The following is a 141,729-nucleotide window of genomic DNA, read 5'->3' on the forward strand; positions in this document are numbered from 1 at the left end:
GAAAGGTACAAGGCGAGACTAGTAGCCAAAGGTTACACACAGACCTATGGAGTTGACTATGCAGAGACCTTCTCACCTGTTGCCAAGATGAGTACTATTCGAGTGTTACTCTCGATAGCTGCGACCAGGGAGTGGCCGCTCCATCAGTTCGACGTGACTAATGCTTTCTTACATGGGGAACTTAAGAAACCAATCTATATGGAAGCACCTCCTGGATTTGCGGGGGAATTCAAAAGAGGGAAGATTTGCAAGCTGAAACGAACACTGTATGGGCTGAAACAGTCGCCTAGAGCTTGGTTTGGAAGATTTACAGAGGTGATGAAGAAGTACGGGTACAAACCAAGCAATTCTGATCACACACTGTTTCTAAAGAAGAGGGAAGGAAAGATCACATGCCTAATCATTTATGTAGACGATATGATCCTCACTGGTGATGACGAAGAGGAGATGGATCAGCTGAAGAAGAATTTATTTACAGAATTTGAAATGAAGGACTTGGGATTGCTGAAGTATTTTTTGGGTATAGAAGTGCTGAGATCGAAAAAAGGGATCTTCATCAGTCAGAGGAAGTATGTTCTTGAATTACTTACAGAAATAGGACTATTGGACTGCAAGCCAGCCGACACTCCTATGGTTCAGAATCACGGTCTGCAAATAGTAGAAGGAGCTGAAGCTACCCACCGCACTCGATATCAACGTTTGGTTGGGAAATTGATATACCTATCCCACACAAGACCCGACATAGCTTATGCAGTTGGAGTAGTCAGTCAGTTCATGCATGCACCTCAAGTAGCTCATTGGAAAGCAGCACTGAGGATTGTTCGATATCTAAAGGGGACAGCAGGCCATGGAATTCTGTTTGAGAATCATGGACATTTGGAGATTCATGGGTTTACAGATGCTGATTGGGCGGGAAATCCAAATGACAGAAAATCGACTGCAGGATATTTCACCTTTGTAGGGGGAAATCTTGTCACATGGCGAAGCAAGAAGCAAAGGGTGGTAGCACTGTCGAGCGCTGAAGCAGAATTCCGAGGAATCAAGAGTGGATTGACAGAAATTCTATGGTTGAAGAAGTTGATGACTGAGCTGGAGTTGAACTCACAGAAATCATGTAGACTGTTCTGTGATAACAAGGCGGCGATCAGCATATCTGAGAATCCAGTCCAGCATGATCGTACTAAACACGTTGAGGTGGATCGACATTTTATCAAGGACAACATAGAATCCAAGATAGTAGAACTTCCTTTGTTAGATCTGAAGATCAGTTGGCAGATATTCTCACAAAGGTTGTTGATGCTAGAAGCTTTCATAAGGCATTGGGCAAGTTAAGAATGGGTAATCTCATTACTTAACTTGAGGGGGAGTGTTGGAAAGAATCAATTAAAAGGAAAAGAAGATTGGTGGAGATCACGGATGATTGATTGAGATCACGAAATTAAGGGAATTGATATATTTTCCTTTTAGTATCTAGGGCAAATCTTGCCAAGTATATACCATTTTCTAGCCTATAAAATGGCAGTGTATATTATAATGAAAGACAGACAAGTTGAATGAATAAACACAGATCTTTCAACATGAAGCGCAAGTTGAACTGATGCGGACATACCATCAGCCACCCATTCTCCAAGCCCAAGTACAGCAACAGGGACCCATCACAGATGCCCGCCCACCTCAGCCTCGACAAGCCCGTCCATGCCCGTCCACTATCTGCAACTACAAACCAACCTATTTTTAATTATGTCTATCCTAAATATTTCTATCTGATTATATTTTTCCAAATTCCTTATTCTTCCAATTCATTTTTCTCAAACATAATTATATTAAATTTTTTAAAAAAAACTTCAGAATTATACAGTATTTGATGTAATTCTAAAATCATAAAACAATTATACTATATATTAACCACAAATGAAAACAGAAGATCTTTTAAATATTTTGCATAAAATAATTAATATACACGGTTTTTTTTAATAAATACATAAAAATAAATTCCCACCTAGTTTCATCTAGATTTATTAAATATCGAGCCTAGCCCAGCCCAACCAGCTTCAATCATGATCCTAAGTCAACTCTGGCCTCAAGTTGACCGGGACTAACTGGGCTTGGGCCGGGTTGTGATAAAGACAATCTCACCCATTTGACAACTCTAGTTCCCGGAAACAGAAATTTATGTCCGGCATTCCTCAATCTGCGATAAAGTTGGCGGATAATGTTGGCAACGAGCAAAACTGTCATCAGACTTGTTAGTGAAGTTGTGGAAAATGAACATGCAGCTGAATGCATAAAGAACAATGAAGTGAAGCATTGTGGATCCTTAACTGAATGTGCTGAGTCATCAAGTGAGGATCAAGCTGGTGCACCTAAGACCAAAAGCAGAGGATCCATGTCTGAGTCTACACTGATGAATGAGGCTCCAGCTGTGATGAAGGACCACTCCTTGAGTTGGAGAGACGTGGCAGCTAAAGCTGGAAAGATGCCAAATTGAACTTGGATAGAGTTTTGTTACCAGCTGCTTTTAGGGTTATGAATGGTTGCTTTCTAGAACCTTCACTTGATGTTATATATATTGTGATACAATGTATTCTCGTTGGTTTTGATATATGAAGAAAGCTTACTACTTTGAGCAAATGTGCTTTGTTATCTTTATTTCTCTAGCTATGCATTTGGGTCTTTTTCATTAAGACCGACCCAGGCAGCGATCGCAAGCTGGATTCTGAGGGATTCCTTCTGGGCATGAGGAGCTGCTACCATGATTGAAATTCCATAGGTGACTCCGACGGTGGTGACGGAGACCCACATGAAGAATTTGTACTTGAAGGGTAAGCCAATGATGAGCAGCAGTATGACGCTGAGTGACGTCACAAATGCCACCGTGTTGGAGCGTATGAAGTTGCGGTAACTGCGAGGGTCTTTGTAGGCCATCACGGCCTCCCCGGCCCTGTGGGCAGGAGTGTCCTCCTGCCACACTTTGCCGGGGCTGACAACGGCCTGGAACGCCATGGTGGCGCACAGGATCGCCACCACCATGATGGAGTCGCGCTTCTTCGTCAGCCACTCGAACCGTGGGGTTTGAGAGGAGTGGCCGGATCCACTCCGGAGCAACTGTTTGATTTCGTCCGTTTCGTGGTCGGATCCGGAATAGGAGATGCGTTGCTTCAGGATTTTTATTGGAGTTTCCCATTTCGAATTCTTTGATTTCTTGTCGATCTTGGTGTCTTTAGCCAAGTATCGAATAATCTGCCAACAAATAACCAAAATTGGTGTTGAACATTAATCAAAGACACATTTTGTACATAGGGATATTTGATAATAAAAATACTGAAATTTTGATGATAATAGGACATACTAGGATTTGCTCAAACATCATAATTAAATGACATAATGAAATTTGTTTGAACTTTATGGTTTAAATATTCCAATTCTAGTAATAGATATATAAATCATACCATCATAATGTTGAAGAATTATGAAGTTTGAACATTTTACTATGGTCCAATGGGAAGATGATCAAAACAAGTATGTATCTAAATCAAGAAATGCAACCTAAATTTTGGCCCTAGGATTTGATAATCTAATGATCAATAATTAACCAAATTAAAATACGGAAGGTCATGATTAAGCAGTTTTAGGTCATGTTATAATATTTGAGTTTCATATTAAGATCATTTTGGACCATCCTTTGTTAGAATGACCTACAAATAAACTAACAATGACCTACGAATGTCCTATGCATGATATTGAAGAGTGTTTCTGTATTTAAATTTAGTTTTGCATTGATTAAAACCCTTGTTCAACATAATTATCTTTAATTGATTAAAGACACTCTTTTAGATGATTTTCATTATGTTATACGTGGAATTATAGTGATACTAATAAAGTTTGATAGTCATTCTCTAAATACATTTGATAAAATCTCATTCCTATCAATGGTTTACACGACTAGATACAAAGATTATCTAAAGTGTTGATACATGAAAGACGATCTTTTCACTTCAATTGATGACATAATATTAGTACACTTCCGATTTATCAATCGTATATGAATTTATGTGAGTAATTTATGTGAATCATATATTTGAGTACAACAATGAATATTCAACGCATAATATGAGAAGCTAAAATTTATAATCACCAACTTGTGGAGATATTAAAAGGCTATCATACAATAAGCGAACGAAAATTTGTTAATAACTAAGAAAAAGGATTTGATGCTAAAAATTGCAAATATTGAAACAAATTAAAAAAACTAAAAATTATAACAAAGAATAGGAAAAAAGGTGTGACCTCAAAGCTGTTTGTATCTAACAGCCAAATGCAAAACAGTCTCTCCAGCATCATCCTCTGCACACACAAACTCACCTAGCTTACTCACCAAAACCCTGTTGGAATCTATGTCAGTCAATAGATTTTGACCAATTATAATTTCAACGAGACATTTAATTTTGTGAAATTAAATGATATAGCGTCGATCTACGTTCGGAGTAGATGACCATGGTATATTCACTTTCTCAAATCCGATTCCCGGTGAGTGAGAAATAATGGATTAAAGTTGTGCAAGATTGCAAACTTAAATGAGCTATGAGAGAAGCTTAGGGAATAATTAAGAGAGTTAATTATCCCACATTGGAAGTTACAACCTTATTAAACTAGTATTCAATAAGAAGGATTATTACATGTAATAATTATGGTGGACTAAGATGGGCTATAAGAGCACACACGCGCGCCGCCCGCCTCGCCTCGTGCCCTTGTCCTTTGGGCTGTTCTTTGGGCCTGGTCGTGGGCTTGGTGCTTGGGCTCGACCCAAGGCTAGTGGGTCTAATTCTTTTTAAACCACCACCGTTTCCACGTCAGCGAGTCAAGCGGGATGGCACCTCGTCAGTATGACGCGGGAAGCCAACGTGGCTGACACGTAATAGTCCACGTCATGATCGAATCTAGAAGCATCTAGATTCAACCTCTCTAGCTCTGAGCTTGTAACGCCCGACCGTTACAGCTCGTAACCGACGACCGTTATGGTCTAGCATGGATGACAGCCATCAAGCCAACGAAGAAGCACATGCAATGGAAATCGAAGACGACAAGTACATCCAGGAAAGAAAGAGAAAGGGGAAGGCCCCTGCCAAGAAGAAGCAAGCCGTAAAGAAACAGCGCACTGCCAATGCCAGCATAGTGATCAGAGAGCCGAAAGAAAGAAGGAGGTTAAGTGACAGCGACTACACTTCCAGCGAAGAGTTTGACTCCAAAAGTGATATCTCTCTAGAGGGGGAAGAGTACCATGAGCAGCAGCTCCCCGACAACCACCAAGAACTAGTCCACCCTCCGGTAGAGAGGATAGTGTACCGACGGTGGAGGGTAGAGCTCACCGATGAGCTAGCAGAGGAAAATAGACAATCACGGGCAGAGATGGCAAAGCTGACAACCCTGATGGAGAGCATACTAAAGGAATTAGCGAGAGGAAAGAAAAGCACTGGAGCTAGAACAAGTGGACATGGAGGGCAGAACGATGAACCAACCAAACCTGAGGTAGAAGAAGGTGATGAAGAAGAGGAGGCAGATGACAACTAACCGGAATCTACTGAAGAGGAACCAAAGGAACCACCTGCACAGACCCCTACACCAAGGAGGAGCAGGAGGAACGTCTGATCGACCCTCCCCCCAAACTGACCAGTTAGTTTCTTTTTAATTTTTAGTTTTCTTTTATTTCCGTTTTCTTACTTTTGTTAAATAGGTAGAATTATTTGTATTTAAGGTGAGCAAACCCCATTCATATCACTTAGCCTATCTAATAGTCTAAGTGTGAGAAGTAAAGGGTTTGCTACTTCGATGAATGTGTCTTGTTTATGTTTTTTGTGTTTTGTCATAACCATACTAACTCACACTTAGCCTACTGTGTAGTCTAAGTGTGAGAAGTTTTTAGATATAATACGTATTGTTATAAATGTGTGTCTGTCATACTAGTCATTCTCATTTTTCACTACACAACCCGTATCTGGGGCAGACACTTGTGTAGGGAGAGGGGAGAGCAAATGGTCAGTATGACATGTGTAAATGTGTTATGTGAGTCAGTGCATGTTAGTGTTTTTAGGGTTTTTTTAGGTTTAGGAATTATGTGTTATGTGTTTTTTTTATGAATGGGCTTAAAACTCAACTGCCTCGAACTGACGGTGAGGGGAATTGAGGGAGATAAGGCATGCCGAAAACAGAAACCACCCCCTCCAGTAACCCCTAGTCAGTATAGATGATGCAAGTATGAAGGAAAAACCCATCCCTTAGGTCAGACACGAAAGCCCTCTTAAAAGATGAGTTAGAAGCCCAAAGTGGAACTGTTTTCCACTAAACGCTGAAAAAAGAAGAGTGGCCACCACATGATGTCTAGGGCGAGGTGACCGCGTGTAGCAAACCCTGAAGGCAGTAGGAAACCCCCCCAAAAAAAAAAAAAAAAAAAAAAAAAACTATCCTTAGAACCCCATTTTCTAACCTGATCTATACCCCGAAATAACCCATCAGCCACTGGAACTGTGTGTGTGCAAGGCATAAGGCAAGGAGGCAACTGCCCAGGAGAAAATACAAAATGGACCAGCTGAAGAAAGAAAAGAAAAGAAAGAAGGAGAAAATCGATCTGGAAAAAAAAAATTCCAGATCCAAAAATAGAATAAGGTATAAGGGTGGCAAAGCCACAGGAAAAAGAAAACCGAAGAAAATGGTCGCAGATACTTGACCACAAAAAGAGAAAGGAGGAAGAAGGAATAAGGGTGGCGAAGCCACAAGGAAGCTACTGACCAGTTGGAAGCCAATGTCAGAAATTGTCCAGCCGAAGAAGAAGCCCTAACCAGAAGCTCGAATACACACAGTTCTCCCTCATCAAATAAGTAGTTAGTTTTTGAACCTTAGAGCCTTAGGAACAACCACCCCAAACATTACAAACCAATAGCCCCGTTACAAGCCTTAAAGACCTTCAGGAGCTGCACGTGGGATCTGAGTCCGAAACATCTGTGGTTTAGCATTGAGAGAAAACAGTCCTAACATCCCTGTGAGGAATGAGTGACTGAGTGAACCCAGTGTTTGGCCTAGGACTGGGTGGTCCTGACAAGCGGATATACTGACTGTGGAGAAAAGGGGGGCGGCGGAAGTTCAAGGCTGCCTAAAGCCGGATTGCACCTGATCTCGAGGGGAGGGGTGGTTGAAAATATAGCCCGTTCTATGTGTTTAAGTTAATTATATATATTACGTGTTTGTGTCGTTGTTTGTTTTTTCTTTTTCCTTTGCGTCAGAGTCTTGAGTCTAGTTAGGTAGAGTCGGTCAGGGGGAGTAACCAGGCTCGAATGCGACTTATTTCTTTTTGTTTGTCTTTATGCTTGAGGACAAGCATGTGGTAAGTGTGAGCAGTTTGATAAGTCGTATTCTAAGCCTTGGTTACTGGTCAGTATGTCGTGAAATGCATGTATTATCTGCAAAACAGTTGCTTAAGTGTGCAGGATTGATGGATCCAAGTCAGTAGGAGACAATTCGGGTGACACAAGTGAAAAGAGTGCTAGGAAGGGTGCAATATTGGCCAGGATGCATGCCAGAAAAAAAAGAGGCCCGAGATGAAGAAGAAGGATAGTTGGGATGATCATTAACAAGGGCAGAAAGGTCAAATTCGTGAAGGAAGTCTACCCTAAAAGCAAGGGCAAGCCTCCTTATAAAAGAAGCCACTTGGAGAGAGGTTAAGAGTTCGCAAGTTCGGTTCTCATACACACTTAGTAGAATTCTCTCTAGAAGATCAGTCCTTCAGCATTATCCAATCTCTCGTTCCTCGCCACAGCTATGGTCACTTGACGTCCAAGAGTCTGCCGGAGAAATCATCGCTCCACCGTTCCAGCCAGTTTGTCGGAGTAGTATAGCAGTATCACCGCCCGGAGTGGCAAAACAATCGTTATTTGCCGTTTAGTTTAATCTTTTCCTGCTTTCTTCGTTGGATTTGTTGCAAACATTTATCTTGGTTGCCTTTTGAAGTACTTAGTGAAGATCCAACGTTTAAGCTATGAAATTTCTATTCCGAATGTCTCTTTGGTTTGAGTTTGCTTCATTCTGCCTAGGAAAGTTAGATTTAGTTATCGCTTTTAACTTTTAAGTGCGTGCATGTATTTTCTTTCGAGTAAGCTAGATCTGTGGTTGTTGATCAAATTTTATAGTTATGTTTCAGTCTGAGTTTTCGTGCATGAGTCTTTCGATCCGCACTGTAATCACCACCTTGCATGTCAGTCAGTAGAGATAAAACTGCAGTCCACCGTCCATCTTAAGTTTGAGTATTTTTTAAATCAATAGATCTTGAGTTTGAAGTCATGAATCTGAGTTTAGTTATGGCGTTTGTGTTCATATGATTTCTGTTAATGCTTGGTGAAGAAGAAAACGTCAAAATCAACTTTAGTTTGGACCACTTTACTTTTAAGTTACTTTTGCTTTTGTTTCCTACTTTTCAGTTGTACCTTCCAGACCTGTCAGAGAGCCAACCAGCCACCAGATATACCTTGTTGTCTAAATTTCCTCTTTTAGTAACTGTCTACTTTTCATATACCTCTGAGACACCTTGTCCCCTATTTTCACGAACACAACCACATGCCTGTTATTTTCACGCCTATTAGTCAGTAGAGTACCACCTTTATTTCATGCCTAGGTAAAATCTCAACCCAAGCGTGGTAGCTAACCAAAAACACCTAGAAATGTTACCGCAGTATCCGAACGTGTCCATCCTTGTGGGATTCGACCCTTACCTCCATTATACTAATCAGTAGAAGTGGGTTGAGGAATATTTGTTTGATACCAGGTTCCGGTTATCGTGCCAACGACTCAGCTAGGTCGGGAATCTCATCCTGATCAGTTGGATACACTTTCAAAATATACGTTGACCGAGAGAAAACCTGCACTTTCACATATCTCGTCTTGCGGAAAGAGGCCTCCTCGACTCGGCTAAATTCCTTTTACGGTTCTACTGTTTCGATTTTTCCATTGTAATTTCGTTTCAGTTTGTTCTTTTGTATTTGATGAGTCTCGTTCTACGCCTTGGTTACTGGTCGGTATAACGTGCTTTATTGGATAATATCTGCAAAATAGTTGCTAAAGTGTGCAGGTTGAGGTACTAAATCAGGAGGAAAGGATCAGAAGGAATTGGCGTGAAAAAACAGTAAAAAAGTGTGCAACTGGCCAGTATGGGCAGAAAAAGTGCAAAATGGCCAGGATGGATGACACGGAACTGGACACGAGAAGGAAGGACTTGCTTCGAACAATCACCTACTAAAGAGGGGCAAAGTTGTCGTTTCGCATGAAGAGGCAACCCTAGAAATTAGGGCAAGCCACCCTATAAATAGGAGTTGAACATAAAGAGACTTTGGACTTATCACTTTTATCATCACTTTGAGAACACTTTGTGGGAGAATAGCTCCATTAGCTCTAAGTTCCACTCTATAAATGCAGCAGCCTGCCATGAAGATTCCGGCCACCAGCCGGCGGGGAGTCATCATGCCTGAATCATTCCAGCCGCCGTAGTCCAGTTCCAGTTTCAGAAGAAGCCATCAGCCATTTACATGCTTTCTTTTAATGCTTTCTTAGTTTAAGAACTTTTTTTACTTGCATTTGTCTCGGATTTTAGTAGTTAATCTGTTTGAAGCATCTTTTGGTTTGAATGTTTGAATGAAGTTAAGTTTTTATGGTTTTATTTGAGTTTCAGCTTTGTTATTGCTTTAAATCTCTCTAGTTAGTTAGATCTGGTAAACATGGTAGTTTTATGTTGATTTCTGTTGCTTAAGTGCTTGAATCTACCTAGCTTAGTTAGATCTAATCTTTCCTTAAGTGTTTACAAGTTTTAATCGATTTAAATCTCTCAAAGATGCATGGAATTCGTTTCTACTTGTTTCTGTCACCTTGTCCTGTTGACCAGTATGCGTAAATTTCAGTTTTTCTTGCTTTCGTTCTCAATTTCAAGTTAAATATTGCATTTACGAATTTTTGAACTTGAGCATTCATCAATGGAGTTTGTTAGATCTGGTTAGTTTAGCTTGGTGAAGAAGAAAATGTCACAATCAAAGATATGTTGCTTTTGTTACTTTTTGCTTTTGTACTTGCACTTTTTTCAGCTTTTCTGCAAACCCAACAGCCAGTCTGCCAGCATGTCCTTTGATTCCCTTTACCTTTTGTCTAGCCATTTTTAGTAAGTTTCGTCTAGTAGCTTCTCATATGCATAACTAGGTGTCCAACTTTCACATTCACGTACACATCCAATAGTATTAAGCATTTAGTTACCTACTGGTCAGTATAGGTAGAGTCTCATTTTAATTTTACGCCTAGGTAGAACTCAACCCCAAAAGCGTGGTAGCTAACCAACCCTTCCAAAATGTCTTTGCAATTGCACTTCACCTACATCCATCTCTGTGGGATCGACCCTTACTCCACTATACTAGCCAGTAGAAATGGGTTGAGGTATTTTTGTTGACAAGAGGTTTTAGGCACAGACCCAACGACATAGCTAGGTCTAGGCACCCTCTTGGCCAGTTGACACGCACAAACAAGAGTCGCCGCCAATAAAAACCTCGTCTTGTCAAATGGCGCCGTTGCCGGGGATGGATGGCGTATCATGTGCTTTTGTTAAGAATTTTGGTGTAAATATTGTAATTAAACTTTTTTTTATTTTTTGTGTTCCGCAGTTTAAAGACACCGAGTCCAACTGGCTAAGGAGAGAAGGGGTAGATCCAGTCACCACTCATTCAGGATTAACCACTGCCTTGCCTGTTGACTTTGGATGCGAACATTGAGGAAGATTGCTGCACAACCATCAAGAGTGAATCAGAATCAAAATCCGCAGCTGAAGAGGAGAATGCTGTCGAGATGGCTGAGGGTCTGGACCTCGCATCTGAGGCAGTAGGAATTTGTTATGCGTATGCATCATTCGTAATAGTTTTTTACCTTACCAGATTGCAGTATTACTCTATGAATATTGCAGTATTATCAAGTAGTATTTGCAGTTTACATATTACCCAATCCGTTTCTAATATAATTTTTTGGGATTGACAAAATACACACGACTGCAATATCCAACACATAAGACTGCAATCCGAACTCTATTTGATCAATTCAATCCTAGGCGTCCATCTTATAGATCTAAGGGCTAGGATTAGTGGTATGTTGTCACTCTAAACATGGTGACACCCTAATGCTCCTCTATATATATAACCATGATTGATGAATGGAGTACTAATAATTTGTTATTGATCATTGCAGTGAAGATAAAGATGTGATTGGGTTCCCGCTAAATGCTCGTGACATATCCAAGAAGTTGATCACACCTTTCGTGAAGCGGGTAGGCCAGCCACTGCCATATGATTCTGGAAATTACAAGAACTTGATCGACTGGTTTAGTACCAAGGTAGATCTAAAAGATAATTCAACATCGGATATGCCGCAAGCCACTTCATTTTTATTCGATCACCACAAGCACCATTTGAGGCTGGTTCCAGAGTCGTCCAATAAAGATGATCACAACAAAATGATGGATGAGGAAGATGATGAGTTGGAGATATGCGATGTGTGTGTAACACCCATATCTTCTCCTCCATATTATGAGTGTGACGAAGCTTGCAAATGCTTCGTCCACTCCATTTGCTACTTTTTACCCGAAACTTTCTCACCATCTTCTTCGACATCGCCCTTATATGGTGAATGCATAAATTCTTCAAAAAGTCATACATTCAAACTCTATACCACCTCAAAATTAGATATGGATACGAGTCTACGTATATGTAGGATTTGTGGTTTGATCACAAATGGAATGGTGTATGAGTGTGAAGAGTGCAAAATGATAATAGATGTGAAATGTGCACCGCTACCATCAGCTATAAGGCATGCATCTCACCCGCATCACACATGTGTATTAGCACACGCATCTAGCAAGTGCCATTGCTGTGGATTTCACTTGTTGAAGAAACTTGCATATTGCTGCAGTGAAGGTTGCGGATTTGCATTGCACTTTGATTGTGCTATGTGACAAACACGGATTTTGCATGTTTTTAAGGGCTAGATTTGACCCGTTTTAAATGTCAATCATGCAAAATTATGTTCTTAAATTGCATATGTTATACATTTGGTATTTTTAATGTTGGTATTTTTAATGTGTTTGTTGATAAATGATAGAAAAAGATAGAAAAAGGTGCAAAAAGGCCAAGGTGCAGCAGCCTCTGTTCGAGCTTATTCTGCCAGCGATTTTGAAGTCTTATCAGTGCTTAATTCATACCATTCTCTTCGTCTTCGAAAGATATTCGCGTGGATATCTCGCACGTCTCAATCGGAGTTCCGTGGAGAAAGTTATGGCTATTCTACGAACATTGCGCAGTGCAGTCAAAGCTGGCGAGAATTTAGGCGGAAATTCACGGAAGAAAAGAAATTATTATATTGTGAAGCCCAATCTCTCCTATTTCTTGAAGGCCACGAAATTATCAAAAAATAAACCTTTTTCCAGCCTATAAATACCTCTAACCTAATTCATAATCTCTATCTCAGAGCCTCTAATCCTTCTCCGTCTCTACACCTTCATCCATCCCACAATCCACACATATAATCATCGTTCACGACGTGGGTTATGTTGGCATTGCCCAGAGAAGTGGGTGATGGGCCACGTCTGCAAAGTAAAGTTACTATGTTACATCGATGACGAGTTAGAAGTGCCGCAGGACGAGGCGTTACATGATCGGGAACCAGAAGGGGAGCTGATCACGGCTTACCTCTCCCACTTGCACGCGTTGGAGGGCGGAGGCAGCTCGAAGCCATTTATTGTGGGAGGCACAATTGAAGGCGAGGCAGTGCGTGTGCTGATCGACACAGGCACCATGTTGGATTTCTTACATCCGTGAATAGCAGAATCTCTGCGGTTGGTACTTTCGCCTATTCGACCGTTTCGGGTCTTGGTGGGAAATGGAGCCTCTTTATCGTGCACCCACATCGCCCGTCAGGCGAAGCTGACCATGCAAGGTACGTTATTTTTAGTAGATTTACATATTCTTGCACACCACGGTCCGGATGTGATCTTGGGAATGAAGTGGCTAGAATCATTGGGCAAGATTTCGGCTGATTTTGTAGAGAAGACTTTGGATTTCAACCGAGATGGTAATTCGGTTTTCTTGAAGGGGGTTCCACCATCTCCGAGACAGATTTCTCTTCAATCGCTGTCAATGTTGACGGCGCACGCTGCAGACAATGAGTTTTATGAGATTTTACCTATTAATGAGGAATTGCAGATCGCGTCAGGAGATTCAGGGGAGAAGTTCCCGGCTGATCTTCCGGAAGTCATTATTAGTGTCTTGGAACAGTACAGGTCGGTTTTCAGTCAGCCCCGGGGCATGCCACCACAGCGCCTTTTCGATCATCGGATACACCTTTTGCCTGGTACACAACCGATTAATGTGCGCCCGTATCGCTACCCATATTTTCAGAAGGCCGAGATCGAGAAACAGGTGAGAGACATGTTGGAGCAGGGGATTATACAGCGTAGTCAGAGTCCTTTTTCCTCTCCCGTGTTGCTCATTCGTAAGAAGGACGGTACGTTCAGGTTTTGTATTGATTATCGGGCTCTTAATGCGGCAACAGTCCCAGATCACTTTCCCATTCCCACAGCCGATGAATTATTTGATGAGTTGGGCAGTGCAAAATTCTTCACTAAGTTGGATCTTCGGTCGGGGTATCACTAGTTACGGATGCATGAAGATGATATATTTAAAACGGCTTTCAGGACGCATGACGGGCACTTTGAATTCCTGTTAATGCCGTTTGGGCTTACGAATGCACCGTCCACTTTTCAGGCCACTATGAATGCTATTTTTCAGCCATTACTGCGGAAGTGTGTGATTGTGTTCTTCGACGACATACTCGTGTACAGCCCAACCTTGGAGACCCACTCGGAGCACTTGACGGCTGTCCTCACTATCCTCACAGCAAATCAATTTTTCGTGAAGCTCTCTAAATGCTCTTTTTGTAGTTCAACGGTGGAGTATTTGGGTCACCTTATCTCGGATGGCCTACTGAAGGCGGACCCGTCGAAAGTCGATGCCATGACAGCCTGGCCCGTTCCCAAGACGGTGAAACAGCTGCGCGGTTTTTTGGGGCTCACAGGTTACTATCGCAGGTTTGTTGAACATTATGCCATGATCGCCGCGCCCTTGACTGATCTTTTGAAGAAGGAGGCCTTTGTATGGAATTCGGAGGCAGGGGCAACTTTTGAGGCATTGAAGATGGCAATGACATTGGCTCCGGTGTTACGTCTGCCCAATTTTACGCTTAAATTTTGTGTGGAAACAGACGCATCTGACATGGGGATTGGCGCTGTGCTCTTACAGGATAATCACCCCATTGCATTTTTCAGCAAGAAGCTTGGGCCTCGTCGGCGAGTGGCCTCGACCTATCATAAGGAGTTATATGCAATAGTAGAGGCAGTTCAAAAGTGGAGACAGTATTTATTGGGCAGGGAATTCATTATTCGTAGTGATCAGAAAAATTTGAAGGAACTCCTGCAGCAAGTTGTGCAGACACCGGACCAACAGCTTTACGTCAGAAAGCTGATGGGGTACAAGTTTAAAATTGAGTATAAGCGAGGCATTACAAATAAAGCGGCGGACGCTTTATCCCGGAGAGAGGAGCCTGATGATGTACCGCCGTTCCCCGGGGCAGCGGTTGTACCGGCGCCGGCTGACACGCCTAGCGAGCTCGACAGCGTGGACGCCCAAGCTTTTATCGTCATGGCACGCCCAATGCCGCTGATACTGCAGTTGTCACGTGACGAGGTAACTACCCTCCCAGACCTGATCGAGCTTGCGGCAAAAATTGCAGCTGGGGAGGCGCTGCAACATCTGACAGTGGTGGATGGTCTCATATACTATAATCGGCGAGTTCTAGTTAGCCCACAGTCAGCGGCTAGACGCCAGCTCTTGGAGGAACACCATTGCTCTCCTTTGGCGGGTCACCCAGGTCATGAACGGACGTTTCGTCTCTTGGCAGCGGGTTTCTTTTGGCCGAAGATGCGAAAGGATATTAAGCGATTTGTTGATGAGTGCATTGTGTGTCAATCCACTACGTATTCGACCCAAAAACCTGCGGGTCTTTTGCAGCCATTACCAGTTCCGTCGCAGGTATGGGAGGATGTTTCGATGGATTTCATCACTGGACTGCCCCAATCTCGCGGGTACACTACTATTATGGTGGTGGTGGATCGGTTATCCAAGTATGCACATTTTGCCCCACTACCGCCTCGCTTCGATGCCATGCGCGTGGCTCAGTTATTTGTGAATGTGGTAGTTCGTCATCATGGATTTCCTAAAACGTTGGTTTCAGACAGAGACTCGGTCTTCTTGAATGCAGTTTGGGAGGATATTATGTGGTTGAGTGGCACTAAACTTCATTTCACGACCGCCTATCATCCCTAATCCGATGGTCAGACGGAGGTACGGAATAGGGGCCTTGAACAATATTTGCGAGCCTTCACTGCGGATAAACCGTCAAAATGGTCAAATTTTCTTCCGTGGGCGGAGTTGGCCCTTAATTGTTTTCATCATTCAGGTTTGGGAATGTCGCCGTACAAGGCGCTTTATGGGAGAGAACCCCCACCATTGGTGGCAGCCCCGCCATCGGCGAAGACTCCTCCTCTTGTCGCTGATCTTATTCGCTAATGGAGTGAGTTACTGGTGGTGCTCCGGAGAAATCTAGAACGTGCACAACAGCGGATGACCGCGGTGGCTAACAGACACCGCCGCCATGTCGAATTTGAGGTTGGCGATGTGGTTTGGTTAAAGCTTCAGCCCTATCGTCAGCATTAGCATTCTGTAGCGAGACCCCAATCTGCCAAGTTAGCAAAGCGTTATTACGGGCCCTTTGAAATCACGCAGAGAGTAGGTCCAGTGGCGTATCGCCTGCGCCTGCCGGAGGGGAGCCGCATCCACAATGTTTTTCATGTCAGTCTTCTTAGGGAGTTCGTCGTGGGTGAAGGTGATGTGGATGGCGTGAAGTTACCAGATGAGTTTATGGGAGACCGTCCAATTATGAAACCAGAAGCTGTTATTGATTCTAAGATCATTTGGCGCAACGGCAAGCCGGAGAAACAGGTGCTGATCCGCTGGTCGGACGGAGACACACCTTCGTGGGAGCCGTGGGACTCCATTTCTGTTCGATACCCAGATGTGCACCTTGAGGACAAGGTGGTGCTTAACGGGGGGGGGGGGAGTTGATATGAGCTCTACTGTTGTCTCAACCAATAGCAACAAGGAGGATGAGAAGGGGAATGACAGCAGCTCGGAGGAGATACCTGATACAAGCGAGGCAGCGGATGAACCCAACGTAAGCAACGCCACTGCCACGCGATCATTAAGACCGAGAGAAGGTTTGAAGCCACCAGACCGGTACAAGAATTGAGGAAGCGTTAGTTTCCTTAGTTAGTTGTTGCCTTTTATTTTTGATTATTTAGAATATTATATTTTGAGACGTTATTTTAATTCTGTTGTGTCAGGCCAAAACTATAAGCCCCGTTCGGGTTTTCTTTGTGGTTCTTTCCCGAACGTCTAGGTTAAGTCGAACCGCCCTAGGGTCCTTAGTCTATAAATAGGGTATTTTATTGGCCATATTTTTTAATGAAATATTTCCCCTAAACCTAACTTGTGCAACAAGAACATATTTTCGTTTTCTCTCTCGCTGTCTCACGGAGAACGTCTGTGAACAGCAAGATCGTGATCTTTTCTTCGAGCAACGCCGGAGGATTGATTGCAAAACCTCACGAGAAGTTAGTTAATCAGACACGTTGCGGAGAACGTCTGTAACAGCCTGCGTTGTGGTGGGAAAGAGTTGGCTAACAAGACTGGTTTGATTGAGTAGAAAGAGAGTTCATATATGGTTTGTATTCTTTTGTTCCAAACATGTAGTATTATGTAATTTGCTTTTATATTACTATATTGTATGTTTCCTTTTACGTTTGAGCGCATTTCTTTTGTAAAGACATAATGTTGTTTTTCTACTTTGGGATTATAACGGCAACTATTTTTACTTAAAAGTAGGTTTGTGGTATTAGACATGAACTTCACACATATCACAAAACATCTAGTCTTGAATAGGATACCATCAGAGAAGGTGGCAACACACAAAGAAAATTGCATAATGAATTAAGGTTGTCTACTTCTCTGTCATGAGATTGTGTTTGAGTACTTTGGGTTTGAATGTGGATCATGGTATTTTGCTCTGTGCCTAAGTGGATCACTAATGGTTGATTCATTGAGTAGAATTAGAGTCCGTGGTTAGCCTGGGTCCTCATTGGGCCGTCTTCTTTTAGCTCTTATCTTATGGGTCCTTATTGGGCCAAGATATCGAAGAGCTTAACGTGTAAGAAATATGAAAATAACTATACGCGGCTAGAATTTCTCTTCTTATCATCTTTGAATCATCTAACGAATTAAAGCCATAGAAATCTCCTACACTTCTGCTTCACAAAATTTAAAAAAAAAAAAAAAAAAAAGTGAGAAATGGCTGCTTATGGAGCTCTAGTTTCTGTTATGCTTTTCATAGATGAAATTCAAACTCATCCGAATCCTCCGATTTCCATCGACCACCAACAAGTTGAATCTCTCACTCAACTAATTACTTCCTTGCAAGAATTTCTCCAAGGCTATTCTCCCCACAGTGGCTACACGAAAGAAGAAGATGCGTGGGAGAATCGAATTGCAGAAGCGGCTCACGCTGCTGAAGATGTGATCGAGATGTATGCCGGCGACCAAATTCTTGCTCGTTTAAGAAATGATGCACAAAAGATCACATCCATTCAATTCTATCAAGGTCTTAGATTAACAAAATTGTTGAAGCCTCAACTTGTATAGATAAATTTGTAATTTGATAGTTTGTTTTTAACAGGTTTGCAGAAGGCGATAGAAAACATGAATTTGATCAACGTTGAGATTAAAGAGAAGATGGTACTCCAAAATCAACTACGCATCAAAGAGTTTGTGACTCCTTCTGCTGCTAGAGACTTATCTAGATCTACATCGACGGCTAAAAACGTTACTATGATTGGTTTTGATGATGTCTTATTGCAAATGCTGGACAAGATCACTATAGGAGGACCCGATCTCCAAATTCTCCCAATCGTTGGAATGGGTGGGATAGGCAAGACCACTCTTGCTCGGAATATCTTTGTAAGTCCACTTGTCCAACAACATTTTGATGTTTGTGCGTGGTCAACAATTTCTCGAGGGTATAATGCACGAGAAATTCTTGGACAAATTCTTGATCAAGTAAACAAGAAGGAGAACCGCATGAGAGATTTGAGTGAAGATGAATTGGGATTAGATTTGTACCAATATTTGATAAGAAGGAGGTATTTTATTGTGATAGATGATATGTGGAATATTGAGGCATGGGATCAAGTTAGGAGATTCTTCCCGCATAATAGAAATGGAAGTAGAATGGAAGTGACGACAAGACTATCAAACTTGGCATCTCATTTTAACTACTCCAACGGTCTTGATATGAAATTTTTGGATGAGTATGCTAGTTGGGACCTATTTTCCAAATCTGTGTTTGGGAAAGAAAGTTGTCCTCTTGAGTTGGAGGATATTGGAAAGAGGATTGTGGAAAGTTGTCAAGGACTTCCGTTGTTTGTGGCTGTGATAGGGAGACTCTTATCAAAATCTGAACGAACAAGAGAAAATTGGGTGATCGTAGAAAAAAAATTAAGTTCAATTGTTAGTTTGGATGATAAGGAGAGTTGCCTCGAAGTATTATACATGAGCTATAATCATTTACCAGTTCATTTAAAGCCATGTTTTCTCTTTTTGGGAATATATAATGCTTATAAGATTCCAATTTTTAGCAGCCAATTTTTGGTTGCTAGGGGACTTATAAAACCAATTAATGGGAAAAGTTTGGAAGAGGCAACAGAAGAGTATTTAGATGAACTTGTTGATAGAAATCTTATGCTAGTTAAAAAAGGCAATCGTTCATTCAAAATGCATGACCTTTTAGCGGACCTATGTTTAAGAGAAGCTCGAAAATTGAACCTTTTTTCTGTGTCGGATGAGCGGATCATTCCAAAGCCTCTACGCAGGGACGGAACTAGACTTTCAAATAAGCCGGTGCTGAAATCCTTAAAAATAATAATAACAATAATAATATAATAATAATAACAATAATACCAAAAATTTCAATTCAAATATAACGTCTTTACAATTTTTACGAGCTTCATCCAACCGTCTCCCGAAAGTCTTGCAAAGTCCTTTTAGTTGTATAAATCAAAGATATAGCTTGAACTATATTTTGATCCCGAAGTTGCAAAACTTTTGACAAATCATTTGTTGACCCAAGCAACTCAATCATCAAGTGTAAAATAAAAACAAAGTCATAGCTTCCAAGCCTCATACTCAATGTTTTTGATATACCTTTATTATCTGGATTAGTACCATCTTCATACACATTTTCAAGTACTTCAATTACCGATGACCACATACCTTTTAGACGAAGCAAAGTAGTGAAGTGTGATCCCCATCGAGTGTCACCCGGCCGCCTTAAACTCATCTCTTGATTTAAACCTCTTCCACTTTTAATCTCTTCCCTTTCTAGAGATTTGACAATTTTCTCATGCTCAGCTTGTCGTAGTTTGTCTCTCCTTTTACAAGATGTTCCACATGTATTTACAATCATAGTGACAATGGTGAAAAAGTCACTTATAGCACCATGTTGTTTTGTAACATTTACCACGACTAGTTGGAGCTGATGAGCAAAACAATGGATGTACTTCGCAGATCTATTTTCATTCAGTATAAGGGTTTTTTTTGCGGCTGCTGTAATTTGCGTGCGCCTCCGATATGATTTTAATTGGAGAAGAAGAAACGTTACTTGTAGTATAAATTTGGGCTTCTATATTCAATAAAGGCTATTTTAGTTTATCTATTATTATTATTATTATTATTATCATTATATATTAAAGGCCCAAGTCTAATACTCCAATCCAATATAATTAATGACCCAATTTAGAAGCCCAATTTCACCATGTGTCGTCTTCTTCAAATTGGGGGTCTCTCAACCTCTTCGCCTCTTCCAGAAACTCACAGACGCAGTATACATAAAAATTCAGGCTATCCGAAGCCGGGGCGGAAATCCGGCGGGGCGCGGCTGCATAGGGGGGGGTAGGGGTCCGGTTCCGGCCAAGCCCCCGCTGGAGCGGTGGCTTGGCCGCCGGTATCTCCGTCCCTGCCTCTACGCCGTTGTGCAAGCACCTTATCGGAATATCCTGTTGAGTTTATTAAACTCAATTGCTTCAAGATTAAGAAAAATGATGAAGTAGGTGCATCACCACCTCATCTTAGTTGATGAAATCTTGTGAAGTTTTCATGGCTAAAAGGAAGCCACAATTGCCTTTGCATTACGTGTAAGGCGGTGGAGTATGTGGTCATTATATGATATCTTCCTAATTAAACTAATTAGGACACGTAGCATGCATGTGTTAGCTATATATCAACTTTAGTTACTTATAAATAGTAGTACTTGCTTCATTGTATTATAAGAGAAAAAGAAATGTAGTGAATGAGATTTAGAGAGAATGAGCCGAAGCTCATAGTAGAGAGAAAGGAAGAGTGAGTGTTTGTAAGAGCCGAAGCTCTTAGATACTCTTAGATAGAAAGAAAGAAAAGGAATTGTGTGAAGCTCTTAGATAGAAAGAAAGAAAAGGAATTGTGTGAGTTGGAGTGGAAAAGAGCCGTAGCTCTAAGTTGGGAAAAGAGAGAGAGTTTTGTAGTGCCGAAGCACTTTTGTTTGATTGTATTTTGTAATCCTTTTGTGAGAAACCTATATATACTTATCCTTCATATTTCATCTTTGTTGAGTGTTCCTATACTTTGTGAATCAAATAATCCAACATATCCAACTTCTCGCCTTCAATCATTGGAATTTGAATCGCTTAACAATTTTATTTTTGGGGAATTTCCAAAGAGTTTATCATATAGTTTTATGTAAGACGGTTCTTTTAGCGGAATTCTCAGAGGAAGAAGATAGTCCTGATTATTATGAGAAGATTCTTCGTGAGCTAGTTAACATGCGTATTCATTTTATAAATTTGAATGAGCAACCATTACCTTCTTTGGTCTATTCTCTCTGGAATTTACAGTCACTATTTTTATTTAGTGACAAAGTTAAGGATTATGTTTGTGAGATCTGGAAGATGCCTCAACTCAGGCTTGTCATCATCTATGGAGGGACACTTGATGGTGCATATTGTCTCCCCGATCCTCTCAGTGACGAAGAGGACATGGTGGTGTTGGAAAATCTACACACACTCATTGAGGTGAAGAATCTCAAGTTTGGAGATGGGGTGCTTAAAAGAATTCCTAATATCAAAACACTGAAGATACGCTATGATAGAAAAGTAGATACCTCGGGAAAAGACTCCTCGGAAGAAGAAGAGGAAGACTCCTTTGAAGAAGAAGATGTCTCAAGAGAGGAAGACGCCTCAGGAGAAGAAGATGATTACCGTCTCAACAATATCTGTTGCCTCCAAAAACTCGAAACTCTTCGGTTTCGTGGTTCTTCACAACTCGCCCATATAATGCAACAACTAAGCTTCCCGCATTCCCTCAAGACGTTGTCATTAAAAAATACCTATCTTCCTTGGGAAGACGTGAAGACAAAAATCGGTTCATTGCCCCTTCTTCAAGTTCTCAAGCTGAAAAACCATTCCTTCTGTGGGTCTGAGTGGGAAACATGCGAAGACCAATTCTTGAATCTCAAGTTCTTAGCAATTGAAGAGTGTGATCCAGAGATCTGGATCACGGACAATGCCCACTTTCCACGCCTTCAGCACCTTCATCTTTGCCTTGTATACAAGTTGAAGGAGATTCCTTTGAGCATCGGAGATATACCAACACTCCAGTCAATCACTATGGAGTATTGCAGTAAATCTTTGGTGGAATCAGCTGAAAGAATAAAGGAGGAGCAAGAGGAACTTGGCAATGAAAACCTTCTAATTCATGAGATCAGTCTGAAGAAGAAAACCTGAGGTAAAAGCTCAATCTTCTTTTCCTTAATGATCTATGAGTGCTTTTTACTTCAATGATAGTCCTCACTTCAAATCATTCTAACAAAATTGTAAGCAGTGTCTTCAAAAATTGATACCACTCATTAACTACCTCAATCTTCAAAACCATCACTCAATTTCATCAACTTAGTTTGATACCACTTATTTACTACCCCTGAAATTTATGTCTAATACTTTTTCTGTATTATTTTTATCATGTTGTGATCAAATTTTCTTAATTTTTCACATAGAAGCATGTTATTGGTTGCTCTTTTTTTCTTTTATTTTCGTGTGACGAAATGCCTGATAAAATTATTTGACTTAAGAAAATGAGACCACAAACCTCAGCTTCTTATGCATTTTGTAAATGGGTATATTTTACTCCCTTCGTCCCATTAAATATGTAACATCTAGTTTCGGCACGAGATTTTATGTAGTGTTGTTTTGTGAGTTAATGAAAAGAGAGTAAATTCAGAGAGGAAAAAGTAGAGATGGTGTTTTTTTTATTTTTAGAAATGTTCCATTTTTAATGGGATAATAAAAAAAAACATTTAATTTCTAATGGGACGGATGAGAAGTACTTTTTAAATTTTCAGAAGGACATATATCAATTTGGTCGGTATTTATTTTATTTTTCTGGATTTTTCTGTTATTGGGCCCAATAATGTACTTATCTTTTAACCCTTATTGGGCCGTCTTTCTTTTAGCCCATCAGCATGTGTGTTGTATCATATCTTTTGGGCCCTTATGGAGCCCAGCAATTTGAAATTATTGGGCTTAACCTATAAACTTGTGCATTTTTTCTCAATATGGTCTCAATTGTTAATTTGTTTGTGTCCCTACCATACACTTTCGAGGCTTCTATTTTCCTGATAGATTTGTTAATAAATCAGAATCTTATATTATAATTGGTTTTATTTTACGCTGATGAACGCATTGATGGAAATGCTTGCAGAAATTATATGATTCGAAAAATGCATTTTGTAAGTGGATATTATTTTTTTCCAAAAGGGCATATATTTGTTTTATTTTGTGGAGTGTTATTTTACTCATTGGGTCGTATTGTTTAGGCCCATTAGCATGTATGTTTTGGGTCCTTATTGGGCCAAAAGATTGTAGAAGATGGTACTGTAAAATGAGCTGCACGTAAGAGAGTCCGTGAGCAAGAGGAAGTTTGCAATGAAGACCTTCAAATTCATTTTTAGCCGCGGTCACAAGATTGAAAGTATAGAATATGCAACTTGTCAATTAACTATTGATAATTTGATAATATTGTTTTGCCAATGTAAATATTAGTCAACTTTCTGCTTGATTTCAAAAGTTAACAAGCCATTCTTATCATAAAACTAATGGGAATCTTCGTGGTTTATTTTTATTTTACCGTCGTGGATGTTCTAACAATCACAATTTAAAATTTTCAGTAACTATATAGTAATTTGCTCATTTTGGATTTAGACAATTAGTGATGATATCCGTCAAGTTGATGATATAAAATTGATAAAGAAACTAAAATGAAGCAAAACACAAGTAATCATGATTTTTTTTAATCAATTTTGCTTTAATATAATATTTAAAAAAGAAAAAACTTCATTGTAGTATTGACTAGGAAATCCGAACTCCTAAATCTATTGCTAACTCCAGCTGAGTATCTGAATCTCTACCTCTTCACAGATGACCCTCCATCTTCTAACTCAAACATTTCATCAAACACCAGCCGCGCAACCCCCATCTCCGACATCATGGACATCACGCCGATTCTCTCCAACAGAATGCAGAAAATCTGGAACGCGGTGGAGCTCCGCCTCCTGGTCCTCCTCAGCCTCTTCTTCCAATTCGTCCTCATCTTCACCGGAAACAGACGAAAATACACCCGAAACAAATTGGTTTCCCCAACCCTCTGGTTCTGCTACCTCGCCGCCGACTCCGTCGCCACCCTCGCCCTCGGCGTCCTCTCCCAAGCCGAGGGCGATTCGGAGAAGAACTCCGTCGACGCAAAGCACACAATCACCGTGTTCTGGGCGCCTTTCCTCCTGATGCACCTCGGCGGGCCCGACACCATCACCGCCTACGCCCTGGCCGACAACGAGCTCTGGTCTCGCCACCTTCTCAGCCTCGTCAGCCAAGTCGGCGTCTCCGTCTACGTCTACGTCCGCTCTTTCACGCGCGTGTCGTTGAATTTCCTCTGGCTCGTCATCTTCTTCGCCGGAGTTGTCAAGTACGGCGAAAGGAGTCTGGTTCTCTACAACGCCAGTAAAAACCGGTAATCACATCTCCTCTAAATTTCTCCATTTTAATCGTATTTTTAAAGAGATTTCGTAATTAAATTCGAATATGAGATCTAGCATACCAGAATTTGGGATTTTGCTTTTTTTTTTTTTTTTTCCTACTATTTCCCTCTCAATATTTATGAATTGACTAAATATTTTTCTTATTATTCTAAAAATCAATCCCGGAGTTATATTTATTTGAATGTCACAAATTATTGAAAGGTTAGCGAATTGAGACTAATATGATCAAATGTACCAGGTACCGTGACTCGCTGATTTCTCGGCCGGATCCGGGGCCCAACTACGCGAAATTTGTGGACGAGGCGACTTCTAGAGAGGAAGAGGGATACAGAGTCGAACTTGGGAATTTAGTCCCCGGCGTCCCGTCATCCACTCATGAGGCTCATGAAGACGTCGATTGCGACGTCTTGGCGAAGGCCAATGAATTTTTCGGAACATTCAAGAAGCTCTTCGCGGACTTGATTCTGAGCTTCCAAGACCGCGAAGAGAGCGTTTCTTACTTCACGAATTTGAGTAGTAAACAAGCCTTCGACATAGTTGAGATTGAGCTTGGGTTGGTGTACGACTTGTTCTATACTAAGTCGCCTCTGGTCTTCTCGAAGAGAGGCTGCTTTCTCCGCGTATTCAGCTGCTCGTCCACCATTGCTACATTCGTCATCTTCCTCTTCCTCAAAAACAGTTACCCAAAAACAGAGGTGATCATCACTTTTGTCTTGCTGGTGGGTGCTATTTTTCTGGAGATGTATGCCATTCTGGTGCTTTTTTGTTTCGGACAAAATGATGATTTTGTCGGGATCAGACCTGACAACAAGGCCGGAAGGGAAACTACCCGGATTCATATCACTGCTCTACCGCTTTCGTTTGGTTCCGGCAAGAGAGAGATGGTCGAATTTGGTGGGACAATACAACATTATTAGCCATTGCATCAAATATACGCCAAAGCGCGCTACTAAACTCCACTGGTATCCTGAGAAGATCGACCGTTGTATTGCTTACATCAAGTACCAGATTTTGAACATCCGTCAATTTCTCGATGTGATCTTTCGTTTTAAGAGCATGTCCGTTGAACCCGACTTAAAAGAACAGATCTTTAAAATGATCAAAGAAAGAGCTACGAGAGATGGACGCATAAAGGTGGACAGTTATTGGTCCAACGATACTTTGAAAGCTGCGAAATGTTTCGACAAGGACGATGAGATAGAGTTCGATCAACGTATTCTCATATGGCACATAGCTACAGATATATGTAGTCAAACCGCAGAAAGAGTCAGTAAAGACTGCATCTTGTTATCTAATTACATGCTGCATTTGCTGATCGCGTCCCCATTCATGCTCCCCAGTGGGATAGGACAGATCCGTTTCCAAGACACGTGTGCTGAAACCATTGAATTCTTCGATAATCAGAGGGGATTAAGTGTGGCTGATGCTTGTAAGATGTTATCTGCAAAGAAGGTTAAGTTCAGACCGTCTGACGTGAAAGGAGACAGAAGCAAATCACTCCTTTTCGATGCTTGTCGACTTGCTGGCTATCTGAAGAGGGGGGACAACACATGGGAAATAGTAACTCAAGCTTGGATTGATATGTTACTGTTTGCAGCGGCGCAATGTAGTTGGAGTGATCATGCTGATAGGCTGAGCCAAGGAGGTGAGCTCCTCACTCATGTATGGCTTTTGATGGCACATTTTGGAATGACAGATCAATTCCAGATTTCAAAGGGCTACATCAGAGCCAAACTAGAGTTGAAGTAGATGGATCAACATGATGTCTTGATTGCAAATAAATGGTGTTGTTGTATCTTCAAACCATAGGGTTTTATTGTACTTGCTAGACGAGGTAGGTGACAATTTTGAATTTTCTATATTGTTTATGATGCATTTGATGTGAATGAAAAAAATTTATGTTTGAAGCAACTTGTATTTCAATTTCATTTTCTTGTGAAGCAGAGTATTAGTCCTTCCAAAACCAGAGGAGTTTCATGACCCCTCTTCTTTTACAAGAAAACTTGGAGAAAAAGATTTAGCAAAGCATTAATGTGCTGACAATTCGATCACACTACAAAATTGGAAGTACATGCAGTAACTTAATATTCAGCACTATGCTAAATTTGATAAATAAAGACTATTTGTATTAATTCATAGGCTGGTTCGAACCTCTTAAGTTGACTCGGGAAAGAACCAACAAAGAAAACCCAAGAGAGAACTTATAAACTTCACTCGATAGTCGATACATTACTTAATAAAAAAAGACTCGATAAAAGATGCGTAAATAAATCATATCATGAAGATAAACATGATCATGACCTTGTCATAATAATCGTGGAACTTGGCTGGCCGAGCTCCAATATGTCTCGGCCTTGAGGTCACTATGGGTTCATGTCGTGGCTTGGGTCACGCTGGATTTGACTTGGTGGCCTTGTTGCTGTTGTTGGGCTTAGGGCCACACTAGGTATGTTCCCTACATCAGATATGTCAAGGCATTTCTCTAGAGATGATGGAACTTTCTGGAGGTTCACACAGTTTTTAAGCACAAGATGCTTAAGACTAGGAAGACAATCAGGTGAGGCTTCCCAGGAGACTAAATCCGTGGTGTCGATCAGCAAGAAGCTTAGACGACCAAAACCATCAGCACGTGTACTAGTCAAGGACTCTCCAGTGAATGCATTGTTTATCAACTTAAGGGTCTTGAGGCAATAAATCATTCCCAATTTAGACATGCACTCCCATTTCAAGTGTGTACCTGAAAGTGTGAGACTCCCGAGAGTTCGTGGGATGCAGTTAAGATTCAACTGACAATCAACTGCGGATTCATTTATCAGCTTCAAGTTTTCAAGATGGTTCAGTTTTATCATGGATCTGGGTTCTGCAAGAGTGGCTAAGTGCCCTCGAATCCCCAATGTCTTTAGGTTAGGGGCCACTCGGAACACTTCCTTGTTGCAACATGAAGGTGCCAATCTAGTCAGTGTCCGAAGATATTTAGACACTTCACCTTCCCTTGGTACGGCTAAAACAATGGCTGCTTTTGTCACCAAATGCTGAAGCTTAAACATCCTCCATTTATTAGCTTTGAATAGAAGAGAAGACGCCCGAGTGTCCACCACCAAAGTTTCTAGGTAGCATAGCGTAGCTATGTTTTCGGGTATTTCGGAAATCTCATCACAAGATAGTGAGATGTACCTCAAATGGATAAGCTTGTTCAACTTTTTGGGAAATCTGGTGAAATTGACGTTGCTGCACTCCATAACCCTGAGCAACTTGAACCGTTTATGGATTCTTGAACTTTCAACTTTCTCTTCCTCGTTGAAACATAGAATAGAACGTACACTTGGTTCCATTGGTTTACGAGAAAGGAATTTGGAGATATCAGAGTCAATACAGAGACGACTATTTGGTGTGAGGGAAATTGGACGATCTTCTGTTATTTTGATGTGTTGGTAGAGATCTTTCTCATGAGCTCTATATTTGCAGAATGCGTGCATAAGCTTATGTAGACGGCATGTCTTAATCTGGCCGTCATGGTATCTTTTAACAACCATGACTAAGTTTATGTCTGCAAGGTACCGCAAACATCTATCTGCGGTTTCGCGCATATTCAAGATGAGTTCCTGGTCAGGCAGAAGTCCTTCTGCCATCCACAAACGAACCAATGTCTGAACACGGATCTCACGACCTTCGGGAAACACTCCCAAATAAAGGAAGCATTCTCGCAAAAAATGAGACAATCTATAGTAACTCAACTCTACGCGTTTAAGAACGCGTTGCTGAGCACCGTAGTCTGCAACATACATCGAGACATTCTCAGACACGGCCTCCCACCACTTCTCCGTGAGATTCTTGGCTGCTTCTGGAGAGGACGAGACCACTAGACTATTTCCAGCTGCTTCTACTGCAAGAGGCGATCCATCACACTCTCGAGCTATACGCTCCCCAGCAGACTTGAGCGTATCCGGGCACTTGCCAAGCTCACCAAAAACCTCCAACTGGAGTAGTTCCCAACTCTCCTCCTGGGTCAGGAAACGCAGCACGTGAGGCTTTGTGGAGACATAATTGTAGCAACTGGTTATCAAGACTTTGCCAGTTGCCGGAAACATGTGCATGACTCTCTCCCACCTTTCAGTATCCCATAAACCATCCAGAATTAGCAAATATTTGCTCTTCATGAGAGAGTCTTTAACTGTGGCCATCAACATCAACATATCGTCGGGTAGATAAGAGAGATCATTGGGAATCCCAATTGAGGAATCCATGCAGTTGCTGCAGGACGCTTGATCAGAAGTATCAGCTTTCCAGGAACCACTATTCTTGCATTGATTTAGAATGTCGAGAAACAGATCCTTATTCGGGCGGGAGGGAACAGCTCCGTCATCAACCCAAAGGAGGGTGGGGAACTCCTCACGGATTCTGTTGTCGTGGTAAATCTTGGAGGCCAGCGTTGTCTTGCCTATGCCATGCATGCCTGTGATAGCGATAACATCGAGTGTCTCCGATTCTTTCATAAGACAGCTGATTAAGGTGTCTGCCTCATCTTTGAAACCAACAAACTTCTTTGGTGGCGGCGGCGGCGGCGGCTCAACCTTTTTTTAACAATAAAAATGAGTAGTATATATCATTAATCATATCTTAAACACTAGTATTTATATTTTATCCTTATACACCCTCCCTTCCTCCAAATGGCGCATACTCGACTCAATTTCTCTACAATATTCACAAAAAAATGGCCATAATTTTATAAAAAAATTATAAATTGAATTATTAGTGAAATGTGAGTCTCACTTTTATATTCTATTTTATAATAAAATATGAGTGACATGAGTCAGTGGAATATGAACCCCCCTAATCAAATAGGAGTATAGTAAAAGTGCAATGAAATATTTATTGGCGGACTGATCAAATAGAAAAAATGAGACTTTAATGATGAACGGAGGTAGTACAATAAAGTGAATTCGTCTACAATTCACAAAATACAACACCTAATTTTTATTAAAATTGTTGCCACACTTAGGTGACACTATTTAAAAGTATGGTGGAGTGGTGTCTAAAATTAGGCCATTCGTTTTTCTTAACCAGCAGAGCAAACCACTGAACTACTAAAAGAATTAGAGATGGGTTTCTTGAAACAAATTTAAGTATGCATACTGTAGTAATATTATTGATAGTATTAGTACGTAGTAGTAACATTTTTATAGGGTAGTAAGCGGATAATTTGGGCTGTCTTTGGGTTAAAATGGATTGTCTTCACTTGGGCTTCCATAATTAAATGGGTTGGACTTCCATAAAAGTTATACTTATTTTGTTGACTTATTAGGCTAATTAGCTTAAATTAGGCTTGGTCACCAAATCAATTTTCACGTTTGTGTCATTTCTTTTAACTAAGCATTATACTCCACTACTTAATACGGAGTATGTAAAAAAATAATAAATTATTGCGGGATTAATGTGTAGTTTAGATGAAAAAAATAGATAAGAATGAAAATGTATAAAAAGTAACGAGTGAATTGCAAATTTAATACATGTATAATGTATAGATACGGTACTTCATGAAAATAGAATGCACCAAAATCTCCCTGAACTAATGTTTTAGTTGAGTTAGGATACTTTTTCACTTTTTGAGACTATTTATTTCCTGTTTTGCCTATATTACCCTCAAGAATAAGCGAGAAAAATAAGAAAAGAAAGAAACGAAAATAAATAGAAATGACCAAATTTGTATTTGAGGCTCAAAAGAGGGGAGGAAAAAAAAAAAGGAAATAAATATCTCTCAAAATTGAAAAGGTATGAATTAAAATATTTGTCAAGAGATCTCTGAAGCAATATATTTTTATGAATTATCGCAAATATGCTTTCTAAATTCATCACAAATCAATTTTGCAGTTCACTCAAAAGTAAATGAAAATGGAAGTAGTAGTAATATGTAATCACTCTTATTGGCAAAGATGTAACCGTTACGCATAGAGTTGTTATTGTCAAAAAAACAATGACAAAATAATTACAATCAGATACGAAAGGAAATAAAGAAATTAAGCAAAGTGAAATTAAATTTGATCTTACCTTAGTCGTTTCCTTAGATTTTGTTTGTTGGGTTCCCAGATCTTTGTATGCTTCGATCCTGTTAGTGATGGGATCTAACTTTCGAGTTTTAATGGAGTGGAGCGACCACTCTAGTGCCTCATCAAGCTGATTAATCAGTAGTAGCCGGAAGCATATATTCTTGGCCAGGGCGGCCACTCTTAGAGACAATGAAGATTCAATGGCGTCTGAAACGTCATAATCCACCTCTTTCAGCTGCCTCTCCAAATCCATTTCTCTCAACTGCTCCACCTGCCCGGAGACGTCGGCAAGATATGCCTTTACTTTTTTGATTTCATCTATCAGCTTCTCGAGCTTGTTTGACACCCCAGTCCCATATCTCATGTATACACCAAATAGGTTTGGTGTCATCCATTCTACCAAATTACTAATTACGGCGTCTTTCATGTTGGATTAGATTAGATTAGATGAGAGAGGTGAGAAGATGGATGTATATCTAACTATATGCGCTGAGTATTGAGATTTGAGAGAAGAGGAAGAACATGCATAGTGGTCTAAACTTTTTTGGCACTACTTTTTCTTTTGGAAGTCGTACTCTCTGTTTTAAATTCTTTCTCAACGTCCATTTATTTTAATTTTTTTTTGTTCATTTTATAAAATTAGTTTAATTTTTCACTAACTATTGTACTACAAATGTGATTCCTACTGTCCATTGACACCAGTGTTTTAAAAATCGGTTTGGACCAGCCGATCGGACCGGTTCGGCCACGAACCGGTGATCTCTCCGGTCCGATTCACCATATAAAACCAGTGGAGTATTGAACTGTTTTGGACCGGGTGAACCGGCCGGTTGGACCAGAAACCGGGAACCGGTCGAACCGGTTACCAAATTTTTTTATTTTTAAAAATCAATTAAAAATCAATTTAAAAAAGTTTTACATTATACTTTCATTTCATATTAACCCATACTTGTATTGGGCCTATGAATTTATAAAAATTAGCTTAAAAAATCATTTGTGTCTTTCTTTATAGAAGTATTCCACAAGATTGTTCTTTCATTTTTCAATGTGGGATGAAAAACTTGTTTTTATAGTCATCTTTTACAATCTTTTGTCTTTACTTTTTTAATGTGGGATGTAGTTTGTTTTGTTGATATGTACTTCATATTATATCAACTATCAACTATATACTAATTGTATATATATAACTAAAAGCTATATACATATTTTATATCATAACGTGAAAATTAATACATAGTATAATAAACATATGAATATGTATTTTTACATTACTAGTATTACTCGTTAAGAATTGGTATATATATGCTTTATCTATACTTATATATCTATATATTATTTGAAATTAAATTATATATTACATTCATGCTTGTTTATTTACATGTTTTGACACCAAGTGTTTTATAATAAATATGTATTTAATTATATACTCATATATATATAAATGCTACAGTAAAACGGTTCGATCGGTTGGACCAGTTGAACCGTGAACCAGTAGCCTCGCTGGTTCACTCGCCGGTCCGGTTTTTAAAACATTGATTGACACTATGTTATTTATTTTCTCTTTTTTTTTCTTTCATTTCATCGACTTCGCATTAAAGTTAGTGCCTTCTCTAATTTTTATTTTCTAGGGACAAGAAAGTATAATTTTTATTTGCTGGAAAGGAGACTCGATTGCTCTCATAAAATAAAATAAATCCCAAAAAAAGGAAACAAATAAAACAAGGAAATAAATACTAATTGTCTCAATAGGGAGAAAGCGAATTAACGAGACACGAAGTCTCAAAGCGGACCAGTGGCTGCGTACGCCAATAGTAAATGGAGTTAAGAAAAAGGGGGTACATTTTGCTATTTAGTCAAGTGGGATCACCTAAATGATAATGCTAAGGACCAAATTGATAAAACTGTCATTTGTTAGGGACCACATTTGGCCTTTACTCTTGCATAAAAGAAGAAAATGCAAAGGATAGAAAAAATGATCATTTACACATTCAGAAGTGTAAATAGAACATTTGCAGTTTGCTATTATGACACGGGCATGTTGCAATTCTAACTGCAAAGCATAAAACAAAGAACGAAGCAAATCAAGAATCCGAACTAACTTACATCTCCCATGTAAACAATAAACATCTCCTTTCTCTAAAACAAAACTTTTCTAAACATTTAAATACAAAGTTAACTTATCTGAGAAATTTCTACACTTTTCAACGCAAAGTTAACTTAATCTGAGAAATGCTGTTCTTGTCTTTTTCCTCAAATAAAATTTCTTAATCTTCCTTCCAGAGTCTTCCTTTAATTCTCGCTCATTCAAACCAGGTTAGCTACAATTCAGTCACGTAATGGATACATACCTTACAAAATCGCAAGAAAAAAAAAAACGAACGATAAGTTTGCAGCACCAATAGAGCTATTTTTAACATAAAAAATGAGATCCTCAGTTCATTTGCACTCGTGACCGAAGGAAGTTTCTTAAATTCCATAAAATACTCACCAATTCCGATACAAAACTTGGTGATGATCATGTTTGTTTGGTGGATTTATTTTATTATTGGTATTTATAGAGATTATAGCTATGGATTTAAATTGGATATATAAATTTTCTATTAGTAACGGTGCTAAAGGTTTCAAATTAAACGCTAATTGGCTATTGAATATCCAAAATTGAATCGATGACCAATTAGTAATAAAATGGCTGCCTAAATTACCGCTCAATTAACACACATTTAATTAGTGGAATAAAATGGCTGTCTAAATTAACACTCATTTAATTAGTGAAAAACTGTTTTAAATTTAACGCTAATTATATTGGACATGGAGTCTTCTAAAAATGGAGCTACACAATCTTAGAAGCAACTAATGGCAAGAGATCAACATCTAAAAGTTTGCAAGAATAAACGGCTCAAATAAAGTTTACCTAAATGGTCAACAAATTTAATGTCCACAAAATATTGCATTTACATCCAATATTCCCTAAAACTCGTCTTTAGTATATTGATTTGCATGTAATAGCCGTTCAAAAGTAATTAGTTTATTCAATAAATATTCAAATTGAATTTTCAACTTATAAATATTTGAGAACAAAACTTATAAATATTTTAGATATAGATTTTATAGTGTAAGACCCAGGTTCGAATCTCCTAGGTGTACATTTTGCTATTTAGTCTTTTATTTCTGCTTTCATTGGTTAACTGTTTTGTTTTTATTACTATTATTAGTCTGAATTTTTGTTTGCATATATTAACTGTTTAACTTCTATTACGGATTATTGAATTTAAGCATTTACTATTATTAATAATATCTATCTAATGTACAATTAAACATAGAGTATAATTTATTAGTTGATTTTTTCATTTGTTTTTTACACTATAAAAGCATGTATAGTTGAATATAATCTTTATTATTTATAGTTTTCAATTATGTCCATATTTGAAATTATATAAATTATATGATGCATTTTCTTCTATTTTAAACATTAAAAACTATTTTAAACATAGATCCATATTATTAAAATACTGAGTCGTTCATCGCACGGGTGTAGTACTAGTGTAATAGAAAGTGGGTTGAAAAAGTTAGTGGCTTATGGATCCTACTTTTATATATTAGTTTTATAATAAAATGTGAGTGAGAATGAATTAGTGGAATATGGGGTCCACTACCAAAAATGGTAAAAGTAAAAGGTGACAAATTTTTAGGGACGGACGGAAATGGAAATAAGTGACAAATTTTAAGGGCCGGAGGGAGTAAATTGTTTTTTTTTAATGCAAGGAACAAAGACTCAAGACACGGTTATTTACATAATACTTTCAAAATTTTTTATTTGAAATATGTATCATTTGCTAGGTTATAATTTATTTCTTATTGTCTTGTCCCATTGCATTACGAATTCTCTGCAAACGAAGAATTTTTCTCGGTATGGTTATTATTCTTTACCTATAGTAGTATATTTATATAATATTATTTTGTTTCGGTAATGTTAGTTCATATTTAAGTTTTTCGTAGTGTTCGATTGTTTTATTTTTTGTTAGTTTCTTTTAATTTTTCCGTCCATGCTATAATAGTTCTTTTTTTACAAATATAGAAATTGCACAAACTTCTGACTATCTATATTATTTTGAAGCTACAACTTTACACATTTGTCGCCAACTTCGTCATTCCATAGTTTTCATGCAAAGGAAACACCTAAACCAACGAAATGATGAAAGGAAGCAAAGAGGACGAAGATCATAAACTATCACATTTGTTTTCGCGCACGCATAAATCATTAGTTTGGAGATTATGGAGGAAAATAAGGTTGGGTAAGAGTCAGCGGGATATTGGAATTTGTGTTTTATTTTATTTTATTTTTTATTTTGCTATTCTTATTATTGTACAATTAAGGTTGTTCACATATAAGCTTTTTCATTCTTACGAACTATTGTTTTATTTTCTAATGTTTATATGTGTGTGTTTTTAAAATTTGTACGTCATTTTATCTTTTTATGATGATATCATTGTCCTCATTATACTTTTTAGTTGTGTATTAAATATTTTATACCAATTTAATATTGATATTACTCCCTCCGTCCACGATTAAAAGTTCCATTTCTAAATGACACGGGTTTTAAGAAATGTTAAAAAAAGTGGGTGGAAGAAAGTTAGTGGAATAGGGGTCCCACTTGTATATATTAATTTTAAATGATATGTGAGTGGAATGAGTTAGTGGAATGTGGGGTCTCTTTACCATTTATGGTAATTATGAACCGGGACTCTTATTCGTGGACGGACAAAAATGGAAAAACGGGACTCTTATTCGTGGACGGAGGGAGTATTTTAGTATTGAAGTGTGTATGTTGTAACGATGATATTTTTCTTCGCTGTAGAGACCTATAAGAACTTACCTAATGGAAAATGCCAAAATAGGCGTCCTAATGGAAAATGGAGAGTGACTTAGTCACTCTCCATTTTCCATTAGGACGCCTATTTTGGCATTTTCATGTTACCATAAATAATTAGTAGGTTTCACATTCCACTAAGTTATTTTACTCATATTCTATTATAAAATTAATATATATAGATGTGACCATTTTTCGCTAACTTATTTAACCTATTTCTCTTAAATTTCATAAAACATAGTAGTAAAATCAAATCAAATAAGACTCTTATTAGGGAGTACATTACATACCTCTAAAAGCAAAATATCCTTTGAATTTTACCAAATAAAACTCTTATTACTAGGGAGTACATTACATGCCTCTGGAAGCAAAATATCGTTTGAATCTTTTTCTTCCTTTTTTACCCTCTTCCTTGACAGGGCTTAAACGTTGTCTTTCATGTAGTCAAGCCTATAGTCTATAACATAAAAAAAAATATTATTAATATTATTGTATGAAAGAGTTCAAATTACTCATTAATGAATATGGTTCAATTTGTAATACTACATGCACGAAATCAATTCATAGTAGTTCCTTTTTAAAACTACTACATAATACTACTCCATAAGCTAGGTGGCTTTGGATATATGAACGAGCACATGACTGAAGATATAGAACATGTAACGTGTCAGTTAAATATTAACATATGAACATTTATTATGTGCCAAAATAATAATTAGTCAACTTTCTTGTGTTATGTTTAAACTTAACAACCTTTATTAATTCGAGTTTAGGCAATAAATAAAGTGATGTGGATCTTCGTGGGTTGTTTCTTTTCACATTGGCCATGCCCCTAAACAAAAAAGTCAAAAACAATGCTACAATTTTCATTAAGTTTATTTTATGTAAACCTTCAAGTTTTTGCATAATTTCTGAGCTTTTAAGAAACTGGCATTTCAGGTAACATTTATGGCACGAGAAAAAAGTTTTTTGATGGGATATAAGAGTTGAAAGACATGTATTATTAATATTTTAAAAATCAACATTTTTTATGAACTTGGCCCAACACTAGTGCAGGCTGGCTTTTGAATATTCGAAAGCTATGACATGAACGAAAATTTAGGTATGCAACTTGTCAATTAATTAATACTCCCTCCACACGAATAGGAGTCTCATTTCTATTTGACACCGATTTTAAGAAATGTTAACAAAAATGGGTGGAAGAAAGTTAGTGGAATAGAGGTCTCCCCTTGTATATATTAGTTTAAAATGATATGTGAGTGGAATGAGTTAGTGGAATGTGAGGTCTCTTTACCATTTATGGTCATTATAAAACGGGACTCATGTTCGTAGACGGACCAAAATAGAAAAACGGGACTCCTATTCGTGGACGGATGGAGTACTAATAACAAACGAACCTTTCTTCTAACCATATACTCCACTTTATTGAGTGATATTTTACTGTAACAACATAACTACGATTATTTTAATACAATAATACGGGAGTTGTTTTCCTTTCGCATCGTTCTAAACAACCACACTACAAAATTTTGGGATAAATACAAAATGTTTCACCAATGTTTCAAATTAGTACAAAAAGTTTCAAATTAGTACAAAAAGTTTTAAGGTAGTATATACTTCCCCCGTTCCATAGTAATAGAGTAATTTTGCTACTTTGGTATGTTCCACATTAATAGGGTCATTTCTTTTTTTAGTAAAAGTCAACACATTTTTCCTTATAAACTTTACTCGCTCTTACTTTATTCTCTCTTCATCTCTCTACCTTTTTTATTTTCCACTTTATTCTCATTTAACTTAACTCACCTAACACAATTTTTCTTAATCTCTGTGCCAAAATAAACGCCTCCATTACTATGGAACGGAGGGAGTATCATACAAAAAGTTTGATTAGTGTTTCAAATTAGTACATTCGGTCAAATAACACTGACACTGTTAACTTTTTCTTATTTTTCATCATTATTTTGTATGCATTGTGTAATTACCCCTAAAATTTTCAGTAAAACATGCATTTTTACGACATTTGTATTGCATATTTTATACTCCCTCCGTTCCATAGTAATAGAGTCATTTTGTCATTTTGGTACATTCCATAGTAATAGAGTCATTTCCCTTTTTAGTAAAAGTCAACACATTTTTCCACACCTACTTTACTCTCTCTTACTTTTTTTCTCTTTTCATCTCTCTATCTTTTTCATTTTCCACTTTATTCTCTTTTTACTTAACTCACCTAATACAATTTTTCTTAATCTTCGTGCCGAAAAGAAACGCCTCCATTACTATTGGACGGTGGGAGTACCATTTTGAGTATCTTTGTCTGTGTCTAATTGCATAATTTCTCTCAAAGCCGACGCTAGTACATGAATAAATAAAAGAATTAATGTAAAAGTTCCGATTTTGAGAAACTCAATTTTTATATGAGTAGTGATTTAGAGACATAATGTCTCTAAGCCATAATACCCTTATGTCACTTTTCCATAATCTTATTTAAATATATACTAATATACCCTTATTTTAGATAAAAGGAAAATAACTACTATTTATTAATAAAGGAAAGCTAATCAAATTAACTATCTATAACTAATTATATGGTAAGTACTATTAATTAAGATTCACATTTTTTAGTCAAAATTTTAACCAATTCTCAACTATTTTCGCTACTTGATGAGTATTTATATATAATTATTTTATTATTAAATAATTCTTAAAATTCTAAACAACTAAATTTAATTTATAAAAATAGAAAGTAAATTATAATTATAATAGTCATTGTCATCTAATTATATTATTATCAAATAACTATAAAATTTGTAAGTTATAAAAAATACTTGATGTCTAATATTAAATAAATTAAAATGATATTAAATAGTAATATTTAAATTTTATGTTATATAAATGATTATATATATTTAGTGTTATCATTCAACAAAAAATAGTCATTCAAATCAAATTATTTTATTAGTCGTAAATAATCATTTAAACCATAAGTTATGGAAATAACTACATGTATTTGCACTCAATTTCCTTGTATTATCATTCAACGAAATAATAAATTTGCATTCAAATTTCTTAGTGTTATCATTTAAAAGCTAGTATTAAATTTTTAAGTTGTATAAATAGCTAATGTATATATCAAGATATATGTTACTACTGTTTTCCAAAATAAAGAAGAAGATTAGATTCCATAATTTTAGGAATTGTTTAAAATAAAAATAATTGATGAGACTTCTATTCAAGTTTTAATTCCTTTTAGTGTATCAACTACTAATTGATGTTAAAATTTAAGAATATAAACAATCACACGTTTTAAAAAATTTAAAAATAAGTGATTGATTGATTTAGTTGTGGAATTTAGGTAAAAAATTAATAATTTAAAGTAATTAAAAGTTTGGAATGCACAAGAATTAAAATTAAAATTATGAAAATTTTTAAATCAAAACCGTTAACTCAACTAATATTAGTACTATCATATATATCAAAATTTAGTTGTTTGCATGATATAGTGAACCGAGCGAAGATTTATAATATTTTATACTAGAAAAAAGAGAATATAACTCAAATAGTAAATATATGAGTTAAGAACATGTGATTATTTTCTTATAGATGTTCGATTATAGCATTCTAAATATTAAGAATCAAATAAATTAAATTTTGAACGTAAAGAATTAAAATCATATCCAAAAACTCAATTAGTATGATTATTATATACTATGTATCAAATTTTAATTTATTGCATAATATAGTAAATGATCTTATAACTCTAATAATTTATAAAGAAAAAGAGAAAACATTAACTCTATATTTTTAGAATATTAAATAGATGAATTAAGAATATGTGATTTTTTTTATTAAGTATGTGTTATTTTTATTGAAACGGTACAATTCAAAATAGTATACCCAAGTAGTATTAACATATGTAGTAGTGAATTGATTTAAGAACTCTAATGTTTTATTAAGAAAAACAGAAAATATAATTCACATGTCTTTAACATATTAAAGAGATGAGTTCAGAACGTGTAAACATTTTTTGATTAAGACTCGAATTTAATGTTCCAAATTTTAAGAATATAAAGAAAATAAAAAATTAATATTAATATTACTAATTTTTTTAAAAATCAAAATATTAAACTCAATTAGTATTAATACATTATATATCAAATTTTAATGCATGCCATGTTACCGTGAATTGAGCTAAAAGCTTTAATACTCCTTATAAAGAATCTTCTAAATAAAAAGGTTATAAAATTAAAATTTTCAATATTAAAAATTACAGTTTAATTATAAAATAATTATTTTTGGCCATAGTAAATCTAATTCTTTACTATTTATAAAATAAGATAACAAATTTTAATACTTTGTAGAGCTAATTATTTTATTAAATTATTTAAATTAAAATTTGTAAAAATTTATTTGATAAGAAATCTGTTATATGGTTCATTTTCTAATAAAATATAGTATTATTATTTCATAGGTAAATAAATCTACACTAAATATATAGATTCAATGAAATATAATATTTTATTATTTTAAATATGTGTCCTTAAATAAATGCAATAAGATATAAAAAAACTGCCATCATAAATATGAGGATTGCATGCTAATAAAATTGAAATCGCATAATTAGTGTCAATGTCCTTAAATAAGTATATTTAGTTAATACTTTAATATAAAGGGTAGAAAAGTAAATAAATATAACATGAATTTAAATAAAAATCTAAAATAATCTAAAATGATTATTTTAGCCTCAATATTGCATTATGGCTTGGAGACATTATGTTTCTAAAACATTTTCCTTTTTATATATACCTTAGTATTACTACAAGAAGCCCAACAGCCCAGGTTTATATGATGAGTATTAATTGTCATTAAATTATGAAGTCTCAGTCAATTCTAGTCTTCTCACCGCCTTTCAAATTTAAATGATCATTCTGATTAGTCTAGTTTTTCCCTAGCCAATTGAAGCTGAGCTCGAAGCTTGAAATGTTATCATGGACAAAATATCCGGTGATCAACGAATGCGTTCGAAGTCAAGAAAATAATAAATTTGGTAAAACCCCTCTTCACTATGCATTCTTTTAGAACCTCCGCAGTGTGGCCGTCCGCACCAGAGATTCCCTCCTAAAGAGCATCTTCAGTAGCAATAGGTCAGCCATAGGCTAGCCAGTACTCTCTCTCCCTGTCACATCATCAGCACTAAAATTCCACCTGCTACATCAACAGACCAGCCACAGGCTACCCACAATAAAAATAATTCAAAAACAACTACATTTACGGAATTAAATTTACGATAAATTACGCAATTAAATTTACGAGACATATACGGAAAAATTCATTCATTTCATTTTTAAAAAAGTACATTCATTTAAAAAAAAATCATAATAAAGAAAAAAACTATCGTCGTGCTGCCCGTGCATCGGCATCAGATCCTGACAATCTTGGGGGTAGGGCTTCGAAGGTACTGATCACGGAATATGTCAATCACGCCCTGACAGAAATACATCAGACATTCCAGGGCTGTCGACTCACCGATGTGGAGGTACTCATCCCACATGTCTGCCGCGCCTCCGTAGGCCAACTGCCTGATTGCCGCCGTGCACTTTTGAATAGGGGTGTGGCCGGGTCTGCCAGCCGCATGGTGCCTGAAGCGGGAATAAAGATATCGACGCTTCAAAGCGTCAACGATACGCATAAACAACTCCCTGTGCATTCTAAAACGCCGCCTGAACATGTTTGCGGGAAACCGCGGGTCCGGAGCGAAGTAGTTGTCATATAGCGGCTGATGTGCAGCTACGTGATCCCGATCAATCACTGCTCGTCGGTGGACAACGGGTGGAGGGAGAGGTACCGCCTGCTGTTCGACCCTTCGCATGTACCGCTCTATCTCGCGGTTCATGTAGACCTTCATAGCCTCGTTCATCCGCCGTTCGTACTCCTCGGCATCCCCACCACTACCACCACTGCTACCACCTGCGTTACTCATCGCTCGATATTGCTCTTGTACAGAAATTTAGAGAGAGAGAAAACTCGTTAAAACAAGTGGTGTAAATGAAAATGAAACTAAAATCGCGTATATATAGTTTTTCAAAAAAAATCAAAAAAAAAATGAAAAATGGGCGCTGGCCAATCAGCACGCCACAATGGCGGCCAGCGCATCGGCGTGCGCTCGCCGGTTTCTTCGCCGAAATGCGGCTGGCCGTTTCCAATAATTTGGCTAGCGACGCGAATCGGCTAGCCGGTGGCCTAGCCGCTATTGGAGATGCTCTACTATATTGATAAAATCTAGACCTAATTAAACTCAAAATAAGTAGTATATCCGTTGTCAGATTGTTGAATATTCTGCACATGGCAAAGTCAGTGGGTTAGGTAATAGACATAGTAGTAGTAATACCTAACACAAATATGGAAATCATTATTTTTTGCAAAATAAACAACTTTTCTGCTTTGTCTGAAGCTAACAACCATGACTCCATGATTGATACTTCCTTCGTCCCAGAAAGATTGTCTCATTTTTCTATTTTCGTCCGTCCCACAAAGTTTGTCTCATTTCACTTTTACCATTTTTGGTAGTGGACCTCATATTCCACCAACTCATTCCTACTCACATTTTATTATAAAACTAATACTCCATCTGTACCATTAGAAATGAAACGTTTTCCCTTTTAGTTTGTCCCATTAAAAATGAAACGTTTCTAAAAATGAAAACAATACTCTCTCTACTTTTTCTTCTCTCTTACTTTACTCTCTCTTCATTAACACACAAAACAATACTACCTAAAATCCTGTGCCGAAAAGCAAATGTTGCATATTTAATGGGACGGAGGGAGTACTTTAAAAGTAGGACTCACATCCCACCAACTTTTTCAACTCACTTTTCATTACATTTCTTAAAATCCGTGCCGGATCAAAATGAGACTATCTTAATGGGACGGAGGGAGTACTGCATAACAAACACAATTTAAAATTTTCAGTAACTATAATCTGCACAATTTTAATTTAATGATGATTAATTTCAATGAGTTAGCCGTGAAGTTGATGATATATACAGTTCGTTTAGAATTGAAATAAAAACAATTAAAAAAATGTAGACAAAACAATTAAACGTCAAAGTCAAAATTCGGCAAATTTTTTAACTTACAATAATTTCAAATTTAATTCCATAAAATTGCACTTACAATTCAATTCCGATTCCTTAATGGCAAGCATACCCCAACAATATTTTTCCATATAGTAGCACATTAAAAATATTTAGCCTAGTTTGATGGGTTATATTGGCAAAACTAGCACCAGTGAAAGTTATAAGTGAAGCAACACCCTCTTCCCGTGTCATGTTAATAGAGTTTGTATTCCCATTTAAAGTCATTGGATTCTTCTTTCAGTTGGCCCAACATCGCTAAGGGGAATGGGACATTTGCAATGCGTCCCCCCCATTACATGGCTATACATATGTGTTGTGGTGGCTGATGCAAATAAACAGAAAAACGTATGAAAATGACTAAACTGGTAATAAATAATTCAAACTTATTGAGAGAACTTCGGAGTATAAAAACTCAATATCAAATTATTATTCAAAGTCTATCTTTTAAGATCAACAATGAAACTTTTATATAGGCAAAGAGAAATCTTAAACTTATAGAAAGAAAATAACTAAAAAGATAATAAGCAAAAATAGCTATAGGGAAAATAAGCAAAAAGAAAAACTTAATTTGTAGAAAGAAAAACAATTAATATTTTTCCATCTACTAATTTTACTAACCGAGAAATAAATAAAACTCAAAATATATTTTTCTTAGCCTCCAAGTCTTGTCTTCTACTGCATAAGGTGCCCTTAGCTTGATAATTATTTGTTCACCTTGATATTATACTCTTGTTCCTCAATTCCTTTTAGATTATCCCATTAAAAATTAAATGTTTATTAAAATGAAAACAATATCATCTCTACTTTTACCTCTCTTCGTTAACTAGGAAAACAATAAACAAATATTTCTTATTTATTGGTATTCTTCAAAAAAAAAAATGTCACTCAATATTACAAATGTGAAACAAACTCCCCTCACATTGCAGGTCAAGATTGAGAGAAAACCGACCGAAAAAGGTAACTACTCAGCAATGGCGGAAGCAGCGGTGAGTTTCTTAATTGAAAATTTGAAGTATGTTATTGTAAGCTATGCAGAGAAGCTGACCAAAGGAGATGAAGTAGTGAGGTGGATTGAGTACGAATTTGAGACGCTTATACCTCATTTGGAAAGGTTTGAAGCTATAGCCATAAGCGATGAGTTGCCTGGAAAAATTAGAGATATAATCCGCAGAGCGGAAGACCTGGCTGGGACACACACAAAATTGAAGATACGGATGGGTGCCGCCACCTTCAACAAGGCAATCTATCAGGTCAACCTCTTCACAACCTCCATCAAGCTGCATGGCGTCAAAGAAGAGATCTCCGATTGCAGAAGAAAGTTGTTAGACAAGTTTGAAAAGTTGCGTGATGACGAAGAAAACTCCGATTGCAGAAGTGAGTTGTTAGAAAAGTCTGAAAAATTACAATTGCGTGATCCTCCACCTCCAGTGGAAACGCAAACCGTCCCTTCTTACTTGAGGCGTCATGCATTCTATCTTCTTCTATTTCCTCCAAACCAACAAGTTCCTGCTAGGAGATTGATTGTCTTGTGGGTTGCTGAAGGCCTTGTTCATCCCAACAAACACGATGACAAATCCGCTGAGCAAATCGCCCGAGGTTATCTCAACGAGCTAATGAATGTAGGCCTGGTCGAAGAAAAGCGCAGGGGAAAATTGACGTGCTCAATCGATCCCAAGAGAAGGGATAAGCTAATGGAGGAAGCTCATAAAGACGGGTTTCTCGAGGCCAAGGAGGGTGACGACGTACATCGCCTGGTAGATCATAATGGCGCCTCCGATGGCCGTAAAGCCTTTGTTAAAATACAACGGAAATCCACTTCTTCTATGTCAATAAAGAATTACCGGTATGCCATCTCCTTCTTGTCATTCAATACTCAAGAAGGGAGCAAACCGGGAGAGGACATAGGCGATTTCCTCCAGAAATGCATCTCCGCTGGCTGCTTTCTCTCGCTGCGCGTGCTCGATCTCGAGTGCGTATTCCGGCCAAAGCTTCCGGAAACTCTTGGCAGACTCATAGCCATGAAGTATCTTGGGCTGAGGTGGACTTACCTCGAACAACTCCCAAATTCCGTTGAAAAATTGTTCAACCTCCAAGTGCTGGATGTCAAGCACACCTACATAAGTGTTCTACCAAGATCCATATGGCGTATGCAGTTTCTGACGCATTTGTATCTCAGCGAGGCTTACCGCACCAGGTTCCCTCACCCGCCCTCAAAGGTCACTCTCACCGCCCTTGAGACGCTTTGGGGCGCCTTCGTAGACGAGGAAACCCCTATCCAAGGAGCGTTAGATACTCTATTCAACATCCGCAAACTGGGACTGTCTTGCAGGTCTACAACATCCAAACAATCAGAAGCTGGCGTGAAGATGTTAGAACAATTGAAGGCTATCAACAAATGGATCTCGAACCTCGAGTTTCTTGAGTCTCTAAGGCTCAAATCACGGGATGAGGATAACATAGCTGTGGATCTGCATTTAACTTCCTTGAAGGAGAATCGCAGACTTTCCATGGTTTATCTGCTAGGGAAATTGGAAAGCATCCTCCTCTGCAGACTCCCTGCTAGTCTCACAAATGTCACGTTGTCGGGATCCGACCTACAATTGGACCCGCTGGAGTTTCTGGGGAGGCTTCCAAATCTCACAATTCTTCGTCTCTTAGGTCATTCCGTGCAGTCGAGTCAGATGTATTGCTCCAAGAGATCTTTCCCTCGGCTTAAACTTCTTTGGATTTGGAAGCTGGAGAAGCTCAAGGATTTCCATGTAGAGGAAGGATCACTGCCCTGTTTGGAAGAACTGGAGATCAGAGAGTGTCAAAACTTGGAAGCTCTTCCTAGTCAACTGGGGTCAAGTCAGATGTATTGCTCCAACAGAGCTTTCCCTCAGCTTAAAATTCTTCGGATTTCGAAGCTGCAGAAACTCAAAAATTTCGGATTACTGCCCTGGTTAGAAGAACTGGAGATCAGAGAGTGCCAAAACTTGGAAGCTCTTCCTAGTCCAAAGAGGTCGAGTCAGATGTATTGCTCCGAGAGACCTTTCCCTTACCTCAAAGTTCTTCGGATTATGAAGCTGGAGAAACTCAAGGATCTCCATGTAGAGGATGGATCACTGCCCTGTTTGGAAGAACTGGAGATCAGAGACTGTCCAAACATCGAAGCTCTTCCTGGTCCACAGAGGTCGAGTCAGATGTATTGCTCCGAGAGTGCTTTCTCTCACCTCAAAGTTCTTCGGATTATGGAGCTGGAGAAACTCAGGGATTTACATGTAGATGATGGATCACTGCCCTGTTTGGAAGAACTGGAGATCAGAGACTGTCCAAACATCGAAGCTCTTTCTGGTCCACTGGGGTCGAGTCAGATGTACTTTTCCAAGAGAGCTTTGCGTTACCTTAAAGCTCTTCGGATTTCGAAGCTGGAGAAACTCAAGGATTTCCATGTAGAGAATGGATCACTGCCCTGTTTGGAAGAACTGGAGATCAGAGACTGTCCAAACTTGGAAGCTCTTCTCGGTCCACTTGGGTCGAGTCAGATGTATTGCTCCGAGGGAGCTTTGCGTTACCTTAAAGTTCTTCGGATTTCAAAGCTAGAGAAACTAAAGAATTTCCTAGTAGAGGAAGGAGCACTGCCTTATTTGAAAGAACTAGAGATCAGAGACTGTCAAAACATGGAAGCTCTTCCTCGTCCACTGCTACATATCCGGAAACTCAAGATCAAACTTACGAATATGCCACAGAAGATCGGGAAGGAAGCAAGGAGCCTAAATCCGAATGTTAATATAATCGAGCAGAAACTCGCACTTGAATAAGATTATTTTCTCAGGTATGCACCAATTTGCATCTTTACGATTACGCTGCATCCTTCATTAATTTCAATTTTGACATTTTTAGATGATCTAATCGTTCAATACTCAATCTTATTTTCTGTGTTTATGTGATTATTTCATATTGAAGTTATTAGCCCGTCATGCAGGATTCATGGGAAGGAGACGATTGTGGATTCAAATACGATAAAAGGCTACGATTCTTCATTGTGGCATTCAATCAAACATGTTCGAATGATTTCGCTTGTTTTTTTCTTCTTCCCTTTTTTTCTCTTGTTTAATTTGTTTGCTAGTTGTGAACTACTATTGAATAATCATGCTGACACGACCTCAACACAAAGATGAGGAAGAACCATGTACGACGTCTGAACAGCCGAGCTCGAGCTCAAGCCCGGTGACCAAGCCCAGGCGGTCGCCGCCTCTTCGCGCCCCAAACAGAAGATGTCTTGATACAAAGATTATAGGAGTAGTTCCAAGTAATAAGTATTTCTGTATTTAATCTTTTATTTTGTATCTTTTTGAACAAAGTATGTTAGATTGAAATTTATTTAAACCTTCTCGGATTTTCTTTCTTGATTCTTTCCCGGATCGTATCAAGAGAGTCGAATCAAGCATGGTCCGGGGTCTATAAATAATAGAACCCCTTAGAGGTCGATTATTGACAAATAAATAATTTTATTATCTCATTCATATAGCTCTGAACCATATCACCTCAACTAGAGCAACTTTGTCATCATACTAGTTTCAATTTCAATCATTGTGGAACAACTGAAAAAAATTACTAAAAGTTATATGATTTTATATCTCGGTTTCAAAATTTATTGGATTGCCCATAAATCAATAAAAGGTTAGTATGATATAAATGGCAATTATCCCTAAAACTAATGCCCTTTCGTCCCACTTAAAGCGGAACTTTTTCTTTTTGGCATTAGCTTTTATGTTTTATAGTTTATAAGTGAAGAAAAATCATACTAATAAATTAGAAGAAAGTTGTGTTTTCATTTTAATAAGAAACATGTAAATTTAAATTATATGTCTGGAAAAGAAAAATAAACGAGTTACTTGAAATGAGAAAGAAGAAATAATCTATAAAAGTGGAACACACACTTCAGTTACATTTTTTATCCAATATACTTCATATGTAAAACCCGCGTTTAAGTAAAATGAGACTTTATTAGACCATGGACGCAGGAATTATAATCGAACTATTTTGGAGATGATAATTAAATATGCTAAATATATGCATATGTTTAGTTCAACAATACAGGCTGGCATTGGATCCAACAAGGTTCAACAATAAAATTTGAACCAACCAATAATTGAACTTTCTCACATAATACAAAACAATCCGTAAGCAATTATTGGTTTGGTTCAAATTTCATTGTCAAACGCTCGAAGTCAAATTAAAGTAGTTATTTTAAATATAAAATATGTAATGCGTCAGTTAATTAATAATAATGAACATTTGCATTATTTTAAACTTAACAACCTAGAGTCCTTACTGTTTGCAGTTTTATGCGATAAATAAACTCAAAAGGATCTACACATTATTTTCCTTTCACATGGTTCCTAACAAACACAATACATCAATTTTCAGTAAGTTTATTTTATGTTAACATTTTAACGAAATTAGTTTTTGCATAATTTTTTATTTTTCAAGAAACTGCCCTTTCGGAATACAATTTAATTTATTCGAACACTAAAATCTGTTATAAAGTAAGTTGAGTGATAACTTCATATGTGATCAAAGTTAATTAAGTTTAATTAGCGTACGTGTAATAAATCTTCAATTAATTAAGATTCACTAATCGAACAATATGAAATTTGATTATAATTTATTATCTGGTTTAGATTGTGGCCGTCTGCACCAAAGATTCCCTCTTAAATCGGACTTCCACTTGGGTCTACTCTGATACCTTATAGAAATGGATGACTCGTCATCTTAAAAGACCACTCAATACGCCCTAAGTCGAAATGAACATCAAACTTCAGCATGTGCAACAAAGACATGGACAAATAAATCCATACTACGTCAAGTTATCAAGAGTTACAATTGATCTTGTTTAATATTCAGAACATGTTTGCATTATACGTACATGACAAAGTCAGCGGCTTAGGTACATTAATATAATATGAACTAACGTGAATATATTAATCATTTTGCAATTATAGATTCTGCAACTTGTGAATCCAGAAATGGTCTTTTGTTCTGTTTATGTCAAAATTTAACAACCATGATTAGTTTTATGCATTTCTTATTATACAACACTCTTTCATTTTTTATCCGTCCCACAAGAATATGCACATTTTAATTTTGAAAACTATTATATCTAATAAAGTGAATTTCATTCTCCACTATAACAATTAATATTTTAATTACTTTTTCTCTCTATCTCTTTCTTACTTTACTTATTTTATTTCAAAATTTGTATCGAAACCAAAATGCATATTCTTATGGAACGATGGAAGTATACGGTAAATGGCTGGGATCTAGTGGGTCGTTTTCTGTTCACATCAATCGTGACAAAAAAAACTATTTTAAAATTTTCTGTAAACTATAATTTGCACAATTTGGATTTAGCGGTGATTAATGTCAATGAGTTAGCTGTCATGTTTAGAGTCGGTTGTTTTCTATTTACATCGATAATAACAAAAAACAATTTAAAATTTTCTGTAAATTAAACTATACTTTGCTAAATTTGGATTTATCGATGATTAATATCAATGAATTAGCTGTTGTCATGTTGATGATAGAGAGCGTTTAGATTGGATGAGAATATAATATTCGTATGCGGTGACAGACAAATAAAAGGAGTTAATTTATATACTTGGTTAAATTTTACTGAATCTTGTTACAATTACGAGGCAAATTATGTATAATCAATTGAAATTTTATCTGAAAATAGTTAAGGCACACAACAATTCCATTTTTTCAATTTTCCATCCAAGCTCCATTTCTTGTTAGTAACATGGGCCTATATTTTCAATATATCTTTTGGGCCCTTATTGGGCCAAAAGATTAAAAAACAATAGGCTAGTAACATTCAATAAAATTACAAATACATTGCTGATTTCATGAAAATTTTGACTATATTAATTTAATTAGTTTAGTTAAGCAGTTGTTATCACTAGTGATTTATTTAAGTATTTTAAATTGTATAGTGTTTGAGGCCTGCTTAACCGGTTCTCTGGTTCTCGGGTACCCGGTACCGGAATCGGAACCGGCCGGGTAATTGAGGAACCGGGAACCGGAAAAACCGGTTCCGGTTCCGGTTCCGGTTCTTATGCTTTCGAAAATTCCGATTCCGGTTCTACCCGGAACCGACCGGTTCTTACCCGGAACCGAATAAATATATATCAATTTTAGAGATTATAAAATTTAAATATAAATTAAAATATTAAACTAAGGATATTTCATTTGTTTTATTATTCTTAAAATATTTTTGATTATCCTATTAGCAAAAGTGATTACTGCCTTTGCAAAACGAAAGTACTATTACTTTTTGTGATCAATCTTCAATCTTTCGCACCATTTGTTGATTCGCTCCTATTATGATAACTCAAAAATAATTGATTTTTTTAAAAAATAACTCATAATTAATTAAGATTTTTTTATTAAAATAATCAAGTTTAAAGTGAATGATTAAATGTATTAATATATCGATTTTTTTCTAAAATCAAAATAGAGTAATTAAGATTTTGGTCTTTTGAATATTATTGCCTTATTAGAATATTGGTTGTATACTCGTATTTTGTTGTGCATAGATTTTAATTTTTAGTGTTAGATTTTTTAGTAATTTATGATTAAATTATTGTTTTAGGTATTTAAATATTGGTTGATGCATATTGTTATCTTGTTGATTTGCAATTTTTTATGTTTATTTGAACTTTTAGGTATTAACTATTTTAGGTATTTATTGAATTATAGTTTTTAGGTATTGGAATATTGGATGATGAATATTGTTATTTTATTGATTTGTATTTATTTGAATTTTTCGGTATTAATTGTTATATTTCTATATGTTGAATTATTTTAAAAAAATTAAAATTGAAACTACAAATCGGTTCCGGTTCGGAACCGGAACCGACCGGTTCTTACCCGACCGGTTCGGAACCGGAACCGGCCGGATTCGATTCCGATTCCGGTTCCCAAATTTATGAAAATTTGTAACCGGGTACCCGGTCAACCGGACCGGGTAGAACCGGAACCGGCCGAATAAGCAGGCCTAGTTGCAAATATGCCAAAGATTGCGACAAATTAATCTTTTCCTATCAAAGTTGAACACTAGTAAGACAATAGGCTAGTAACTTTCAATAATATTACAAATACCATACTGATTTCATGAAAATTTTAACTATATTAATATAATTAGTTTAGTTAAGCAGTGGTTATCACTAGTGATTTATTTTTAAGTATTTCAAATTGTATAGTAGTAGTTGCAAATATGTCAGAGATTGCGACAAATTAATCTTTTCCTATCAAAGTAGAACACTAGTAAGACGTTTTATATATAATCGCGGTATGTTGAGAATATATATGTATATAAATTCAAATTAAATAACTGATACATCAAACTTCAATTATCCTACAAGGTAACATTATCACTAAAATTTGGATACCAACAGTTCTCAACTTGATGAAATAGTTTGACTCGAGAAAACGATATTAGAAACCTAAGGTTATTATGCATGTTGTAAGTGGGTATATTTTATTTCTTTTAATTTATAGTATCAATTTGGTCAGTATCTATTTCATTTCGTGGATTTTATGTTACACTCTCTTGTCCCATTGACTTACATGTCTTTTGGGCCCTTATTGGGCCGTGTTTCTTTTAGAGTTCACTCTTTAGCCCATTAGCATGTGTTTCGTAACATATATATTGGGCCCTTAATTACTAAATAAATGACGATGTTTAGTTAAATTTTGGTTTATGTGAGATTTTTAAAAAATAAAACTACAACTTATCAAGTTTGAAAACTATAATTGTTCCATCTTTCATTATTAATTAGTAATTTTCACGTCCCATTGTTGTTGAGTTAATTTATTAGTACAACATAATTTAATTAATTGAATATAAAACTATAAATGCATCTAAGTTAGATAATTTGTTACAATGTACTTTAGTATAAAACTATAAATGACTGTTGAATGAGAACAAAATTTATTGCCAAATGAAAAATATCTTAAAAGTACAGCAAGAATTTAATTTGACCAAAAATTGAACTTGAGTTCTTGGAAATATATGTTCATTGCCCAATCTATGATTATAATACAATTAAATCTTCTAACCAGGCGAGAACAACATATATAAACTTGATAGATAACATATTTTGTAACTTCACAATTGAAAATCAAATATACATTCAATAAATAAATGTAGATAAAATTAATGGATTTGAACTTGATAGTTCATTATTGGTTTAATCTATTGTTCTGTCACAATTAATAGGACATGAATGTTGAGTGTCTATGATTTGAACGTTGCTTTTATCGAAATACCAGTCACCTATGGCTTGTTGAATTGTCTGTAAATCCAAAACAAAAACAAAAATATCATAAAAAAATGAATAATCTAATTCAAGATCTAAATCAAAAAGCAAGTTCGCAAACAAAAATGCAAATATGATTATTAAACAAACTTGCCTTATTTTGTAAAATGGGTATTCCTTGCCAATTGTGTAGATTAGTACTAATATCGTGGATATAACATGAAATGATAAATAATCCTCTTGATGGATTATCAACTAATCCCTCCAATGTCTTCAGTAATAATCTATGAATATCTGAAATTTAATTCAGATAATTATGCAGGATAATATTAATCAAAAAAATTATATTTTAGAAACTATAGTTATAATAGAAAATCGAAACACTATGAAGAATTTAAATTACCCATTATGACATGTAGTTGGTTGGATGTGCAACTCTGAAGGCTGCTAAAATTTTTCGTGCAATTTTCCCAGCCTTCGTTATTTGGATGATTTGGTATTGCAAGTTTAGATATCTGGAAAATTACACAAACAAATCATAATTCTTAGCTGCTGATAATAAATAACTTGTTACTTATGCTATATTGTTCGTTAAGTTTGAAAAAGACTGAACACACATTTATCTTTAATCTTTATTAAATATCTACCTACTCGATCGAAAACAATTACTCCAATTTTTTGTATTGAAAACGGAGTATTACATAATTAAGATTAAAATTTTAAAATAAACATAATCAAACTAATTAAATTTTATAAACATTGATATAATTTATGTACATTTATCTTATTTTTTTTCTTTATATTTTCTTTTTGTATCTTTGCAAATGAAATAACTTACTTGGTATAAGTCGAAATTCGAATGTAACAAAAACAACGGTGTCTGGATATCTTCGACGACATTTCCCGGGATAAAGCACTGAGAATTTTTATGAAAGCCTATTTAGTTAGCGATGTTTCAAATATAATAATGAGAGAGAGAAAAAAAAACTTAATATGGAGTATATATAAATAACCAATTCTGGATCCAATCTCCGTGTGCATGACTGGGGCAAATATTTGTCTAATTCCTGAAAAAAACAAAGATGGTGATTTTATCATGTATTAAATGAGATAAAACTCTATAATGAAGAATGTTCCATGTATAATATATATACATAATATAAATAGCTATTATTTGTACTATTGTCGCATAAACAAAAATCCTTACATGAAATTTAACTACACTGGCAAAATACTTTTTGGCAATGTCTTGGGCACCATGGAGATCATTCCTATACGTTCCAACACAACAAATTAAAGAGATAGTAACACTTAAAAGTGTTCATCACCAAAATTTAATTCAAGTTTATATAAATTCTTCGTTCGAATCTTACCCTTGTATGAAAACGCCAGAATCTGAAATGCATTTTACTCGACACGCACCAGGGAGAAAAGAATGGAAACGGTCACAGTTTAAGATCGCGGCCAACCCACCGGCAGAGTTTCCTACAAGTAAAGCCTGTCTCCAACACGCTTCGTTAGGGGCGGACGTTGAAATTTATTTAGGTAGGGGATGTATATCAAAAGTTTGAGTTTGCAAAATAATTCACACAATAGAACGAAATTTAATAATGTTATATAAATAAAATTACAATAATATTAGAAATGGGTCACTCACCCCTTAAAATGCCTCATAAGGGGGAGGGTTATCCACACTATATAGATTAGATTGGATCATCACCAAGTCGATGTGGGACAGAATTTAGAGAGTTTTAACACGCCCCCTCACGTGTGGGCCGGAAAGGACATCGGTCTTCCACTCGTGAGGTAGATAAGAGATAAAGAGAAAACCATCATCAACTTGGGCCCTCTCTGATACCATATTAGAAATGGGTCACTCACCCCTTAAAAGGCCTCATAAGGGAGGGGGTTATCCACACTTATATAGATTAGATTGGATCATCACCAAGTCGATGTGGGACAGAATTTAGAGAATTTAACAAATAACACGTACATTTTCCGCATTACTCATCCCTTTAGTAGTAATGAGCTCTTCCAATACAGAGGCGAAGATTCTCCTTCCTCTCAGATGTAGTTTTGTTTCCTTGACATAAATAAGATGTAATTATAGCTAATTTATCTAATCAAGTTTTTAACTATTTTATATAATGCAAAAAAAAATTTAAAATAAATTGCCATAGACATACCGGATTGACGGTTTCGACATCTGCCATGAATGATGCACCGTCACAGTACCGGATATACACCTTGTTCCAATTATAAAAATCTGAATAAAAAATTAACCAATTATTTATGCATATATCTTTTCATATTAATTTGTTTAGTTTGTATAATGATTCTTTTAATGTAATTCTTGATTGAGGCAAATATTGAACATATACTAGTAGTATAATTTTTTAAGTAATGATTATTGAACCTCCTAAATGCATAGCATTAAGAGATATAAACTCAATTACTTATATAATTTTTATGAGTGTAAATAATTAATACCTGGATTTAAACTTTTGTTTTGACTCTGGATAGTACCCAAAGCCATAGGTGCAACATTTTTGTTGGATCCTACGTAATCGTTCTTGCTTCTGCGGAGGCACTCATCCGTTGAATTACACCATGCTCCACCCTAATATGAAAATCACAAACTCTAACTATTTAAATTAATCAAACAACACTACTAAAATATCACAAAGAATTAAGGCATAAACATATACATAGGAAACATTCTATGATTTTCTTCTTGTGACTAAATAAACATAACAAAAAAAAAGGACTAAGTTGAATTATCTAGGCAATATATATACAGTGGCGGAACCAGAATTTTAACGTTTTCAATGTTAACAGTTAGTTTTCATTGTCGGCATCAAAGAAAGCAGCTACAACATGAGAGGTTTGGGTAGCAAGAGAGAAATAATTAGAAGATGAATTATGAAAACTTTGAAGATACATGTGTTAGTTGTCGTTAATATATAATGAATATGAATATATAATAATAGTAGTACATATTTGAATGTGAGTACTTACTGGTAGATAAATCATCCAATTGTGAACTCCATCTCCGAATCCCTTAGCAAAATAGTAGGCCCCAGGGCTTCCATCCAAGCAAACTATGTACATCAATTGTTTATCAGACAATATAAGTATAAAACATTGGTAATAAAATTGTTGGAAATCACAAATATTACCTGCGCCTTTTTTTACCGCATTTGTGATGAATGTAACATTGAGTTCTTGGTCAATGTTTTGACTATTGACTTGAGGTTCGATGAAGACGAGCAAATAAATGATTATTTTTAACCATATGGCATTTGTGCCCTGAATGTGGCTTCCCATCCTTCATGACCAAAAAACCAAAAACAAAAGTACAAATCCATCCTCAATAATTTTAATGCAGAGGGTTCAATTGTCCATTAAAAATTAAAAAAATTTAATCTAAGAGAATTATGTGATATTCAAAGTGATTACCTAACTACAACCTATATTTTCAATCATACCCTCAAACTGAAATACTTGTAACTAAGACTGACATGACGGAATTGATCTAGATCATCTGAGATTTCTAATCCAATGATCTAAATTGGTTATACGATCTTACTTTAAGAAGAATTCTTAAGGGATCATGACCATATATGTATAAAAGGAGTAAAAAGTTTTATGGAGACTACACATGCAAATACTAGTTATCAATAACTCATACAATTGAAACTTCACGAGACCACAAGCAATAATCCACTTACAAATTACTACAACGTAATTAATTGACAAGTTTCAACATTTTTGTAATAACAATATAACTTCAATACTTTCTTCTATGCTCATAAACAAAACATCCACATTTTGCATAAACATAAACATTACCTACCTGTGATGACTCTTTTGTGCAGAAAAAAGCGAGTAAACAAAGCACAATGCAGAGATGAGAGAGAGGTTTGAAATATTTTGAGATTGAGATTTTGTTTTGGTGGTGTTTTGAAGCATATAGGTTAATTATATATATATTGAATAATTTAGATTATAAAAAACCGTGCTAAAATTATGGTGCTTAACTAAATCATTTTAATATAATACAAATAGAAAATTCAAGATGGGCCATTATAATGTTATTAATTAGATCAGCCCGAGTACTCTTTGTTTTGTCTGGAAAGAGTTTGCAGATTCAAAAGTGGAAGGTTTGAAATATTAAATTTGTGTTATACATACTAATAAGTTTTATAATATTAACTAATCTCCATCTATTAGCTAATTTTATTAATTAGATCAGCCCGAGTACTCTTTGTTTTGTCTGGAAAGAGTTTGCAGATTCAAAAGTGGAAGGTTTAAAATATTAAATTTGTGTTATACTATCTTATACTAATAAGTTTTATAATATTAACTAATCTCCATCTATTAGCTAATTTTAAGCAAGGCAATGATATATTTTGACAATGAACATGCCTCGAGGAAAATCCCATAAGCACATTCTTGAGTCCATACACCTTTTTCTTCTTACCAAGTATAATTAATTAATTTCCATGCATATTGTGTGTAGCATTTTAATCTCATCATCTTTATAAAGTGTATCCTTACTACTGTATAAAATGCTCAATTAAATAAAATTATTATCGAAAAACAGACGACAGACAATAGGACATTATCCGATTATCATTACCGACACTATAACATGACATTATCCATGAATCACCATCATCAATGAGCATTGATTTTATTACAGCTTAACATAAAAATAAATGTATTTGATTCTTTTGTCTTAAGTTGGTTTAATGTCGCGTCAATATATAAATATATTTTCTTTTTAACTCATTCTCCACACGCTAGTGTGTATAACATCTTTCAACACATGCCTTGTTCATATTAATGATAGACATAACAATTAAGTCACGGGCTCATGGCAATTAACACATAAATAAACCTTAAATTGTTGTCTTTTTAGAATTATCAACTACCTAAGAGTTGATAAAAAAAATGAAATATATGGCATTCCAATTATGCAGATTCCTTTTGTGGATTTATTAGCAATGCCATGAACTAATAGCATGGTAAGACATCTATTTTTGTAGATTTCACAGTATTAATTTCATAAAAAACAAATCTAGTAGTATTAAAAAATTCAAGCTTTTTTATCGTATTATATAGGACTAACTAATTTTTATTTCATTTTTTAATTAATTTGTAGTGAGCCCATCACTAGCCCACCATAGAAGAATAAGTTCGTCGATTTTGACCTTTACCAAAATAGACTATAACACATGTTTGCTATGAAATGGCATACTAACATCATATAAATAATTTCAATATAAAATAGTAAAGAGAAATGACATATTTGAAAATTTAGAATGAATTAGGAAAAATGGATCTATATTGTTGGAGAAATAAATGACTATTTTTGGGCTAGTTAGCCCATATATAAACAATGGGGCTTTCATGGTTCAATTTTAATCCACAGGCCCAATTTCATGATACCAGACACAATATTTTGTTACAATGAAGTTTGCTATTTGCATTTTGTTCAATGGTTTTGTTGAGACATGTAATCCCAATTTTTGCATTTGCATTATCATCTTTCATACAAGAAAGGTCATTATAGTCTGATAGCTAATAAACTCTAATTGATTAAAAAAAAAATTGTGGTTTCAAAATTTCCAAATTTCACTGGCCAAAATAAAAAGGGCGAATTTATTATTTATTTTATATCATGTCATTTCATACATTTATTTATCCCACTTTATAAATTACTCCATATTTATATTAACTAGTATTTCATAAAAATTGTAATGATATTACTTATTATATGTTATAAGTATAATTTAATAAATATTATTATTGCTAGATTTGAGAATCTTGATCACCTTTGCTATAATATTAATAATAATAAATTGTAATAAAAATAACTTTTTGAGGCATGTATTGATTTGATTTTGAGGAAAACCTTATGAAGGGAATTGTGAAATGTCTTTTTAGTTCTATGAAATAAAATTTCTACCTCCTCCATTGTCCTAAACGACTAAATCAACTTATAATTAATACTACTAGAGTTCTATATGATTTTGAGTGTGGGTTTTAGACTGGTCGTGTAATAAAAATCAAAGTCGAGTCTTATGTTAATTTAATACTCCAATTTAAGTCTTCATTTCATTTATTTATGGTTCTTAATAATAAATGACACTTAAGAGTCAGCACCAAACTAACATCAACCAACTCACTCAACCACTACTTAGCCAAACACTAATTACTTGGTGAGTCACATCTCCCTCTCTCATCAATTATTATTATGTGTTGGCATAGATCTTATATAATCACTGTTGAAGGCTCTAATTAGACATAATTAGTGATTAGCCCTCTAAGAAGCCAAAGGCTAAGAAATGTTTTTAATATGTTTTGGTTGACTACTTAGTGTCCAAAATACATTGTATGAAAATTATGGGATGATGTTTGAACATGGCAACTACTTGTAAGTTAGTAACTTCTAACCGATTTATGAAAATTATAATAATTTTTCAAGTGAAAATAACCGCTAAAACCACCAACTTAGTTATACCTCTCTTCAATTTTTCTAGTATGCTTAAAACATAATTGTTATAACTTATAATCATAAATGATTATAAATTCTGTCAATATACCATGCACACCCGTTGATTCAGAGCGACGATGTATGTACTTAAATGTATGTTAGTGATATTTGCGAACACTGACACGCATAACCATGATGAGAGGCTTAAATCTCAACCAAGTTAAGAGTCCTTTTTTTATATATATATTTGGATAACGTTGTCGAATTTTCAATAGTTATATATATTATCATACAAAAATCTCTTTCATTACAATAGAAAATAGAAAATATATTTTGTCAAAATTCTATACTCAAAATTTCAAATATATAGCTCCGGCAACCAAAAGAGTAACCAAAAGATTTGACTTTAATCTATTAGTAATATTTTTATGTTTTACTTAGTACTTTTAATAAAATACATTATTCTGCAACCACGTTATTTTATCCAATCACAATATTAGTGATGAGGTTCAAAGTTATAAGGAGGCGCCACGTGGGAGACGTCAAATCCTTTTATAATACATCTAATAATTAATATCATGATTAAGCATACAAAGATCTTCAAATCTTATTTAGATATTAAAAATGTCAAAATCATTTTTTTTCAGTCTCAACTCTTTGACATTCACAAAGGATCCATTCATCTGTTCCGGAAAATAGAAAAAAAATCTAAATTAAGTCAAAACCATAAATTAAAAATGTTAGACATAATGATGCAATTTTCAAACTTGTAAATAATCTAAAGTCTTGTCCAATGTCAACGCATGGACCAATAATTAAACATTTGATAGGTAGTGTATTTTCTAAAAATAAATCAATTATTTTATATATTTATCCGCCACGTACATTGTGTGTTGTGCCCTTAACCAATTTAAATAAGAATTTTAAGTCACTCCGACTCTCCAATGTTTTTTAGCAACAACTTTCAACAAATTTACAAATATTTTAAATAAACATTTGATATATTATCATAAAGAAGAGCTGAAATCATAAATTTTTATTAACTTTTATATACTTATAACTTTCAAACTTTGTCTTTTAAATCATAATTTTTCTACAACTTGTAATTGCCTCACAAACTAAATATTTGGTAAAATTGGTAATAACGTGGAAGCCAAATTTTATGACGTACACAAGACATCGGTTCTTCAAAACTTTGTCATCTAAATAGACTTGAAACACCACCGTTTCCAACATTTCAATTGATTTTAGGTCCTTTTTAATTAATATGTATCATTGACTTGACTTTGCAGCTTTCTATTTGCAATTCCTTGCAACGTAGGTACCAGATTGAAGTTCGCAACTCTCAAATCACGATCCAGACATTCACAATTTGAAATCTTATTGAAATAATTGTGAACTTTATTAAATCATGATTTAATTTAACAAAAAAGTCAATCATAAATTGAGATTAGAAAAGATAAATAATCCTTTTATATAAACTCATGGTGGAACTCATTTGTGTCATCAATTCTCATTTCCAATTAAACCAATTCATTTTTTTCTCAATTAATTAACAATCGAGACAACAATATCTTGGGACGAATTAAGACACGCATGCACGATATTCCCAAACTCCAATATTAATCTTCACATCTCAGCTCTGACTTTTGCAAAGATCACAATCATATGGGCCGGTGTTCGTTGCTTCGATTAGTACTAATGTCGCAAATTACAGTTGTTTTTTAAGGTTGACTTTCCCAAATTTCTCCCCTTCCATTTTCTATAAATTGACAACTCCTCAAACATCAACCTCACCATTCATTACACTACAATTGCACACAAATTTTGAATTTTAGAGAGAGAATCATGAGAAACAATCAAGTAAGATTGAACAATGGCACCACCATACCATTACTTGGTATGGGAACCTACTCTTTTGAAAATGATAGGAAAATCACTGAGCATGCTATCCAAGCTGCCCTAAAGGTACTCTTCTATTTTATTCTATAATTTTAATTTACCAAAAAACCGAAATTTCGCTTTACCTAAACTATTTTTCTGCACCCGCCCTTGCAGATGGGATATAGGCACTTTGACACAGCGCAAATTTATGGCTCGGAGGCTGCGTTAGGGAATGCACTGAATGACGCGATATCAAATGGAGTCGTTCGGAGGGAGGAACTTTTCGTTACGTCTAAACTGTGGGGAAGCCATCACCACGATCCTGTTTCAGCACTACAAAAAACTCTCAAGTATGTATGGATATATAAATTCATGTGGTTTCGAAATTATCGTTGTTGCTTATTTTTTGTGATAATCGGAATGTGTGTTACTTATTTGCTTCTATTTCCTTATGTTCATATTATATAGTGAATTTTGATAAGGAGTTAGTTTTTTCTCTATTCGTTTTTCTGTTGTTGTTTTTTTCCCCGATGGTTATTGCATAATTTTTTTCTCTATTGTTAGTTAGTTTTTTACTATAAGCATTTTTGTAACAACACAAAATTAATATTCTAAACTTTTCGAGTCAATTCAGGTGCATGGGGATGGAATACATCGACATGTATCTCGTGCACTGGCCTGTACGATTGAAGCCTTGGGTTTGCGATCCGATACCTGAAGAGGACGAATTCGAACCATTATGTCTCGATGTGACATGGTCCGGCATGGAGAAATGCTTGGAGATGGGCTTATGTAAGGGTATTGGCGTTAGCAATTTCTCTTGCAAAAAACTCCAAAATTTGTTGGATTTGGCATCCGTACCTCCAGCTATCAATCAGGTAATAAATTCAAATCATGTGGTACAAATAGTAAATAAACTATTTTTTTGGGAAGAGCGGCAGTATTATAAGTACCATTATTTTTCATGAAACACAAAATCAAATTTTATAAATAGTCAGAGCTACTTAAGATTTTGAACAATATGATCTCAAATCATAGAATCAAATCGTTAGATAATTTAAAAGCTACACTGAAAATCTCAAACAAAATATAAGCACAGCTAGTTGGTGTACGAAACAGTACAGACAATCAAACAATTTTACTATTTATCATATACTATAAAAATTATGTCAAACACTAGAATAATAATAGTAATAATTAGTATATAAATTGTGAGGACCACTTAGTTAGTAATCAAATTAATTAATACTGATTAAATTTTTTCCAGCTCGAAGTCGTTGACATCAATCAGTAATTAATTTAATCAATGTTGTACCATGGTACATAAATAGGTGGAAATGCATCCTATGTGGAGGCAAAGAAAGCTAAGAGATCTCTGCAGGGACCACAACATCCACGTCAGCGCATATTCTCCAATAGGAGCCCCGGGAAATTTTTGGGGATCAACGGCCGTGATTGAGAATCCGTTGATCAAATCAATGGCTCTCAAGCACGGGGCAACTCCGGCTCAGGTCGCACTGAGCTGGGGTTTGTCGAAGGGCGCGAGCATAATCGCGAAGAGTTTCAATCAGGAGAGGTTGAAGGAGAACAAGGGGGCTCTTGAACTCAAGTTGGAAGACGATGAAATACTCGAAATTGACTCGAAATTGAAGGAGGTGAAGATCATGAGAGGGGATGTTTATGTTAATGATGCAACAAGCCCCTACAAAACAATTCAAGAATTGTGGGATGGTGAGATTTGAATATTGGTATGCATTTGCAAAAATTGAATTTTCTCTTGTGATGGATTGGTGCTATGAGCACAGGAATTTATTGTAAATGTATAGATTTGAAGTGTAGTTATACTACACAGTAGTGATGTTCGGTTTGATGGATTAGATAAAATTTAGTGTATGATATTGTTCAGTTGCATAAGCAAGGCATAATACTTAGTCTTGTCACATCGGATTAGCCTCGATTTGTAAGTCTTGCTCTTCCCTTCCGACAAAATTAATCTCGGTCCAATTTGGACAATCTCGAGACAAGTTAAACTTAAGCGAAATAGAATTATACTATATGTTGTGGTTGAGCGAACATGATGTGATCTTTCAGGTCACGTACTGACTGGATTTTGCCACACTTCTTTAATTTTTCATCATAAACTACTCCAACAAACAAGGTTTCAGGGTATCAAAGTTTATTTATAAGAATTTTAAAATTAGCAAGTTGTGCCTATGGTTTATAAGATATTAGATTATAATTGTAAAATAAATTGCTGAGATGTTACCTCAAGCAAACAACTATATATAGACAAAGGGAAAAATTGTGTTGGTTTAGTTCGGTATAATATTCGTACCACTCTTGGTGTACTAATTCACTTATTTAACTCTACCCTATGCATTTGAAAAGCATACTTCATAATTAATGTCATGAGTTAATAATTTTTTAACCTTGAAATTTTTTCAAATTTTTTGTCTGGCAATTATATTATTAATTCTATTAAACTTATTGATTTATCACCTTTTAATTTATTGAGTATTAATTTTATCAGTCTTTTTGAGATAGTTATTCCAACATGAGTTCAAAATTATACATCCAAGTTAATGATCAATAATATACCTTTAAATTTCAAAGGTAATTTTTTGTAGTATTACCTCTGCACGTGTTTCACGCCAGGCTTTTAGTTTAACGTTAATTAATCTCCGATGATTACTGAAAAGGCAGTTATGTCCGAAAGAAATAGTATTGCAACAAAGGAATCACCTTTTGGTTTGATGTTTCACGAGTTTGATGTATTCTTTTCTTCCATGTATGGTACTCCATCTTTATACATTATTTTATTGCAATGTCATGTCGTTATTATATAGAGGAACCTTTTATGAGTTTACTTTGCTGCGATCCGACGAAATGCATCCTAAATTTCGGCCAAACTTTTCTTGTAATGGTGCATATACATATTGCGTTGTGTAAAGCAAAAAAATAGAGTTTGTAGGACAAAAAAAATCCTCTATTCTAATAAATTATAGTAGTACTCCACCTACTAGTTTTTAGGGATAATTTTTCCTCTTTATCCGTCATCCCAAAAGATTCACCTACGGGAATTAAGAATTTATTTGATCAGTAAACTTCACATCAGTTGGCTTTCACAATTAATGTGGATTATTAGAATCCACACATGCAAGGTCCTCGTTGGTCACAATTGATATTTTTACTAGGCCACCACTTCAAGTTCTCGTTGGTCATAGCTAGGGTTGTCAATTCAATCCAAAAATTCACAAATTAGCTCGATTAGAGATGAAAATTTATAACCTGATTGTAGTACCCCGAAATCGAATAGCCCGCAACCTCGAAATTAATTCAAGTCCCGTAGAGTTTGTCCCCATATAAACTAATTCTCATCCTTTAATTTTTCAACTTTCACTTACTTTTTTAAACTTTTAAAGCTAGTAAAGTATTTTTCTAAATGTATTTAAAATACTATAAAATTTATACTCATTGTTTTATTTTATTATTTTTTATAGAAAAGGTCTCTCCACAATATAGTTTGCGTGTTTGGTATCATCAAAAAAAAGGTCTCTGGACAAAGACTTATTTTCATTTGAGGTAGTTTTGAAACTCCAAGTCATCAAAAAAGATACTTGGTCTCCACAAATGACATACTCCTCTTTGGGTATATTTTAAGATTTTTAACACATAGTAGTACGATAACATCACATATGCATTGGTGAGTGTAGTGATAATTTTGTGGAGAGTAGAAAACAATGAGGAAAGCGAGTCTATTTAGCTATATGCTCGATGTGTTCAAGGGCATTTGGGAGAGATGGGATTTGAGAGGCCTGATGCTCCTCTCTCTCTTGCTTCAAATCCTCCTCCTTGTCCTCTCCCCTCTCCGGAAATGGCACTCCAAAAACTGGGTCCTCGGCTCCATCCTCTGCCTATACCTGGTCGCGGACTGGGCCGCCAACTATGCCGCGAGCGTGATCATCAGCAGCAGCAGCGTCACCACCAAGCACAAACTCCCCCTCGCCCTGTGGTCCGCCTTTCTCCTGGTCCACCTCGGCGGCCCCGACTCCATCACCGCTTTTGCTTTGCAGGACAACGACTTCTGGCACCGCCACGCGCTCGCCCTCGGCGTCCAGTGCTTCTCCGCCACGTATGTCTTCTTCCGCACGCTCGCGGAGAACCACCTCTGGCTCCCCACGCTGCTCGTGTTCGCGTGCGGATTCATCAAGTACTTGGAGCGGACCCGGTGTTTGTACCTGGCCTGCTTCAACAACCTCCGTGACTCGATCCGGAGAAGGCCCGACGCCGGGCCCAACTACGCGAAGCTTATGGGCCTCCACGATTCGATGGAGAAGGCCCGCCTCCCCACGAGCTTCCAGAGGATTGAAGTGCCGCCCAGAGTGCCCTTCCGCGTGGAGCACGACCTTTCCGAAAGGGAGACGTTGCTCTACGCCCACCGCTTCTTCTCCGTCTTCAAGCGCCTCGTGGTCGACCTCAAGTGCAGCCACGTGGAGCGACGCCTAAGCCGCAACTTCTTCCGCAGGAGGACCGCGGAGGAGGCGTTCCGGATCATAGCGCTGGAGCTGAACTTCATGTACGAGATGCTCTTCACCAAGGCCAACCTGGTGAACAAGCGCCTCCTGCGCCTCCTCACCACTTCTCTGGTTGCAGCGGCGCTGGGGCTCTTCTACTTGGAGGAGAAGAGGTTCGGGGGATCGGATGTCGCCATCACGTACGCATTGCTTGCAGGGGCGATTGCGATGGATGCCACCTACTGGTACTCTGCTTTCAGTTTCGGGGCGCCCGGGCCCCTTTTACTCCCACGTGACTCCAAGCCACATGGGAGGCTGAAGATGTTCTACGAGGGGTGGTCGGAGACAGTGTCGACTCACAACTTGATCGACTACTGCCTCGACCTCCCCAAAGCGGAGACGCAGAGAATCATGGAGTGGTTCGGGGTAAGTAGCTATTTTGAAGGGCTGTGGTATGTGAAGCCTCATAAATTCACCCCCATGCTCAAGGACCACATCTTCACCGAGGTGAAGAAGAGGTCTGAGTTAGCAGGAGGTCATGGAATTCTCCATGACACGGTGATCACAGCGAGGGGCAGCTTCGCCCTCCGCTCCTCGTCTATGGATGATTCTAGCAACCCTCTACTTCGATACGTTGACGAGATGGACTACGATCAGAGCCTCCTCTCGTGGCATATCGCCACCGATATTTTGTTCTCCAGGGATGAGAAAATGAAGGGATGCAAAACCGGAAGTTTGTCGTCCAAGGATGACCAAAAGGAGGAATATCACGGTGGCGATCATGACTTGAGCTTAAATCAACAAAGACTTGTCTCCAAACTTCTCTCCGAATACATGATGTATCTAGTCGCGATGCAGCCTGCGATCATGTACGGCTTCACGGATATGGGCCAGACTCGACTCCTTGATACTCGTGCTGAGGTCATGGTCGCCGCAGGTCTCATCTTATTTATTTTTCTTTGAATATTTTATAAGAATGTTAGGAATTCTTGGTCCGTGTGCAGCAAGGTGATTGATTGATTGGTCACCCCTGTTCCCCAAACCCCCCTCCAAAAAAAAAAATTCATTAAAGAAACATAAAAGAAGTCAGTTGAAAAAGTTAATGATGATTCAATGTCGCAGGTACGGTGAGGGAGAATCTCAACACAATCACAGTCATCAGATACGCTCTTGTAAATTGCTGTGAATATCTACTAACTCCCATCATACTTGCTGCACTAAACCTACGAGTACTAATCTTTCGTGCTGGTCGCTACAGAACCGTCCAGTCCGCTTTTGTAGTTTGCTGCATATTTCTCTTGTTACTTATAATCGGACTACTTTCCCCCATCACATATTTCGTCCTCTCCCTATTTGTGGTCGTGCTTCTACCTCTGCTCCCGCGTGATCGACTAGGGGAGATTGAGACACGCTTATGCTCGAGTGACCGACAAAGGGCTGACGAACGATCCCGTGTTATAGATTCCATCTATCACATTAACACATCTATACCGCCATTCAGCATAAAGGGAGATCAGAGCCAATCAGTACTATTCGACGGCTGCCAGCTAGCCAAAGAGCTCGATCGCCTTAAGGGCCAGAAATGGGAAATAATGAGCAGAGTTTGGGTCGAGATGCTGACGTACGCGGCTGTCCGTTGCCGGCCTCAGCCTCTTGCGGAGCGGCTCAGCAAAGGAGGGGAGCTTATAAGCTTTGTTTGGTTGCTCATGGCTCATTTTGGCTTGATGGATCAGTTTGAAGGTAAAGAGAGGGAATTTATTACCAAAATCATTGTGGAGAAGTAGCAACTTACCTAGCCTCATCAATAAAAATTAAAAGGTTTGTGTCACATAATTTTACATTTGATATTTTTTCATCACAAAAATAACGTTCCTTTTGTAGTCACATGAATTTGTAGTACATGTACAGATTTGAAGTTCCAGTCACACTATAAATTGTTCCGTTTGATAGATAATATAAGATTGCATAAGAGCATCTCCAATGCAAATAGGCCAGCCACTCTCTCTCCCTTCCACGTCAGCAGCACTAAAAATTCACCGGCTAGCGACGCGAATCGGCTAGCCAACCGGCTAGCCGACATTGGAGATGCTCTAAAGTTTGATAAGTATTCTCAAACTATGTCATATGGGATCAGTCTAGTAAATGATTGATCTTCCCTTATAACAAAATTAATCTCGGTCCAATTTGGATAATCTCGAGGCTAGAAATTTGAGCGACGAACACCTGTACGGTATGATTAATTGAAAATGGTGAATTTGAAAATCTAAGACCATGAATTTATTCAGCAAGTGATGAACTGTGATATGTTGTGGTTGAGCGGACATAGTGTGATCTTGAGGTCACGTGACTAGATTTTGCCACTCTTTAAAATATTGCATGTTGTATATGATATAATTATAAGATATTAGATTCTGATTGTAAAATAAATTGTTGAGATTTTACCTCAACTAAACGACTACATATGGACAAATTAAAAACTGTGCAATATTGGTCCAATTTGGTATGCTAGTACTATATACTACTATTTAAAAACACATTTCTTAATTAATGCCCCGACTTAATAATAAAATCTATCCCAATTTTTAGTAATTATTTACTTCTATTCCAACCTTTTTAACTTTATAATACTCCATTACCTCTTCTTTTCAATTTGTGTTAATTTTACCAATCATTCCTCATGATATAATTATTTCAAACAAATGAAATATTTAATATTGTAGTACGTATATACAACATATTTTTTTTATCGAAATAATATATTATCTTCGTCATCTCAGGTCACGACCAACCATTAGAGTCAAATTTCAATGATAAAATTGATAGTACAATTTCTAAGGTTTAGATAAATTAAAATTGATAAAGAGTATAAAATTGAGATAGATTCAAACAACTTAATATCCATATTTAAATGATGCGGATTTTCGTTTGTAAGCAGTAATTTAAGGTCTAGGCGACTTGTTATTACAAAAAACTCTTAATTATTTGATTAAGCTACTAGTAGTATTTGATTAAGCATAATTCTCTCTCTCATGAATTATGAACCGGCGGCTTAAGCATAATACTTATAAGTATAATCACATATATTAAGAGCTAATTGAGTTTAATTAACTCTCTAAGAAGCCAAAGGTTAAGTGATGCGCTGTTATTTATACGAAGATTATCTGATGTTGATTAGTTGTTAACCAAAACGTGGACAAATAAAATCACTATTAATAATTTATGCTTCCAACTCTGATTTTTGGGGACATCACAATCTGGCTAATCATAGTCATATGGGCCGGTGCTAATCATATCGATTGCTTCAATTTTTTCACTAATTTAATCATGTTTCTTCAAGGTTGACTTTTGGTCTATATATACACGCCTCCCTTCCAATCTCTATATATACACATACACAACTTTCAACATATAGTTAGAAAACATAAATTGAGAAAAATAATGAGAGGTGATCAAGTTAGATTGAACAATGGCATGATAATGCCTGTGATTGGAATGGGAACATACTCTTTTGAAAATGATAGGAAATCCACTGAGCAAGCTGTTCAACTTGCTCTTAAGGTCTATTTCTCTCTCTCTCTAACACACACAGATGAACAATTTTGTTGAATGCTAGTTATTGATGTGATGTGATGTGTTGTGTTGATTTGATTTCTATGTATGTGTGATGATGCAGATGGGATATAGGCACTTCGACACGGCGCGCATATACGGCTCGGAGGCGGCCTTAGGGGGCGCATTGAACGAAGCGATAGCGAACGGCGTTATTGAGAGGGAAGAAGTTTTCGTTACTTCGAAGTTGTGGGGAAGCCATCACCACGATCCCGTTTCGGCACTCCAAAAAACTCTAATGTAAGTGCATATCATCTATTTACGGATAGATAGAGTTGGACGTAGAAATTTGAAGTTAAAATTTCCTAGAATTTTTAAATCAAAATAGTAAAATATCAATGAAAAATTAGGTTGGGTGATAAAACCACCATTGTATTTCTTTTTCTTTTTATTTGTATATAACTATTTATTGTTAGTTGAGAAAATGATGAGTCATGTAGTATTTTTTCTTTCTTTTTTGAGATGAAAAGAGTTTTATATTATAAGGAAATACTAAATATCTTGATTTATGGTTTCAGGATCATGGGAATGGAATATATTGACATGTACCTAGTGCACTGGCCCGTGAGATTGAAGTCATGGGTTTGCGACCCAATACCTAAAGAAGACGAATTCGAACCATTATGTCTCGATGTCACATGGTCCGGCATGGAGAAATGCTTGGAGATGGGCTTGTGTAGGGGCATTGGTGTGAGCAATTTCTCTTGCAAAAAGCTCCAAAATCTCTTGGATTTCGCATTTGTACCTCCTGCTATCAATCAGGTAGTCCAAAAATGCAACTTTTAATTTGGTTATGTAATAATAATAATAATAATAATAATAATAATAATAATAATAATAATAATAATAATAATAATAATAATAATAATAATAATAATAATAATAATAATAATAATAATAATAATAATAATAATAAATTTTGATGTGTATACATAGGTGGAAATGCACCCTATGTGGAGACAAAAGAAGCTAAGAGATTTTTGTCGAGATCAAAATATCCATGTTAGTGCATATTCTCCTCTTGGGGGGCCAGGGAATCTATGGGGATCAACGGTTGTGATTGAAGATCCATTAATTAAGTCACTGGCTCTCAAACATAGAGCAACTCCGGCCCAGATTGCTCTGAGCTGGGGTTTGTCGAAGGAGGTAAGCGTGATCGTGAAGAGTTTTAATCACGAGAGGATGAAGGAGAATAAGGGAGCACTAGATCTCAAGCTGGAAGACGAAGAAATACTCGAAATCGACTCTATGTTTAAAGAGATGAAGATCCTGAGAGGGGAAGTATTTGTCAACCAATCAACTAGTCCTTACAAAACCCTTCAAGATTTGTGGGATGATGAGATTTGATGTATTTGTAGTGAGGGGAGCTTTAGCACCTCTAGTCATTTAAACTTTTTATCCTTACATGTAATGTTTTGTTTGGTTTGAATTGATAATATATCAATGATAGTTTGCATGAGTCGGACCGTGATGGGAAACTCGGCTCACATTCTACATGAGTTGCTAAGAAATTCTTGTCATCATCTATTCATGCGCAACAAAAAAATATTAACAAAAATAAGATCATATTTGTAATTAAGATTGTGTATCGAGCATTTAATTACACAACCAAAGAACTTATTGTGTAGTTCGTTTCCTCAATTTGATCGAATCTTGCAAATGAATTCACTATTTTTGATACCCACACAAGTATGTCAATTCGATTCGAACAATTTACAGTACAACCTTTAATAAAGAGAGGTGGGAAATTCATAAAGAAGTGTGATTTTTATGATTTGATAAATCGATATGAAAAGTATGTATACTAAGTTATAATTTTGAAATAAATGTTTGAGATTTTATGATTTAATAAATTTATGTGAAGATATACATTTCCTGCTTTTTTTTAGTAACTTCACATTTCACAATAAATTGTATTGGGCCTTGAGAAAAACCCAATAGTAGGCCCAAATTCTAATATTTTTTGGTCCGGGCCAGATTAAAGTATTATGTTCATGAAATAACTTAAATACTACTAGTACTACTCCCTCTGTCCCAAGATAGGTGACTTGTATTCCTTTTTGGGGTGTCCCACTATAAGTGACCTATTTCCATTTTTAGCAAAAAGTCATCTCTCTTACTTTATTCTCCACCTACTTTATTCTCTCTTCTCTCCTCTACTTTTCCCTCTCTCATACTTTACTCTCTCCACTTTAACTTATTTAAATACCATTCCTTAAATCCCGTACCCAAAAGAAGTAGGTCACTTATCTTGGGACGGAGAGAGTACTATATATGATGCCCAGAAACTAAAATTCAAACAAAGTAGTAGTATATAAATTGAACATATTATCACTCTATTATTATTGCAATGACGTTGAAAAGGGAAATTTCAAATAAATCATCAACTATTTGTAATTTAAAAACCAATTTTAAAAAATAGTTAAGTATAAGAAAGTAAAATATACTCACAACATTTTATAGGTTCCTAATTAATAGGTTAATAGGGCTTTAGCATACATACTAAATTCAATGGACAATATTAATCGAATTCATTAAATTAATTAATATAGCTTCAGCCGGCGTAAACAAAAACAGGTGTCTCGAGCAATTAATTAAAAATCTTATCCAAAATATGAGAAAACACTATTATAATAAAAAAAATTATTAGTTATAAATCATATTAGAGTTGGAGAACTAATTATTATAACTACCATTACTTATAATTCCAAACAAATTTTGATAGCGTTACACGTTGGAAAGTCTTGCCCCACCAATCATGATTCACATAAACTAAAAAGCTTGGTAATAGTAATATTATACTCCCTCCGTCCCGCTTTAGCAGTCCCATTGACTTTTCTGCACTCGTTTTGTAAAAATGATAATAAATAGTTAAAGTGGAGAAATAATAAAGTAAAAAAGAAAATAATGTAGATAAGACTCTTCTCTATATTATTCTCTTTTTTACTTTATTATTTCTCCACTTTAACTATTTATTATCATTTTTACAAAACGAGTGCAGAAAAGTCAATGGGACTGCTAAAGCGGGACGGAGGGAGTATGTAGTAATGATTAATTATGTTCATGCAAGCACGTATTCATATAACTAGATCAATATATTATGTATGTAATTATACCAACTTTTTAACTAATAAGCTAGTATAAGAATAAAACAATATTCATTTGTGACTGCAATTATTTTTTGGGCATTTGTATGAATAGATTAGTGACATTGGATTTTGTTTTGATGAGAAAGTGGATCTTTAAATTAGTTTGGTGTATGCGAGTACTATTCTCGAGAGCAATCACTTTTATTTTTAACGCAGCCACATTTTATTAAGAAAAATTATCAACTCTATCACTTTTATTTTATTTTTGTCATTTTTGTTCATAAAGCTATTAATTTTTATTTATATAACAATATTCAATTTTATTCTTTCACTATCGCTCTTAATTTTAATATGTCATTTTCTGGAGTTATAGTGAGATATCGCTCTAATTTACTCTTTTTTTATAGAAATGTTTTGTATAGTTATTAATCATATTGTGAATATCATTTGAGTGATTTGTGTGTTTATATATATTCCTATCTTGCACAACCATAGTATTCATTTGGGTTGACCATTCTTTGCTATTGCTATGAATAACAACTGTCCAAACTCCAAATCGTTTGAAACATTCAATACATAATTAGATTATTAGGTAAGCATTCATTGAATATTTGAAACAAGTGAATCATAGTGGGACCCAAAATATTCTACTTACACTATTATAATATGACTTCCATGGTTTGGTTTTAGATTAATTATGGTTCATCCTATCAAAGAACTATTTATTAGAGACAATAAATTATAATAGTGCTCTAATATTTGGATTAGTTATTATATCTCCTTTAAGGATCCTATCCTATCTCTTTCAATAAAATACTAGTATTATTTTTCAATAACATTTTATAGATTGTCTTTGGTAAGAATTTGTGCCTTTTGTGGTCATGCTTGGCTTGTACAAAAGCAACTACATATATTCTTTAACTAGTTTGGTATTTGTCTAGGAATATACCTATGGACATATTAGTCTTATTTCCAAACTGTTCCGCATTTATAATCTAATGTATATTATTTATAATTTATATTTTAATTATTTAATTGCCGCAGTGTGAGTTGTAGCTCGTTGATGTTCATTAACATACTTTATAAAGTTAATACTAATACTCATGAAAACTTTAAAGATAATAAAATATAATTAAATGTATAAAATAAAATAAATAACATTAAACATTAAATTAATAGTGGTTGAAATGTCACAATTTTCATAAATCACCAAATTAATATACACAAGTTGACCAAATACTGAATTTTATATTTAAACCTCGTGAAATGTACAAAACAAAACAATTCTTTTATATTCGAAACTTCTTTAATTGGTCCAAAAATGAATCCATATTCCTTATGAATGAAATACAGTAATAAAAAATGGAGAACCCAATAAATTTGGTAGGTGGATGAGAATTAAATCAGAAAAATAAAATTCAAAAATAAAATGGCGAGTTGCATTTATGATTTTACAAAAGTCGCAACTTTCACATTATAAATTCCAAACACCATTTTCGTAACGTCATAAAACCATTACTGGTGTGTCCAAAGTCATAACGAATCAGTCAGCTTAGTCTCAGCAATTCAAATGGACAATCTCTTGGGTCTGCTGAGGATCAAAGTGAAGAGAGGCATCAATCTTGCTGTTCGCGATGTCAGCAGCAGCGATCCCTACGTTATCGTCAAGATGGCCAAGCAGGTTTTGATTTTCTTTGTTTTTGTGAAATTGGTTGCGTTTTATGATCATGGCTCGTCGCAAAATTTCATCTTTTTTCATTTTTGTGATGCTCTGCTTTTTGCTAATTGGGAAGGTTTTTGCCATTTTTGGGTGTTTTTTCAAGGGTTTATGGGGGAAAGAAATGAATGTGTTGACTTTTTTTTTTTTTTGTTGGAAATTCCTTTCTGTTTCTGCGATTTTTTTTTTGTTTTGTTTTCAGCATTTCCTTGAATTGATGTTTTGATTGTTGATTCCAACTGGTTGAAAGTGAAGGCTTTGTTTGTTGTTTGGGAAGAACATTTGAAACGCTTGTGTGACATTTGAAACTCTTTGAAGGGAAGGTTTGAAGAGAATTGGCATCTTTTGGAAGATCCTAAGTTAGCTTGTACTGTGATATTCGTGTTTCGCTTCACTAATACTCGTTGTGTTGTGCATACATTATGCATTGGTGATAGTGGAAACACGAGATGTATCACGAAGATTTCATGTGTAGCAATAGAGATATCTACAAATGTTGATCTTTAAATGATGTCCAATGATTGTATTCATGTTTTACTTATATCGATGTTGTTGCTTTCGCCTTTTGCTATGGTGTCGAATCTTATTCTAATGGCTATATAGGTTTGCTGAGAATCGCTGTATATGTCTGCAAAGAATTGCCATCTTTTGGTTTCTGAGCTAGTTTGTGTGTATATCCCGTGTTTCACTTCACTAATACTCGTTGCCTTGTGCATACATTATGCATTGGTGATAGTGGAACAGGAGATGTAGCACGAAGATTTGGTTTGTAGCAATAGGAATATCTACCCAGTGCGGATCTTTAAATAGATACAAAGATGTCTACTGATTATATACATGTTTTACCTATATCAATGTTGTTGCTTTCTCCTATCGCTACAGTGTCAAATCTTGTTTCTATAGATGTTTTGAATGCTATATAGGTTTGCAGAGGATTGATCTTTAGATAGATACAAATAAGTCCAGTGATTATATTCATGTTTTACTTATATCAATGTTGTTGCTTTCACCTTATGCTATGGTGTCGAATCTTGTTTTTGCTGCAGAAGTTGAAGACTCGTGTCGTGAAAAAGGATGTCAACCCCGAATGGAATGAGGATCTGACACTTTCCATCTCTGATCCTAATATTCCAATCCATATGGTGAGTTCACTTTGATTGCCCTTGTTCATTTTCATTTATGTTTCTCAAATTTGATCGCCTTGTTCGTTGGATAGAATGCAAATAGGACTCACTGTCATATTTCTCCCTTGTTCGGAACTTGGTGAAATGGATGTTGAACTACTTTCTGCATATTGTTGGATGCTCAGTTGAAATTGATTGAACTTTTAGTATTCTCTTCTTAGTAGTACTACTGTTTAGGCAGAATACCATCACCTCTTTTTCACTAAGAAACTGAAAGAATCCTAACCACGGAAGAAAGATATGTAGAAATAGAAACAACTTCCGAAATGAAGGGGAACTGTCTAACTAGGCTAGTTATTCGTACTGTCCTTTCCCAAGAAATTGAACTCTGAGACTAGCCAATAAAGCGAGGGTTCGTCCCTCCAAACCTTGGAGTTTCAACCAGGTATAAGCCGGAAGAAAGCAGAAGAAACGAAACGGATTGTTACCTTTCATTTCGTTGATAGCCTTCTTTATTCCTCATATGTTTATATGTATGATATTTTGTGATTCTCCAGACTGTGTACGACTACGACATGTTCAGCCTGGACGACAAAATGGGGGACGCGGACTTTGACATAAAACCGTTCGTGGAGGCCGTGAAGATGAAGCTGGATGGCCTCCCAGACGGCACCATAGTCACGAAGGTGCCTGCCTCGAGGACAAACTGCCTGTCGGAGGAGAGCTGCGTGGTGTGGAAAGACGGGAAGGTGGTGCAGGATATGTGCCTCAGGCTGAGAAACGTCGAGTGCGGTGAAGTCGAGATCCAGCTGCAGTGGATCAATGTCCCTGGCTCCAAAGGCTTGATGGCTCATTAAACATGGCTGGGATTTGAGTTGTTTGTGTGTAAAATGTTGTTAACTTTGGGAGGATTGTAACATTATTGGGGAATTAATAATGACTTTTTTCTCCATAATTAAATTATGAATAATCTAGGGCCTTATGTTATTTCAATTTCCCGTGTTTAAGATTATCAATATATACATCCCTCACGGTATTGTCAGGCCGAGATGCGGAAGGCCCTTAGAGTTGGGGTTTCAACCTTTTTTCAAGAAGATAATCAATATACATTAATTAATTTGAGATTGCTGCCAGCTCATTAATTAATTAATTTCTTTTTCAATTAATGTACATACACACACTCTGCCATAGGTATATGACACTTATAGTAGACATCTACTAAAATTTTGTACACCTGATTTTGGAATTTCCTAACACTAATCCGTAAATTATATAGTAAGGAATAAGTCCACTCTTACCAAATTTTTGAACCTAGAGGCTAAAAAGTGCTCAAGGGCTTAGTAGTGTTGTCGTAAAATAATTGCGAGACGGGAGGGACCAGCGTGACTGCATTGCAGGGGAGAGTCGGGCTAAGATCCGTGTTTGGCATGTTGTTCCGGTTGAATCCGCGGTTTCACTGTAGAAAAATTCGGTTTTTTTTCTCTTATTCTTGATGATTTTTTCAATTTCATTTTGTGTTTTTAGTGTGTAAAATTTTTGAGTTTGGGAACTCCTGGATTTGTTTGTGTTGTTTTAATTACGCAGTGTTTCTATTTTAATTATGTAATTTTTGATATTTTAATCGTATAATCTTTGAAAGTTTAATCATTTATTTTAACTTAAAAATAATCTAATTTAAATAAATATATAAGATTAGAGATCAATTGAAAATGATAAATTAAAAACGTAACTGACGAACCAAATAATAGTAGATGTCAGATTGAATTTTTGTTGATAAATTGTAGTTTCATTATGTTGAAATGATCTATTAAAATTTTGCACCTGCGTTCGGTATGGCCTAGCACATAATCGGCCTAACACTATAATCCTCAAAATTATAAAGATTAATCAACTCAAATTGAAATTTGACTTCACTAGACTCTGACCTAAAATTATTATATGTATTCAAATTAAAGAAAATGATCCAAATCCTCATAACACAAATTTTCACCACTTCGAATACCAAATAATACATCAAATCATAAAACCACAAGTTGTAAATATGTAATACATCTTTTCAATTCCAAATTGAAAAGAATTTAAAAATTGAGACCTTTATTTAAAAAAAAAAAAAATTCTAGCACTTGGGTAGATTAGGGATGTTGCACTTTCCAGGGAGCTGCATGACAAGTTTAGGGTCGATTGAAAGATAAGACAACATTTTAGAGTTCTTGTGGGAGCAGAGGCACTTCAAGTCAGCTTGCGATAGGGCGAAACAGCAGTCATCCGACGGATATGATGGATTCGGGGGCGTGGCCGCCGGCTTGCACTCGAAGAGCTCCATCATGGTCATGTTGCACATGGTCTGGGCTGTGGCCCCCCCAAGAATCACTAGAAGCACACTCAAAATTGCTAGTATTTTTTTGTGTAATGACTCCATGGTTCTCCTTGTGTTCGGAATAAGAATTGTTTGGGTGGTATATATAGATACAATTGTGGGGGTAGGGTGGGGTGGATTTTAGAGTTAATTGCGAGTAAATTCATGGACTTCATCTTGAACTTTCATTTCTTCTTTTGGTAAGAGCATCCGCAATGGTTGGCTAGCGACCGGCTAGCCGATTCTTCGCGCTGGCCGGTCGGCTAGCCGAACCATTGTAGGCGGCCAGCGGTATACCGGCCAGCCGATCGGCGTGGGCTGGCGGATTGGTGGGCGCTGGCCGATGCGCTAGCCGATCGTCTAGCCGCCATTGTAGCTGCCCGATCGGCCAGCGCGATTTTTTTATTTTTTTATTTTTTTAAAAACCTATATAAACGCGATTTTCGTTTCATTTTCATTTGCACCACTTGTTTTAACGATTTTCTCTCTCTCTAACTTTCTGTACAAGAGCATCATCGCGCGATGAGTAACGCGGGTGGTAGCGGTGGTGGTAGTGGTGGGGATGCTGAGGAGTACGAACGGAGGATGAACGAGGCTATGAATGCCTACCTCGCCCTCCACGAATTGTCCACCACCGAGCAGGTGATTGATCGGGATCACGTAGCTGCACATCAGCGGCTGTACGACGACTACTTTTCAGAGAACCCGCGGTTTCCCGCCAACATGTTCCGGCGGCGTTTTAGAATGCGCAGGGAGTTGTTTATGCGCATCGTTGGGGCATTAGAGCGTCAATATCTGTGTTTCCGCTTCAGGCACGATGCGGCTGGCAGACCCGGCCACACCCCTATTCAAAAGTGCACGGCGGCAATCAGGCAGTTGGCCTACGGAGGCGCGGCAGACATGTGGGATGAGTACCTCCACATCGGTGAGTCGTCAGCCCTGGAATGTCCGAAGGAGTTCTCGTGGGGGCGTGATCGCATTTTCGGTGAGCAGCACCTTCGAAGCCCTATTCCCGAAGATTGTCGAATTTGATGCAGATGCATGGGGAGAAGCATGGGTTCCCCGGGATGTTAGGGCAAGCATAGATTGTATGCATTGGGAGTGGAAGAACTGTCCGATCTGCCTGGAAGGGGGCCTACACGACCGGCTACAAGTCAAAGAACCCCACGATAATCCTCGAGGTCGTAGCTGATTACCGGCTGTGGATCCGGCATGCGTATTTTGGGGTAGCCGGGTCGAACAACGACCTCAACGTCCCGAACTCGTCTCCCCTCTTCAACGAGAAGTGCCAGGGCGTCGGTCCAGCCGTCTCATTTGTGGCCAACGGCAACCGGCATGATATGGGCTACTACTTGGCGGATGGGATATACCCTCGGTGGCCGGTCTTTGTGAAGACGATCCGACAAACAAGTGATGAAAAGAAGGCCTACTTTTGTCGGCGCGCAAGGACGTGGGAGCGCGCATTTGGTGTGCTCCAGTCTCGATGGGCGGCAATTAAGGGTCCAACGCGTTTGTGGGATGTCGGATGCGTTTCCCAGATAATGTGCGCCTGCATTATCCTTCACAACATGATCGTCGAAGACGAAGGCGTACAACTGACTAGTTGGGTCGGTGACGATGAAGCCGGTCCAAGCCACGGAACGGCCACCCCTAGTGTACGACGTGGGGTACCTCTCGATGAAGCCGTCCGCCTTCAGGAATTTGTCAACATGCGCCAAGTGGATGCTCATATTCAACTCCAAAAGGATATAATTGAAGAGTTGTGGGCACGGAGGATTGCACGGCGATAGTTTTCTTTTCTTTATTATGCATGTAATTTTTTTTATCTATGTAACTTTTTTAAATGCAATTAATGGATTTTCCCGTATATGTGTCGTAAATTTAATTCCGTAATTTAATCGTAATTTTAATTCCGTAAATGTAGTATATTTTGAATTATTTTTATTGCGGCTGGCCTATGGCTGGCCTAAATCTGATGTGGCAGGTGGATTTTTTTGTGTTGCTGACGTGGCAGGGGAGAGAAAGGCTGGCCTATGGCTGGCCTAAGTACCATTGCGGATGCTCTAAATGGGTTCTAATCCCGATGAAATCAGAGCAAATCTAAATTATGTAGATGCCAACATGGACAAAATGTCTGTCGAATTAAACGAAGTCGTTCTTTATTAGATGAAACGTTGTTGTTTAATTAAACTACTCTTTTTTTCATTCAATTTCTTTTGATTTAGGATGTTATTTTCTTGAATTTCTTGCTTTTTTGGGCATTTATTCATTTATTTTGATTAGCAATGCGGATGCTAGATAAATTAATAAGTACAAAGGGAATCTCCAACTCAGCTTTGATGAAGCCAAATTTGTTTGTGGAAAGTGTGAAAAAATGAAACTTTATTCTCATTCAATTTTTTCAAATTCATAAGCAATTAATACCAGAACACTAGCTGACATAGAATTTTTTTTATAGAGGCTCACGTAAATTTTATAATTTTCTAAGTATTAACTTGATAAGTCTAATGAATTCTTTGAAACAAAATTTAAAATAAAAATTAAAAGAAAAAAAGTTAATTAGTTGTTTCACTCGTGTACCAAAATTGGGTCAAAAGTCGTATAGCCGGCCATAATGGATCCTTCCTCTTAACTTATGTATAAGTTGATATTTGTGTTTGATTAAAATTTTATTCATGCCCTATAAAGGAGAGAAACATAAACATTCATTGAGTTTGAGGTGTTTGTACTTGATTAGTTAATGTTTTCCACAATTGGAAGAATGTTCTTACAACAAATAATCACTGCGACTTCAATCGTCGGGATAAAGGATATGGTTGAAGTCTATACGAGCTATCGACTTCATTTCTTCATTTTGGTCCGTTCTCTCAAACAGTTTTTTACTCTCCAAACATATTGGTTGGGCAGCTCAAATAATAAATAAAATTTATGGTAAATAGTTTGATTATATAAAAATGATTTTCTTAATTAATAAATAGTTTGATTATATAAAAATGATTTTCTTAATTAATTTTGGGGCACCACGTAGAAATAAATATTACACTACTTATCTTATGTGAACATCGTTCCTGAGCACGGCATATATTTGAATATTTCACCACTTTCATAGCAAATGATACATCAAATCACAAAGGCTTAAGTTGTAGTGAAACTTTACAATTTCAATTCCAAATTGCAAAGAATTTGCAATTGAAACCTTTATTCATATATATATAAATCTCTAACACTTAGGTGGATTAGGGATTTTGCACTTGACAGGGAGCTGCTGGGCTAGTTCAGGGTCGATCCCAAGACGAGGCAGTATTTTGTTGTCCTTGTAGGAGCAGAGGCACTTGAAGTCGGCTTGCGCTAGGGCAGAGCAGCAGTCGGCTGTCGGAGGCTTTGGTTTTGGGGGCGTGACCGCCGGCTTGCACTCTAAGAGTCCAATCACGGTCATGTTGCATAAGGTTTGGGCTGTGGCCCCCCCAAGAATCACTAGAACCACACTTACTATTGCTATCTTTTTGTATGATGACTCCATTTTTCTCTGTGTTGGAATGAATAGTGGGGAGATATGTATATATAGAAAACAAAATGTCTAACGAATTAAAAGACTTTGTTCTTTATTAGATGAAACGTTGTCGTTTAATTTCAAAATACTCGCTTTCCAAACAATTTGTGTTTGATACTCCAACATTTTGGTTCATATTTAGAAAAGAGAGACATAAAACATTACTTGAGTTTGGTTGCTTATGCTTGATTAGTTAATGTCTTCCACAATTGAGAGAAGGGATCGTGTGAAATTGGACAAATGACTAATATTTTCGTAGCAATTGGGGAAAAGACAAACAGAAAAAAATTCAGTCACAATGTGATATTCTATAATCAGCTCATCTCTGTCACTTTGTTTGGTTACATTTATGAATTTGTGTAACTTCTTTCTCTTTGCTTTCATGTGGGATATGTCATGATGTACCATTGAAACCATATTGTATTTGTGTTTGTTAGACATGTTTATCAATGGGGAATAATCCAGGATTTCTGTCTTGGGTACAAGAAATAATTACTGCAACTTCAATCGTTGGCACGAAGGAGAACACTTAAAGTGTACGAACTATAGGCTTTCTTTATCATTTCTTCACTCTATTCAGTTCTCTCAATTAGAGTCTCTCCACTTTTCTCCTCCAAATATTCACATGGATAAGAGCAGCTCAAACAATGTACGTACAAAATTAATACTAACAGGCTCACTATTAAAACATGAGTTTTTTTTTAATGAATTAGGGCACTAAGTTATAGATAGATAACACAAAATCGGACTCTTGAATGTATCTCATCCTGTCAGAAACTTGGAATCATCTATATTGTGAAATGGGGTTCATCTGCTCTATTACAGCAATCATAAATCCCGGTCTACCGGAAATTTTCTCTCGTTGCTCTATACACCCGGGCATCGAGGCTTTTTTTCTATATCACAGCTGCAATTTACACACAATCGCATAGATTATGCAATGAGAGAGCCTCCACCAATATTAATCCAATTAGAATGTTTCTTTCATAACCACATCCTACTTTTTGGCGACATGAGTTTTAAGAAATGGGCATGTACACTGATTCCGATAAATAGCGGAATTGTGGATAGAAAACTATACATATTCTTGGATAAAGAAACATATCACTCAAGTGCATATCTTGTTTAGCACATCAGAGTTGTGAAAATACAAGAGAAGCGATTGTGTGTATTGTATATGCCGATTGTCATTTAGCTAATAATCCCTTGGACATTGATGTTCGACAAACACTACTTCATGATGTTGTATGTGATGGATGCAGTTGTTCGAATTCCCTATGGTAAACAGTATAAAAAACTCACAAACTCAGAAAAGAGCAATGAAGAAATGAATCATACATAATCAAACCATTTTCTGGACCAAATGTTGCAACCTTTGTCTTCTGCCATAACCTTAAACCAACTGATGGATTCCCAAATGCAGTTTTATTTAGATGCACATACACGTCTCATCGAAAATCCAGCAAAACTCAACGAGCAAACACGTGATGAGGAAATCATCAAGAAAAGAACAATGAAGAAATGAAGCAAACAAAATCAAAGCATTTTCTGGACTAAATATGAAACCTTTCCCCTCTGCCATGACCTTAACCAACTGATGGATTCTAGATGTACTAGTAGTTTTTTAGATACAAATAAAAATCTAATCGGAAATCACGCGGTGGTGCACATGTCCATAAAACAAAAATCCATCTCCGGACACGGTTTACTTTTCAAAATCCAGCAAAAACTCAAACATCAAACAAGTGATAAGGAAATCATCAAGAAAAGAACAATGAAGAAATGAACCAAACAAAATCCAAGCATTTTCTGGAACAAATATGCGATCTTTCCTTTCTGCATACAATCCGATCGAAAATCATGCCATCCTACACACCTCCATAAAACAAAAATCCGTCTCTAGACACAGATAACTTCTCAAAATCCAGCAAAACTCAATGACAAACAAGTGATAAGAAAACCATCAAGAAATGAACACACAAAAAAAAAACCATTTTTGGACCATGCAAGCATATCCTTAAACCAACTGATGGATTCCCAAATATAATTTATTTAGATACACATACAACTCTCATCGAAAACTTATGCGATGTTTCATACCTCCTTAAATCAAAATTCCATATCCAGACACAGTTAGCTTCTCAAAATCCCACAAAACTCATCAAAACATACTAATCGTACATCATCAAGAACTGTCGAAAAAACAGAGTAACAACAGAGAAACTCAAGCCCGCAGTAACAACTGCTAGAGCTAACCTGCTTAGTTTTATGAGCAAAAAAACTTAACGCTTCTCAATGCAGCTTCGAATTCTTGCTCAACAGATACTTCTTCAACACATCCATCACCGACCCAAAGTCGGCGTTCACCTGAGTAGGCGGATTAGCAAAACGGCAAGCCATATCACTGATCTCGTTGGAGTGATAATCCACCTTCGACTGTGTGAACTTCAGCCCGTGAGCAGTGCTCACCACCACAGTCCTGTCGTTCGGCCCAATGATCCCACTGTTCCTCAGCTTGAACAGAGCAGTCAGCGCCACGCCAGTGTGGGGGCAGATAAACATCCCTGTTGAATCCGCCTGCGCCATTGCATCCATCAGCTCCTCCTCTGTCGCCTCCTCCACAATGCCGTTAGACTTCTTCAATGCATACACCGCCCTATCGATGGAGACGGGATCCCCAATCTGAATCGCGGAGGCGAAGGTCGTCCCGGCCTTCACCGCCTTGAAATCCTTCCACCCTGATTTGTAATGCAAGTAAAGGGGATTAGCATTTGCAGCCTGTGCACAAACAAGGCGAGGGATTTTGTCAACAAGCCCTAATTCCTTGCACATATGGAAGCCCTTGTAAAAGGCGTAAATGTTTCCGAGGTTTCCACCGGGAACAATCACCCAATCGGGAACTTGCCAATCGAATTGCTGCAAAATCTCAATCGCAGCAGTTTTCTGCCCTTCTAATCGCAAACTATTCAATGAATTAGCCAAATATATGGGCAATTCAGCTGTGACTTCACGAATTAGCTGCATACATCCATCGAAATCGGTATCAATGCTCAATACAAAAGCCCCATTCGCAATTGGCTGGACTAATTGAGCCATAGAGATCCGATTTGCAGGTAGAAACACAATCGATGGGATTCCGGCGGAGGCGCAGTAGGCGGAGAGGGCGGCGGAGGTGTCTCCAGTGGAGGCGCAGCCGACTCCAACGACGGGGCGGTTCATTTTCCGGAGGCGATTGACCTGACTGACTAAAACAGTCATGCCTAGGTCTTTGAAACTGCCGGTGTGGCTAATCCCACAGTGCTTGACCCACAAATCCTTCATGCCTAGAAACTGTTTGCCGAAACGCTCAGCCCAGAAAAGGTTGGAATTTCCCTCAAAGGCGCTGACGATGTCGTCGCCGTCGATCTCGGGGAGGACCCACTCCTTCTTCGACCAGACGCCGGAGCCGTAGGGCCAGGTAGTCTTGCCGACGCGCGAGTCGAAGAGGGAGCGCCAGTACTCGCCGTCGAATTTCTTCAGCGCGTCCATGTCGTGCTGCACGTCGAGGAGGCCGCCGGAGCGGCTGCGGTAGACGATCTCGTCGAGGGAGTAGGACTCGGTGGAGGAGGGATCCGCGTTGAAGGGGACGTACTTGGCGGAGAAGTTGTGGGAGGAGGTGTGGCGGCGCGCCTCGTCGCGGATGTTCTCGTTGGAGGGGCGGCGGTGCTTGGCGGCGGCGGCGGCGGGAGGGTCGGGGGAGGTGGCGGTGGCGCGGATGGAGAGGGGGGAGTAGGAGGTGGGGCGGGAGGCGTTGGAGGGGGTGGGGGAGAAGGGTTGGGGGGACAGGAAGGAGGATCTGAAGATTGGAGCAGCCGCCGCCATTGTAGAGAGAGAGTGGAGACAGTGAGAGTTGCAGAGTCGAGAGGAGAAGATGAGTGATTTGGGAATCTTTATTTGTAACTCAATTAGGTTTAGATTTGGGAATTTTATACTCCCTCCGTCTCAGTTTTATAGTCACATTTGCCATAAAAGTCCGTCCCACATTTAGAGTCACATTTAGAATTTTCGATATTTGAACATAAAATTTTACCCCATTATTCACTAAAATTACACTCAAATGTCATTATCTACATTAAAATAAACCAAAACAAAAATAAAAAAATCAAAAAGTCAAAAGGGACCCACCTTCAACCAACTCACTTCATTTATTACACACTCCAACATCTCACTTCATTTATTACACAGTCCACCTCTCACTTCATTAATTACACACTCCACCAATTCCTTAAAACCCGTGCCATAACTAAATGTGACTATAAATATGGAACGGAGGGAGTAATTTGTTTGTCTGCATAGGATTTCATGTAGTACTTCCCTCCATCTAAAAAAAAATAGATCACTTTTGTCATTTTGGGACGTTCATAAAAAATATATTACTTTCTCAAGATGGAAAATTTATCTCTCATATTTTTCCCACTTTTTCTTCCTCTCTCATACTTTATTCACTTTTTCTCCCCATCTCTCTTAGTTTATCTATTTTTTCTCCTCATCTCTCTTACTTTACCAATTCTATATTAAAACTCGTGCCGAACAACAATAAATCTATTGTTTGTGGACGGAGGAAGTATTGTTTTGTGAGTTAAAAAAGAGAGTAAGAGAAGGAAAGTAAAAATAAAATTATTTCTATTTTAAGAACTATTTCATTTTTAATGGGACAATAAAAAAGGAAAATGTTTCATTTTGCACAGGATTTATATAGTGTTATTTTGTGAGTTAAAAAAGAGAGAGTAAAGTAATAGAGGAAAAAATAGAGATAAAGTTTTTTTTAATTTAATGAGATAATAAAAAAAAACATTTTATTTTTAATAGAAAAGAGTATTAATTTTAGACGCCTTTTTCGGTAACTAATTTTATTTTATTTGGAAGTATTTTTTAAATTAGGCCGCCAACCCGACCCATTTACAATTGGGCCCAACCAGAAAAAACCCGCTTATTTAATCTACTGAAGCTAAAACCCTAAACCCCTCTTAAACCCATTCTTTTCTAAGGAAGAAGCTTTGGAGCCAAGTTAACAATTTCAGCAGAGGATTCAAGCGAAATTCCTCCCGAAAATCGACATCTTTTAACAAATTAAGAAAAACCTCAAGCCGTTAGACGAGTTTCTTTTAATCTTTTTCGAGGTTTTGATTGAATTCAAGTAACGTTACAGTAACTCAAGCGAATATCAAGGGACTTTATGTGAGCCTTTTTGATTTGTTGTAGCTGAATTTAAAGTTCTGAATGGCGGTTGACGGGAGCTTTTCTCTTGAATCGGAGCTGAGGAGGTTTCTTGATCGGTGTCCGGAGCTGAAGTCTAATCCCATCTTCGGTAATTTGTTGGTGAAGGTAATGAAATTTGGTTTGAAGTAGTAGTAATAGTTAAAGAATCAATTTTGCAGCTAATGATGGCAAGTTGAATGATAACCTGTGTGTATTTGGGCGAATTAGGGTGATAAAATCACAGAAGATGAGGTGGTGCTTGCTGTGGGGGAACTGGTTCTGCACCCGAATTATACAATTCCGTTGCTGGGATGCTTCAGGCCTATTGCACAGAGGATTGTTGAGAGGAGTGTGCATTTGCTTCATATGGTGCCGAATTTGAGGACTGATGAAGATAGTAGTGTAGGAGATTTTGATGAAAAAAAGTTTCTCAGAGAAGATGGAGGTGTAGGCAGTCCAGATGTAGCTCGTGTTATTGACGTTTACGTGAGAAGAAGGAAGGGCTTGCGCCTTCATGAACTTGCATGTCTCGCCTTCTGCCATGCCCTTGACTTGATACCTTTTTTGTTGGGGTAAAAAAGATTAGTTAGTTTGGTTGATTCGTTTATTTTCTGGAATTTCATTATATCCCACTTTGAAATTCATTAATTGATATTTATGTCGTGACACTGATGTTGGATTAAGTTGAGTAGGCTTGGCTGTTTTTCCATGATTGGAACTAGAATACCTGTAAAAAGCATGAATATGAAAGTTTTATGATTTTGCACATAACATCTTATTGTAGTGATTAAACTGCAGATGATCTAATTCCACTTTTTGTTATGCTGTGTGGATTTTACTGTATTTACTTATGATCTATACCTTTGTGTGTTTCTTCTAGACCCGATTTTATTTCATGTTATCTCGTTCCTTGATGCAGGTCCATTTTAAATTATTTTAAAGTTGCTCCTGCTCCATTCGAAAGAATCGTGCAATGTACAACAGTTTCTGAGGCACTAGCTGGGGTAATCTGTAAATTTAGTATTTCTTTACACCAGCATAATGTTGTTGGCCCACCCTTTTTTAATGCTTCCTCTGGTTTTCAGGAACCCAGTCATCTGCTAAATGTTGTTCGAGCATCATATCGTTTTCTTACATTGGAGCCGGCTGTCTTCACTACATTATGGGATTGGTCTTGTTTTTTGGACATTGTACAGCAGTCCGCAGACCTCACCCTGATTAACGATGCAACATCAAGGATTATTTGGTTTGACCTTCGATGGTGCAGTGCTGGCATTTTGTCGAGAGCTTTGAGATTAAGTTTTAAGGCATCTGCAAACCTTAATACTGAATCTGAAGAAGCTTTTAAGAGTTTTATGCGGTTAGCTCATTTTATACCTCTTATGTTGCTGTTTGATCTATGCCCCCTCCCAAAAAAGCACCCCACACCAAACAACATATCTTCTGTAAATCATGATCTGACTTAGTTATAATCTATGAAATACTGTAACTAGGATCTGACTACTTAATCTATTTGTATAATGTTATAATCGTACTAACTTCAGGGATGTTTACTTGTAAGAACGTTAGTGCAAGTTAGTACTCCCTCCGTCCCAAAAAAGTTGAGACAAAACTTTTGGGCACGGAGAGTAAGAATTTATATTAAATAAATAGGAGAGATGAAAAAAGTAATATAAGATAAGAGTAAAAGCAAATGATGGAATAAAGTAAGAGTGATTAGATGTTTTGTCTTTTGTTAAAAAATGAAATGACTCAACTTTGTTGGGACGGACTAAAAAGGAATACGACTCAACTTTTTTGGGACGGAGGGAGTATTTAGTTACTTAGGCTTCATGGTTGTACTGTATGCAGTTGGCAAGAATTTTGTATGGATGTATCTTTGGAGAAAGGGGGTTGGCATCTCGAAAACTCCTCGGATGATGCTGGGACAGTTGGAAGTAAAGACAACTCATGCTCTTTAATGACTGATAAGATTGTGCCCTCAAATCATTTTAGCATGCATAGTACAAGGTATGATTTCTATTAGTAAAGTGGTGGTTTCATTTTTGGTTTTTTAATTTCGGCTTGTGTTTTGATGATTTTCCCTATTAAAAGCTATGTACTAATAGTTTTTGGTATATTTTCCAATGTTCCTGCATGATTTAGAGTTGATCTTCCATTCCTAAATTTCTGTGTCTGCCCTTGCATGTACTATACATAACTACTGAGTGCTGAATCTTTATTTTATACAGAAGTCCTAGGACGCCCTTTGTCTTGACATCTGCTTTGAGAAAAGGTTTTGAGATGGTCTCTTTAGCTGTTAGTCAGAGGTGGCCTGTTCTTCTTTATGGTCCTGCTGGTGGTGGGAAAACTGCACTTATTCGCAAGTTAGCCCATGATTATGACAGTAAAGGTGGGTAGCTTAATTCTTTCGGTCTTTATATTCAATGAAATTCTACATTATTTGGTCTATGTAGAATGTTTTTCTGATTTTTTAATATTTCTGTTCAAACTACACAGTTTTGTCCATTCATATGGACGAGCAGGTTGATGGGAAAACACTCCTTGGGACATATGTCTGCACAGAGAAACCTGGTGAATTCAGATGGCAACCTGGTTCTCTTACTCAGGTTTGAAGCTAATATTTAAGTTCAACTTACTGTCAGCCTGAGCGGTCTTGTTTTAATATATTGCGTACTCATTCTGACAGGCGGTCCTGAATGGATTTTGGGTTATCTTTGAAGATATTGATAAAGCACCTTCTGACATTATATCGATCTTGTTGCCTTTGTTGGAAGGTGCAATTACATTCTCAACTGGCCATGGAGAGGTATATCTATATATTACCTTTATGTTTATCGTTGTGATTGAGGCAGTCTAGAAAAGCTTTACATTAGTATGATAGTTACTACATTATTATGCACTATTCAGGCAGTAAGGGTAAACCAAAGTTTCCGGTTATTTTCCACCGTGACAAGCTCAAATCAAGATGCATCTCGTTTTAGTGAAGGTCAGTGTTGCTTTACATTTGATGTTTTTATCTTGTTCTTCTACTTGATTTGTGATAAATGATGGCCGATCTTCCTTGATTTCATTTTATTGCATCTGTGGTGATATTGGTTTCTCAAGTCAGATCCTAGTCATAGTATTTCTTAGAAATAGAACAAGATTTTGTATTTCCCGTAATGCAAAAAGGAAAATGATAATGTAATTGTTATCTCCTTCTTGTATTGATGTGGTGCCCTATGTCTTTTATTATGGTAATAGGTCGGAATTCACTTGGTGCTGTCTGGAGGAAAATAATGATCGCGCCACCCAGTAAGCAGGATCTCATAGATATTATCTTACAGTGGTACCCAAAATTGGAGTATCTTGCCCTAAAACTCATAGGTCTGCTGAATGTTTCATATTCAAGAATAACTTGTGCTCCTTATGACAGTGCTATTTACTGTTATTTTTTGATGATTATTGCAGAAACCTTTGAAAGGGTAAACGAGTTTACAAATTTCCAATTAGGATTAATGTCATCTTCAAGTTCTTATGGGAGGTTCACTCTGAGGTAGCAGAAGATTGTAGACATGCATGTACTCCTTGTATGGTTTTTCAGCAAATGAATTAACTAAGTCTTTTCTCACTATGAAGGGATCTTCTTAAGTTCTGCAAAAGAGTTGCACGTTTGGACTCCTGCTCTGGACATGGAACACTCACCTCTTATGCATGCAAAAACATCTGTGAAGAGGTTAACCACATCATGATAATTTTATAATTTCTCTGCATGGGTGGGTTTTGGTAAACACTGGACTGTAATCTAGGTCTTTACTTTTCAGGCAATAGATGTTTTTGCATCATTCTCTACATCGGCCTCAAATCGGTTGGCCATCATGAGAGAGATTGCTAGTTTTTGGGGTGTTGTAGGGCCTGAGACTTTGTATCCTATTAACAAGCCTGTAATTCAGGTACTGCTAATTGATGTGATTTTATTTGACCATTGATGGGTTGTGTCCATGTATTGTTGTACACAGTTTTACCATTGTTTTGTACTATGCTCAGGAATCGAAATCTGAGTTCCGGATTGGGCGATGTAACCTTGAACGTGCTGAAATTGCCGTGAGTGACCACATTGTATTTTTGGTTTATGTTATTGTGAAGGAACTTCAAAACAATTTATTAACAAGGCTACCATTCTGTTCATGCAGCCGAATGAGAATAAGAAGACGTTTGTTGAGCTCCGTAGCTCAGTACATGCACTTGAGAGAATTGCTTGCTCTTGTAAGTTTAATGAGCCTGTACTATTGGTTGGTGAAACAGGCACTGGGAAAACTACCCTTGTTCGACACTTGCCACAAGGCTTGGTCAGAAACTTACAGTTTTGGTATGTTGAGTTTAGAAACCATATAGTGCTGATTTATTAGTCTTATTTGGATCATATCAGTGACATTGGCCATTGTTTTTGTTGTCTCCTACAGAATTTAAGTCAGCAGAGTGATGTTGCTGACCTGCTAGGAGGGTTCAAACCCGTGGATGCAGGGCTTGTTTGTATTCCTCTATATCACGAGTTTGTGGATCTGTTCCCTAAGTCCTTTCCTTTGAAGGTATCATTCACCAGAATGTACTGTGCTTCTTTCTCCATTCTGCTTGAAGATTAACTTACTTCTGTTTCCTTTTAGGATAATGACAATTATCTTAGCTGTATGAAGAAGTTTGTAGACAAAAAGAACTGGAAAATGTTGCTAAGTGGTTTCCAGATATGCCTCAGCGAAATATCTAAATTTAGTGAACCCAGTCCGGGTATGAAGCGTAAGAGACCTTTAGATAAAAAAACACTGGAAGCTTGGGAAATATTTTCAGCAAACCTTGAAAGAGCTCATGCACAGGTTAGTGCATCGGATGGAATGGTTTTTTCGTTTGTGGAAGGAGCTTTCATTAAAGCCATGACAAATGGTGAATGGGTATTGCTGGATGAAGTAAATTTGGCTCCTCCAGAGATCTTGCAGCGAGTTACTGGGGTCCTTGAAAACGAGGAAGGATCTGTATGCTTGTCTGAAAGAGGAGATATAGGATATATTGACCGGCATCCCAAATTCCGAATGTTTGCGTGCATGAACCCTGCTACTGATGCTGGTAAAAGGGAATTGGCAGTTTCTCTGAGGAGCAGATTTACGGAATATTTTGTGGACGATGTATTAGATGATGAAGACTTGGTTATGTTTATTAATCAGTTTATTGATGATGACCCGTCATATAGAAAACTAGTAAGTCAATTCATGGAATTTTACAAAGCAGCAAAGAAATCCGAGGAAAGGCTACAGGATGGGGCTAATCAGAAGCCTCATTACAGCTTACGCTCTTTATACCGGGCACTGGAATTCATAAAAAAGGCTAAAAGAAAATTTGGATTGGAAAAATCTATTTATGATGGATTCTGTATGTTCTTTATGAATTCATTGGATGACCCAAGTGCATTATTAATGAACTCTTTAATCTGCAAATATCTATTAGGAGGTCGATCACTTCAGCCACTTCCTTATCATGAATACTTGGCGGTCAAAACTCCCTCAAAAGATAATGATGTATTGAAGCGCTATGTTCTGGCAGAAAGTGTTTTGGAGCACCTTAAGAATCTTGCATGAGCTATTTTTATTGGAAGATATCCTGTTTTGTTGCAGGGACCCACATCTAGTGGGAAGACTAGCCTGGTTTGCTATCTGGCTGCAATTACTGGTCATGAATTTGTGAGAATCAATAATCATGAACACACTGATCTTCAAGAATATCTTGGATCTTATATAACTGATGCAAGTGGAAAGCTCGTCTTCCATGAAGGAGTCCTGGTGAAAGCTGTCCGTAAAGGCCAGTGGATTGTTCTCGATGAGCTTAACTTGGCTCCCTCGGATGTCCTTGAGGCTCTGAATCGGCTGCTAGATGATAATAGGGAACTTTTCGTACCTGAGCTCCAAGAAACGATTCGTGCTCATCCAGATTTTATGTTGTTTGCAACTCAAAATCCACCAGGTGTCTATGCGGGTCGCAAAATGCTTTCTAGAGCATTTCGCAATCGTTTTGTGGAGATTCATGTTGATGAAATACCACAAGATGAGTTGATCAGAATTCTGAAAGATAGGTGCAAAATTCCTCCTAGCTATGCGAAAAAAATGGTTGATGTGATGAAGGAGTTGCATATCCACAGGCAGAGTAGCAACGTTTTTGCTGGAAAACATGGATTTATCACTCCACGTGACATGTTCCGATGGGCTGATCGTTATGATGCATATATAAGATCTTATGAGGATCTAGCTTATGATGGTTACTACTTAATGGCTGAAAGGCTGCGCGATAATTCTGAAAAAAACGTTGTTAAAGAAGTTTTGGAGAAGGAGTTAAAGGTCAAACTTGCTGACGGAGAATTATACAAGCAGGTACTTTTTGCTTTAGTCTGAATCCGTGTATCTTACATCTGAGAAAGTATTCTTGTCTTCTTGACCAGCCTTATCAGTCATCCCCATGTCAATGCTACCTACTGCAAATGTCTAGAATGATTGAGATGAGTATTGTGTTTTAGGTGGTGGGTGAGTTTTGGTCCACCTTGGAGATGATGTGATTAGAGAATATATTACGATAGTGGATTTTTTTGAAATGTGTAGAAATTAGAAAGTGAATTGGTTTGAGTGTTTCACGTGTAAGGTAAAATATGTTGTGGTTATGATGTAACATGGACATTCATTAGATCTAAATATGCTCATATATTTCTATTCCAGGCAGGCAGAGGTTGCGATGATTTTTTGCAGTCCAATCACTATGAAAATGCTGAAAATATTGGAAAGTAAGTATCATTGAGGTTACTGATTGCATGCTCTCTTTCCCTATCACTTGAGTCTTATGTTCTCTTAACCTTTCATTTTACCAGAATTATTTGGACAAAGAGTCTATGGAGAATGTATTTTCTGGTTGAGCGGTGTTATCAGATGCGTCAGCCTGTCCTCCTTGTGGGTGAAACTGGTGGAGGGAAAACAACTCTCTGTCAGTTGCTCAGTATCATGAAGCGTTCCAAGTTACATATTCTGAATTGCCATCAGTACACAGAGACATCTGATTTTCTCGGGGTATGTCCTTTCACTTCATTAGTTTTTTTTATATGTTTGATTAGTTGCCCTTTCTGGCATGGTTTCCTATCTGTCACTTTTCAGTCCTGAAGTTACAATTATATACAATTTGTTGATATTTTGGTTTTACTTTTGACCAGGGTTTTTATCCTGTGCGTGAGAGATCAAGAATTAGCTTGGACTTTCAGAATATTTGTGAGAAGCTTGTCCATTCGAAGGCTTTTATAAATTTTCATGGAGATGCTGTATGTTGATCTCTTAGTTTCCTACTTGTTTGTCATCTTTGATGTCATCATCTTTTTAACAGATTTCATTTACTGCAGAAAATTTCTGTGGGTATCAACCAGGCTGCTCAGACTCTCAAATTGCTCTCTCGAATCATCAGAAGTTACAAAGAGCATTCTGTGTTGAATCATGAAATCAGTGTGGATGAACTTAAAGAAATAGAAATTATTAAGGAGGAAATGTGCCAGCTTCTAGAGAAGTGGCGAACAATTTTTACATGGCAAGATGGCCCACTTGTTGAAGCAATGAAGAGTGGCGACCTGTTTCTTGTTGATGAGATTTCTTTGGCTGACGATAGTGTTCTTGAAAGATTAAACAGCGTCCTGGAACCAGAAAGGAAATTGGTAAGGAATTTATAGTATGTTGTTATTTTAATTATATATATATTTTTTTGTTTTCAAACTGGACATGCATTGTTAAGAGTGGCGTGTAATTTGCTTGAATGATAAGAGTTGTTATTGTCATGCACAAATTAAAAAGCTTTGGATGAACAAGCCCTATGTTTGGTCTTGGATCTGCCTATGACTAGTGCTATTATTTTCATGGTTAAATATTGTCACTCTCCCTGTTCTATATAGTACTTCCATATCCCTTTTTCTGTCATGAAACTCTACACAATTTTCTCCATTAGATGTGCATTAAAATTTGTTTTCCTTAATGTGCTCCTACTTATAGTTGTTTGAATTTTGTAATCGACAGTATTTTATTTTTTAATTAGTAAATAAGGATGTTTTTTACAAAAAAAAAAAATAAAAAAAAAAATTCTACTTTGTTAAAGAAATTTAAAGATTTCTCTAAATATGTGTGAAAAGGCAAATGTGGTTATAATTTTGGATGGAAGGAGATTTGTTTCTAATGTTGTGTATTGACTCCTTGTTGATTTTGCTAAATATCTGTAGTACTTGGCTGAGAAAGGAGGCTCTGATCTTGAGAACATAGTTGCTCATGAGAATTTCTTTCTTCTGGCTACAATGAATCCTGGTGGAGACTATGGAAAGAAAGAACTGTCACCTGCTCTTCGAAATCGATTCACGGAAATATGGGTTCCTTCTGTTACTGATATTGATGAACTTAAAAGTATTGCTAGTGAGAGGTAAGCTTATCTTTAGAACTAATAGGTGATGTAAATATTATTCAGGCAGTATTTAATGCCTTACTAACTTGCTTTGAAATACAGACTTTTGGATCCAAAACTTCCTCATATTGTGGATGTCATGCTAAGCTTTTGGGAGGTATGTTGATTTCATTTCATACTTTTTTTTTTCATCCATTAGTGACCATTGGCTCATTGCAAATTTATTGAAGAGTAGGAAGATTTTTGCTGTATCCACATATCATACATGTAAAATGATTCCTTTTCCCTTCCTTGTGTAGTTCCTGATTAATTGTTCGATTATATATCATCATCATGCACTCTAATAAATCTCAAATTAAATACAGTCTCCTTTTATCTATGTAAACCCATGTCAAACTTCTGAAGCAGTTATAACTCTTACGTTCTTCAGTATTTTGTGCTTGTTCCCTTTTTAAATTGCAGGTGTTTTTAGGTTTGGAAATATGTTTCTTTGTTGTGCATACTGATCCTGTGTTTCACTTTCTGTCTTATGTATCCTGCTTTGCAGTGGTTCAACCTTTTGCAGACAGGAAGAATTCTTACTGTGAGAGATCTGTTATCTTGGGTATCATTTATTAATGTGTCAGCAAAAAATTTATCAGCTGAGTCTGCATTAGTACACGGGGCATTCCTCATTTTGCTGGATGGACTTAGCTTGGGTATGTTTGCTAATCTGTCTACCAGAATATATAATTACTGACCGATAGGATATCTTTTGAATCAACTTTAGCTATCTCTGAATTCTTTGTTCGTCAGGTTCAAATATATCAAAAGCTGAAGCTGCAGAGTTGAGGGTGAGATGCCTTGCTTTCCTACTGGAGAAACTCAAGGTGAAGTTTTGCTGTCACTAGTCACTCCTTGTTCTTTGCTTATCTGACCCGTTTCGGTTACATGGCATAAGAAATTAGATATACGTGATCTCCTGTTGAGATTATCCTTTTTTCTCTAGAATTCGGCTGATCCTTCCTATTAAGAAATGCTGTTGACATGGATGTGTTTTTGTGATTTAATACCTTGAAGTCTTTTTTAGATGAATAAATATTAGAAAAAATTCAATCTTCTGTTTACTTGCAACTGTTGTTCCCATATTATACTGCTCAGTTTCTTTGGCATGTATGTCAAAAAATACCTTTACGGCACTCCCTCCGTCCCACTATAAGCAAGAGAGTAAAGCATGAGAGTTAAAGTGGAGAGAGTAAAGTATGAGAGAGGTAAAGGTAGAGGAGTGAAAAGAATAAGTAGGTGGGAAAATAAATTAAGAAAGTTTTTTTTTACTTAAAAAGGAAAGGCCTCACTTATGGTGGGACATTCCAAAAAGGAAAGTGACTCGCTTATGGTGGGACGGAGGGAGTATCTTTCTGGGAGATACTGATAGTCTACTTTTAGATGGAAGTACAATGTGTGCTATTTTTCTTTGACATTTTCCATGTTATAGAGCTGTAGCCTGTAGAATGTTATTATTTATTTGCATAACTTAATCCTCTTATACAGGAGAATGCAACAAGCTTTGATCCCTTATGTCTTGATGGACTGGAGTCTTATGGTTGGGATGATCCTAAAAGCTCCGCTATTTTAACTCCTGCTGATAATATGGAGTGTGACAATCTCTTTGGCATCCATCCATTCTACATTGAGAAAGGTATAGAACTTGTGCAATTGTGTACATTTATTGCTATCTCCGAGATGCAATGAAAGTATGACAACCTTCAACCATCAGAGTGTTTTAAAAAAAGTATGAGCCCTAACAGATGGGAGTGCAGACTATGCGACCTCCTCCGCTTAAGTGGGACATTATAGTTGTTGATCCAGTGATTAGCCTCCAGTTTTTGCTGTGTATATATTACAGGATACTTAGTGATCGACATAAAATGATGATTTTGTTTAAGAGAGTGACATGTATAATACATGGTGTTTTTTTTTAAAATAAAAAAAACTGTTGAACCAATAGTTTTAAAGATCGATTGTGGACTCGAGCTAGAGACCTTTGGCCTCAGATTTTAACCGACACTTGTATAGTAACTTTTATTCTGCATGCTAGATCATACAAGTAACTCCAGGTAGGATTCAGATTTCTCACTAGGTTTGATGTTGGACTATTGTATTGTAGTTATTTTCTATTTATTTGTGTGCTATTCCTCATAACTTCTACTTGAAGCTCAAGCTTGGTCATGGATCTTGTTCAGGTACCGATAGTGTTACTGCAGAGGGTTTTCAATTTTTGGCCCCAACCACTCAGAAGAATACTATGAGAGTGCTGCGTGCTATGCAGCTTAACAAGCCTGGTAATTTCTGTTACACTTGTTTTGGGATCTGTGTGTTCCTGTATTTACATACATTATGGTCCGTATGGTTGTGTCTGAATGTGTACTGGTTAATTACATATTTGTGCACATTTGTCAACGGGTTTTAACTATTAATCAATGCATATCGAGTTTATAATGTTTGATGTTTTCATGTTTGTCGGTCCTTTTGGAAGGAAGTCCAGGTGTTGGGAAAACAAGTTTAGTTGCTGCCCTTGGCAGATTCTCTGGTCACACTGTTGTGCGGATTAATCTATCTGAGCAGGTCAGCAGAACTGACTTATTTTTAAATAAAATGAAAAGCTAATTTTCTTACATCTAAATGTTTTGATTTGTTCTTTTCATTCCTCATGTTTCCTTTATCCCATATGGAACTTTGAGGTCAAACTATGTTAACTGGATGTGTTTCTGCAGACTGACATAATGGATTTATTGGGGTCAGATTTACCTGTTGAAAGTGATGAAGGAATGCAGTTTGCCTGGTCTGATGGTATCCTGCTTCAGGTGGGGTGACTTATTTCTTCATTATATTCTTTTCTATTGTACAGTGCTGAAAATTCATGCGCTGACGTATTTTCTGTTTTTGTAGTACTTTTCTAACCATAAAAGTATTTAAATGGCATGTACTGTTATGCAGGCTCTGAAGAATGGATCATGGGTCTGTCTGGATGAACTTAATCTTGCACCACAGTCTGTTTTGGAGGTACTGTAGTAATCAGCAATTGTCACCCCCCCCCCCTCTTCCCCTTTGATTCAAGTCTTTGCTTTCACTTGTTTTATCAAATCTTGCAATATTATGCTTCTTTTTCATTGAATTTGAATCTAGATCCGTTGTGGACGAACTCTAGATGTACTGTTCTTTCAGCACTCTTCTTCAGTGTGACATTTCATGGGGAATGACTGCCTCTTGTCTGATACTGTTTTATTTAAACTCTTCACTGTTACTGGATCTGGTTTGTGGAATTAATGATTCTTCGTGATGTACATCAGGGTTTGAATGCAATTCTGGACCATCGGGCTGAAGTGTTTATTCCTGAGCTGGGCCGTTCTTTCAAGTGTCCGGCATCTTTCAGAGTTTTTGCATGTCAAAACCCTTCCTATCAAGGTGGCGGCCGGAAAGGACTTCCTAAATCTTTCCTAAACAGGTTTACTAAGGTACACAATACACTCTTTTCACTTAGTCTGTCTCTTGATATGTGAATCTTGTACACGTAAAAGGTTTAGTCCCATCTCATCTCTTATTTGGATTTTGCAGTTAAATTATACTATTTCAAAATGGGTCATCGTGTTTTGTTCAATTGCACTCATGTTTCCTTCTCAATGAATGTATTTAACGAATTTATCACATCTGAATCACTATTTCAAACCCAAATTAGAAGCAACACTATTAAATGAAATGCCCTCTGCAACTCCCGATATATTATACAAGACATAATTTATTTCTGCAAAAGTAAACACTACATCCTAAATTTTCAGCAGAAGTGATGAAAACAGAACTTTGAAATATGATTAAAATGCCTCCCTACCCCCCAGAATGCTGCAAGCCAAGTTCATTTCCTTGCTAGGGCAGTGTCAGATTCATGTTTCTCAGTAGTGTTACTTTAACTTGGTGCTGATGCAGGTCTATGTTGATGAGCTGGTTGATGAAGATTATGTTTCAATATGCAGTTCACTATTTCCATCCCTCAAAAAATCTCTTCTCTTGAAGTTGGTTCTGTTTAACAAAAAGTTATATCAAGAGATCATGACGGATCACAAATTTGGTCAAGATGGTTCCCCATGGGAATTTAATCTCCGTGATGTGATTCGTTCTTGCCAAATTATTGAAGGTACATCCTTTTTATCTGTACGTTTGGATTTATTATTTGCTCAACTGCTTCTGACATTACTGGAACATCTCAGATGCATCTGGGAAGTCGAAAGTCGACAGTTTCTTGAGCGCCATTTACCTACAAAGAATGCGCACATCAGCTGATCGGTTGGAGGTTATGACATTGTATGAAAAAACCTTTGGATTGAAGCCATATATTAATCTACACCCTAAAGTTAAGCTCAGTCCCGAGTCTTTGATTGTCGGAGATGTATCCATTGAAAGATACCAGTTTCAGTCATCTGGGACATCCAATAGCAACCTTAAGATTTTGCCTGGTTTACGTCATTCCGTAGAAGCTATTACCCGCTGCGTAAAGCATCAGTGGTTGTGCATTTTAGTTGGTCCTCCAGCATCTGGTAAGACATCTCTGGTAAGACTGCTAGCTGAGCTGACTGGAAATGTACTTAATGAACTGAATCTTTCTTCGGCAAGTGATGTATCGGAGATACTTGGATCCTTTGAGCAATATAATGCCTCACATCACTATCGTCTTGTTGTTGCTCGAGTGGAAAGGTATATGAACGAATACTGCAACTTGCAACTGGAATCTTCCTCGGAGGCTTTCGTTCAAAGGAAGGATATTACCGCCCTGTGGCTTGCCTTCTTATCTAAGATAAATTATTCGGCAGCCCTCACATATAATCCTATTGCAAGTGGTTCTATGGCGCAATTGATTGAAATTATTGAATATCTGAAGCTTGATCTTGAAAAACAAGCATTGCCTCTTTCTTGGTCTCAGAAGGATCTGGACAGCATTCTAGGAATGATTAGAAAGTTGGAAGATCATCAGAGAAGTCAAAAGTCTGTGAAGTTTGAATGGGTCACTGGATCACTGATCAAGGCTATTGAAAATGGGGAATGGATTGTTCTAGAAAATGCAAACCTCTGCAATCCTACGGTATGCAAACTCTATTTTATTTCGCATGTTCTTGTGTTCTAGAGGACTGCCACTTTCTTATCGTTAATTCACCATTTTGCAGGTTCTTGATAGGATTAACTCGTTGGTTGAACAGTATGGGTCTATTACCATAAATGAATGCGGGACTGTAGACGGAAAGCCAGTGATTCTTCAGCCCCATCCCAAATTCAGAATGTTTTTAACTGTTAATCCCAGCTATGGCGAGGTATCACGAGCAATGAGAAATAGAGGAGTAGAAATATATATGATGCAGCCTGATTGGCTGCCAGGCCAGATAGGTCCTAAAATACATAATGAGATGGAGCTAAGAGAAATAAAGAGATTTATTTCCCTTTCTGGAATTCCCATGGGTAGGTTGGTAGATATGATGGCCAAAGCTCACTTGTTTGCCAAGCATAAAGGATCGCAGAGTAATATAAGCATTACTCATCTGGAACTTTCACGCTGGGTGCAGTTGTTCCAGCGGCTTATTACAAATGGAAACCATACTGTTTGGAGCATCCAGATTAGTTGGGAGCACACATATCTTTCATCTTTAGGCGAGGAAAAAGGAAAAAACATTGTTTCTGAAGCAGCTAGTTCTTATTTGTCCATGTCTGAACTATACAAATTCACTTCACCTGAAGATTCCTTGCTATGCTTACCTGGAGGATGGCCAAACCCTTTGAAATTAAATGATTTTGTCTATTACTCAAAAGATGCTTGTGTTAGACAGAATATTATGTATTTGGAATCATTGGGTATTGAAATTGCATCCTCCACCTTTATTGATAACTTGAAGAGAGTTTCTAAGGTAAAAACTCCTCCTGATGGAGGTCCAAAGATGATTCACATGATGGATGCCATGTCATTGCAAAGATATATGTTTCCTAAGGGCACGAATTGCATGGTTGGAAATTGTGATGCTGGAGATGAGTTGCAGTTGGTTTTATCTCAAAAGAAGAAAATGTTTTACTTTGCTGCTGACTGGGTAATGGAACAGGCTACTGACAGTGATTATCGTCTCTACATTTGGTGGTTTGAGCGGTTTGGTTCTGCGTTGCAGCCATCACTTCCATTTTTCAGTTGGTTTACGGATTTACTGAATGAGGCACTTAAGCATTCTATATGGAAAAGAATATTTCAACTGCGTGAAGAGATTTTGTCTCTAAGTGCATTGGACATCAAGTCCATATCCAGCCCTATACTCTCTGTCAACTCTATTGATGTGTGTTCATCTGATAGTGTGTTAAACCAACATCACATCCTCCTAAGGAACTTGATCAAGTGTGTAATCTTATTGAGACATACCCTTCAACAATGGAGCAAAGAGAATGAGTACAATCATGGTCACAAAACTAAGCATTTTGAACCACTTCTTAATTCGTTGCGACGAGTGGAGGAGAAAGTGCTTGATTTTTTTGCCATGTCTCCCTGTTTTGATATGCTTAGGTCATATACTGATCTCCTTGAACACCACTTACTCTTCTGGAATAGTATCGATCCACCTCAGATTGAGCGCCGGGTGATCTCTTGGCAGTTGTTGTTGAAAGATGCAGTGAAACTGAAGGATATTTGTCCTGCAGAAGCAGAACAGTTAAAGGATATTCTCATGGTAAACTTTTCTACACTCCCCTGCTATTTTTATTTTCTTCCTATCTGTATAAGCTTTCATTCAACTTGGTTCATGTAGATTGAGATCAGAAAACTTGAGGCCAGCTCATCCTTATGCTTGAATTCAAGCAAATCCTTGCTCTGGAAGCATGGTGGACATCCAATTTTGCCTTCATCTGCTGACCTACACCAGAAACAGTGCCAATTTTCTGACCTCTGTGAAGAAATGTGGCCAAGAGTTAACAAGTTTATCGAACCAGGTAGAGCATTTTGCATAAGGTTTATTAACCATTCTGAATAAATTGGCATGGATGGCAGGCGTGATTGTATGCTATAGTATAAATTGAAGGCTTGAGATGCGTTTGTTATTATTAAATTTTATTTTTACCTTTATTTATATTTATTTTTTGTTCTTTAATCCACAGTCTCATTGTCTGACATCATCTCCATAGAAGGAAATAAGTTTCACGAAATTGCGGTAGATGGTATATTGTTTTCTGATGTTGAACTTCGCGTTCTTGCAATTCAAGGTAGAGTTTCTTATTCTGCTGTGCATACTTATTTCATATTATATTTATGGATGAATGCGTCTCCGTTCCAACATGGCATGCCAGTACAATGTCGAATTGCATGTTTTATCAATTATTTTCTTTAACGCCAGTACAATGGCGAATTGCATGCTTCTCATTCGTCATGTTTCAGTTGATCTACTGAGTTCCACTCACTGAGTTGTAGTTTGCAGTAAGGTTGAACCAGAAAAAGATAATTACCTTTTCCTCCTTCAGTAATTCATTTCATGTGTTTGTCTGAAACAAGGATGAGATTCTTGTATACAATTGCATTTGTCTAGTAGACCTTACTTTGATTGGGGTATTTTTTTTATCTTCTTAAAGGAGTTTGCATGTCAACATATATTGTCGACAAAGTGGATGACAATGGTTCTGAAACTACACAGCAGTTGGAGGAAATGCATCAGGTATGTTTGTGATTTTTTACTCTAGAACCTAAATGATCAGTTTTTATATAACTGTGGTGGTCTTTCTGTTTCCTCAGTCTCTTTTGGAAAGGTGGGATTTTGAAAAGCAGAAGTTGAAAGGGAAATTGGAGAGTACTAAACTCTTCCCTGCACTCTGTTCTGCTTGTTGCGCTGTTACACCTGATATATTGCATAGAAGGTCTGGCCTAGATTGTTGGTTAAGGACACAACCTATTGTTGATGAGACCAGTCTTTGCCTTGACTTGGAACTTCTGAAACACTTAACAAAGATTGTTGTGGATGATGTGGAAGAACAACACAGTGTATGGGATCTCCTTTAATTTAATGAAGTGTACCAATGATCTTAAGTTCCATCTTTTAGTCAGTTTATCTTAAGATGATTATTTCTGTTAACATTTTTTACTTTGACATGTATGACAGGCTTTGTTAGATTTGTCTGGGCTATTAAAATCATCTTTGGGCTTCTCATTGGATTATTCTGCAAGGCCTCTGGTAGACTTCTTGCCTCACCAAAAAATTTTATGGACCCTAGAGGCCTGGGAATCAGTCAAAGGAGGTAAGGGCTGCTCTACAATTTAGTTATTGGGGTATTACTCGTATCTCATGATTGATGTCTTCTTTTCTCTACTGCAGCAAATGAAAAAATCTCTAGTTTTATTATGGAGATGTGGTTTAGATGGCATGCAACTCTCTGGGAAGTCTGCCCTATTATTTCCAAGGTACTTATACACTTCTTAAATCTTGCATACATTATTTGTACCATGTACTTTGGTTAGTTAATAAACTGACCTGTGGTGCACTCATCATGCAGGCCTTTCCTCAGAATGAAGAGTACAATATTTTAATGCCTCAGAAGCTCTTTTGGCCTCTTAAATTGACAATGGTTGACGAGATCCTGTGAGTGCCACCTAGACAGGAAATCACTTTCTTTACTCAAGTTTCATTTTCAATCAAATGAATGCTCGACATGCATCATATTTGGCTAGGCCGGCTATGCTACACTATTCTAATAATATATTTGATTTAACTTGCCACTCATCATATACTGGTTCTGGTCTTACGGTTGCTTTGGTTAATTGGGCATCAATATCTCTTTAGCATAAGTGTTTTGAAACTCACAGTTGACAAAGGGTGAGCATGTAGCATGTTTCTTTTGTTAGAGTTGTTTCTCACATACATAAATGTGAATTTAGGCACTGAGGGGGTACTTGATTTGGGGTTTAAGAGAGAAGGGTTTTATTGTTTGTTAGGCATAATTCGAACTGAACTCTGAAATGTTGTTTGATCTTGGCTTTTCTGTTTGAACCAGGAAAAATGTGGACCCCATTAGAGACTATCACTTGCATAAGTTCAAGCTCAGAGCTACTTGTCGCAGTATTTGGCAAACTTCTGAAAATGTAATTAGTTCAGGTGGCATGTTTCTATCTGCTGCACGTTCTCTCTTCAATCAGGTATTCACTATTGATTTGGAAAATGTTCTTGGTCATTATTAACTTAAACAGTTTCTAATTTGACATTTCTTTTGTACTTTGCTTGTAGATTATTTGCGCCCACAAAAAGTCATTTGTCGATTCAAGATATGCTAGCATCAAAACCACTCTTTGTTCTATTCAGGAATTAATTAACCCGGTACATACATTTGCTTGTTCTCATTTTTCTCCATCATAATCTGGCATTGTGTTTTTTAAGGGTATGCACTCTGATGTAAAAATCTCGGATCACAGACTGATATAATGTTCATTTCTCGAAATTTATTTGATTCTTGATTTCCTTATAGTCACATTTCATATATTTATATTAATTGCTGATTTCTCTTCCCTCACTATTTTTATACTTGGTACACAATATTACAGATGGAAAATATAAAGGTTTTGGTGTCTCTTTTGAAATCATCAAATCATCGTGTATTCACATCCTTGATCAATTCTTATATCGAGCCACTGCTTACTGAACTATATCCTGCGTTCCCATCTGATGGTTAGTGCCTGTTGTACTTTTTTTCAGGTTTATGGTTTTTTCTTAGCTTTTCTGCATATCTCTCTTTGATGTCTGAGTACTTAGTTTCATCACATATTACCAATCGAAATTCTGCAGATATCCTGAGTGCCGGGTGCTCTCTGTTGCTAATTGGGGGCCTACGGTATAATCTTTTGGTTCGCTGTGATGACTTGGATCCTACGTTAAAGTACTCAATCAAGTATTCAGAACTAACAGCAAAGATAGCGTTACTTGAGATTGAGATTGAGGTGTTTCTCTTGCCTTGCAAAGAATTTTTAATCTCCTCTTTCCCTCCATCAATGGATTGCATGTGTTGTAATTATTTTGCAGATTGATGATTAATGTGCTCTTTGGAAAATATGGGATTTGGAATGATAACTTTTAAAATCTTGTATATGTAAAAGGAGCTCTAACGTCTCATAAAAACAACAGAACGCTTAGCTTGTTTTTTTATTTGTATTGCTGCATAGAAGCAACTCCACTCCATAGCATGTTGGTTCTTCAAAAACTCAACAATGTATTTTTATGTTTACTGTATTCATGAATTTCACTTGGACTTTTGAGGCATGTATCTACTGTTGGCTCCACATATCCTCAGACTGATCGGTTATTTTGTCTTCCAGGTTAGGCAAGAATGCATCTATTTAGCTGGAAATATGCGTCAGGAGGAAGATGATGGTTACAGAAGCAAATTGCTGGATAAACTTAAAGCTGAAAGAAGGATGCTCCGGAGAAAGGTCCCTGTGCACAAACTCTCATATCAGAATTTTTGGTTCCTTCTTTGTATTCATTTTCTGAGTGGAAGTTTTAGCACCGCCAAAAGGGTTTCCCGACCACTGCCATTTTGAGAGCATTATGCTTGTCTTAAAAATTTTGTGACGTCTTGCATATGTTAGCATATCCTGTAAATATTGATCTATATGGACGTACATCAGTGATTCTTATCTCACCCGGTTACATCTGCTCCTGAATCAGATGGTCTTCCGCCCAAATCCAGGAAAATTTAAGGATCTGAAGTATCTATGTAACGATTTTCTGAAGTCAGTTACTGCTATTGTTGAATGGGTCAAGAGTGTCAAAAACTTGAACATACAACAGGTCACTAACCAAGTGCACAATTGGCAGGTATTGTTTACTTTCAAATTTTGTTTGCCCTCTATAAGCATGGTCCTCAACACGTCAATTTATCCAATCTAACCTTCCATTCTTGTACTTCTTATTTTCAGGATATGACTTCACATTTCATTCACCAGTTGTCGAGATACTCTGAATACATTGATTTAACTGACCCTGTTCAAGTTGCAATATATGAAATAAAATTAGGATTGTCATTAATTGCATCTGATGTACTCTGCAGCAGTTATCTGCCTAAGGGCGAGCAGAGTATGAAAGCCCTTTTGGTGGGTAGAAGAAACTTGTTTCGTGTAATTGTATATCTTTTTTCTTAAACAGTACCTTCCTTTTGACTTTTCATGCTACTTCAACAGAGCACAATTCACAAGTTTCTTAGGTTCCCCAGAGTGTGTGCATCTAAAAGAGCCTCTATTGATGTTGGAAGGAAGGCCCAACTCTCCATAAGTGATATTGAATGGCCATCAATTGTTGAAGAATCAGAAATATATATACTGCAAAACATTGTTGAGTTAACTGGTGACACTGATTCAACTAGAGACCCTTCTTCTCATTCAACGGTTTGTCATTCTTCATATTTGGAGTTCTTTCTGTGCATCTACTGAGCAATATCTTATAGTATTTGCTAGTATTCTCAAAAGGTCTACCCTAGGTTTATAATACTATGTACTCATTATGCTTGCAATATGTCAATCCTTGCAGCAAGCATCAACCTTGCCCTTTAAGATTTCTGTTTACCACAATCTCCTGGCTCAACTTAAAGACTCTGTTGCTGGTGCTCGATTTCTTAGCACTTCTTCCTTTAAGGTACTGTTGTTACCTCGTATCTTACTATTTTCATTGTACTACTAGTGTTGCACACCTTCTGTGATTTTCCGACAGAAAAGTTTGAATTTTTGCCTATGTTTTGTCAGCTTTTGCATGAGATCTTCCATAATATTGCAAGTCTTTGGATGAAGCATCGGGTAAAGTCAGCTGACGATGATCAAACTGAGATGTTCAAGTTCAGAGCCAGAACATTTAGGATGGAGAGTATTATTGAGGTTGATGTTTCCAACTGCGAAAATTTGCTTGCAAATGATAGCTTCTCTGAGTGGCAGGAACTTCTCTCTGAAGAACAAGATGACAAGGTAATGATACTCTCTTTAGTTCCATCCTCTTCAGCCTGCATGCTAGTGGTCATAGAATAAGCCAGACTGTCACTGCGTACAAACTCATATACAATACATAGAGATACAAAGGGGATGGATGCCAACTCTCAAGCTTTTACCTTGCAGATCAGGGTCAATGAGGAAGATGAAGCTCTGGAGCAACAATGGAATGCTCAGGAATCTGATTTGGATGGCATTGTCAACATACACAACCAGTTATTTGGTTCAATCGACCTTGTTCAGAAAGTAAGTTCTAAGCTTTTTTTCTATCCCTCCTAACAGTGCTTAACAGTTATCAGGCGATGAGCTCCAAGGGTTTTTGATGGGCATACTTGCTCACCAAATTGCATCTACGGGGACTACTTCTATAATTACCGGATATTTTCATACCTTACTTACATAATTGATGAAGAATTCATACTGGGACTAACTGAATTACCAATCTACTTGCTTTGTTTGAATCAGCAGAAGTGTCTGTACTGTATTAGTACCTGGTTTGGCTTTAATACACAATTTTTTTTTAAGAGTGGGAGATAGTCAGATAGAGCAACTAACATACTTGCATTTTTCTAATATTAATTCATATATACCATCACCTCTACCAGCCTTGCTGTGTTGAAGTGTCAGACGGGGATAGAATGTCTTCCTTTTGCAGCTCTTACATGCTGGGGATGAAGTTAACTCGAGGTGAATAATTTCTAAATGATCTTACTGTGTATAGTAAAAAAATTGCTTGGACTCAATCTCTAAAACATACTTCTTTTCCAGGCATGAGAGGTTTAATTTCCTCAAGTTTTGACGCCAAGATTGCACCTGAACACTTGCTTCGCCTCTGTTTGGAGCACGATGACAAGTTCATTATTCAGAAATCAACTTCTGCGTACAATTTTTACAAGGTAGATTTTCTGCTTTCAGAAATTATTTTTCTTGTTTATCATGTTATCTTTCTTCTCGCTTATGTGATTTCATGTTTTTTTTTTCCAAAAGGATTCAAATCCACCCATGCACGCGAAATTGGTAGAACCGGCTACACACCTTAAAGAGCGAATTCTTTTCCTCCAAAAAGAATGGGACGACCACACTGATCGTCATCTTTCTCTCATGAAAATTGTAGAAGTAGTTGACATGATCCTCGCTCTACCACTTGATACACCTCTTGCCAAGGTAGAGTATCTTACTTAAAGATGTTACTTGAGAACTAATACTAGTATTTTCTGGACTCTAAAGAGATATGTTAATTGCTCTTCATTTTTTCTTTGTGGAGGTCTAAATGCCTGTTGCACTGAAGTTCTTTTCTTCATGATTTTCAGGCTCTCTTAGCTTTGGAATTTCTGATTAACAGGATTAGAAATATGCAGGAGCCTGGCACCAAGTTTCCTCTCTCTGGTGAGCCAGATTTTCGGTGTTTTCTTTTTGGTGGCTTTGGTTATTCTAGATGAGTATCTCAGCCTTTTATATCCAGTAAATATTTACTGCAATTTTTTTCCTTGTAGATCAATTGGAACCTATTTTTGCTCTGGTTTCCACATGGCATAGGTTAGAGTTTGAAGCGTGGCCTTTATTGCTTGATGAAGTTCAGTCTCATTTTGTGAAGAATGCTGGAAATGTAAGCTTTTTAAAGTTCTCATAATGGGTTTCTAACAAAACAACCTGGATGTTAAACAAGCTGAGAATTGGAACTAAGTATCTCAACTTAGTCCATGAATAGAGTATACAGAAGAGAAAATAATATTTCATACATGCTGAGAAAATTGCTTAACAATCCTACAACACTAACTACATGTTTTGCGGCTATGGTTTCCATTATATTCTGTATTCCTACGAGGCCCTGATGACAATGCTGATCGATATGTGAACTCAATGATTGAAAGGCAAGCATTTAAAAAAATGTCTTTTGTTTAACTCTGAAAGATTTTTTTTTTAATTATGTTTAAAGCTAAATTTACCTACAGCCTGGAAGAATTCTTCAAGACATCCACCATTGGCGAATTTAGAAAGCAACTGCAGTTGCTTCTTTCGTTCCATGGACAGATAAGCAACAATTTGAACTGTAGATCATATATAAGGTATGTCTATAGTTTGGTTTAATATCTCTACATTGCAGCGTGATTGAGCATTCTTTTCTATAGAACGTGTTTTGTTTTAAAATGAAAAAGTCTATATAAGTCAGCTGCTTGAATACTTCGTTTTTTATTATTTTGATTTCTAAACAAAATTTAGACTTCGAGATGCTAATGTATTATAAACCTTGCAGCCATTACCAAGAGGAGAATGTGAAAATACTCTACAACACTTTAGGATTTTATGTGCAATTGCTGCCTTGGTAAGTTAATATCTTCTCTGAAGAATCCTGTCATTTTGATTATCTCATGCTATATGTTTTTTATTTTATGTTTGTATTTTAAGGGTTCTGGATCATATCGAAGAAAACAGAAAAAGCATCGAAAAGGAGTTGAATGAGCTTTTGAAGCTGTGCCGTTGGGATCGTGTTGATAATCATTTGGCCATTGAGAACTTCAAAAGAACTAGGCTGAAACTACGAAAGATAGTAAAGAAGTATACTGTATGATTACACTCTCCTCTTGTGTTCAAGTGCAAGTGATTCATATATGTTGTCCAAATTTATGCACTGCCCTGGTTATATTTTGCTTCCTCATATGGAGATGAGAAGGAAACCAGTTTTGTATATAATATCTTTCTCTTCTACATAGGATCTTCTCCAAAAACCTCTAATGGAATTCATTGGTCAAGAATCGCGAAGTGTGATCAGCAGCCATCCTTGCCCAAAATTCATGCTTGACCAGTTTGATGTCATCAAGACCCTCCTTGATACGGCTTGCAGTGAGGTTGAATCTATAGCTGAGAATGGGTAAACTTTATGCCTCTTTCACCTCTTCTTTTCTGTCGTCTTCTTTTTTCCGTTATGCATTATGTTAAAAATATGACTTCTTTCTTTTAACAGGTCTGCATGGTTAGCTGATTGGTGGAGGAGGCTGGAGTTATTAGGGGGTTAGTTTCCTGAGTTACCTATGACATCATATAGTATGTTGTTCCAGGTTTTGATAGTTCTTAAATCTTAAGCTAATGGGACCCTCAATCTTACAGAGATATCAAGTGGTACCAAGGATGAAACTCCTTTGCAGTCTCCATACTTTTACTCAGAAGCAAAGGAACAGTTGTGGCATACAATTGTAAAATTATGCGCAACTGTAGTACACTGTGGTGAATTTTGGGAAGATAAAAGTAAAAAGTCTGGAAAGAAGAGGGCATTCGCTGAACTTCTAAGCCTCCTTGATAGCTGTGGCTTGTCCAAGCATAGAAAACCTATTGAGGTATACTTTTATGCTTCAATTTTATTTATTATTTTTCTATCACTTTTGAGTTTATATTGGGATAGACCTACTGCCATTTTGTTTTGTAGTTCAAATTTCTGGTTCCCTTTCTCCTTTTTACCCAGTAAATTTTACTTCTCCCTCCTGCGTATCCATTCTAATAATTTTCATGTCTTTTAAACAAAAAAACTCTTGGTTTACTTCTCATTTTAGGTGTCTTTGAATAATATTTTCTGACCCTTTTCAGTTAGTCACTTTGAGATTCATGCTTAGTTGTATGCGTACCGAAGGAATGGAGCTTGTCTAGTGTGTTAACAATGTACACTGTATTGCAGGGTCAGTCCGACAGATCACATTCTTGGCTTCTCCAGCCATCTTATGAAGTGCAACATTTGCTAATGAGACAGAGTGAGGATGTTCATAGCGCTGATACGGATCATAGTCCTTTTGAGACTATATGGAGAATGGTGAATAAGTACTACTTCAAAAACATTGCATCATTTAAGATTTTGGAGAAAATATGTTTGAATTTTCATAAAGATCTTCAGCTAATAGAGGTATGTGTCCCGTGTAGATCCTTGCTGGCTATCTGGAATTTGTCATTGTATGAAACACGATAGTCATTTGATAAATGCCATTGATTCAGTAACGTAAGCTCTGTATTGTAGGTTGAGAGGTCGAGTTCTTACGTTGATCATCTTATTGAGATACAACAAGAACAAAGAGCTGTTGCTTATAATTTTGCACACAATCTCAAGAACTTGAGACAATGCATATGGCCTTTGGAAAATTTATTGTCTAGCTCGACCACCTCAGCTACTGTGACAGTTAGTCAGTTTAGCAAGAACCAGCATGCTACTTACAAATGCATGTGGTTACAAAAGGTACCTTTTGACACCCCATACTGCTAGATGCTAAACATATCGAATCCACTCTGACAACCATTCTGTTGATTTTGCAGCAACTCTTTGATGATTTCTGCACTTTACTGTATGAGGAACAGTTGTTGCTACAAAAAGTTGTAAACAATCACCTGGATACATGTTCTCTTGTCAAATGTGAAGCAGAAAAGATCCGAGTATTCATTCAGAAAGTCCTTCCCGACTTTCAGAAATCTAAGGTACTTATGAGCATATACTTTTCCGATCAGGATGGCTGCTAGTTCCGATTCTATTTTATCTGACTTTTCTTGCCGTGCCGACAGAATAAACTGGATCAGTATCTTCTTGGAAGTTGCAAAGACATCATCACTATAGGTGGTGTCGCACTGCATCCCTACGGTGTCACAGAAGAAATGGAAGAGCAGGTGAGTGATAACTTCAAATTGATTAACACATTCGAGAAGGATCTAGCAGTTTTCAGTGGGCAGGGATCTGTCAAAATCCTTCTTGGGCATTTTCAAGATCTATTTTTAAAGGTACGAAAGATTGTATTCGATGCAAGTTTTACCTGTTCAGTAATTCTGTATATGTGTAATAAGTCTAACACAATCCGATGTATAATGGGATGTTTTACAGGCTCATAACGCTGAGGATTTCCATTTATCTTCTCAAGCAAGAAAGTTGTCTAAGAATGTGGGTTTGAATGGTGAAAAAGATATAAATGAACTTGAATCAGATTTCGAAGTTTCCCTCTCACAAACAAATAAGCGCATCCTCAGTATACTTCAGAACTCCAGATCTCCAAACTGTGATTCTGCTTCAACTGAAGAATCCCTAATGAAGATGATGGAGTGGAAGATTATATTTGAGAAAGATATCGAACTTCTGCAGTTAGACCTGATATATGAGGATGTGGCCAGAACGATTCAGTGTGCTGTAAGTTCATAGATCATCAGTTCCCTTGCTTCAGTTACCATTTAAAGAAAAATGATTGACCTTAATTTGCACATAATTTTCATGTTATTCCTTAGGGAGATCTTCTCAACTATTCTGGAGAAAAAGATCCGTGTGTGGATTCGATTTGCACAAAGTTGAGAAAATTGCATGCCCTGTTGGATATGATACTCGCTTTTGGTGATAATGTTCTGCAGGATTTTCTAGTCGCGCATAGCATGGTATGTTTTACATAACATTCATATCGCCTGATTTTGTTTACTTTCTTCTTAAATTGACAGTATTTAAGAATTTTGTTGCTGCTGCTTTCAGGTATCCAAAGTGACGTATGGGCTCGCAAACATTCTTGTTTCGTTGTTCTCGAAAGGTTTTGGTACTATGGAAGAGCAGGAAAATGACAACTCGAATGAGGTGACTCAGGATGCAAGTGGAACTGGTATGAGTGAGGGTGTAGGAGTGAATGATGTCAGTGATCAAATTCAGGACGAAGATCAGCTTCTCGGAGCTTCTGATAAGGTATGCGAATGTCAACATTTGATATTTCGATAGTATTGGTTTTCTGTAGCACGATGTTAAATTTAATTTTTGTTTCTGAAGCCGAATGAGGAGCGTAATGATGATAAGTCGAGTAAAAATGAGAAAGGGATAGAGATGGAGCAGGAATTTGATGGCAATACGTTCAGTGTGAGTGAGGATTCAGGAGATGATGAGGATGATGGTAACGAGGAGGATGAACAGATAGAGTCTGCCATGGGAGAAGTAGGCGATAAGAGTGATGTAGTTGACGAGAAACTCGGTGACACAAATGAGGACGAGGATCGCAGCGCAAACGAGAAGTACGAACAGGGTGCATCGGTGAAAGATCAAGCTCAAGATGAAGAGCTTCGAGCCAAAGAAGATTCTGAAGCCACGAATGAAGATGCCGTTGATCTTGATGCAGAAGAGGCTGGCGAACCTAATCAGGAAAATGGAGATGAAGAAGGCGCTGATGGTGAAGATGATATGAAGGTAGACAAGGATGATGCATATGCAGATCCTACTGGGGTGAATCCCGATGTCGAGGATAAAATGCCGGAGGAGGAAGAAACGCCCATGGATGAACTAGATAGTACTGAACCAATGGAAGAGGAGGGTGAAGCTGAAGATGTGGATGATTCGGATGCGCAGAATGAGAAGACAGATGAATTCATGGAAGAGGTGGACCCCGAGAACCCCGACGGTGATGGCCCCGGAAATGAGAAAGAATCGGATGCTAAGATGCCGGAACAAGATATTATGCAATCTGAACCTAATGACAATGCTGCTCATTCTGCGGGGAAATCGATGGTGGACGACTTTGCAGCTATGGCTGAGCAAGGCAACTCAGCTCCAGACGACAAATATTCAGAAAGTGAACTTAAAGACAGCCTTGCTCCAACAAACGGGCAGCCTAATGCCTCTGACCTGGAAGTCAGGGTTGCTGACTCTACAAACGGCCAACAACTGAGCAACGAGCAATCGCAGTCTTCGTTAACTCCTTCAGAGTCACATATTCAGAAAGCTCAGACGAACCCCTGTCGGAGCGTTGGTGATGCTCTCGATGGGTGGAAAGAGAGAGTTAAAGTCTCGGTCGACCTTCCCGACGAAGTTGCGAAATCAGATGATATGCTGGAAGATGCTGACGAGTATGGCTACACTGCCGAGTTCAAGGAGGGAACGTCTCAGGCACTCGGACCTGCAACGGCTGAACAAGTCAAGAGTGATATTGCTCAGAACGAGACGGAAACCGAAGTAGGAGAGGCTGATGTGAGGGAACGTGCTGCTGAAATCGAGATTGAAAAGAGCACCTCCGAGACTAAACCGTTAATAAATTCTGCTCTTCATTCTGCAAATGATGTTAGCATGCAGCAAGGAACAGCAGATATTGAGAAGGATGATGGCAATGCCATGGAAATTGATGATGATTATAGTCGAGACGGGACTACCTTGTCGGAGAGTCTGGTATCCGTAAAGAGGCCGTACATCAACGAAGAAATTCGTCATGTCAGTGCTTCAGCAATGAGCGAAGACGACGATGAGCTTGGTAAAGGTCGCAAGTTTGAGCCCTCCGCTGATACGAGGGATGCTGCTGCCGTGCTTTGGCGAAGATACGAATCACGTACGATGAGATTGTGTCAGGAGCTCGCAGAACAGTTGCGTCTCGTGATGGAGCCTACTTTAGCTAGCAAGCTACAAGGTGATTACAGGACTGGTAAAAGGATTAACATCAAGAAGGTGATTCAATACATTGCCAGCCACTACCGGAAAGACCGAATATGGCTGAGGCGGACAAAGCCGAACAAGCGCGATTACCAAGTCGTGATTGCAGTGGATGACTCCGCCAGTATGTCAGAAGGCAGCTGCGGAAGTTTCGCCATGGAAGCACTCGTGACAGTCTGCCGCGCAATGTCCCAGCTGGAAGTCGGGAATCTGGCCGTTGCAAGCTTTGGGCAGCAGGGAAACATCAGATTACTCCACGATTTCGACCAACCATTCACCCCCGAAGCTGGAATCAAGGTAACATCTTCATACATGTTCCAGCTCTTGAATTCTCATTTTCTGCTTGAAAAGTCGCATTCATTAGCAAATGATTAACAAATAAACTTGGTTGCTTTGGCATTTTACTCGGACCAGATGATCTCGAGCTTCACCTTTAAGCAAGAGAACACAATCGTAGACGAACCAATGGTTGATCTACTCAAGTATGTGAACAACATGCTCGATGCTGCTGTGATGCAGGCACGGTCGCCATCTGGCTGCAATCCTCTAGAGCAGCTCGTCCTGATCATAGCCGATGGCCGTTTCAACGAGAAGGTACTGCTTTATCTTCTTCGCCTCTTCAAGTCCCCACTGCACTCCCCTCCCTGAGTAAAACGAAAGCACACCACGGACGCACACACACAAACAAATACTCCTTCCGTCCCAATAAATATGAAACGTTTGCTTTTGGGCACAAGATTTTATGTATTATTGTCTTGTGAGTTAAAGAAGAGAGAGGAAAAAGTAGAGTTAAAGTTATTTCTATTTTAAGAAACGTTTCATTTTTAATGGGACAACCCAAAAAGGAAAACGTTTCATTTCTAGTGGGACAGCGGGAGTACATAGTAGATCACAATCCTCTCTCTTAACCCTCGGTTTCGCTCTAAATCAGGAAAAACTGAAACGGAGAGTGAGAGACATCTTGAGCACTAAACGTATGGTTGCATTCCTTCTCCTCGACAGCCCTAACGAGTCCATCATGGATTTGCAGGTAATAATCTAGAACTTCAATCGACTCATTCATCCCTTTTATAAGCTTAAGCACGTATTCCATCGAGTTCTTGAAAGTACTAACACGATCATGTCATGATCGCGCCTTGCAGGAATTCACAGGCAAGGGAACAGATTTCAAGCTCTCCAGGTACATAGACACTTTCCCGTTCCCGTACTATGTGGTCCTCAAGAACATTGAAGCGCTTCCCCGTACGCTCGCGGACCTCCTAAGACAAGTATGTTTCTGTTTAAGATTCTGCTCACACTTGTTAATTTTTAAAACTGACATTAAACCTTTCGACATCTCTCGCTCTTCCAGTGGTTCGAACTAATGCAATACTCAAGGGACTGATTCGAATGAGGAAATCGGTCAAGAACCCTGTTGTAATCCCAGCTCGGCTCGAATCTTATTCCTCTACACGACCTTTAGACGAGTACTCTTGTTCCTCTTCCATTATATTTTCCATTGGGTTTTCGCCGAAAAGGTTTTAACAAGGCCCGGCCCTTAGAGTTTGCTTTTTTGTGTTCTTTAAGATTGTAGTTTCTTCTTTGCTTAATAGCCCCAATTTGTCACTACACAGATGAATGTATACATATTGCTTATAATGAGGAAATTGTTCCTCATATTTTTTTGTATATTAACAACTATTGCAATTACATTTTTTATAGAAGAAACAAATTTAGTTACAAAGTATCTTTATTTTTTTACTGTAATTTTATATTCTTCTTGTATTTTCTGTATCGGTAGTATATTAAAAAAGGAAAGAAAATATAGGTTTGGACAAAGCGCACGTGAGTATTCTGGGTTTGGATAATGTTTAACGCCTAACACGTCACTGATATGTGGATAAGCACTCCTCTGTGTCGCAGGTAGGTAGCCAATACCAATTTTCAAATTTATATAATCCCTCAGTTAAAAAAAAAAATTATTGGGATGATATAGAAATAATGCATAATACATAAAATAGGAGAGATCGAAAAGAAAGATGGTGGAAATGGTATTAGTAAATAGTATTATAACTTATATTATTATTAGTTTTTAATGGTGGAGTATAGTGATACAAGTTGAATATAAATTAATGTACATGAGTTTTGGAGATTTTTTCATTAAAAAAAATATGATAGGAGTATTTTTATAGGACGCATGAAAAAAGATAGTATCCTTATAAAACGTACTACTTGTATAATTAATTTGTTTGAATCTTAAATATAGATAAACTATCTAAGTAGTGATAATTAATTCTCGCTATATGCAATAAATTAAGCTATAAATAACAATTATGACGTATAAATCGCATATGCTTAAATTAATTTGATCTTGAACTTGCCGGATATATATTGATCCAAAGCTAAAATTGAGATTATCCAAGATTAGATAAGTGGCAAAATCAAAGATGGGCCAATGTGTTCCTTTTTTCCCTTAAAAAACAATTTCTGTTGCTCTTATTCTATTCAATTTCTAAAGATTGTCAGCACTTTTCAAAGGCATAAAACAATTGATATTTTTGCCGGCAAGATCCGATCTTACCGGATTTGAAAGGAGTGGAGATGATCGGTAAGAGTTCTTAAGAAGATGAAGAGCACGTTTATCTTGTTCATTTTCCCAGCTAAAACATTCTTCCACAAGCGCAAAAAGTCGATTCACATATTAATATGAATCATTAGACTGTGTATTGTTGTGTTTTTCTCTCCTTATTGCAATAATCTGTGCACAAGGTTGCGAAAGATCGGATTTTTCGTTGAAATTTCTTCGGTTGTGTGTTTAACCTATGATTTATTGGATGTATGCATAGTCATGTTGTTCTGTGTTATGATGAATTCGATCAGTGGGGGGGATTAGGGTTTGTAATTCGCATTTAGGGCTTTTTTGTGTGAGATTGAATCGGATTAGTGATTTTGAATATTGGAAGTGTGGTGAAGGATTAGAGGGGGAAAACTGGGGAAAATGAGCCTTGGTGCTGCTGAGGGAGAATCAACAGCGGAAGAAATCCACATTCCTGCAGATATAGAATGGCAAATGTTGGATAAATCCAAGTTCTTCTTCCTTGGGGCAGCCTTATTCTCGGGTGTCTCGGCTGCGTTGTACCCGATGGTGGTGCTGAAAACGCGGCAGCAGGTTTCTCAGTCGCGTGTTTCTTGTGTTAGGACTGGGGTTTGGATAATGAGGTATGAAGGGATCCGTGGATTGTATAGGGGATTTGGGACTTCCTTGACCGGGACTATCCCTGCCCGAGCTCTATACATGGCTGCGCTTGAGGTTACTAAGAGTAATGTAGGAACCACTGCGACTAGGCTTGGATTGCCTGAGCCTAGTGCGGCTGCTGTGGCCAATGCGGCAGCTGGAGTGAGCGCTGCCGTGGCTGCGCAGGTGGTGTGGACGCCCGTTGATGTGATCAGCCAGAGGCTGATGGCACAGGGCGGTGGCAGTGGTGGTGGTGGTGTTAAATACGCTAATGGGGTGGATGCGTTCGGGAAGATTTTGAGGGCAGATGGGATCAGAGGATTGTATAGAGGGTTTGGGATCTCGATCTTGACCTATGCACCGAGCAATGCTGTTTGGTGGGCGTCTTACTCCATGGCGCAGAGGGTGGTTTGGAGTGGGGTGGGGTGTTTGCTGTGCAGGAACGGGGAGGAGAGGGTCGAGAATGGGGGGCTGAGGCCGGATGCCAAGGCTGTGATGGCGGTGCAGGGGGTGAGCGCTGCCATGGCTGGAGGGGTGTCGGCCCTGATCACGATGCCGTTTGACACGATCAAGACGCGCCTGCAGGTGTTGGACGGGGAGGACAACAACGGGAGGAAGGGGCCGAGCTTTGGGCAGACGGTGAGGAACCTGGTGAGGGAGGGTGGATGGACTGCCTGTTACAGAGGGTTAGGGCCGAGGTGCGCGTCCATGTCCGTCTCTGCAACGACGATGATCACCACCTACGAGTTCTTGAAACGCCTCTCGGCTAAGAATCAAGAAGCTCTAACATGATGAAAGAAAACACACACGAAAAAATCAAGTATTCTCTGATGATTTTGGTTTCACTCTAACCTTTCGGTCTTTTTTCTATAGCTTGTAAATACCTACTTTTGTTTAAGTCGTCTCCAAAGATAAGACGACTAAGCTTAGAACCTTTCCTTTGTAAGATATCACGAAGTTCAGTTCATCATTAGTGAAATTTAAACTCATAACCATAGGAGATGTCTCTACTTCTAGCGTATTAATTATGGGTCCATGATTAATTGAGAAAATGATTAATACTACTATAATAATATGGATTTATAATCAACTGATAGTTTATGCCTACAATTAATATTTTCCCTTACTAAAATACCCATTTCAGCTACATGATATGCGAATCCCATCCCAGAATTAAAAAAAAATACAAAGCTCAATCATGCCATATCGATTATGCAGCATATGAAACGAACACAAACAATAGCTTTTTCACAGGATCATTGAAGACATGAAATCCTATTTAAAAAGAACATAAGTTGCAGGCAGCCATGGGACTACTTCTAACACTGCCAGAAACAATAATACTGTACCAAAAACAACGAGATCCCCGAATCAGAAAAGCACGCATTCACAGGTTAGGCTTTGGTGCTTAGAACAAGGATGAGTCTGATCGACCGATGCAAATGTAGTTTTCCAGAAAGTACAGAAGCTAAAAGGTAGCGATCTATAGACTAAGGGCGAGCTCTCTTGTTGCTGCATGTGGGGCACTTGTACTGCTTGATATGCTCAGCTCTAGCAGGGGTGATCTTCACGCATTTTCCATGGAACCACTTCTCACATATGTCACAGCAAATCCAGAATTCATCCGATGCATAGTTCTCACCACAGGCACCACATAACGTCTCCCCATGCTCATCCTCATCTTCCTCGTATTGTAAGCCGTAGTCTTCATCATATGGCTGCGGCTGTGGCCTTGAAAACCTTCCAGGAGTTTCAGCCCGCTGTCACCAACAGAGTATAATATATATTACCATCAAGAAGTTGAAGATCTAAGTGCTCGAGGAACAGCTGGAACAACAGGTAAGTATCAAAGAACACGAAAACAAACAACCCGAGCATCTATTGCTTACTGATTTGGAGTTCGACTTTGACTTGTTGCCATTCTGATTTGACATTGAAGATTTCTCCTTATGCTGTTTTTTGACAGCACCAGTCACAATTTCAAACACAGTTGGTAGATCGTTGATCAAGTTAAAGAGCCGCTTCCTGCACCAACAAGACAAGTCCACTGACATAAATATCAACTGACGAAACATCAAGTGCGTTCAGTAACATAAATGCTCGATAACATAATCTTATGGATCCAATCGTATGTAAACAACAGTGTTTCCTCCACTAGTTAAGAGTGACTCACACTCACAACAGGTTCAATCAATATTTGGAATACCATATCAGACAAAGAAATGTGCAATAACTACTATCCAGGGATTTCAAGTTATTTCTACAAAATGGATTAACCTAGAAAGGTTCATTCCAGGCACAATAAAGACCAAAATTCTAGACGAAACAAAAAAATTGAAGAAAATATCAGAATCACTATTAGTGAGAAATTATGTCGTGGGGACTAGCCAAACAGATAGAATAGTTGAATAGGAGGTACCTGTCGGCTTTATCGAATCCAAACCTAGCCCCAAAGTAGAAGGAAACAGCAAGCAACCAAGCGTCACTGTGGACAGCAACTAGAGATAACCAGTCCTTTTCCGGCATCCCATCCCTAGCGAAGTTGATTCCTAAAGCAGGCTCAGGGAGTTCTGGTGGTACTTCTTCAGCAGGTAAATGAACCTCCCATTGCTCACTAGGAAACCCGTACAAGCACAAATTCTCCTTTTCTGAAAGTAAACAGTTACGTAATAACATTCATTGCATCAGACCCGAATGACGACAAGAAACATGATGTAAGCCCCATTCAGTTACACCACACTCTTCGATTAAAAATGAGCCGCATAACGCCAACAATCAACACAACCTCACACAGAAGAAAATCCATATGCAACAGTACCACTATCATTCTCAATTGACACAAAGGAAGTCGCTAAGCACCATTACTTCAGAACATTATCATAATGTCAAAGAACCCAAATCCAATAAGATTACAAGATGATAAAATCCAAATGTTGCATATCAACAAACATCACGACATGTGCAAACAGCAAAATTAATAGAAGTCCTCGAGGTACCCTCTTAATACGGTATTCCTCATGCCCGTTACACAGCAATAAATGGCATAGCTCTTCGATTTAATCAAAAGTAGAATGTCTTACCCAAAAACAAAAAATAATCAGAAACTCAATTTAAGACCAGCTAATTGAGGATTTATAAACATGAACATCCTTCAGTCAGTTAACAAAATCTATATCTGAACAAGTATACAACTCTCACACATTACATTTGCAGTAAGACACATAATTGTGGTTCTATAAACAATTAGGTCTCCTGCAATCAAACTAATTAGCTTTGAAATACACATTTAAAATCAACAATCTCAAAATCCTCACAACAAAACATTGACCTAACAGGACGCAGCAAATAAACACAAACATACATCTAAAAAGTAAACAGAACCGATTCACACGTCAAATCAAAACCCTAACGAACGCTGATCAACGTCGAGATCAGTCCTCAACACGCTCTCTCCACACAGAATTGACGGAATTGAAGCCGTTTTCCGAAAAACGCCTAACACGCAAACATGAAACCAGCGAATTGGAAACCTAACCAGCAATCAACCAATGCAAAACAAAAACCATACCAGGATCGCACTGCTGATAAAACTCTTCAACATCTGCAACCAAAAAAAAAAGGTGAAAAACACACCGTGAGACGAAATCGAGAAAAAAACCGTCACGAAACAAATAATGCAGACGCCGAGAAGCTACGGAACGGAAAAATTCAACACAAAAACCTCGAGAAGTGAAAATAAATAAGAAGAAGGAGACCTGAAGTGAGAGCTTTGACAATTCCAGCTCTTCTGCCCTTGAAATCCTTAAAAACTTCTTCAACGGTGCGAGAGGTGTAGCCTGCTGCCTCCATCGATTTCTGGAGCTCAAACGCGGCAAAAAAATGGGTGCGTGGGGTTTATGGGGAAGGGGATAATAAATTGGAGAAGAATTTGGGAGAGAGAAAGAGAGGGAGAAATTATATGAGATGGGTTGATGGAGCGGATTTGAATCTAATTAATACGGACGGGTTTAACTGTTTTTGAGAATCGGATTTTGAGTCCGACTTTGAACGTTCTTTTTCTATAGGTATTTAATTTGTTTTTTCTAAATATTGCTGTAAATAAGTAGGGTTTATACTTTCAATGTAAAAATATTTTTGGAGTTATATTTTACTAAAATAAAAAATAATTTTTCTATAATCATTATATAGAAGAATGATACTCCTTCCGTTTTTTAAAAATAGCAACCCTTTCCATTTTAATCTGTTCTTACAAATAGCAACTTTCAAACTTTCAATTCTAGGAAATCTTTACACCCCTATATATCACTTTATTTACCACTTATACCGCTATAATTAACAACTTAAAGTAGACTTCATGATCCACTAATATTAATTCTATTACTTTTGTTTTCTCCTTTTCTCTTACTTACCAATTATTCTTTCTCTTTCTCAAACACTACCAATTTTTCTCCTTCTCTCTTACTTTACCAAATTGTACATTAAAACCCGTGTCGTTTCAAACCTCTCTATTTTTAAAAACGAAAAGAGTATGTTACATACCTTATATAAGCATCACTCTCGTATGACGCACATTTATCATTGCTCATTTCGATTAATATATTTAGTTTGATTCTATCAAAAACCCTATGTGCCCACGGGTCAATATCCTACTACACTCTATACGGAATTCCTCCGGCCAACGAGTAAATTTTAGAGGAAAATCTTTAGTGCTCACTTGTCGTGACATGTAAAAACACATCACCCATTGTCTATGTAAAAAAAAATTAGAAATTTGCACGTATAAAAAAGTTAGATATTTGCACATACAAAAATTAGAAATCTGCACGTTGCATTATTTTAGTTTTTTTTTTTTATAATTCTCAAAATTCAGATTTTATTACAAAGAATAATATAGTGTTCAACTTGTTGTTGCTAATAAACACTTAAGGCATGTTTGTTAAGACATGTTTGTTTGACGGAAAAATAAAATTGACAAGGAAAATAATTTATGTGAAAATGAATTCTAGGAATATGATTCTGTACGGTTATTAAACATAAAACAGGAAAATAGGTCATTATTACGTGGAAGGATGAAATATTATTTTTTAAAATGTTTGGATATTGAAATAAAGAATATGGAAAAAGATAATTTAAGAGACTAGTATTAGCATTTCTTCTTTAAAAGTGAACCACACACATAAACAAGGTCAAAACACATATTATTTGAACCCATAATATCATTTATGAGACTCTACATACATGATTCAAACTATACAACAAGGGTGTTTAAGATTTTCCTATATACAAGAAGAGGGTTCGACATATGTCCACTGTCTAAAACAAGGTTAAGTGGGACGAAACAAAGCCATAATGGAATCATGCTACACAAAAACTTTGCTCGTTGAAGTTGTTTTGTGCTCTCAGCTGGGACGACCATGTTGTAGTGTCTGTAAGACAAGAACACCATACAGAAAAATGTCGTTACCAAGGCTAATATGTTAGCAAGAGTATTTAACTCATAAATCCACATTGCGGGCACAACTAAAGAGAGCATGGTTGTTGCAACAAAGAAACACCGCCACAAGAACTTGATGTATCGCCTTCTCTGTTTCTCATCGGCATCCCAAGGCCGCAACTGATCATTCAGAAATGCTTTAAGCATCGTTGGCAGCACAACTTGTGCAACAGACAGCAGAGCTAGAGCTCTGTATAGTAGAACAACGGATCACTAGCCATGCAATGCAAGCTATTTTTTTTGTTTTTGTTTTTGTTTTCGTTTTCAAGAGCAGATCCATGCATGCAAGCAACTTCTTTTGCATGATACTTTTGGAAATTTATTAACTAATGCAACAAAAATAACATCTCAATCTTGTTGATTGATCATTTCTCAAGTGAAAATATCATAACTGTAAATTTATTTACTTCTTCCCAATATACACTTGAAAGTTCAATCATATTTGGGTCCTCTTCTAATGCTTATAACACCATAATCCAAAACTAAGACTAAATATACCTCCTTAGATTTTAAAATAAGAGGATGAGATTAAAGCTTACAAATTTCAATAAATATTAGACAAAATATCAACAAAAGGGTAATATCGTCATTATGTTATCATATGACAATTTTCGTAGGTTTTTTTAATATTAACATGGTGTATGTAAAATATCAGCAATATAATATGAGTATATCAACACAATTACAAGAAATATCAATACAGTTTTATTGATATTTTACATACATTATAGAGATTTTAAATACATTATATTGAGATTTCTTTTTGCATTTGTTGATAAAATATGTTTATCAACATGTACGAAAATTGAAAAATAAATTATCAAATTTCATCACCCGAACATTGTCGGAACATATGCAATTGAAATCTCGTTGGAATCCTTATAAAATTATCTTTAATTTGATATTTTTTTGTGAAAAAATAATGTAAATCAAAAGAGTTATGTTAAATTAAAATTTTGAGATGATTTTAATAAAAGAGGATTGACATTAATATCCTTTAATTTTATTTAATAATTATTTAAATTTAAAATATAATCTACTGATCATTATATCAACCGTTAAATCTTCTAATCTAAAGCTAAAAAATAATCTTAATTTTGAATTGCTAATTAGCTACCAATTGAATCAAATTTGATCACATCCCTGTAATAAAAATTGCTATTTTTTTAACAGAGATATAAAGAAAGGGCTTTTAAAAATTCAGTCCATTTTAACAACAAATCCCATTAATTCTTGGATAAAAAAGTGATTCACGTCTCTTTCCTATACACTTGTCCCGAAAACTGAACAAAAATACTGCTAGGAGTTTTTATTAATTGTTGTTTAATAGTATTATTTATATTTTGTGTGAGCGTGTAGGAACACATTTTAGTTATACAAATACAAAATAAAGATAGTTAATTTTGTTAGATACACAAATTGATAATAATTACTATTCCCAATCAAATGGTAATAATACATCGAAATGATCATTTTTGACAAAACACATAAACACACGATTCAATCATTCTATTTGTGGCAAACACCAATCTACCTACACAGAATCTGGTCCCAAAACCTTTTTAAAATGTTTTTCAATTTCAAGTCAACCTAGACTAAAAAAAATCCTAATGCAAATTATTATTAATGATCATTATATTTTATATATAATGAACTATAAATGTGATACTAAGTCTCAATAATTCATTCGATAAGCATAATATACAACAAAAATAAGAAAATGTGCTCATTCTTTCTTCATAGATAGGGGTATTATATTTTGCATATTTTGGTTTATCCACGGTGGGAGGGCTGCGGCCCTTGGCCCGGAGTCAGCCAGGAGCGGCCCCCCACTACGGAGGCGGAAGGGAGGCACGGCTCAGGGGGGTCAACGAGAGAGGGGGGCGAGCACTCGGCCTGGCCGAGGCCCTTGGGCGCGAGGCGCGGCTCGCCACTGCAGGGAGGCAAGAGGCGCGGCGCCGCCCAAGTGAGAATTTTTTTTTTCCAGTTTTGTGCTAATTTATGGAGAGGAATTTTGGAGAAGATGAAGTGATATGGAGAGAGAGGACGCCGGTTATGGAGAGAATTGTACTATACATTAATTTAGCATTAATTTAGGAAACAAATCAATCTCTAAAACTAAATCCCTATTAAATTGGTCAACTTTTTAATTAAAGAGTGTGATTTCAATTCACATCCTAATTAAAGAAATAATTAAAATTTAAATATTTAATAAATATATTTACTTGTAATTGTCAAATTTTTTAAAATTAATTTAGTTTTTTTAATTATTATAGTCTAATAATTTTTATTCTAGTTAAATTAAAAAATATAACAAAAATGCAAAAAATAAATTTTAATTTGGGGTTAGGGGGCCACCATTGCGGTGGCCATGTTTTTAAGGGTATGGCCAAGTTTATTGGGCATGCCCAAGTTTTGGTGGCTTGGGCATGCCCAAGGGAGCCACCATTGAGGACACCCTAAAGAGACCTTTCATTCTTGGCAAGGTATGTTTCCAGATTTGTATTCAAATTGGAACAATAAGAGAAATAAGTATCCACAGTGGGAGGACCGCGGCCCAGGCGCAGCCCCCAATACTGAGGCGAGGAGGCGGTGCGGCCCAAATGGGTGGACGAGAGAGAGGCGAGTTCTCGGCCTGGCCAAGGCTCTTGGGCGCGAGGCGCGGCTGGCCACTGCACGGGCCGAGAGCCGCAACCCTGTTCATTTCCGTTTTTTTTTAAATTTCGTAAATTGTTTATAAATATTACTTCTTCCCATTTTTTAATCATTCTCAATTCTAAACCCTAAATTGCAATCTTTACCATTTTCATACTATAAAAAATGCAAGGTGGAGATGATTCTCCCGGCTATGGAGAGTTGGGATTTGGCAACTTTTCGTCTTCCCAGCCGTGGAGATCGAGTCCCATCCCCCCTCCAAACCAGATGTGGAGTCCGCAATCGCTGCCGCCGTGGCAACAGACACCCCAACACCGGGGTTAGTCCTCCTCTCATCCGCAGAGGACCGTGGGTCGTCCCCAATCGGGGTTCGGCGACTAACAACCCAATATGGACGAGATCAACAACCCTTCTTAGCAATTCCAATCCTCCTAAATCCAATACACTCAATCTCCTCTATTTGAATCTGATAGATTCACGTGGGAACAAATTATGGGGACACCACCAGAGACCTTGACATCCGGTAGTATGGATATGGGGAGAGGAGGCGGTGGCGGTGGGAGAGGCCCCAGTGGTGGGGGGCGAAGCCAAGGTGGTGGGCGAGGCGCCGCCGCGACGGAGAGCAGGGCCCAGCGGAGGTGGCGGGCGAAGTGGTGGGCGAGGCGGTGGAGGTGGCGGTGTCGATGGCGGTGGAGGTCGGCGGGCGACCTTCTACAGCAATGAAGAATCCCTTGCTGTAGCCAGGGCCTGGGAGGCGGTCACGACGGATTCTATAGTCGGTACGGATCAGACCGACGTTTGCTTCTGGAAGCACGTTCTAGATGTGTACAACTGATTCAAACCAGATGGGAGCATCGAGCGTACACATAGCCAGATCCGGAAGAAGTTCGGCAGGATCACTAAAGCGTTGAAGAGGTTCAGTGGCATATACGAGACCCAATTCCGCCTTGCTAAGAGCGGCCGCACCGAAGCCGACGTACGAGCGTTGTCGTATCAGTTGTTCAATACTGAAAAGTGGCCCAAGTTCACCTACTGGGACGAATACCTCGTTCTGCGAGACTGCCCGAAATTCAGGTCCTCATCGACAAAGAGCCTGCCCCTGGTGCAAAGCGGACAAGACTCGGCGTCACCGGCCACTCACATGCCTTCGACCTGAACGACGATGCTTCGTCGGAGGAGCCTGATAAACTCGTAGTTTAGCAAGTGTTTAGGATGTTTGAAAGTGCTTAATTGAGTGTTTTGTGTCACATTACTTGAGTTTTCATCTATGATCCCCTACTTTAGTGTTTTGATAAGTTTGTCGAGTTTTTATAGTCAAAATAGGTGGAAACGGACGAAAATGGCACCAAAACAAGGGGGTCGGGCGTTTTAGTACATGAGACCGGGCGTTTTGCCTCCCAGGTCGGGCGTTTTTCAGGTCGAAATCGCCCGGGTCGGGCGTTTTGCCCTAGGTCGCGACTTGAGAAGAACGCCCGGTCGGGCGTTTTGTTACTTAAAAATCGCCCGGCCGGGCAATTTACTCGTATGCTGATTTTCTTCTATTTTTCGCCCCGGGTATAAATAGGACCTAGGGTTCGACTCCAGCATACTTTCCACACGCCCCAGAAGCAGTTTCCACCCTGGAGAGCCAATTGAAGTGACGAAGAGTCTAGTTCATCAACAAGTTTGAAGACGAAGATGATTTGCCCATTCAATTCACCTTTGGGAGTATCTTTATTAGTTTTCATATGTTCAATTCACTTTCTATGGATTTCTCTAGTGGATTTGCATTGAATATGAGTAGCTAAATCTTTTGTAGAGTTTTGGTGATGACTAGTGACTACAATGAATACTTTTGATTAATTCAAGGACTTTTGATTACCTATGCTCTTATGATTTCTTTGTTTCATTCTTGTGCTTTTTCAATTCAATTGCTTAGCTACCAATTGGGTTTGTTGACCTAGTTTTGAGTAATCGAGAGATACCTAATTAGGATTGATAAAAGAATGAACAACACCTAGATAATTTGCATTCGAGAGAAGGAATTCTAGAGTGAGGGCTTGAGCCTTTTGTTTTAAGGAGTTAGTTGTGACGTATTAGAAGGAGACTTCAATATTAATGATTAATCAACTGGTTAAGTGCACTCGAGAGAGGGCTTAGTCTAGACTAGTGGCTTTCCTAGTAATCCTAGAGACTTCAAATGGGTAATCGAAGTTGTTGAGTTGTTCACATCGTGTTCGTTGTAGTTAGATCCAAGGCTCTACCTTGTTCTCTTATTTGAAACTCGTCTTTTGTTGCGTGCTTTTATCTTGTTTATGTTTAATTGTTTTTCAAAATCAAAACCAACCTTTCCGGATTCTCTAGATAGTAGTCAAAATCGGTTCGTGGTACTTGAGTTGCACAATTTGTCTCCGTGGATACGATACTCGTACTTGTTTATTGCTACACTAGCCTTGTACACTTGCGGGTTATTCTCGTGTTTAAAAATAAATCGAGTCAGAGCCCCCCTCGACACTCTCGCGGCGTCCACGTCCACAGGACCAGCGTGCCGCAATCTAGGAAGCTAGAACCGCCTCCCAATTCTCCGCTGCGAGTGCTACAGCAGTGCCCACACCGAGGGTGGTGTTGGCTCATACCCTAGAGGTGCAGATGATGAAGCAACTTCAGGATAGCCTGGCCTTGTACGATAAGTCGACAGATCCAGACACCAAGAGGATGTACTACGACCTCATTATTCGACTGAGGTCGAAGTTGGGGTGGGCCGAAGGGTCGCAGACGGGAGACGCAAGCGGCAGTGGGGGCGGTGCAAGCGGCAGTGGCGACGGTGACGGCAGCAACGGCGGTGGTGAAGATGTGATGGATTCCGATGACGACACCAAGTAGGCAGGCGGTGGCGTCATTTTTTTTATTGTTTTTTAAAAAAATCGTTGTATAATTTTACCCTATCTATAATACGATGAAAATTTGGTTTCAATTCACTCATTTTTAAAGTATGCATTTTTTTTTTAATTATTATAGGCATATAATTTTTATTCTAGTAATATTAACCTATAACAAAAAATTTATGAAAATAATTTTAATTTTTGAAATATAACAAAAAATGGTGGCCCGGAGGGCCGCCATTGTAGTGGCCAAGTTTTCATGGGCAGGAGCAAGTTTGTTGGGCATGCCCAAGAGGGCCACCATTGTGGATATCCTTAACAAAATACGAGATACATCTCAACACTGAATCTTATGACAGGGGAACAAATAATATCTAGCAGAATAGACCACTGCATGCAGCAAGACATCCTTGGCCTCCGCAGTTGAAGATTTGCCACAGTTACTGTTTAAGCAAAAAAGAAATCATCCATTAAGTATTAGTCTTTGAACAAATGCATAATATTACTAGCTTGAAGGATGATAAATTGTACATCACAAATATCATCATCTGTTTTACTATGATAACCCCAATTTTTAGTAGCTATTTTTTGTTTAAATTTATTACCTAAATAAATAACTACAGCCCTAACATGGTATAACCCCTGCGAGTGGATTAGATTCAATTTCACATGAGATATGCAACCAAAAATTTTTAAAAAAAATTAAGTAACTGCCCAATAATGAAAGAAAAATGGACAAGTTGGGCACAATACCAAAAGAACTAAGCGGATACAGCTCCAATAATCACTCTATTAAGCACTCTATTAAAGCAAATGCAATATCATCAAATATTAAGAAACACAAAGACGAAGCATAGTAGCAAATGTAGAACAGACAAAAACCACTCTTCTACGGGTTTGTGTTCGTGAGCCTCACCGAATCAATGAAGTTATCAGCAATTTCTAATAGAAGCTCTTCGACTTCATGGTCAGGTTTTACATTTAAATCCAACTGTAACAAACAAGAGTATTAATCAATCATCATATGTCATATTCATGCCCCTGTCCCTTAAAAGTTAGATAAGCAAGCAGAAACTTTTTGATATATCTCAGGACAATATAACACAAAACTGATTCTTGTGACCAGAATAAGCATAATTTGTGAGGGATACGAGTATTAAAAAAGAAAACTCGCAAACCTGTGACACAAGATCTTGTATCTTTCTCTTCCCAAGAAGTTGAATACCGGCTTCTGTGCCTTGGCTTGAACTGCCACCTGGTGTAGTTGCTCCTGATGCAGCAGCATCTGGCTGTGATCCAGTCAAACTCACAGATTTCTGGCCTCCAGGCCCAGCGATTCTCGGTGACTGCTGCTGGTGGAAATGCTGCAGTTGTGGAGGCTGCTGCATCGGTGATTGGGCTTGTGTTTGCTGCTGTGCTATTTGAGACAAATGCTGTGGGTTAATGCCTGCTGAATTTTGAAGCAACTGCGAAGAAGCTAATTGTTGCTGGATGAGGTGTTGCTGTCTCTGTTGTTGAATATGCTATGAAGAAGTGTTTGGGGAGGATATTGGTGGCTTCAACATTGATAGCATTCTGCATCATACCCAGTTGTCTATTCTGAGCTAGCCCAGCAATTTGACCACTCATAAACGATGTCCCAGCAATTTATTAGCAATCCTAACATTAAGTGATGCATCTTCGAACAAATAGTCAACATGATCAGCAATCCAACAGAAATCTAATGCATATTATTCAAATTTCGACAAACTGGAGCTCACCGAGCAACAGCGAGGCGTTCGAGAATGAAGCGCTGAATGTCAGCCAAAGACATTCCGAGAAAACTTCTCCTCATCGCTTCAGGAGTCACAATTTTGACATCCATCTGCTCGCACTCTTCAGCTGTATAATTGAGTCGAGCATCAGCGAGGACGAGGCGCCGTTGCACGCCACAAGCTTCAGCTCCGGTATCTCAGCCAGATTCTCCCAAACTGCCCGCTTCAAGCTCGGGCAGATGGGGAGGCCGCCGGCAACACCGATTTGAGTTGACGACGGCGTCCATGCGGCGGCATTTTCAATTTACATACATTCACCATTTTCAATTTGTTGTAAATTAATTGAGTTATCCATCGGCGGGGGACTGGGAATTCACAATTAGGTTTAGGGTTCAATCGGATTTGGGGGAAATATATTCATTGTATTTAAACAAATAGCACTTCATAAACAAAAGATTAAATCATATAAATACGTATGTATACTAGTTGGACTTCTATGAAAGCGGTACTTCTATGCAAGTCACAATTACATACAACAAAAAAATTGATTTTACAAATTATGTTTATTAGTTTTTGGTTTCACACATTATATTTTGGTCCATGTTTAAAAATTTTGATTTGACAAATTATGTTTATTAATTTGCTACAGAGTAGTTGTCATCGCTAACAATTGTTGATTGTTTCTCAAGTGAAAATGACAAAACTATAAATTTATTTACTATTCTTCACTATATACACGTAAAAGTTCAATCATGTAATAAAAATTGGCATTTTTTCACAAAATACCAAGAAAGGGCTTTTAAAAATTCAATCAAATTCAACCCATTTTAATAACAATTCCCATTAATTGCTTGCTTTCTTGCTTTGACAAAAAAATTTAACTCCACCCAAACTTTTTTCATAAATTCATATTCAAATAACTTCAACTTAAAGGTGGAGATGAAATATTTAATCCTAATTGTTCACAATTATTACATACAGCTTCTCTAAATAAACAATAATAGCCGAAAAAAGTTGTTAGATAATTTATGATTACTTTGGAGAGTATAATGTTAATGATTTTGAAGAGTGCATATCATAATCTTTAAATAACAACGATAGCCAAAAAATCAAATTAGGAGCCATGTGTATAGAGGTCTATCCTCTACAATTTTTGTCTTGTGTTTTCTCTCAATAATATTTGGTTAAATCCATCTATATTAATATTAATAATCGAACAATATTTATATAATTGTAATCAATATTGCCCTGCTTGCCCGATATCACGATAACTGGTGATTGGATTTTTATTCCTTTTTCATTGAGATGGTTATTAGTGCTGTCATTTATATTACCACTTAATATGGTCAATTACTCAAGATCTTATGACGATTGTGAAAATCTGATTTCACCCAACATACGATTATTGAGACGATATAGGTGTAAAGATCTCAATAGACCGCGTAAGAAAATGTTGGTTATTTATAGAAGTTGTTTCCTCATAGAATTAAAGTTATTTCGTTGCATATACAATTAACGATGGGGAAACGATTTTTCTTTATTGATATAATATTAATATACGCTGTCACAATAACAATATCTGTAAAATTGATATACTAATGTTTATACACCCCCTTAAATATGGTCAAGGTCTTATGATAATTGTGAAACACTGATTTCACCCAGTATTCGATTGCATGACACAATAATAAAAACATAAAAACTACTATAATTTAAATTTATGTTAAAAAAATATTATGAAATTGGCTAAATTTATATTAAAAAATTGCATTAATGGTCGGACCTTACTATTATAGACAAATAAGTCGCCTTAAACATCTTTCTGTTGTATAATATTAACTGACCGTGTAAGAAAATGTTGCTATTGTTTGTTTCCACATACAAGTAATGATACTCCATCCGTCCCAGATAATTCGTCCCAGTTCATTTTTCACACTCGTTTTGCAAAAATAATAATAAATAGATAAAGTTGAGAGAAAGTAAAATAAGAGAAACAATAATGTAGATAAAACTATTCTCTACATTATTCTCTCTTTTACTTTACTTTTTCTCCACTTTAACTATTTATTATTATTTTTGCAAAATGAGTGTAAAAAAGGAATTGGGACGAATTATCTGGGACGGAGGCAGTATTTCGTTTCCAAAATAATTTTTTACTAAAATATTATAGTAATTAATTCGAATTAAATGTTGGCGCCACAACTCTCAGCTCAAAACTCCAGCGCAAAGAAAAGAAATTGGATGGTGTGTGTTTGAATGTTGAGGTAATCTTATCATCCTTCCTATGAATTGCTAGTTGGTGATGGAAGGAGAATTCTGAGCTGGCGGAGGATGGAGAGAGACCTGCTGCTGTAAGCCCTATATTTTGATTTTGCTCTTCCCTTCCAATCAACACAGTTCAATTTCATCAATGCTTTATGGATTAGTAAATTGAAATTTGGATCGAGTCCTGTTATTGGAGTTTACTTAATTGTTGGGTTCAATTTTGCATTTTCAGTTTTCATGATTGATTTTACTTGAATTTTGGATATCCAAGGAAGGGGGAAATTTTGTTCAAAGTTGAGGCAAAACAAAGGTGATAATAACATGGAGTCTCAACATCTTCAGTAATACAATACCATGTAAGAAATCTCTGTCAAGGTTTTCTGTGAATTCCAGTAACTCAAGCGAATATCAAGGGGCTTTATGTTAAAACTTTTGGATTTTCTGCAGCTGAATTCCAAGTTCTGAATGGCAGTTCACTTGAATCGGAGCTAAGGAGGTTTCTTGGTCAGTGTCTGAAGCTCAAGTCGATTCCCAGCTTCGGTAATTTGTTAGTGAAGGTAGTGATTTTTCATATAAACTAGTAGTAGTAGTCAGATTCTAGTCACAGTATTTCATAGAAATAGAACAAGATAATGTATTTCTTGTGATGCAAAAAGCAACATAATAATGTAACTGTTATCTCCTTCTTGTGCTAATGCGGTGCCCTATGTCTTTTCTGTTTCTTTTTTATGGTAATAGGTCGGAATTTACTTGGTGCTGTCTGGAGGAAAATAATGATAAGCAGGATCTGATACATATTATCTTACAGTGGTACCCAGAATTGAAGTATCTTGCCCTAAAACTCATAGGTCTGAATGTTTCATATTCAAGAATAACTTGTCAATGTTGTTTCACATTGTGAGGAATAACCGCATGTGCTTGTCAGGTTCAGTGATGACTATCGTCTTTCTTTCTTCTTCTCTTTCACCTCTTTGATAGTTTATTTTTGGTGGGGCTGGGGTTGTTTGGTTATGATGTAACATGTACATTAGAAAATGTACTCATATATTTGGCAGAGGTTGCGATGATTTTTTGCAGTCCAATGACTATGAAAATGCTGAAAGTATTGGAAAGTAAGTATCTGTGTGGTTACTGATTGAATGCTCTCTTTCCATATTACTTGAGTTCTTATGTTCTCTTAACCTTTCTTACCAGAATTATTTTGACAAAGAGTCTATGGAGAATGTATTTTCTGGTTGAATGGTGTTATCAGATGCATCAGCCTGTCCTCCTTGGGGTGAAACTGGAGGGGGGAAAACAACTGTATGTAGTTGCTCAGTATCATGAAGGATTCCAAGTTACATATACTGAATTGTCATCAGTTGCAAGTTTGGTCTCCTGCTCTGGACATGTAATCTAGGTCTTTTGGTTTTCGGGCAATAGATGTTTTTGCATCATTCTCTACATCAGCCTCAAATCGGTTGAGATTGCTAGTTTGTGGGGTGTTGTAGGGCCTGAGACTTTGTATCCTGTTAACAAGCCATGTAATTCAGTTACTGCTAATTGATGCGATTTTATTTGACCAATAATGGGTTGTGTCCATGTATTGGTGTACACAGTTTTACCATTGTTTTGAACTATGGGAAGGAATCAAAATCTGAGTTCCGGATACCTTAACAATTTCTGCTCTTACAGCCGAATATTTAAAAAAAAAAGCCATTTGTTGAGCTCCGTAGCTCAGTACACACACTTAAGAGAATTGCTTGCTCTGTTAAGTTTAATGAGCCTGTACTATTGGTTGGTGAAACAGGCACTGGGAAAACTACCCTTGTTGAGTAAAAATTCTATAGTCCATCCACACCAAGGTGGCAAAATGACTTGGTGTATCTCACCAATAAATCCTTGACAAATGGAAATAACATGCCACCTCAATTAAACACCTACTCACTAAACTAATGGTTAAATCAAGCCATCCGTTAATTTCATTATGGAAAGTGGACAAAACTATTAAATATGGTAATCAGAATTTACGTTCCATATACTACAATTTATATGTGATTGGCCTTATAATATAGTAGTAATATTTTATACATAAAAAAGTAATCATATACATTACTTTTCATGTTAAAAAAATAAACTATACCGTCCTATTACAACTCTCTCTTTGATAATACTACAATTTTGGAATTTTATGGGTATTATCTTTTTTCTTGTTTTATACATACATAGATAAGTATATAAATAGAAATTATGGCTATAACTTATATTTTGTCAGCATATTAAGTTATAGTTTTCATTATATTTTTGAAAGAATGTAAAAAAATCAAAAAATAAATAAATAAAACAAGAAAATATAAATATCAAAAACAAATTATTCTTATATTATTTGAAATAGAACAGCTTGAAGATGACCAAAAAGTATAATCCTAGCAAACTTACTCAGTAGTAAGTACATAACAAATTTCTCTTTTTCATAAACAAAAAGAAATATTTACTAGTTCAAAATTAAAGCTATCACAAAAATCTCTCAAAAATTGTTTCTTCATATTCTAGCAACCAACAAATTACTCACTTTCATAAACAAAAAGAGACATTTACTAGTTCAAAATTAAAACTATCACAAAAATCTCTCGAAAATTATTTCTTCATATTCTAGCAACCAACAAATTTCTCACTTTCATAAACAAAATGAAACATTTACTAGTTCAAAATTAAAGCCATCACAAAAATCTCTCGAAAATTATTTCTTCATATTCTAGCAACCAGTTCAAAATAAGTTTCTCCAATCCAAATTAGTTTTCTCAACTTGAGATAAAATCAAGGGGAACAATCACTTTGAAACATGATTTGAGATGCACATGAATCACCTTGATAACCCTGCAAAGCCAAAAAATAAAATAAATGTATATCTAATTACAAATGAAGAACATAATAAAAATTAAGTAATATATCTTCTTATGAGTGAAAAATATACCTGAGTCAGTAATGAAGTAAATGAGAAAGGCTTTCCATGAGCATGTTGAATTGGCATCATATCAGATGATATGCCCTACAAATTTTTACACCAATACAATTATGATATATTTATATATACATATAACCTAATAAATAATTTGTAAGCATACGTACCATGTTTTGGTTGCTTGGATTCATGTGGAAATCTACATTCAACATCGGTGTTTGCTCTATGGGAGTCACGCCATGAACTGGCTGCAAATGTTTTCTTCCTTTCAAAGAATTGCTCTTCCTTCGCTTCTCTATAGCACTTTTCATTCGAGAATTTGTCACTCCCTTCAACTTTCTCTTAAGAGGATCAAGAATCTGAGTTGAAGCATGTTGAGGGACATCATTATCCTGATTTCTCATGGTGTTGTTTGTGCTCTTACAAACCGAGGAGACATAATTTCTAATCTCAATATCAAGCTCATGGAGTTTCTTTTTTGCAATTTTAACGGTTTCAACATCATGTACACTTAAGCTCATAACGTCAAAAAATTGACGCATCAACTCCTTAAGATGAAAAGTTCTTGACATTGTCAAATCGAAGGAGCATGAACCACCGTCGTTACGATGAACTTCTCGTCTTGCACTTTTTGTCCACCTCTTTAGTATGTATTGCATAGGAATAGCAGTCATATTCAAATGATTATTCATTACCGTCAATGCATGGCAACATAACCATCCCAATAAATCAAATAACCTGCATGTGCATGAGATGATAGCATTATTTGAATCAAAACTTACAAAATGCTCTGCATGACCTAATTCCCTCCTCAAGGTGCAAGTGTAAACTCCGCCTTCATGCTTAGAACTTGTCACATGCCATGACAATCCTTGAAAATACTCAACTTGAAATTTTTTGAATATCTTCAAAGTATACACTTGTGCCGCTTGCCTCAAAATACCACAATCCACACCGATTCTTGGCACCCCTCGAGTACATTCAAAATCATCAGCCACTTGATTATCACGCATCTTTTCTGCTTGCTTCTCATAGTATTAACAAACTCGGTTAATGTCATTGTCTTACAAGACAAATGTTTGAAAACATTATTCGTGCTTTCACTTCTCTGTGTAGATCTTATGCCGGCCGAAAAACTAGCATGGTTAAATGCGGGGCACCATTTATGACGCAACGAGTACAAATTACACAACCACTTATTTTCCCCAACATTCCATTCTTCACATAGATCTCTCCAAAGCTGCTCCATCGCATTCTCCATTTCAACTTCATACAAAATTTTATTGAATTTTGTCTTAAATCGAGAATCCGAAAGAAGATGCGAAATATGTTGGGTGGCATTTTTAGAGATATGCCAAACACATAACCTTGCCAATAGCATTGGCCATTGCACTATCTTGATCAGTGAAAATTGTTTTAGGTGCCTTGCCTCCCATTGCCTCCATGAACGTCTCAAACACCCAAATAAATGAGGTTATTGTCTCATTTAGCATAAAAGTACAACCAAATAAAACATTCTTCCAATGATTATTAACCCCCACAAAAGGCGCACATACCATGTTATACTTGTTTGTACGATACATCGTATCAAACACGACAACATCACCAAAGCAATCATAATCTATTCGTGAAGCACTATCGCACCAGAAAAAATTAGTCATTCTATTATGGTCATCTACCTGGAACGAGTAGAATAGATTACTTCCAGAAGCTTGTAAAGACTGTAAATGTTTCAAAAGGCTTTGACAATCTCCTACACTTATTAAGTTCATCCTTTTTTATTGTAAAAAATTTCTACAATCCTCTTTTAGTAAACCCCACATTTTGTGCTCCCCCCGCTTCATTTGTTAGGTAAGAATAAGCATCTGTAGCTTTTATCCCAAAATCCACCATAGTATTAAGAATGCTTCCCTTCGTTTCCGTTATCTTGCGACATGATCTAATCAAATGCTTATGATTATCATCAACAAAAGGATGATTATGGAAATCACTAAATTCAACCACTTCCCAAACATTTTCTTCGATATGAAATCTAATGCGAGCCGTACACCCACATCTTTTTAACGATCTTTCAGTTTTTCTATCATCTGAGGGGGCAAATTCTGAGAATCCTCACAACAGCATAGAAATATACATCCCCGAAGCTCATTTTTACGGTTATAGGTTTTCTTACCTTTTCTAATCTCGAATCCCTTGTTGAATGCATATGCATTATACGCCTTGTATGCTTCTTCTTCATTTGCAAATATCATTCCAACTTTGAAAATAAATTCAGTCTCCATGACCCGCACGTATGAATCAGCTGGAATTTCTATCAGAGAAAAAACATGTATAATTAATACTACAAATTTACGGAACCAAAAATCCTACTATTTGCTAATTAATTCAAATAAAGGATTCACTATCATATCTTTATACTATAAAAATGAAATTATTATATTAATAAAAGAATATCAATTATACAATCAAGAACAAGGAGTATTTTTTAATATCTATTAAATACATAAACAATAACATATCTCACTAGCTATGCAGTTAAACAAACAAATACGCATATACACCGTATATTATAAAGAAAGAAGTATACATAATATAAAAAGGGAGAAATACTTACCCATGGAATTCAAAAGGATGGTGGTGACGATTTCTTCTTTGTATTATTATGAAAAAGAAGAATGAAAGTTCAGTACAGATAAGAATATTTGTGTATTATGAGGGAGATATGTTATATAGACATAAGAATATTTTATATTATTAGAGAGATACTCCTATGTTATATTCATATATATTAGGCACGCAGATTATTACATTTGGTGATTACCACCATATTTAATAGTTTTGTCCACCTTCCATAATGAAATTAACGGATGGCTTGATTTAACCGTTAGTTTAGTGAGTAGGTGTTTAATTGAGGTGGCATGTTATTTCCATTTGTCAAGGATTTATTGGTGAGGTACACCAAGTCATTTTGCCACTTTGGTGTGGATGGACTATAGAATTTTTACTCATATTCATATATATTAGGCACGCAGATTATTACATTTGGTGATTACCACCATATTTAATAGTTTTGTCCACTTTCCATAATGAAATTAACGGATGGCTTGATTTAACCGTTAGTTTAGTGAGTAGGTGTTTAATTGAGGTGGCATGTTATTTCCATTTGTCAAGGATTTATTGGTGAGGTACACCAAGTCATTTTGCCACCTTGGTGTGGATGGACTATAGAATTTTTACTCCTTGTTCAGACACTTGCCACCAGGCTTGGTAAGAAACTTACAGTTTTGGTGTGTTGAGTTTAGAACCACTCAGTGCTGATTTATAAGTATTATTTGAACCATATCAGTGCTGAGGTTAATCCTTATTTATAACTTAATTTTACCAAACATCTAAATAAGATAACTCACAATATCTTAATATACCAAACACCCAATACATATAAATTAACTAATAGAAACTATGATCATTATCATTAATTATATCATGTCTAGTCGAAAGCTACCAAACGGCCCCTAAAAAAATATCCGCTCCTTCAGCCATTCCATCAACTCCATCTCACCTGATTCAGGGGTCTCCTCAGACTATCCAATCAACGCATTGATATTGGCCGCTTCCACGTCTTCCACTAGGAAGTTATCTTCTTTATAACAATAACTCACCAAACAATATGCTACAAAATTCCCAGCACTCACAATGGCTAAGAAAATGTAATATGTGCTAAGGCGGTGACTATCTTCTATGAATTCCGGCAACCATTTGGGTGGCACTGTGAGAATGCAAAGTATGCTCACAAGCCCTCCTATCCCCCTCGCCAACTCTTCAAATACGGGCCCAAACCTCAATACACTGTTGGAAATCTGGGCTCCGTACAATGATTTGAAGGCATCACCTGACAGCCCTGCAATGGCTCCAAGTAACATATATTGTGGGGTAAGACAATATACACTCCAGTTGGTCTTCATCTTTGAAGCAACGATGCAGCATGGCACGCAACAAAGAATCCCTACGCCAATTCTGACCAACTCGAGCTTTTGTTGGCTGTATCGGTTCACCTCTCCAAATTTCCCGATGACATAGCTGGAGAATGCTGCGATCACAGAAGCCACATTGTCCAACAACATGATGTGAAATAGATTAGATGTGAGGCCCTTGGCTTGTATGATGAAAAACATGTTTCCACTAGCTAAAACCAGGCTTACACCGATGAAACAAATCCACAACTGAAGCATCTTAAGAAAATACTTCACTTTGGTGACTTGTTCTACGTTGTTCGTCGCTGTCGTGTTGTCTAACCACATGATGGAAGGTAAGATATGCGGGGACTTGTGGTTAAAAGAATTGTGGCCAAGAGTGTATCTATCAAAGATTTTATACCTGCACTGAAAACCATCTATGACAAACTTGAACACGCTAAGGAAAATGTCTGGAATACATAGTAGAGTACCTAAATCCACATATCTACTTATCTTTGTGATTATTACTACTCTCTATGTCCTACCTTATATTACACAATATTTTTCGCACATGTTTAAGGCGTGTAAATTTCATTATTGAAACTTTTAGTGCTCGCTCGTTGGAACATGTAAAACACATCACCCATTGTCTACGTAAAAAAAATAAGAAATCTGCATGTATAAAAAGATTAGATATCTGCACGTAAAAAAAATTAGAAATCTGTACGTAAAAAAATTAGAAATCTGCTCATTGCATTATTTTAGTTTTTTTTTATAATTCTCAAAATTCAGATTTTATTACAAAGAATAATATAGTGTTCAACTTCTTGTAGCTAAAATACACTTAAGACATGTTTGTTTGACGGGAAAATAAGGTTGACAAGGAAAATGATTCATGTGAAAATGTATTCTATGAATATGATTCTAAATGTATGTGTTCTTTGAAAATTGATCGTTTTTTATTGGTGTACTGATAATTAAATGAGTTGCGTGAGTATAGTTATTAAACATAAAATAGCTAGGAAAATAGGTCATTATTCTATGGAAGGATGAAATATTATTTTTTTAAATGTTTGGACATTGAAATAAAGAATATGGAAAAGGATAATTCAAGAGACTACTATTAGCATTTCGTCTATAAAAGTGAACCACACCTAAACAAAGTCAAAACGAACATATTATTTGAACCCATAATATCATTCAAGAGACTCTACATACATGATTCAAACTATACAGCAAGAGTGTTTAAGATTTTCCTATATACAAGAAGAGGGTTCGACATATGTCCAATGTCTAAAACAAGGCTAAGTGGGGTGAAACAAAGCCATAATGGAATCATGCTACGCGAAAACTTTGCAGTTCAACGTTCTCAGGTGGGGCGACCATGTTGTAGTGTCTGTAACAGGACAAGAACACCATACAGAAGAATGCGGTTACCAGGGCTAATATGTTAGCAAGAGTATTTAACTCATAAATCCACATTGCGGGCATAACTAAAGAGAGGATGGCTGCTGCAACAGAGAGAAACCGCCACAAGAACTTGGTGTGTCACCTTCTCTGTTTCTCATCGTGTGGAACGCCTCATCCAAGTTCGAGAAGAAAGCTACTATCCGGAGGTTGTGCTCATCCTTCCACGCATTGCTGATATAAGATGTCAGCAAGTCAAGAACCATATTCTCCACCACCTTGAACATGAAAATGAGGCATATGCGTTTTTAACCATGTCAACAACACAAGTAAAAAAAACAAAGCAGATTATCTTGCATGACATTACCTAAGATGAAAAGCATGGCTTTGTTGAAGAACAAGTAGCGTTCATAAAGTTGTCGAAGTTTTACGAGCATTGCCATTTTCACAACAGAGCAGAGTAACTTGTTTTTCCCGTCATTAGCTTCACTGAGATATTTAAGGTTAGGGGTCCTAATCACTGTGATTCAACACAGCTAAGGTTTTGATTCTATTTACTATTAATGTAATTTTCTGTTTTTGCATGTCATTTGTATGTGTTCTTTGAAAATTGATATTGGTGTACTGATAATTAAATGAGTTGCGTGAGTATAGTTATCAAAAATAAAATAGGAATATAGGTCATTATTTTGTGGAAGGATGAAATATTATTTTTTAAAAGTGTAAATTGCCTAAAAAGTCACAAACTTTGGGAAAAGTTTGGTTTTTCCATAAACTATAGAAGTTGCGCCTAAAGTCACGAACTCTATCGGATCGTGCAAATTTCCCAAACTACCCGACCTGACGACATATTTCCGTTAAAAACATATCTCACGTGGCATGCCAGAGATGTGACTTGGCAAGATTTCTGAACTCAGGTAATATAACCTCTTTTTGGTTGATTTCGATAACGCAACCCCAATTCAATCGACGACAAACGTAATCGACAAGAGTGAAATCGTCGACAAACGGTTTAGGGATAAAATCGGCGACGTGTAAAGAAGATTCAATAGAAAAAAGCATAAAACGACGTCGTTTTGTGCCCAGTCAGAAAGTTTGCCAAGTCACGCCTCCGACATGCGACGTGGGATAAGTTTTTAACGGAAATATGTCGTCAGGTAGATTGGGAAATTTGCACGATCCGATAAAGTTCATGACTTTAGGCGCAACTTTTATAGTTTGTGGGAAAAACCATGCATCTACTTTGAGGACCGTTGGATGTTCATGCATGAGGATCAACGGCCAAGAGAGGGTAGAAGGTTGGTTAAATCAGTTGGGAGAGCTGGAGCTAGTTGGCAACGTTTTATGTTATGAGGAGTGGTTAGTGTGAGCTCTTGAGCTAGGACCACAAGCTGCGAGAGGTTGAGAGTTGAGTATATAAGTTGTACAACTCTATAATCACACACACACACACACTAGATTCAAGAAGGCACATCTCTTTCGCTTGATTAGCTTTGTTTTAGCAGAGTGAGATTAGAGGTGATAGAGTTTGATACCGAGAGTTCTTGAGTTGTAATCCATCCTTATACACACATCAATAAAGAGTGAATCATATCTTGCCCGTGGACGTAGGTTTGCAAAAACCGAACCACGTAAAATCTTCTCGCATTGTTTTCTTTGTTCTTATTCAATCACGTCTCAATAATAACAAGTGGCGCCGTCTGCTGGGAACGTTGATCGCGTGCATTGATCGGTGTTTTCTCTTCAAAGATCGAGGTGTTTCTTGATAGATCCAGTTTTCTCAGTTGCTTCGTGGATCATTGAAGATGAGTTCTGCAAGGATCGATGTTGAGAAGTTCTCAGGGAAAAATGATTTCGGATTATGGCGCATCAAGATGTGTGCCATGTTGATCCAACAGTGTCTGGGTGATGCGATCAAAGATGGTGCGGATAAGGGGAAAGAAGTAGAAGATGCCGATGAAAAAGCGGCATTGAAGAAGCAAGAAATGCTGGAGAAGGCTCATAGCGTTCTCATCCTCTGCCTCGCCAATAATGTGCTTTGTGAGGTGTCGAAAGAAACC

The 141,729-nt window shown here is 37.1% G+C and overlaps 15 protein-coding genes and 1 long non-coding RNA gene across 20 annotated transcripts; 10 read left to right on the plus strand and 6 right to left on the minus strand.

The window, feature by feature from the left end:
- Positions 1–2,658: 2,658 nt before the first annotated feature.
- Positions 2,659–4,496, minus strand: LOC125206540. Its single transcript, XM_048105788.1, has 3 exons — positions 4,478–4,496; positions 4,310–4,392; positions 2,659–3,240 (listed from the first exon to the last, which is right to left on the minus strand). The coding sequence occupies exons 1-3, from the start codon at positions 4,494–4,496 to the stop codon at positions 2,659–2,661; spliced, it is 684 nt and encodes a 227-aa protein (XP_047961745.1).
- Positions 4,497–17,419: 12,923 nt separating this feature from the next.
- Positions 17,420–22,042, plus strand: LOC125206541 (putative late blight resistance protein homolog R1B-12). Its single transcript, XM_048105789.1, has 3 exons — positions 17,420–17,832; positions 17,908–19,127; positions 21,155–22,042. Exons 1-3 carry the CDS (start codon positions 17,523–17,525, stop codon positions 22,040–22,042), a joined length of 2,418 nt encoding a protein of 805 aa, XP_047961746.1. The 5' UTR covers positions 17,420–17,522.
- A 1,629-nt stretch (positions 22,043–23,671) lies between these two features.
- LOC125208040 lies at positions 23,672–25,270 on the plus strand. The gene is made up of 2 exons (XM_048107587.1): positions 23,672–24,320; positions 24,587–25,270. The coding sequence occupies exons 1-2, from the start codon at positions 23,800–23,802 to the stop codon at positions 25,263–25,265; spliced, it is 1,200 nt and encodes a 399-aa protein (XP_047963544.1). The 5' UTR covers positions 23,672–23,799; the 3' UTR covers positions 25,266–25,270.
- Positions 25,271–26,508: 1,238 nt separating this feature from the next.
- LOC125205066 (putative late blight resistance protein homolog R1A-10) lies at positions 26,509–30,931 on the minus strand. Its single transcript, XM_048103870.1, has 2 exons — positions 30,394–30,931; positions 26,509–28,919 (listed from the first exon to the last, which is right to left on the minus strand). The coding sequence occupies exons 1-2, from the start codon at positions 30,817–30,819 to the stop codon at positions 26,712–26,714; spliced, it is 2,634 nt and encodes an 877-aa protein (XP_047959827.1). The 5' UTR covers positions 30,820–30,931; the 3' UTR covers positions 26,509–26,711.
- Positions 30,932–43,212: 12,281 nt separating this feature from the next.
- On the plus strand, positions 43,213–46,760 carry LOC125204186 (probable disease resistance protein RF9). The gene is made up of 2 exons (XM_048102757.1): positions 43,213–46,206; positions 46,357–46,760. The coding sequence occupies exon 1, from the start codon at positions 43,271–43,273 to the stop codon at positions 46,190–46,192; it is 2,922 nt and encodes a 973-aa protein (XP_047958714.1). The 5' UTR covers positions 43,213–43,270; the 3' UTR covers positions 46,193–46,206; positions 46,357–46,760.
- A 4,592-nt stretch (positions 46,761–51,352) lies between these two features.
- Positions 51,353–55,649, minus strand: LOC125208280 (pectin acetylesterase 8-like). The gene is made up of 13 exons (XM_048107861.1): positions 55,554–55,649; positions 54,877–55,025; positions 54,716–54,798; positions 54,188–54,317; positions 53,884–53,963; positions 53,691–53,780; positions 53,071–53,195; positions 52,905–52,968; positions 52,711–52,764; positions 52,536–52,613; positions 52,101–52,212; positions 51,852–51,991; positions 51,353–51,733 (listed from the first exon to the last, which is right to left on the minus strand). The coding sequence occupies exons 2-13, from the start codon at positions 55,022–55,024 to the stop codon at positions 51,629–51,631; spliced, it is 1,209 nt and encodes a 402-aa protein (XP_047963818.1). The 5' UTR covers position 55,025; positions 55,554–55,649; the 3' UTR covers positions 51,353–51,628.
- A 4,364-nt stretch (positions 55,650–60,013) lies between these two features.
- LOC125203139 (NADPH-dependent aldo-keto reductase, chloroplastic-like) lies at positions 60,014–62,047 on the plus strand. Its single transcript, XM_048101430.1, has 4 exons — positions 60,014–60,167; positions 60,258–60,433; positions 60,718–60,961; positions 61,415–62,047. Exons 1-4 carry the CDS (start codon positions 60,048–60,050, stop codon positions 61,823–61,825), a joined length of 951 nt encoding a protein of 316 aa, XP_047957387.1. The 5' UTR covers positions 60,014–60,047; the 3' UTR covers positions 61,826–62,047.
- A 1,744-nt stretch (positions 62,048–63,791) lies between these two features.
- Positions 63,792–66,437, plus strand: LOC125204986. Its single transcript, XM_048103765.1, has 2 exons — positions 63,792–65,534; positions 65,720–66,437. The coding sequence occupies exons 1-2, from the start codon at positions 63,824–63,826 to the stop codon at positions 66,379–66,381; spliced, it is 2,373 nt and encodes a 790-aa protein (XP_047959722.1). The 5' UTR covers positions 63,792–63,823; the 3' UTR covers positions 66,382–66,437.
- A 1,569-nt stretch (positions 66,438–68,006) lies between these two features.
- Positions 68,007–69,665, plus strand: LOC125208302 (non-functional NADPH-dependent codeinone reductase 2-like). The gene is made up of 4 exons (XM_048107884.1): positions 68,007–68,155; positions 68,271–68,446; positions 68,725–68,968; positions 69,143–69,665. Exons 1-4 carry the CDS (start codon positions 68,036–68,038, stop codon positions 69,551–69,553), a joined length of 951 nt encoding a protein of 316 aa, XP_047963841.1. The 5' UTR covers positions 68,007–68,035; the 3' UTR covers positions 69,554–69,665.
- A 3,109-nt stretch (positions 69,666–72,774) lies between these two features.
- Positions 72,775–75,129, plus strand: LOC125204288 (protein C2-DOMAIN ABA-RELATED 4-like). Its single transcript, XM_048102892.1, has 3 exons — positions 72,775–72,976; positions 74,059–74,154; positions 74,694–75,129. The coding sequence occupies exons 1-3, from the start codon at positions 72,866–72,868 to the stop codon at positions 74,991–74,993; spliced, it is 507 nt and encodes a 168-aa protein (XP_047958849.1). The 5' UTR covers positions 72,775–72,865; the 3' UTR covers positions 74,994–75,129.
- A 7,010-nt stretch (positions 75,130–82,139) lies between these two features.
- On the minus strand, positions 82,140–83,942 carry LOC125205741 (threonine synthase, chloroplastic-like). Its single transcript, XM_048104831.1, has one exon. The coding sequence runs from the start codon at positions 83,901–83,903 to the stop codon at positions 82,335–82,337; it is 1,569 nt and encodes a 522-aa protein (XP_047960788.1). The 5' UTR covers positions 83,904–83,942; the 3' UTR covers positions 82,140–82,334.
- A 1,132-nt stretch (positions 83,943–85,074) lies between these two features.
- LOC125207113 (midasin-like) lies at positions 85,075–114,793 on the plus strand. Its single transcript, XM_048106329.1, is given in 77 exon segments — positions 85,075–85,406; positions 85,509–85,852; positions 86,200–86,284; positions 86,366–86,640; positions 87,132–87,290; positions 87,512–87,672; positions 87,780–87,889; positions 87,970–88,089; positions 88,191–88,269; positions 88,527–88,649; positions 88,734–88,818; positions 88,902–88,998; positions 89,087–89,215; positions 89,310–89,366; positions 89,456–89,588; positions 89,591–89,631; positions 89,726–89,851; positions 89,927–91,675; positions 92,015–92,079; positions 92,164–92,359; positions 92,500–92,604; positions 92,683–92,988; positions 93,544–93,737; positions 93,822–93,876; positions 94,267–94,417; positions 94,515–94,588; positions 95,250–95,397; positions 95,942–96,040; positions 96,235–96,323; positions 96,473–96,562; positions 96,696–96,761; positions 97,049–97,213; positions 97,680–97,887; positions 97,961–98,829; positions 98,912–100,444; positions 100,523–100,703; positions 100,869–100,973; positions 101,337–101,419; positions 101,497–101,742; positions 101,861–101,996; positions 102,074–102,159; positions 102,252–102,337; positions 102,750–102,891; positions 102,980–103,069; positions 103,294–103,417; positions 103,535–103,686; positions 104,062–104,175; positions 104,414–104,563; positions 104,665–104,838; positions 104,926–105,129; positions 105,272–105,376; positions 105,484–105,699; positions 105,847–105,966; positions 106,326–106,407; positions 106,489–106,616; positions 106,708–106,884; positions 107,031–107,106; positions 107,214–107,325; positions 107,511–107,591; positions 107,673–107,786; positions 107,975–108,043; positions 108,127–108,283; positions 108,432–108,589; positions 108,683–108,729; positions 108,826–109,052; positions 109,388–109,609; positions 109,721–109,936; positions 110,014–110,172; positions 110,257–110,469; positions 110,570–110,869; positions 110,965–111,108; positions 111,200–111,403; positions 111,485–113,422; positions 113,540–113,719; positions 114,057–114,155; positions 114,268–114,393; positions 114,477–114,793. Coding segments are annotated over 77 exon segments (16,167 nt in total). The 5' UTR covers positions 85,075–85,301; the 3' UTR covers positions 114,510–114,793.
- Positions 114,794–115,544: 751 nt separating this feature from the next.
- Positions 115,545–117,334, plus strand: LOC125205753 (solute carrier family 25 member 44-like). 2 transcript variants are annotated; one of them, XM_048104855.1, is made up of 2 exons: positions 115,545–115,712; positions 116,068–117,334. In XM_048104855.1, the coding sequence occupies exon 2, from the start codon at positions 116,103–116,105 to the stop codon at positions 117,129–117,131; it is 1,029 nt and encodes a 342-aa protein (XP_047960812.1). In that variant the 5' UTR covers positions 115,545–115,712; positions 116,068–116,102; the 3' UTR covers positions 117,132–117,334. The 2 variants fall into 2 exon arrangements, with proteins under 2 accessions (XP_047960812.1, XP_047960813.1); XM_048104856.1 differs by having other exon boundaries at positions 116,078–117,334.
- A 191-nt stretch (positions 117,335–117,525) lies between these two features.
- Positions 117,526–120,302, minus strand: LOC125205754 (PHD finger protein ALFIN-LIKE 4-like). Its single transcript, XM_048104857.1, has 5 exons — positions 120,095–120,302; positions 119,908–119,940; positions 118,759–118,987; positions 118,229–118,364; positions 117,526–118,099 (listed from the first exon to the last, which is right to left on the minus strand). The coding sequence occupies exons 1-5, from the start codon at positions 120,186–120,188 to the stop codon at positions 117,830–117,832; spliced, it is 762 nt and encodes a 253-aa protein (XP_047960814.1). The 5' UTR covers positions 120,189–120,302; the 3' UTR covers positions 117,526–117,829.
- A 7,232-nt stretch (positions 120,303–127,534) lies between these two features.
- Positions 127,535–129,510, minus strand: LOC125204856 (transcription initiation factor TFIID subunit 12b-like). 4 transcript variants are annotated; one of them, XM_048103609.1, is made up of 4 exons: positions 129,110–129,510; positions 128,528–128,924; positions 128,266–128,340; positions 127,535–127,792 (listed from the first exon to the last, which is right to left on the minus strand). In XM_048103609.1, exons 2-4 carry the CDS (start codon positions 128,735–128,737, stop codon positions 127,790–127,792), a joined length of 288 nt encoding a protein of 95 aa, XP_047959566.1. In that variant the 5' UTR covers positions 128,738–128,924; positions 129,110–129,510; the 3' UTR covers positions 127,535–127,789. The 4 variants fall into 4 exon arrangements, with proteins under 4 accessions (XP_047959566.1, XP_047959565.1, XP_047959563.1 ...); XM_048103608.1 differs by having other exon boundaries at positions 128,528–129,008; XM_048103606.1 differs by having other exon boundaries at positions 128,528–129,027.
- Positions 129,511–131,838: 2,328 nt separating this feature from the next.
- On the plus strand, positions 131,839–132,881 carry LOC125204005. Its single transcript, XR_007173470.1, has 3 exons — positions 131,839–131,925; positions 132,107–132,480; positions 132,563–132,881. It is a non-coding gene; the product is annotated as an uncharacterized LOC125204005 (long non-coding RNA).
- Positions 132,882–141,729: the final 8,848 nt, after the last annotated feature.

The sequence above is a fragment of the Salvia hispanica genome, chromosome 2, assembly GCF_023119035.1.
Source record: "Salvia hispanica cultivar TCC Black 2014 chromosome 2, UniMelb_Shisp_WGS_1.0, whole genome shotgun sequence".
In the NCBI taxonomy this organism is placed as follows: Eukaryota; Viridiplantae; Streptophyta; class Magnoliopsida; order Lamiales; family Lamiaceae; genus Salvia; species Salvia hispanica.

What these genes read in the sequence shown, in the direction of transcription:
- LOC125203139 (XM_048101430.1), top strand. Translation starts at nt 60,048, where the DNA reads ATGAGAAACAATCAAGTAAGATTGAACAATGGCACCACCATACCATTA. An exon ending in GCACTACAAAAAACTCTCAA is followed by an intron (nt 60,434 to 60,717) that starts GTATGTATGGAT and finishes GAGTCAATTCAG; the next exon opens with GTGCATGGGGATGGAATACA. An exon ending in TACCTCCAGCTATCAATCAG is followed by an intron (nt 60,962 to 61,414) that starts GTAATAAATTCA and finishes GTACATAAATAG; the next exon opens with GTGGAAATGCATCCTATGTG.
- LOC125205754 (XM_048104857.1), bottom strand. Translation starts at nt 120,188, where the DNA reads ATGGAGGCAGCAGGCTACACCTCTCGCACCGTTGAAGAAGTTTTTAAG. An exon ending in GGATTCGATAAAGCCGACAG is followed by an intron (nt 118,365 to 118,758) that starts GTACCTCCTATT and finishes TTGTTGGTGCAG; the next exon opens with GAAGCGGCTCTTTAACTTGA. An exon ending in CAAAGTCGAACTCCAAATCA is followed by an intron (nt 118,100 to 118,228) that starts GTAAGCAATAGA and finishes TGTTGGTGACAG; the next exon opens with CGGGCTGAAACTCCTGGAAG.
- LOC125204288 (XM_048102892.1), top strand. Translation starts at nt 72,866, where the DNA reads ATGGACAATCTCTTGGGTCTGCTGAGGATCAAAGTGAAGAGAGGCATC. An exon ending in TCGTCAAGATGGCCAAGCAG is followed by an intron (nt 72,977 to 74,058) that starts GTTTTGATTTTC and finishes TTTTTGCTGCAG; the next exon opens with AAGTTGAAGACTCGTGTCGT. An exon ending in CTAATATTCCAATCCATATG is followed by an intron (nt 74,155 to 74,693) that starts GTGAGTTCACTT and finishes GTGATTCTCCAG; the next exon opens with ACTGTGTACGACTACGACAT.
- LOC125208040 (XM_048107587.1), top strand. Translation starts at nt 23,800, where the DNA reads ATGGACATCACGCCGATTCTCTCCAACAGAATGCAGAAAATCTGGAAC. An exon ending in TACAACGCCAGTAAAAACCG is followed by an intron (nt 24,321 to 24,586) that starts GTAATCACATCT and finishes CAAATGTACCAG; the next exon opens with GTACCGTGACTCGCTGATTT.
- LOC125204186 (XM_048102757.1), top strand. Translation starts at nt 43,271, where the DNA reads ATGTCACTCAATATTACAAATGTGAAACAAACTCCCCTCACATTGCAG.
- LOC125204856 (XM_048103609.1), bottom strand. Translation starts at nt 128,737, where the DNA reads ATGCAGCAGCCTCCACAACTGCAGCATTTCCACCAGCAGCAGTCACCG. An exon ending in TACAAGATCTTGTGTCACAG is followed by an intron (nt 128,341 to 128,527) that starts GTTTGCGAGTTT and finishes TGTTTGTTACAG; the next exon opens with TTGGATTTAAATGTAAAACC.
- LOC125208280 (XM_048107861.1), bottom strand. Translation starts at nt 55,024, where the DNA reads ATGGGAAGCCACATTCAGGGCACAAATGCCATATGGTTAAAAATAATC. An exon ending in GGATGAGTAATGCGGAAAAT is followed by an intron (nt 53,196 to 53,690) that starts GTACGTGTTATT and finishes TGTTGGAGACAG; the next exon opens with GCTTTACTTGTAGGAAACTC. An exon ending in CCAACTACATGTCATAATGG is followed by an intron (nt 51,992 to 52,100) that starts GTAATTTAAATT and finishes ATTAAATTTCAG; the next exon opens with ATATTCATAGATTATTACTG.
- LOC125208302 (XM_048107884.1), top strand. Translation starts at nt 68,036, where the DNA reads ATGAGAGGTGATCAAGTTAGATTGAACAATGGCATGATAATGCCTGTG. An exon ending in CTGTTCAACTTGCTCTTAAG is followed by an intron (nt 68,156 to 68,270) that starts GTCTATTTCTCT and finishes GTGATGATGCAG; the next exon opens with ATGGGATATAGGCACTTCGA. An exon ending in TACCTCCTGCTATCAATCAG is followed by an intron (nt 68,969 to 69,142) that starts GTAGTCCAAAAA and finishes GTGTATACATAG; the next exon opens with GTGGAAATGCACCCTATGTG.
- LOC125204986 (XM_048103765.1), top strand. Translation starts at nt 63,824, where the DNA reads ATGAGGAAAGCGAGTCTATTTAGCTATATGCTCGATGTGTTCAAGGGC. An exon ending in TGAGGTCATGGTCGCCGCAG is followed by an intron (nt 65,535 to 65,719) that starts GTCTCATCTTAT and finishes TCAATGTCGCAG; the next exon opens with GTACGGTGAGGGAGAATCTC.
- LOC125206540 (XM_048105788.1), bottom strand. An exon ending in AGACTGTTTTGCATTTGGCT is followed by an intron (nt 3,241 to 4,309) that starts GTTAGATACAAA and finishes ATTTGTTGGCAG; the next exon opens with ATTATTCGATACTTGGCTAA.
- LOC125205066 (XM_048103870.1), bottom strand. Translation starts at nt 30,819, where the DNA reads ATGAAAGACGCCGTAATTAGTAATTTGGTAGAATGGATGACACCAAAC. An exon ending in AATCTAAGGAAACGACTAAG is followed by an intron (nt 28,920 to 30,393) that starts GTAAGATCAAAT and finishes TGTTAAAAAAAG; the next exon opens with GTTGAGCCGCCGCCGCCGCC.
- LOC125205741 (XM_048104831.1), bottom strand. Translation starts at nt 83,903, where the DNA reads ATGGCGGCGGCTGCTCCAATCTTCAGATCCTCCTTCCTGTCCCCCCAA.
- LOC125206541 (XM_048105789.1), top strand. Translation starts at nt 17,523, where the DNA reads ATGGCTGCTTATGGAGCTCTAGTTTCTGTTATGCTTTTCATAGATGAA. An exon ending in ATCCATTCAATTCTATCAAG is followed by an intron (nt 17,833 to 17,907) that starts GTCTTAGATTAA and finishes TGTTTTTAACAG; the next exon opens with GTTTGCAGAAGGCGATAGAA. An exon ending in CTAGACTTTCAAATAAGCCG is followed by an intron (nt 19,128 to 21,154) that starts GTGCTGAAATCC and finishes TGGAATTTACAG; the next exon opens with TCACTATTTTTATTTAGTGA.
- LOC125205753 (XM_048104855.1), top strand. Translation starts at nt 116,103, where the DNA reads ATGAGCCTTGGTGCTGCTGAGGGAGAATCAACAGCGGAAGAAATCCAC.